Source organism: Schistocerca serialis, chromosome 2 (assembly GCF_023864345.2).
Source record: "Schistocerca serialis cubense isolate TAMUIC-IGC-003099 chromosome 2, iqSchSeri2.2, whole genome shotgun sequence".
In the NCBI taxonomy this organism is placed as follows: Eukaryota; Metazoa; Arthropoda; class Insecta; order Orthoptera; family Acrididae; genus Schistocerca; species Schistocerca serialis.
The window spans coordinates 798,148,504-798,292,682 of NC_064639.1; the positions used below are offsets into that span (position 1 = coordinate 798,148,504).

General features: G+C 43.6%; 1 protein-coding gene across 1 annotated transcript; it reads right to left on the reverse strand.

Annotated features, from left to right (window-relative positions):
• Positions 1–52,005: 52,005 nt before the first annotated feature.
• Positions 52,006–102,860, reverse strand: LOC126456427 (uncharacterized). The gene is made up of 3 exons (XM_050092178.1): positions 102,648–102,860; positions 68,333–68,923; positions 52,006–52,398 (listed from the first exon to the last, which is right to left on the reverse strand). Exons 1-3 carry the CDS (start codon positions 102,858–102,860, stop codon positions 52,006–52,008), a joined length of 1,197 nt encoding a protein of 398 aa, XP_049948135.1.
• Positions 102,861–144,179: the final 41,319 nt, after the last annotated feature.

Genomic DNA, 144,179 nt, shown 5'->3' on the forward strand with positions numbered 1-144,179 from the left:
TAGTAAAAATTTCTTATGCGAAATCTGAAGAATGCCTTTAAACATCAACCTTCGTCCGATTTCGACTTAGTAAATTAAGTTAATATCATGGATTTCTGCTTTGCAAATTCCAAGGTGCTTCACTGTAAAATAGGTCCTGAAAAGATTCAAACCGACTTTCAACGATATAAATTTGAGCTTTGTTCGTCATATAGGTCTAACATGTCAGAAGGTTGTTTATGAAGTGCACATGTTCATTAATATAGTTCCCTTCTTCTAAATTTTTGCAATAGCGTTTAACTGTAGACGTTTTCTAACACCGGCGTTAGCAATTCCTTTCCGTTCTCTGAAACCTTCAAAACGACAAATTTTTCTGGTTTAAATCTGATGACCTTAACTATCACTTCCGATCAACGATAAATACTTCATGAACCCATACATGGAACTCCAAATGTGCGGTGTTCCTGTACTGCTACAGAGCATGCATTGCAAGGTATTCACACAGTTTATCGCATAGACTTACCATAAGGAATGAAACAAGAACTGTAATACACTTTACACCACAGACGCTCACTCTGGCTTGACGAAAACATCCGAAAATTGGCCAAAAGTTGCACAAATAATTGACTTTGAAAGGAAAAGAAACGAGGTATGAAGCAGTTATTAATTGATCGAATGTAATGACGTGGTTTAATTTCGTCCCAGTCTATAAACTTAATTTCGGGCCATACTCCGCTCTCGCCGATTAATGTAATATAATACCCGTTTACTAATCACGGCGTCTGTCTCTGTTGCTTTTGAGTGTGAATGGAAATCGTAGAAATTATCTGTGGAGCAACATTTAATAATAAAGCGTTTTAAATCATCAGAAGCGATGAGCGGTAGCAGGCCCTTTCGATAAAGAACGGGGGAGTGCAGCGCCGCAGCTGTCGCCACGGCCACTGGCGGTAGCCAGCAAGTGGATCCCGGAGCTTTGCCGATTACGGCGTCCAGAGGAGGACAGTCTGCAGGGAATCTGCCGCAAAATGGTTACTGGACAAAATTTTGATATCGGTGTGTCAGAAAGCGAAATAGATTGAATCTGCGCTACTTTTACATTCGCGTGTTCAGTATTCAGGCAGAAGAGGCTATAAAAATATTTTATGCCAGCTGCTCTCGATCCACTGACATCATGAACAGAAACAACGCACGCTACCGCTAGATCACAGGCGCAATCAGCCTATAGTTTCTCCATCATGGGACAAGTTTTCCTCAAGGAAGTGCCGCAGTCTACAGTGTTGCCAGATTGTGCAGCTTACCGGACTTAGAGAATTAGCGAGGTGGCCAGTTTATTTGTCCCATGCCGTGATCGGCGTGTACTTAGCCTCTGCAGCGGCCGGCCGCCGGTCGAGTTTTATGTCAAAGAGTGTACATTACTCACACATTTGTGAGTAAATTATTACAGAATATTTAAACATTCCGTGTTTGTTTAGGTTCTTGCTGTTGTGTTAGTACTCTATTGTCAATCCCTTGTACAGACAGATTCAGTTGCTGCTGCTGAATTATCTTTCAGAAGTTATTTTGTCAGGTTTGAAAGGAATTACTGAGGTGTTCGTTACTACGGATTTAATTTTAATTGACGTTAATAGCGAAGGGCAATTGGTGCTTAATGGATCGTCTACTGTAAAGGTTTTAAATTATTTCTCCGGTAGATTGGTAGATTTTTCTATTATTCTGCTACAGAGTGACTTGTTATATAATGGTGAACTAGTTCTCTTTCTGTAAAGTGTAACTCCCCTAAAATTTACTTAAATTTACTGTATGTATGGGTAAATAAAGGTTTAAAGCTTGTTTGAATAAAATAAAAATTATTTTAGCAAGAGAAAAATACCCCTGAAGGCTAACCCACTTCTACTATTCTCTCTAGCGACATAGCTTGGTAGCATTGCACGGTTATGGGTATGTGGTGTAAAAGAGTATTTAGCTAGTGTCTTACGGACTTTGTGTTAGTTCCTTGCTGTGGTCAATAGTATTCTTTTACTGATCTGTTTGAGAATGGCCACAAGAGCTGTACGGCAAGGCTGGGAGCAGTTTGCTTCACGGCTAGCTAGCCTGTCTTTTCCGCAAAAGAACCTGGAGACAGGGAAATTGCCTGTCAGAGTGTGTTGTAAGACGTGGCTGGTCTCTACTAGATAGGTATCTACCGATGTTATAATAAATGAGTTGTCGGCTGTTGTATGTAGTGAGTGTAATTCAGCTTGCTCAGCCCACACTATATTCACAGCATTCGCTGTCTGATTTGTATCCGCGTGCCTGAACCGTTCACGAAGTGGTGAAGCTGGCGGCTTGACTGTATACAGTACTGTCACTGTTTGCCCAAGCCCTGCATATGCCACACATTTCACGAGACATGTGTTAAAAGAAGTACCTAATACCTTGTCCGCTTCATCTTGGATAGTACGCTTTCCGAATTTCGGTTGTATACAGGGTGGTCCACTGATCGTGACCGGGCCAAATATCTCACGAAATAAGCGTCGAACGAAAAAAGTACAAAGAGCGAAACTTGTCTAGCTTGAAGGGGGAAACCAGATGGCGCTATGGTTGGCCCGCTAGATGGCGCTGCCATAGGTCAAACGGATATCAACTGCGTTTTTTTTAAAAATATGAACCCCCATTTTTATTACCTATTTGTGTAGTACGTAAAGAAATATAAATGTTTTAGTTGGACCACTTTTTTCGCTTTGTGATAGATGGCGCTGTAATAGTCACTAACGTATAAGTACGTGGTATCACGTAACATTCCGCCAGTGCGGACGGTATTTGCTTCATGATACCTTACCCGTGTTAAAATGGACCGTTTACCAATAGCGGAAAAAGTCGATATCGTGTTGATGTATGGCTATTGTGATCAAAATGCCCAACGGGCGTGTGCTGTGTATGCTGCTCGGTATCCTGGACGACATCATCCAAGTGTCCGGACCGTTCACCGGATAGTTACGTTATTTAAGGAAACAGGAAGTGTTCAGCAACATGTGAAACGTCAACCACGACCTGCAACAAATGACGGTGCCCATGTAGGTGTTTTAGCTGCTGTCGTGGCTAATCCGCACATCAGTGGCAGACAAACTGCGCGAGAATCGGGAATCTCAAAAACGTCGGTGTTGAGAATGCTACATCAACATCGATTGCACCCGTACCATATTTCTCTGCACCAGGAATTGCATGACGACGACTTTGAACGTCGTGCGCAGTTCTGCCACTGGGCACAAGAGAAATTACGGGACGATGACAGATGTTTTGCACGCGTTCTATTTAGCGACGAAGCGTCATTCACCAACAGCGGTAACGTAATTATGCACTATTGGGCAACGGAAAATCCACGATGGCTGCGACAAGTGGAACATCAGCAACCTTGGAAGGTTAATGTATGGTGCGGCATTATGGGAGGAAGGATAATTGGCCCCCATTTTATCGATGGCAGTCAAAATGCGCAGAGTATGCTGATCTCCTACGTAATGTTCTACCGATGTTGCTACAAGATGTTTCATTGCATGACAGAATGGCGATGTACTTCCAACATGATGGATGGCCGGCGCATAGCTCGCGTGCGGTTGAAGCGGTATTGAATAGCGTATTTCATGACAGGTGGATTGGTCGTCGAAGTACCATACCATGGCCCGCACGTTCACCGTATCTGACGTCCCCGTATTTCTTTCTGTGGGGAAAGTTGAAGTAAACTCCTGGAAATGGAAAAAAGAACACATTGACACCGGTGTGTCAGACCCACCATACTTGCTCCGGACACTGCGAGAGGGCTGTACAAGCAATGATCACACGCACGGCACAGCGGACACACCAGGAACCGCGGTGTTGGCCGTCGAATGGCGCTAGCTGCGCAGCATTTGTGCACCGCCGCCGTCAGTGTCAGCCAGCTTGCCGTGGCATACGGAGCTCCATAGCAGTCTTTAACGCTGGTAGCATGCCGCGACAGCGTGGACGTGAACCGTATGTGCAGTTGACGGACTTTGAGCGAGGGCGTATAGTGGGCATGCGGGAGGCCGGGTGGACGTACCGCCGAATTGCTCAACACGTGGGGCGTGAGGTCTCCACAGTACATCGATGTTGTCGCCAGTGGTCGGCGGAAGGTGCATGTGCCCGTCGACCTGGGACCGGACCGCAGCGACGCACGGATGCACGCCAAGACCGTAGGATCCTACGCAGTGCCGTAGGGGACCGCACCGCCACTTCCCAGCAAATTAGGGACACTGTTGCTCCTGGGGTATCGGCGAGGACCATTCGCAACCGTCTCCATGAAGCTGGGCTACGGTCAGGCACACCGTTAAGCCGTCTTCCGCTCACGCCCCAACATCGTGCAGCCCACCTCCAGTGGTGTCGCGACAGGCGTGAATGGAGGGACGAATGGAGACGTGTCGTCTTCAGCGATGAGAGTCGCTTCTGCCTTGGTGCCAATGATGGTCGTATGCGTGTTTGGCGCCGTGCAGGTGAGCGCCACAATCAGGACTGCATACGACCGAGGCACACAGGGCCAACACCCGGCATCATGGTGTGGGGAGCGATCTCCTACACTGGCCGTACACCACTGGTGATCGTCGAGGGGACACTGAATAGTGCACGGTACATCCAAACCGTCATCGAACCCATCGTTCTACCATTCCTAGACCGGCAAGGGAACTTGCTGTTCCAACAGGACAATGCACGTCCGCATGTATCCCGTGCCACCCAACGTGCTCTAGAAGGTGTAAGTCAACTACCCTGGCCAGCAAGATCTCCGGATCTGTCCCCCATTGAGCATGTTTGGGACTGGATGAAGCGTCGTCTCACGCGGTCTGCACGTCCAGCACGAACGCTGGTTCAACTGAGGCGCCAGGTGGAAATGGCATGGCAAGCCGTTCCACAGGACTACATCCAGCATCTCTACGATCGTCTCCATGGGAGAATAGCAGCCTGCATTGCTGCGAAAGGTGGATATACACTGTACTAGTGCCGACATTGTGCATGCTCTGTTGCCTATGTCTATGTGCCTGTGGTTCTGTCAGTGTGATCATGTGATGTATCTGACCCCAGGAATGTGTCAATAAAGTTTCCCCTTCCTGGGACAATGAATTCACGGTGTTCTTATTTCAATTTCCAGGAGTGTATATTTGCTATCGTGATCCACCGACAACGCCTGATAACATGCGTCAGCGCATTGTCAATGCATGTGCGAACATTACGGAAGGCGAACTACTCGTTGTTGAGAGTAATGTCGTTACACGTATTGCAAAATGCATTGAGGTTGACGATCATCATTTTGAGCATTTATTGCATTAATGTGGTATTTACAGGTAATCACGATGTAACAGCATACGTACTCAGAAATGATAAGTTCACAAAGGTAGATGTATCACATTGGAACACCTGAAATAGAATGTTCAAACGTACCTACGTTCTGTATTTTAATTTAAAAAACCTACCTGTTACTAAGTGTTCGTCTAAAATTGTGAGCCGTATGTTTGTGACTATTACAGCGCCATCCATCACAAAGCGAAAAAAGTGGTCCAACTAAAACATTCATATTTCTTTACGTACTACACGAATATGTTATAAAAAATGGGGGTTCCTATTTAAAAAAAACGCAGTTGATATCCGTTTGACCTATGGCAGCGCTATCTAGCGGGTCAACCATAGCTAGCGCCATCTGGTTTCCCCTGTATACCTCTCCGTGATACACAACGCAGCTCTTGTATCATCTGCCACTGGAGTTTGTTGAGTATTTTCGTAAGGCACACGTACTTGCAAAAAGGTTCCGTGACGCAACTTGCCACTCTGTCTCTTCTATTAATCCAACCTGATGCCAGCTGGACGAGAAATACTCGAGAATCACTTGAACAAATAAATGTTAGTAAGCCTTTCCTCTCGTGGATGGATTACACATTTCAAATGCATCTCAGCCTTTCATCTGCTTTTTGTGCGGTAATTTAGAGAGCCCCGGACGATTACTTCTAGGTGTTTTAAGGATGTTATGGTTTTCGCAGATTTTTTACAAACAGCGTAAACAAACAGACAGGAATCACTTCGGCAATTTACGCATATTAAGTTACATTTATTTGTATGCGCGGTCAGCTGACAGCCCTTGTACCTATCGACAGTCTTCTGAAAGTCCTCCGCATTTAGCAGCATTTCTTCTGCCGCTGTAACGTTGCTATATAGAGCGGCTTCACGGAGCTTACAATGTTATCCACCTGAATGTTTATCAATTCTGTAAACAGTTTGGACCCTATAGCACTTTCTCGGAACACTGACTAAGATACTTTTACATTCACTGATTGCGTCCCATTGTGAACGATGTGTTCCGTTCTACCTGAGAGGAAGACATGCATTCAGTCACAAATTTGGTTCAATGCTCGGTGAGCTCGTATTTTGTTCACTATATGACAGAGTGGAGCTGAATCGAATGCCTTCGGAAAGCAAAAGAACATGGCAGCAACATAGTAAATATTATGTACCGCTCTCAAAATCTCATGGAAGAACAGAACGAATTAAGTTCAACAAGATCTTCGTTTGCGAAATTCATGTTGATTTTAATTAAAGGCATCTTCATTCTTCAAAAAGATCGCAATGAGTTAGTATAAATCTAGCCCATAGTACCATTACAGATTCACGTAACCGATATAGATCTCAAATTATGTGCTTCTGTTGAGCGACCCATATAACCTGCAGCATCCTACGATAAATTGTTGCTAGTAGCAAATTATTTTGCATTATTTCTGTAGAACATTATAGATATCTCATCTCGTACAGATGCAAAACTGTTTGCGACACATGAAAATTTGTGACAGGCCGGGACTCGAGAGGTCGCCTTAACCACTTCGGCTATCCGAGCACGCCTCCAGCAGCCATACATGCATGCATGTATGTCTGAAAGACATTGTAATGTGAAGATACGGGAACTGTATAAACATAGACATCGTAACAATCAGTCATCATCGTACTCAAGCTCTCCCAGCGTTGAAAGATTTTCGTTGATTTTCTGTTCCGCGATATCTGCCATTTCTTTCTTCGAGCAGTGATCAAAAGATCTTCCGCACTCAAGCAATTTCAGAAGACCGAATTCAGAAAGCTTTTTTGTCATATCTCTGGCATTGTTCGTTAAATATACAATTTAGATCCGCTTTCCTACTTTACATACGGCAAAAAATTCCTTAGGACCTCATAACAGATAGACTGGTGGAATTTTGGTTTCCAACTGATTCAACGCATGTCTCACATGGGGCTCCTTACGCTCATTACGGTTTCGTTCAGCTTTTGTTGGCAATAAGGCTTTGACTTTGCAACTGTGGCCTTACCACGGGTCTTCTACGCTTTAATAATTCCATATTAGTATTTTTCTCTCCCTGATCTTTAGTAAGGAAGAATAACGTGACTGATTTACTTTGACGCAAAAAACCGCAGCACCAAGAAGAAATTGGGCGACATAAGCGAATGTTGGTAGGCGTGTTTCTACATCTGAAATGTGATGTATATTCAGATTTCGCGCCAGTCGCATAAGAATGGCACTAGTAGCGTCACTATGAGGATGCAAATCAAGTTTGGCTTAAATACACTTTGTAACTGTCGTGAGCGTTGGTTGCCTTTGAGATTCGGCGTGGTGAGGTGATGTTAGTCAAGAATGCCTTTAAGACGAAAAGACCCCATTGTCAACACCTCATTGGGTGTGATCGAGGCTGTGCAATAGGGCTTCGAGAAGCTGGATCTTCCATTTGCTATATTGCAGAAAGACTTGATAGGAATGTAGTCACTGTATATAATTGCTGGGAGCTGAGATTACGAGAATGTACGATCGCAAGAAGACTGTGATCTGGAGGGCTAGGTGGCATTACCGAGGGAGAAGAACATCGTGTTCATTTTATGGCTCTGGAGCATCGTCCTGAATCTGCAGCAGCAATCTGAGCATCAATTGGAACCACAGTGGCACAACAAACTGCTGCAGATCGGTTACTTCAAGGACAGCTTCGACCCAGACACGCTGTAGCGTCGATTTCACTGACCAAAACCATTGCCATTTGCGACGTCAATGGCGTCAAGCGAGAGCTCATTGGAGGACAGGGTTTTCTGATGAAAGCTGGCCTGTCTGCATGCGAGACGCGCTGGACCTACACCTGGAAGTATGGTCTGGGGTGCGATGTAGTATGACAGCAGGAGCACTTTCGTGGTTATCCCAAGCACTCTGACCTTGTACGTCAATCTTTTGATTCGACCTTTGTCCTGCCATTCATGGACAGCATTCCAGGGGGTGTTTTCCAACAGAATAACGCTCACCCACATACCACTTTTGTAAATCCGCATCCGATATCGTCGCACAATCGTCTAATCCTGTGATTTAGATCTTCTATTCGGCTCCAAACCAAAGGAATAATAGTGCTCGTGGTTCCATTCAGCATGAAAAACTAACTGCCTTCTCCAGTTCAACTACCGTCTGAAGAAGCCAATTATAGCCTCAAAATCCTGGCGGAAAGAATCATCCGTGCCGATATTAACTAAGATTTTCTGCCGTTTGGTCCTAGTTCGTCCAATAGACAGCGGCGAGCTTCTATGACACCGCAGACAAGATCTCTTGGACAACATGCTGAATGCTCATGGCCTTCTTTATCGAAATGCCTGCTATTTGTCTGAGTACCTCCATCACCCATCTAAAGTTGTGGCTGCTAAAGGTCAACTGACACACCCTCTGAACTTGTCCAGATTTGGTAGGAAAATCACGCACTGGCCAAACAGACGGCAGATGGTGTGCTGCCTCAGGTGTTACCAACATTGGGCAGTGTCGCACTCATGCTACACACAGTCGTGTGGCCAGTACCCAAATTTGCCTTCACCCAGAGATCACAGTATTATCCACAACATACTTGAGATGAGGAGGAACTAGGCAGATACTATTCATGCGCCAGTGCAGCGTGGTCGAGGTTTCCAGGGCTTTCCAGGAGCATCAGAAGTGTCACAGCTTTCGCCTCAGGTGTCCCAATGTCGCCGCAGTTTAGATCAGCAACTTTAACTCTGTCGACCGTACACAGTGCAATTCGCAGTTACTTGCAGGCAGTTTCTAATTGGTTCAAAGGGCTCTGAGCACTATGGGACTCAACATCTGAGGTCATCAGTCCCCTAGAACCTAGAACTACTTAAAGCTAACTAACCTAAAGACATCACACACATCCATGCCCGAGGCAGGATTCGAACCTGCGACCGTAGCAGTCACGCTGTTCCGGACTGAAGCGCCTAGAACCGCACGGCCACCGCGGCCGGCTCAGTTGCCACGAAAAGCACAATTCCTACCCATTTCTTATTATGGAAATTTTATATCACCAAAGCAAGTCCTAACCAGTGCAGTTATAAATCAAATGCGAAACGACAAGAAGACCGCCGAAACAAGAGCTCGAACTACCCGAATACGGAGTCGTGGACAGAATAAATCAATGTTACTACAGTTTTAGATAATTAAATTAAATAAATAAGAAGGTTAAAAGCTAACTCCAGTATTTTAGGCGAAGCAAAACGCAGTCACAAAAATCAAAAGCACAAAATAAGTACCCATTCACTGAGCAAAAATGCTTAGCACAGTTAGACAACAGAATAAACATCTGTAACACTTGAACTTCCGTGTACGAAGGCACAGTAACTTCTGCTTACTGCGCGAACATCAAGAGAATGGTTAACTTTATTCAAGCTTACAGCGTGAGTTGTCGTTATAAACTAGTCCAGGGCAGTACTCGGAGCAGTGTCGTGAGAATGCGATAACTGTAATTGCTTCTTGCACCCTAACTGATCAGGAAGGGGTCACCTCATCGCACGAAGCAGAAAGCAATCAGCGTCTGTTCTGGTCTGTTGTGGAAGCTCATCGCGAGGTAGTGCAGGAGTTCTGCAGTTGTTTCGTTCCAGTCTCATACCATCACGCCACGAACGATCCGAGGTGGTGACGCACTTGCACAGTGATTCTGCCGAGAGGCTACCACGCATACACTACAGGACTTAGGTCTCGAGAACGTGCAGACTAGCAAAAGTATCCTGACACCAATCAGTGGACAACGATAGGGGGTATGTCCACCTTTAGCTTCTATGACGACTTGATCTCTGCCGGGAACACTTTCAGTGAGGTATCTGAATGTCTGTGGCAAAATGGCGGCCCATTCTTCCTCAAGAATCGAACCAGAGAATAAAGTCTGGAGCGAACTCGACATATAACTCATCCGAAAGTCGAGTTCTGGATGAGACTCTGGACAGAGCGGTACATTTCAGTGATGTTACTGTCCACAGGTAATTGCATCATAGGCGCTGCTTTATGACATGTTGCACTGTCATGGTGATACAAGCAGTCATCGCCTCCGAATTCTTCCTCTACTGTACGCAGTACACAGTCCTATAAAATGAGTCCATATCCTTCCATATTTGGTGTTTCCTTAAGTGGAATAACGGGACCAAACGCTAACCACAAAAATCACCCCCATACAGCAACACCACCTTCACTGTACTTCCCTGTTGGCACTAGACATGATGACACGTAATGTTCTCCAAGCATTCGTTAATCCCAAATTCTTCCATCGGATTGCCACAGGGTGTAGCGTGATTCATTACTCCAAATCACTCACTTGCGTTCACCCATTGTCCAGTGGCGACGCTCTTTACACCATCTCAAGCGTCACTTAGCACTGACTACATGAGGAGCTGCTCGACTATTGTCCTCCAGTCTTCTTAAGTTCGTACCCACAGTCACAGTACTAGCTGGACTGCTGGTATCCCTCTGTAACGCACGAGAGATTCCTTCTGCTGATTTCACGTGAGTTCCTACTATCACCTTCCGCAGTGCTCGACAGTGCCCGTCCACCAGCACGTGAGACCTGCCTGCCCTTAGGTTAGCTGTGGTTCATCCCTTCGCATTTCCACTTCACACTGTGAAGACTGGGGCCACTTCAAAATGGTTGAAATGTCCCTTATGGATTTATTACTCAAGTGACTTTCACTGAATAATCCGCTTTCGAGGTCATTGATCTCTCCTGTCCGACATATTCCGCTGTTACTGCTTCTCTACTGACAACACAGTATTCCCCGCCACGTTTTATACTGGAGGAGGGGGCTATCTGCCTCTCGTGGCATCTAGTGATCAATTCCACATTACACAGCGTTCTTCAGATATCTTTTATCAGACGATGTATATTTAATTTCGCGATATATTCGCTATCCAGTCCCATCAGTTAAGCAAAGGGGGCATTTCTTTGCGGACAGTACAATGTTAGCTTGTTAGTGCTGATTACTCCCTGATGAGACCAATCAATATCGATGTCTCTTGTATGACTGCCAGTGAGCAAGCACACAACCATTTCACACATTTAGTGGCTCGACGACTGCTATAGTGGCTGGTTGTACGCCATTGCGTTGTGCCCTGTACGAATTCAGTAAAAATAATCCTGCCTATCGAACTGCAATGAACAGTTCAAAGCACAATTAAGTACGAAACATCAAATAAGAAACTGGGGGACGATCTATTTTAGATTGATGTATTCTGACAAAGGTTTTGACACAGCTTTAGATTTTATGCAGTCAACAAACACTTTCACTCAGTTAGTGGCTTTACAGAACTGATGTTCACAATAACTAAACATGAATTCAATATAGCAGTGCAAGCAAACAATTAGTTCCTACCCAGGTAATGTTTTAGTTGCCCAGTGGCATGGTCGAGTACTCTAATTCACTAAGTCGATTAATTCCCCATATTTATCTAGCTCACACAGTCTACTGAATATTTACAAAGCCCTCATCTCGTGGTCGTGCGGTAGCGTTCTCGCTTCCCACGCCTGGTTTCCCGGGTTCGATTCCCGGCGGGGTCAAGGATTTTCTCTGCCTCGTGATGGCTGGGTGTTGTGTGCTGTCCTTAGGTTAGTTAGGTTTAAGTAGTTCTAAGTTCTAGGGGACTGATGACCATAGATGTTAAGTCCCATAGTGCTCAAAGCTAGCCAATATTTACAAAACCTAACAGGGTGTACAGTTGAGAAACCGTTAAGTAAAAGTGTGAGGTTGCTCAACCCGGCATCTATAGAGCACTTCAGAGAAAGTTTAAGAAATGTTAATTGGGGAGATGTATATAATGAGCCAAATGTTAATTATAAATGCAATATATTTCTTGATAAATTTATATCCCTTTTTGAACATTGTTTCCCAAAGAAAATTACTAAATGTAACACCTCACACTTTTCAAAGAAACCTTGGATTACTACAGCTATTAAAGTGTCTTAAGAAAGAAAAAGAAAACTGTATGAGACAGGAAGAACTAGTAAAGATCCAGAAGTAGTTTTACACTACAAAAATTATTGTAACACACTCAGAAAAGTTGCAAGGAAATCAATAAATATGTATGTTAGAGAAGACATTAACAACTCAGGCAATAAAATGAAATCAATATGGAATTTTGTTAGAAGGGAGACAGGAAAAGTAACCCCTGGAGTAGGTAGTATTACTATCGAAGAAAATGCTACCATCAGTAGACAAGTAGCTAATGTATTTAACAACTTAAGTGTAGGAGAAAAAATTGGTGGGAATAGTTCAAAAGAAAAAAACCAGGCAGTACATAGAAGAGTCAGTTTTAAAAAATTTTAGTCAGATTAAGTTTCACCTAACAACCTATTGTGAAATAAGTAAAATTATTAAATGGTTGAAAAAAATGTTCTGTTGGAGTAGATACCATTTCTAATAAGATATAAAAACAATGTGGAGCAATTACAGCTGATGCTCTGAGTCACTAACTCAAGGTATTTTCCCAGACAGACAAAATATGTCATTGTCAGGCCTCTCTACAAAAGGGGGGACACCATAGATGTCAATAATTATCGGCCAGTGTCCTAGCCTACAGCATTTTCAAAATCTGCAAGAACGTAATGTACTCAAGAGTGGTTAGCCATCTCAACAGTAATGGGATACATAGTAAATGACAGTTCGGATTTCAAAAGCTATGTTCCACTTAGACAGCAATATACAATTTCACTGTCCACATAATAGAGTCTTTAAATAGTAAAATGTCACCAATAGGAATTTTCTGTGACTTGTCCAAAGCATTTGATTGTGTGAGCCATGACATTATGTTCCAGTAATTACAATTCTTTGGCATAAAGGGAATAGCATATGAGTGGTTTAAGTCATACCTACAAAATAGGAAACAAAAAGGTTTCTTTATATGGGTCAAGTGATTTAAATAAATTTGCCACTTCATCCAACTGGGATGAAATTACATTAGTTGTTCCACAGCGTTCAATCATGGGGCCCCTTCTGTTCTTGATATACGTGAACGACCTCCCTTCTTATCTGAAACTAGAAGCTGAACCGACACTGTTTACTGATGATACAAGCATCATTATTAATCTAGTAAAAGCAACTCCAATTGAAAATAATATGGTCTTTGAAAAAGTCATTAATTGGTGTTCTGCAAATGGGCTTGCTTTAAACTTTGAGAAAATACAGTACATCCAATTTTCTGCTACAAAAAGTACAGTTCCTTCAATAAATATAACACATCAACAGAAGTCAGTAGAGATGGTAGAGCATACTAACTTTTTGGGTGTCCATATAGATGAGATTCTTAATTGGAAAATTCATATTTTGGATCTTCTAAAGCGACTAGGCTCAGCATATTTTACAATCAGAATAATTGCCAATTTTGAGGATATAGAAATTAGTAAGCTAACATACTTTGCATACTTTCACTCTCTGATGTCATACAGAATAATATTTTGGGGTAACTCAACACTTAGACAAAAAGTATTCACTGCTCAAAAGAAAGTGGTTAGAATAATGTGTAGGGTTCATAGTCACACATCTTGTAGGCATCTTTTTAAAAGATTGGGGAATCTTACAACAGCTTCACAGTACATTTACTCACTAATAAAATTTGTTGTCAACAACATGGACCAGTTTAAAAACAACAGCGACTTTCATGATTGTAATACCTGAAAAAAAGACAGACTTACACTATCCTTTACTCATCCTATCTTTGGCACGGAAAGGGGTAAAATATGCTACTATAAAACCTTTTGACAAATTACGAGACGAAATAAAATGTCTGACAGACAGCAGTAATAGCTTCAAAAATAAATTGAAATCATATTTCCTTGACAACTCCTTGTATACCATAGATGTATTCTTGAATAATAATAAATAAATCTATAAATATAGTATATTCATGTTGTGCCATTTAAGGGAATGAGGTAAATAGTAGAAATATTAATCCTTAATCTTGTACTGTAATATATATGTTTTCATAAGTGCATTTCTTGTGCAGTTGATACGTTCCACATCATAATGGATACCTTACCATGTGACTTATCAATGGAACATGCAACCAACTAGCTAACTAATTAGTCCCATATAAAGGTCAATACGGCTGTTCATGGTAGCTCACAATGAAAACAACGTGTCTCCACAATTGCAAACTATTTTACCAAAAATGAATAAGTTCAGACTCTCTACAATGTTACCACAAGCTAATACCAGCAGATCTAACGTTGCACAGTTCATACCCCGACCAAAAACACAAACAAAAGACCCTTAAATCTGCTCTGTCTGTTCCTCCTCAACATGATTACGTGACCACCACTTAAGTCATGCTAGCTCTAAGACAACTCTTCGAAATTATCTGCAATTTTTGAACATATTAAACAAATGAGATATATCTGAGCACGATATTTTCATTCTATACTATGCAGATTAATTGCATATACAGCTGAAATTATGTCTTTTAGATACGTATCTTACAATGTGAATCGGAACTGCAGGAACCTTTTCAACTTCACTGCTTAATTCTTCATGCCCTGCGTTACTGCTCTAGTCAAACGACACTGTTGCAACACTGTATTACCAAAATTTCTTACTAATACATCTAAATAAAAGACACTAATGTAAACTATTTATGCAGAGAGTAATCTTTATGTGTGTAATTGTGTAATTTACGTAATTGACACACAACCATTTTAGTAAAATGCTTTTTGTTTATTAAAAATTCATGTTTTGTCTAATAGTCTGTCACGTTGGTCCATACTACAGCTGTTTTCATTTTTTTACATGGCGTGGCATTTTTTATGGAAAATGTGTGTAGTCGTGATTATTTCTACTATAAATAACATACACACACACACACACACACACACACACACACACACATACACATACACACACACACACACATATATATATATATATATATATATATATATATATATATATTCCCACACCAGTAACATTATTGAAAAGGTATATATTGTATGTATATACATACTTTTTAATAAGATTAGTGATATGGGTAATACGTGATTGGTTTCGACTTTATTGAACTCGTCACTTTATTGCGAATTTTTAGCCCTTTTTGGTGAATATATAACTGAGTTCTTAGATACACTCCGAACCTCGCTGTATTATCGTAATGCCTGCGAGTACTTAACTGTGTGGTCTAATTAAGGACTTGAGGATTTCCTGGAAGAAGTCGCATAATCCCCCGTGGCTCAGCAGTTCCAAGCCATTATACGACACTCTATACCTCGCCTACCTTCTAAATCATTTTGCTGCAATTCGCCAGTTATATGTCGATCAACTCGATCTTCATTCTTCTTAATGAATTTATACACATAAAAACTATAGCTTGTACCGTTACAATAGGCAGAATCACTCTTTACTGGACATCATTCCTCGGAAAGATAGAACACATCCCTTCGCTATCTCCGTACAATACGCTGTGTATCTGTCTCAAGACGAATTCATTAGGCCACTCATTTAATGGTAAGACCATGCCCTCATAATTGACAGTGTTAAGTCTGACAAGGATCTTCCAACTTTGAAGACTTGACAACCAAACATTTAGCTTAAAATGACACAACATTTGTCTGGGGCATCGAAACTTGAAGTAGGAGGCCGAGACTGGCATTATTTGAAAGAAGAAAACACGACACGAAATTAAATTTTACAGAAAATAAAGGAGACGCCTCAGGCCTCGTGGCTTCAGGAGTACTTTGGTTGAGATGCTCATACTCCAATAGAATCTGTTTGTACTACGAAAACCAACGTAAAACTTGCAGCCATTGAAGTCCTTCCCGTAGGGGTAGTATTCAGCATGTGGACCTTGTGGGTGATCAGTCATGTGACGGGATCTGACATTCAGGACACCGTACATTGCAGGCCACGCAACGACTCCAGGCGTGACGCTGGAACCGTTCCCAGATGATGCAGTGATGTTTACACTCAGTATAGAGGTCCACATCATGCAGCTTCACATTCGGGTATTCTTGGAAAGTTTTACAAAATTAGCGGCTTACCACCGATTACCAGATGCAATCTCACGTCGATTCGTTGTGACAATCATGCCAGATATCTGGGCATAGAACACGGACAAGTAGCTCATGTGATGTCAGTATGAGTAAAACCTGTAGGTGACAGATAGGATGGGGCAAATCTATCCTCTAGTCACCTTGGCATCCACGGTGCCACTGCAGCTTGGTAATGCAGACATGGAGTTGTTAATCCCAGCCCTAAAATACGTAGCACTCAACAGAGTAAACAAGTATTATATGCTATTTGTAACGGGCGTAAATCCAAGAATCTGAGGCATACGATACTACTGCCACGCATTCCCAGCTTCCTGTCTTATTCAGGTGGCAGAGATAAGAACCCTCCAAGAGAGGGGTCAGCCTTGGAGAAGTGTTTTATACGGCACTTCTTTTACATGAGATGGTTATTCGTATTTTTCCTCCACTTTGGCCTGTCTACACATAGTTGCAAACTTTTCTTTATAAAAATTCAGACTGCATATGGTTGTGTTTGCAAACCTCCAAAAGGAGTTGGACGCTTGACATGAAATTTTGACACAACGTTGCATTCCAACACGTGCGTGTTTTTATATACCTATTGGAAAGCCATGTAATATATAAATGTAGGTATAAGAATATAAGTTGTTAGGAATAATCTCATGTTCGTTTGTTCAAAATCTTCAATCTCTGAAAGTTCTTCCCCGACTGCTTTGAAATTTAGATACAACTCTGCTTGTGTATACACGCGTCTTTTTATATCCCTATAATTACATATAAATAATGTACAAATAAATATGTAAAATAAAAAGGGAAAGTGTTGTAACCAAAAATCTCAAAAAGTAGTTGACAGACTTACTTCAAATTTGTACATGGCATTCTAATAGGTGTGTGTGTGTGTGTGTGTGTGTGTGTGTGTGTGTGTGTGTGTGTGTGTCTGTGTGTATGTTTGTGCGTGTAATAGTGGAACGTTGTTCGCAAACAACTCGAAAAATTCTTCAGCGGTTTACTTCCAGTTTTAAACCATACCCTGCTGTATATTCAGGCGTACGTAGACAATATATTTTTTAAACAACAATGTACAGATTTTCTGTTAAAACCAACAGCAAGAAAGAAAATGCTCTTCTGTGTTGTGCTGTAAAAATGAGCAGTTTTATTTCCTTTTTTGCAGGGAGGTTTAACTACGATAGAGGGGTATTTAAATCATTATACAAACTGTTCCTCCCATATATATTTTTTCTCATTACAGATATTTTTAAACACGAATTGTCTTCGCAACAGTCTGCTGTTGTGCATTCTTTCTCACCGACGGTTTTCACAGACTACAGGGAAGTTGTATTTCTGCATTATCAACTTATAATTAGAATGCTACTACAGAATCTGAATTTGGAATATCAGTAACAACGCTCAAGGTCAGAGAGGTTGGGGGGGGGGGGTTGCAGGAAATGGACGGGGGCGTTCGAGGAAATGGACGTAGCGGAAAGGAGGTAATGAGCAAAGAGAGGGGGCCGAAGGAGATGGAGAGAAAGGGGGAGGAGATGATGGCTGAGAGAGAGGGGGGGGGGGGGGAATGATGTGATAGTTGGAGAGAAGAGGGGGAGGAGTAGATGAAGACAGTGGGAAGATTCGGACGTACATCCAATATACATCCATATTAGAAACCCGTGCTTTTTTTTGTTCCATGTAACCAGACTATGCCACAGCAATGCCTGGTCGTGTAGAGCTACTTACAGTGATGAGATGCAGCGAATGACAGTAATGGAAAATGTCCTTAATAACACTTGCTTTGTATAACATATAACATATCAAGTATTAATGTAACAACGTCCGAAAGCCACAGAGATAGGGAGCGCTTGCATCACGCAACCAACCTGTTGGCGATGATAGTGCAGGAAACACAGTAGAAACTGTTAGCATGGGTGAAGTGAACCGCAAAAGTAGTTAATGTGTCGAGAATTACACAATACGATTAGAATGACTTCAGTAGAAAGTTTTTCGTAGCAATTGCAACGCAAGCGACTGGAGATATTCATTTGGTATTTATCTGAGTCCCTCTTTCTATCCATTCATATAATTCTTCCCATCCTCCCTAAACAACTGTTCACAATGCAAAAATGATGCACTGACAGAAATGAAACGCCTGTTGTAGAGTTATTAGCTGTCTGCGAGCCATCGGCGCTATCTGAACGGCCAGAACTAATTTAGCTCGCTTTAAATAGATTAAATCTTGATCATCATCATGATCATATGTTCCTGTATACGTTGATGCGTGTCATATTTTCGTTCCATACCTACTTAGTATTTTTTTAATTATTCTTCATTTATTTTCTTTCTATGTTTTGAGGGAGCTTTTCTGATGTTCTACACCTCTTCTTTGCACTTTATGCAGTAACGTGCCTCCACAACATTTATTGCACCCTTAGAGTGTCTGAGAACGGCACCGCTTGCATCAGCTGTTGCACGTGAGCAGGTATTCTTGTAAAACATGGTTAACAGTTTGACTTAAACTAAATCACTGTCATTCAATTAAATATACGCCGATTCAAACAATTCAGAATTCTGTCAAGATATAAAATAACAAGTTAAGTGTTGCTTTTCCCTGCTTATGCAAAATCTGAGTTATGCTATTCAATATCCTTTTGAATCTTCGAGGCACTTTTTATGGTACTGTATCATGGTCATTAAGCTCAACCTCAATATGAGAATTCTTCACTACGTCCGATATTTTAATACCAACAGTTTTGTGAAATAGCAAATTGTTATACAAAGACTGGTAGAAAACTTTTGGTATACAACTTCTTTAATTACAGTTTCCCATGGTTATTCCCACCGCACTGGACAAATGCCTGCTTCATTCAAAATCAAACCATGTATTTCCAAGTGTAGTCCGCCTGTCGGGCAAATTCAATGTCCCATATCGCATCAGGTCATTCTTAAATGATAAACACTTCATGTCACCCAACTCTTCACTTTAAAAAAAAATGCACATCGAAGTTGCACGGGGAAAGGTTCTCAAGATCTTTCACCCATATGGCATATAAACAACCTTTCCGGACTAAATATTAGTCAACTTCTTATAAGAGCACCTTGGTCCGTTTGGAGTGCTGGAGGGGGGGGGGGGGGGGTGGGCGATTTGTTACCAGGCGGTTATGTGACCGCCACCGCTGACGTACATCATGACAGTGAAGTGGTGTGTGTGTGTGTGTGTGTGTGTGTGTGTGCAAGTCGGCTGTATGCAATCAACCAGTAAGATGGGTAGACGTCGAAACGTGGCAGAAGGAAAAAATGGAGCTATCGTGTATGGACGTGCCACGGTCACACTCCAAATGAAGCTCTATTTGTTGATGAACGTGGACTCTTCAGTGTGTCTATTAGGAACTGGTAACTTTTCTCTGAACTGGCTCTATCAGTGTTTTTTTTTTAAGTTTGTCAGGAAATATACGTGACAATCCATATCCAGTGGAAAAGTTCAGAGCAAAGGAGGCCGCTATGATGTGCTGGTTTTACCCAATACTTACATGTTTGTCGCCAGTGTAGCTCGGAATTATCTACAAAACGTCGCTAACCGATAAGATTAAGACTTCCCGATATCTTTTAAACTGCTGGGAAATCATTTACCTTGTCATTCGTTTCCCGCCACTCAAGTTTTAGACAGACGTTGTGTGATAAGTCATTAGCAAAACTGATAATGGGACAAAAATATTATTGTTTACTTATGGGCAGTATTCAAATTCCTGTTAAGTCAAAAAACTAATTAATTGCGGGGATAATCAAGTGAGTTCTCTAACTTCATTCTTAATTAAAAATGATCCATTGAAACCAAGTGATAAGAGTTCAAATAGTGTGTCGAACGAAATTCTCATATTCTCTAACAAGCACTCGACAGGGTGTAGAATCTGTGGTTGTATCTCATGGATCACTATGTGAGTGCTCAAAATCGCAGGGACACCACTGAGTTTCTACTGGTATATTACCACAAATGATATTTCTTATGTAAAGTCAAAGAGTTCGTTAACCTCGAACCATTCCATATATGGATCATCACAAGATTATTCTCGGCTTCTGTCTATTAACATATTGTACATGTTGATCTAGTGCAAAGATGAACTTCAGAAAACTTTGGGGCTCGTCGGTTGGAGGTTGACGTTTGGAAAGTTGATGAGTAAGACCATGTGGAAATGTGAATGGAACTGAATAGAATATTGGAGGAGCAGAATGTGGTTCCGATTGGGAGAGAAATACCTGACGTGAACAAGGAATATGTCAAAGTCTTGAATACTAGCAAAATGATGTTACTGTAATTTGAGTAAAAATAAATAAATGTTAGGCGGAACCATTTTCAAACACTGAAACAACTATGGAATCGTACAACATATCGTGCAGTTTGCCAGCTTGTGAGACAGAGAGCGAGCCAGATCTCGTTCGAATCCACGCAGCGCACTCACAACCACAGGCAGGCACACCGACATGTGCCCAAATGTCGTTTTGTGGCAGTTTCCCTTGCTCGTTTAGGTGAATTGCTGGACTGCTCCCTGAATTCGACCTCAATAAATACGATGCACAAATATTTTAACTAAGAACACATGCAGGACAATTTTCACACGATTCATACCAAATGGCGCACTTGACTTTGCTACCTCAGGTTACCTGGACGACTGTGATGCCAGGAAGGGCACATGCCTCCAGAGAAATAATAAAAAAAGAAAATTCGCATTCAGGGCTAATGCCTAGCTATGTCTCCTATATATACACGCTAATGATCCAAAATATCATGACCATCTGCTTAATAGCCTGTTTGTCCATCTTTGGAACGAAATACCTCACTGATTCTGCGTATCAGGTACCCGACAGTTTTTTGGTATGCCTGCATGAACAGCTCACTTAATTTGAGTAAATAATGGGCCCCTGATCTGTGTACGCGGTAATGGCGCCCAACACTGACGCAGACAGGTTCCACATGATTTACACCAGGCAAATTTGGTCGCACAACGTGAGTTCACAATAATGCTCCTCAAACCACTGTACCATGGTTCTGGCTCCGAGACACGGACAATTATACTCCTGAAAGACGACATTGCCATTGGGGAAGATATAAGGCATGAAGGAATCCAGGTGTTTTGCAGCTGTCAGCATATCTTTGATTACTACCCCAGGTTCCATACAAGTGCAGGAGAACGTTTCCCATAGCATAATACTGGTCCCACCAGCCTGCGTCCGCGGCGTGCTGCACTTTTCAATCCGCCGTTCACCTCGACAACGGCGCTTGTGGAGACGACCATCGACCTAGTGTAGCAAAAATATGATTCACCCGCAGAGCCGACACGTTTCCATTGACCGACGGTCAAATCCCGATGGTGCTGTGCCCACTCCAATCGTAATGGATGATGTCGTTGGGACAACATGCGCACACGTAGCGGTGGGCTGGTGTAGAACTCCATGTTCAACAATGTACGATGAACAGTGTGCTCTGAACCTCTCGTGCGCACACCAGCATTTTGCTCTTAGAGCAGAGATGCCACAGATCACTATCTATCTTACTTTACAGAGCAGGCAAGCTTCTGAACCCCATGTTCTAGGAAGAGTCGTGGAAGTCCAACCATTTAGTGCCTGGTGGTAGTTTCACTGTCCTACCTCTTTCCATAGAAGCTGATGACAGTAGCATGTGAACATTCGACCAGCTTCGCCATTTTCGAGATACTTGTTCACAGGCTCTGCATAATAATAATCTGTCTTTTGTCAAAGTCGCTTATTTCAATGGATTTCCCCATTTTCAGCACTTATCTCCGCCAGGGCAATCCTCCATCTCTGTCTGCTCTGCTTACATATGTAAGGTGTCAAACAAATAAGTGTGATATACACACATCAAAAAAAGTTTTGCATCACCCTGGTTCTCAGCACTCCTGAAGACAGACGTTGACTGTGGATATTGTATCACAGACACAGTCTCTTTGGCTGTTCAGAGATGTCACTAAACCCGCCCAAAGAAGTAAACAACCATGCATGAGCAGCGCCTATAAGATGGAGGGGGTCCGACAGCCGATCAGTTCCAGTCATTCTACCAGGAAGGAGGTACACAGCTCGTGTCTGTAGTCCAAGCATGCCTATACAGTCAATACCGCGGTTCGATCGCGTCCGCGATGTTACTTTGTGTCAGGAAGGGCTCTCAACAAAGGAAGTGTCCAGGCGTCTCAGAGTAATACAAAGTGATGGTGTTCGGACACGGAGGAGATACAGAGAGACAGGAACCGTCGATGACATGCCTCGCTCAGCTGCTCAAGGGCTACTACTGCAGTGGATGACAGCTGCCTACCGATTATGGCTGGGAGGAACCCTGACAGTAAGGCCACGATGTTGAATAATGCTTTTTGTGCAGCCACAGGACGTCGTGTTATGACTCCAACTGTACGCAGTAGGCTGCATGATACGCAGCTTCACTCCCGACGTCCACTGCGAGGTCCATCATTGCAACCAGGACACCATGAAGCCCGGTACGGATGGGTCCAACAACATGCCGAGTGGGCCACTCAGGACTGGCATCACGTTCTCTTCACCGATGAGTGTCGCATATGCCTTCAACCAGACAATCGTTGATGACGTGTTTTGAGGCAACCTGGTCAGGATGAACACCTTAGACACAATGTCCAGCGAGTGCAGCAAGGTGAAGGTTCACTGCTGTTTTGGAGTGGCATTTTGTGTGGAAGGCGCCTTAACGGCTGTAAGATACAAGAATGCCTACCTCCGACCGATAGCGCAACCATATCGGCAGCATATTGACGAGGCATTCGTCTTCATGGACGACAATTGGCGCCCCCACCGTGCACATCTTGTGAATGACTTCGTTCAGGATAATGACATCGCTCGATTAAAGTGGCCAGCATATTCTCCAGACATGATCCCTTTCGAACATGCCTGGAATAGAACGAAAAGGGATGTTTATGGACGATGTCACCCACCAACCACTCTGAGGGATCTATGTCGAATCGCCGCTGAGCAGTGGGACAATCTGGACCAACTGTGCCTTGATGAACTTGTGGATAGTATGCCACGACGAATACAGGCATGCATCAATGCAAGAGGACGGTCTACTGGATATAAAAGGTACCGGTATGTACAGCAATCTGGACCACCTACTCTGAAGGTCTCGCTGTATGGTGGTACAACATGCAATGTGTGGTTTTCATGAGCAATAAAAAAGGCGGAAATGATGTTTATGTTGATCTCTACTCCAATTTTCTGTACAGGTTCCGGAACTCTCGGAGCAGAGGTGATGCAAAACTTTTTTTTTATCAATATTTTACCATACAGTACGTAATTTTGCTAACTTTGCTGTGTCATGAAGTCAGACTTTGAATAAAAATAAACCTTAATAAAGAAAATCTAAGATTTTAATTTTTGCTAACATATAGGTACACGTGAACCAGTACACTAATTTCTGTTAGCGGTAACGATTCCATTACAGGGGGTTTAGTGGAACCAACATTGAGATCATAGTCTGATTGCATCACTGTCCATACTGCAGCACTCTTCTGAACTCTGCGTGCATGAGATGGTGCCTTCCTACCTTGTAGGCCGTACGTTCAACACCAAAATTCTAAAACACTCACAGAGCGTCCTTGCGCAACTGTGATAGGAAGATAGATCAGAACCAGTCTCTCACGTGTTGGACATACTTCTATTACCGTGTCACCATGCCACTGGGCGGCACCCGACGTCATGGTGGGCAGTGTTCACAATGTTATGGCTGATCAGTGTATTGTTTCAGAAGCTGTAGAGCTGCGCTTTAACACTAAGCATGCGGGGTCAGAGGGCTCGTCAAAAAACTGTGAAAGACCTCCCTAGCTGCGCAAAAAAGTGTTGCTTGATTCGTTAAGTGTCTATGATTAACTATTCGTTAAAGACCAATGAAGTAGACTTAGATGCAATCCAAACTATTCGCCCCTGTACACCCAGCAATGGACAAATACACATCTACATCGACATTATATCTACAAGCCAACTAATGGTGTGTGGCGGAGGGTACTCTTTGTGCCACTGACTGAGCCCCCCAACCCTGTTCCCCTAGCGAATAGTGCCTACCAAGAATGGTTGTCGGTAAGCCTCCGTATTAGCTCTAATTTCTCGAATTTTCTTCTCATGGTCATTAAGCGAGATGTTTGTGGAGGATAATGTTCTCCGACTCTTCTCGAAAAGCGCTCTCTCCAAATTTCAATAGTAAATATATCTGTGATGCACTACACCTCTCATGTAACGTTCTCCAATGCAGACCGTTAACGCTCTCGCGCCAGCTAAACGATCCCGAAACGAAACGTGCCGGTCTTAGTTGGATCTTCTCTATCTCCTCTATAAGTCCTACATGGTATGGAACCCAGATAGATGAACAGTACTCAAGAAGCGGTCGAACAAGCACCTTATAAGCCACTCTGTTCGTGGATGTGTTACATTTCCTTAAGATTCTTCCTATGAACCTGCGTCAGGCATCTGCTTTTCCCACTATTTGTTTTATGTGGTCATTCCAGTTAAAGTCGCCCTGGGTAGTTACTCCTAGATATTTTTCGGTAGGTACAGTTTCCAGCGGTTTGTCATAAATAGTGTAGCTGTACAGCAGTGTATTACTTTTCCGATGTATGCTCAATATGTTACATTTATTTACGTTCATGGTAACTGTCAGAGCCTGCACCATTCATCAATTCTCTGGAGGTTATGCTGCAAATCGTTACTATCTTCAGGCCTTGCTATTTTGTCATAGACACCCGCATCATCTGCGAACAGCCTTAAAGAGCATCCGGTCTTTCTGCTAGATCATGTATATACATTCTAAGCAGTAACTGTCATATCACACTTCCTTGGAGTACTCCGGAAGTCATCTCTTTATCTGTCGATTTGGTTCCGTTAAAAGCAACGTTGTGAGTTCTATCTGCAAGGAAATCTTAAATCCAGTAGCAATTCTGCTCCGATACTCGATAAGTTCGTTCCTTCCTGAAGTAAAGGAACACGGCATCAACCTGAGCGCCATTGTTTAGTGAGCTTTGGATCTCATGGAGGAACGGAGCGAGCTCAGTTTCGCAGGATCTCTGCTTGCGGAATCCATGATGATTTTTATAGAGGAGATTTTCATTCTCAAGAAACGTCATAATTCTTGAGCATAAAACATTTTCCGTAAGTACACAACTGATTGACGTTATCGATATAGGTCTATAATTGTGTGCATCTGTCCCACGGCCTTTCTTACAAACGGGAGTGACCTGCGCATTGTTCAAGTCACTACATACTTATCGTTGCTCAAGCGATCTACGATAAATTACTTCTAGAAGGGAGTAAGTTCCTTCGCATAATCTTTTCAGAATCTTGTAGGAATCTCATCTAGTCCTGATGCCTTTCCACTACTATGCGATTGTAGTTTTTTTCCGTTTTGCGATCGGTTTTCTCAGTATCTGCCGTTTCGACGTTCGTACGACGACTGGAGGGTGGGACCGTGTTACGACCTTCCCTGTGAAGCAATTTCGGAAGACTGAATGCAGTATTTCGGTCTTCTCTCCATTATCTTCCGTTTCGGTGCCAGTACGGTCACTAAGTGCATTAATAGACGTTTCTGATCCACTTACTGGTTTTGCATACAACCAAAACCTCTTAGGATTTTTATTCAGATCGACTGACAAATATTTACTTTCAAAGTCATTGAGCGCTTCTCTCATTGCTCTCCTTAGGTTCATTTTCGGTTCATTCAGCTTTTGTTTGTCAGCAAGATAGTAAGAACCTTACTTCTCTTGAACTTGAGATGAAGTTATCTTTGTTTACGTAGCAGTTTTGTAACATGCCTATTAAACTATTAAACCAAGGTGGGTCTTTGCCATCTCTTAAGACCTTACTCGGAACATGCTTGTGTAGGGAATATTGCGTGATGCTTTTGAATTGCTTCCATTTATTCTCCGTATCTTCGTCCTCATCACAGAATATTTAATGCTGACTACGCAGATACCCTTGGATACTTGCTAAGCAAAAAATCTTCCTGCCTTTCTTAACATTCTTTGTAGGACCCGTTGTCATAGATGCTGTTACAGTCTTATGATCTCTGATACTTTCCTCTACGTTAACTGATTCGATAACTTCAGGTCTGGCTGGCCGCTGTGGCCGAGCAGTTCTAGGCGCTTCAGTCTGGAACCGCGTGACCGCTACGGTCTCAGATTCGAATCCTGCCTCGGGCATGGATGTGTGTGATGTCCTTAGGTCAGTTATGTTTACGTAGTTCTAAGCTCTAGGGGACTGATGACCTCCGATGTTAAGTCCCATAGTGCTCAGAGCCATTTGAACCATTTAAACTTGAGCTCTGTTTGTTGCCTGGAGGTCTAAGACGTTACTCTCACGAGTTGGTTCTCTAACTACTTGCTCAAACCAATTTTCGGACGAAACTTCGAGAAAATGTCACACGAATCCCTGTCTGGCAACAGTTTTGATAACATGGCACTCCCAGTCTATACCTGGCCATATGAAGTAACCCTCTGTTATAACGACATGATCAGGAAAATGACTAACGATAATCTGCAAGCGCTATCTGCAGCGCTCTACCACTAGAGCTCCTAACTCATATGGTCTACAAAAGCATTCGATTACCGTTGCTGACTGATCTTTCATGCTTAACTTCACCCAGATTAATTCATAATCGGAATCCTTGATAACCTCGCTAGACTTTATCGAATGCCTTATTGCAACAAACACGCCGCCACCATTGCCAATTAACCTACCCATACGATAAATATTCCAAACTCAAATTAGGATTTCTTTGTCATTAACGTCCGGTTTCAACCAACTTTCTATTCCTAATGCTGTATGTGCATTAAAAGCTTCAATAAGCGATACTAACTCTGGAACCTTTCCTTGGATTCTCCTGCAATTTACTAAAATCACGTTAACCTTTTCTATCTCTGATGTGCGACGGCGAACGTTCCATGAGGACATTGTGGGTAATTTATGAGGCAAATGGTATTTGATCCCAAGGGAGGGATTGTCTAACCTAAAAAGGCCACATGTGCATGCCACATATACTCCGCTACCCTATTAGTTGCTTCCTGTGTGTAGTACACACGTGACCTATTAAGGGGAACCGTACAATTCTGCACCCTATAGCGGAAATCGAGAAATTCGCATCCGATGCCATCGCAGAATCGTCTGAGCCTCTGAGACTCTCCACCCTGCTCGAAACCGGAGGACTGCAATCAGCCGTGGGTACAATGCCCTGCACCCCACATGCGATACTAGTTGCCTTTACCGAATCAGCATCCGTCTAAAGGAGCCGAGGATGCCCTCAGAACTCAAGCGGCAGGCGGCATTCATGCCGACATGTGCCACTACATGCAACCTGTTGCACTCAGCGAGTTCGATAGGCGCCGGCAGGGACCCTCCACATCACGGACAAGACCCCCGGCAAACATATCGCTTGCGTACTGGCATTCTTTCCTGCCTTGCCTGCTATTTCCCTGAGGGACTCCAACACTCGCCTAACACTGGAGCTCCCAATGACAAGCATACCCACCCACTGCAGGAAAATCGGTAGCTGGCCCAGCAGGAGAGGCATCCCGTACTGGCTCTGAGCTATAATCAACATTGGCTAGCACCTTGTACCCATTTCTAAGGCGTAGGGAGCCAGCCGCACGATCTGCTCCCTCTTTCTCCTTCTGTCCAGTGTCATATAAACCCACTACTATCCGCCACCCACATTAAGGTGAGGGCGGACCGGCCAAACGTTGCGTATCAGTAGATGCAGCGACACTCGGGTCATCAGGGGATTACAATGGCACCAAAGGTGTCGCAAGACTCGTCACCAGCACCCCGATCTCGCCGTGACTTTGAACATTAACCAGAAGCATGTCGACGGTAGCCAGCACAGCTTCCAGCTGTTTACAGACAGCATCTAACTCTCCTTGTGCCCGCTCACAACAGGCACATTCCTAGCCGAATCGTGGTGTGTGAAAAACAGATATAAGATCTCAAATGGCGCTACTGAGTTTGAAATGTACGCGAAGTATAACGAGGAAAATAAAGATACACTAAAAACTGCTCTCACTTTACCCTGAGACAGCAAGCTCTTATAGAAAAACAATTTTTTTTTTACTGAAGTGAATGTATCCTGTTACAGGAAAGTCTGCGTACCCAAAAGCTACTGCACGAGATAAGTATGGCACTATGGCACTATGAGCTGGGCAGTGGCATTCGAGGGTTGGATTCCCTCACTTCCTCATCGAGGACTCGCACTGCCTGGGCTACTCTCAGGGTGTATCTTCGACGTGGAAGAGCCCCAACCGTGCCTGTCGTGTTGTTGCCCGTCTGCACGCCGTCACTGCTGCCCGCCGCCGCCTGGTCGCCGCCTCCCGGTGCTTGCCGCCGCCGCCGCCGCCGTCTCTCGGTGCTCGCCACTTCTTCTGCCGCCGCCGCTGCCGCCGTCTCTCGGTATTCGCTGCCGCCTGCAATCATGGACGCCCCAACTACCACCATCATCTACACCTCCCCTTCACCTGCCCTCACTGTAACGTCATGGAGTGCTTCCTCTGGGATTAACCCGTCTCATTCACCTCCCCTACTCACAGTCTCCTCCCCATCTATCTCCTCTCCATCACTGTATCCCCACCTGTATGTCACTCCTGCTCCTACGCCTGCTACTGCACCTGCTGCTGCTCCTGCTCCTGCCTCTGCCCCTGCTCCCCCCCCCTCCCGCTCCTGTCGCCCGCCAAGACGACTTCCCCCCTCTCCCCCCTGCAACTACCACTGCTTTCCCTGCCCGAGTCAAAGCCCGCCGCGCCACAGTCGCCGCCACAGAGCACCCTACCCTCTCATCCGGTGCTACTGCCTCACAGGAGGGCCCTGCCTCCCACCACCCCCCCATCCACCCAGTCCCTCATCCATCCACCCAGGCAACACCCACCAAAAAATCTTCCAAACAGCCCAGTGGCGACCTCTCCTCTACTCCCTCATCTGAAAAGCCACTGCCCGCCCCACCTCCCGCTGACCCTGCTATGGATACCACCCCACCTTCCTCCTCTCCAGCCCCCTCCCTGTATACCTTCGTCCTAGCCAACCCTGATCCGAAATTCCTGGATGCCCGCACCCTCACCCTTGAAATCCGGAAGTACATCCCCAGTGCACCCATCACCCAACTTATCGCTCACAGAGACTCTGTTCTCACCAAGTCTCCATCTCCATCCTTCTATACTGATCTCCTCCGGTGCCTTCCCCGCATCACCTTTGGGCCCCGTGTGTCCCTCACCCCATTCCTTACATCCTTCTCTACTCGTCAGCCCCAACCGCCTTGTCGTCCACCGACCCTCACTGCCGTCATCACAAAACTCAGCCCTGTGGTCACAGAGGCTGAGGTGTTGGTGGAACTGAATGAACACCCCGCCCTGGAAATCCGCTCTGCCCGCCGTATTTACAACTCCTCTGGCCCTACTTTCCTCATGTGTATATTTACAGAGTCCCCCTCCTCCATCGTCCACCTCCTCACGCAGGGAGCCCAGATTTTCAACCGCCGCCACCCTGTTGACCCGTCCCGTTCCCCTTTCAATCCTACTGCTGCCAGTGTTGTCTTCTGTACAATGACCACCTCACCCAAAACTGCAAGAACCCACCCACCTGCCCCCATCGTAAAGCCTCCCACTTCCTTAAACAGTGTCCCAACCTCGCCTCCCCCCCGTCCTGCAACACCTGCAATGAACCTCACCCCACCTATTCCTCCAAATGCAAAGCCAAGCCCCCTCCCACCAACCCTGAATGCACTGTCCCCATTCGCCCCATTGACCCACCCATCCACCCTAGTAATTCCCTCCACCCTCCCCCTACAGCAGAGGACATCATCCAGTTCCTCACCATCGTCCTGCAGAACATACACCCCTTCCAGTGCCCCCACACACTCCAGCAGATTTCCCTTGCCGCCCACTCTGTTTTCCACTTTAACACCTACGCCACCTACTCCCACAACCAGGCCCACTTTAACTTCACCCGCCTAGACACCCTCATTTAAGCCCCTCTCTCCCCTTCCCGCACCCTTCCTACCTCCTAACCTTCTGGCGCGTCAACAGTATCGTCTCCTCTACCTCAACATTCGCTCCCTCCCTGCATACAAATACCTCTTCATGCATACTCTCTCCCAGCACCAGGTTGACTCCTTCATCCTTAATGAAACCTTCCTCCAACCCCACCATGTTGTCCACACCTCCCCTTATCTCCTTCACCGCACTGACAATCCCCTTCCCCTAGCCCGAGGCGGGGTCGCTGTAGGCCACCTCAGGCATCTCCCTGTCCGGCCACAACCCCTCCTCAATGACCCAACCAAACACCTTCTCCTCAGCCTATTTTTTCCCTCCCTCACCATCACCTGTGCCATTATCTATATCTGCCCTGCAGCTCCTCTCCCCTTTGACTTCATTTCCCATGTTGACCGTATGTTCTCCACCTATGTGATCGCCACTGACATCAACATCCACAGCCATTACCCTGCCACCCTTCGGCGGTGGCATCAGTTTCTTGCCACCCTCCATGGTGACCTTGTTCCTCTCCCACAGCACACCCGTCCTGAAAGTAACTCCACCCCCAATGTTATCCTCGCTTTCCCCAACCTCCTTGGTCACATCGCCGTTGATGTCCTCGATCCCGTCAGTAATGACCATCTCCCTGTCCTTCTCACCATCTCCTCTACCCATCCCACCACTGCAGCCACCCACCCAGCTGCCCCTCCAAAGTCTGTACATGACTACCACCGTGCCAATTGGGATGCCTACCAGGAATCCATTGCCTTACAGGTCGAAAGCTACCCCCTCACCTATCACCACCCTGATGACATCACCCATGCCTCTTCCTTCCTTCAGAAGACAATCACTGATGCTGTGGAGGCTCATGTCCCTACCAAACTCATCCACCCTCTCCGCCCTACGCTTCCTCCACAGGCTGTCCTTCTTCTGCATGAATCCCACAATCTCTACCACTCCTTCCTCTGCACTCGTGACCGGGATACTCTCACCCACCACCGGCAATTACAGCGACATGTCCGGAACCTCCTTACAGCAAAGAAACGCCAGGACTGGCGCCAGACATGCACACCCTCCCTGTCAGCTCCTCAAAGTACTGGTCAGCATTCGACTGCCTTACTGGTAGCCATCCCAACCCGTATTACCCCATCCTCCATGATGATCGACCCTTTCCTGACAACCTCAGTAAGGCTAACCATTTTGCTTCCCACCTATCCGAGGTCTTCTCCATTCCTGACGATCCCCATTTTGATTACTCCCTCTTCCCCACCGTCCTTGACCGCACTGACACCTCTGTCCCCCCAGTCGCCCCTAGCTTCCAGTACTTGGATCGGTTACCCCCCTCAGACATCAACACTCCCATCACCACACAAGACATCACACTCGTCCTCCGCTCCAAACGCAACACCGCCCCTGGTTATGATGGCGTCACCTACCGTCACCTCAAGGAATCCCCTCCATCCTTCCTGTCTGTCCTTGCTACCCTGTACAATGTCCTCCTCTCCACTGGATTTTACCCCGACCTGTGGAAGACTTCCCGTGTCCCTAAACCTAACAAACCCCCCTCTGATACCTCTTCCTATCGTCCAGTCTGCCTCACCTCCATGTTCATTAAGGCCTTCAAGGCCATCCTCTCTCGCCGTATTCACCATCACCTTAACCAGCACTGCCTCCTTCCTCTTACCCAATGTGGCTTCAGGCCTTCCTTCTCCGCCGACGACCAGCTCCTTAACCTTACCAATCTTCTTTCCCTCCAACTTAACTCCAGTCGCTCTGCTATCTTTGTTTCCCTTGATCTCCAGAATGCCTATGACCGTGTCTGGTATCCCGGGCTCCTCTTCAAACTCCAGACCTATGCTCTCCTGCCGGCCGAAGTGGCCATGCGGTTAAAGGCGCTGCAGTCTGGAACCGCAAGACCGCTACGGTCGCAGGTTCGAATCCTGCCTCGGGCATGGATGTTTGTGATGTCCTTAGGTTAGTTAGGTTTAACTTGTTCTAAGTTCTAGGGGACTCATGACCTCAGCAGTTGAGTCCCATGGTGCTCAGAGCCATTTATGCTCTCCCCATCAACTTCGTCCATCTTGTTGCTTCCTTCCTCTCCCATCGTCCCTCCTATGTGACTACCCACAATTCCAACTACCGTACTTTCTATCCCTCTGCCGGCGTGCCCCAAGGTTCTGTACTTTCCCCTCTCCTCTATCTCCTGTACACTGCTGATATGCCCAAACCTCCCACTCCTGTTCATCTTCTCCAGCTCGCTGATGACACTGCCTTCCTAGCCCTTTATCCTATCCTTCAACGGTCCCAACGTACCCTCCAAACCCACCTTGACCAATTCACCACGTGGAGCAACCAGTGGTTTCTCTGTGTTAATCCCTCCAAGACCCAGGCGATCATCATAGGCCACACCACCTGCTCCTTCCGCCTCCATGATTTCTACCTCACCATTTATGGCCGTCCTATCCACCTCACTCGTACCCTCAAATATCTTGGCTTCACACTTGACCGCCACCTCGCCTGGACTCCCCATCTCCTTACCATCCAAAACAAAGCTCACAACTGCCTCCACCTCCTGAAACTCCTGTCTGGCCGGACGTGGGGTCTGCATCCTTCCACCATCCTTCACACCTACAAATCCTTGATCTGCCCCATCCTCTGTTATGCCAGCATCGCTTGGATTTCCGCCCCTCCCCGGTTCTATAAAGCCCTCCAAATCCTAGAACGCCATGCGCTCTGCCTCGCCTTCCGCATCCGCCTTCCGTCTCCCATGCGCATCCTCTACAACCTCGTCCCCATCCCCCACCTTCTCCTTTTCCTTGAACACATCCGCACACTATATATTCTCCACTGCCTTGATCCCCCTCACCCCCTTCCTCTCCACCCCCAACCAGTTGCCGCGCCTTTACCGTTGTGTCCCACCCTCTCTTCATCTCCACACCCTCCATCTACTTTCCCAACACAGCTTCCACCATCTACCCCTCCCAGATGATGAGCTTTGCCCTGACATCTACCCTTCTTACCAACTCTAACCCCATCTTCCTGCCTTCTCCTCAGGACTCCCTCTCCTCCCCCTCCCTCCTCCTGAGCGGCTTCCCCCTCCTACTCCCCCTCCATTTCTTGTGCCTCCTTTGAGTGACTCTGCGCTCCCTCCTGCCCTGTCTTCCCTCTTCCTCTCCCACCCCACGTGTCTCCTGCCTCTTCGTGAACCCACTGATGCCCCTGCTCTCTTCATCCCACCGCTTCCCCTGCTGCCCCATGCTCTCCCCTCCTTTTCCATCCTCTCTGCCCTTTCTCTTGGCAGTTTTATTCTTCGTCATGTGTGCTCCAAGTGGGTTTTAAGTGTGTTGTTCCGGAGTGTTTTTACTACTGTGGCCGGCTTTTAACGTGTTCATGTCCATTCAGTGTCTTCTCTGAGTTTTGAAGACTCACCAACTGTGTTTTTTAAGTTTCTGGTGGCTTTTAACTGTCCTCCATGAACGTCTCCATGTTAGTCTATTTTTTACCTCCTGTATCTTCCATTATTCTGTTTTAAGCTCCCCTTTCTCGCCTTATGTATGTAACATTTTATTCTAATTTTAAGTTGTTATGTCACTCGGCTGAAGAGCGGCGGATTGTGCCGCTGACAGTCCTCCCCTGCCCATATGGGGCAGGGGAATGAAATCACAATAAAGAAAAAAAAGACTGGGCAGTGGGGCAGTCGGTCAGTTTCGGTGAGTCTGTCAGTCTGGGCGAGTCTGGTCAGTTAGTCAGCCAAGTGAGTCTGGTTGTGTCTCTCGTCCGCATTGGTGAGGCGGTTACTGTCTGTCGGTCGTCCGGAGTGTTAGCATGTGTTAGGCCGCCAGTCTGCTCGAGTTGGCTCAGGCAATGAGCATTGGTGGTTGGATCGATCGGTTGGTCGGTCTCGCACTGGGACACAAGATGACTTGTCCGCCTGAAGCGTCGGCGCATGTGAGGTCGCCACGTGAGTCCAGTGGCCGCGCCGTATAGCGAGGCGTAGTGGCTTCGCGGCTAACAGGAGAGCAACAGGAGTCAACCCACGACATCGGTCTGGCCGGCGCGAGCTGCGACACCGTGAGACGGGAGATCGGCGCGCCTTCCTGCGTCCGTTGGAGCGGCTGGCAGCGGACGGTTCGGGAGGGCGTTTTGTTTGGGGGTGCTGCGCCAGGTCTTTGCCAGAAATAGCAGTTATTAGAAGTTAAGTGATTAGTGATATGTTGTTTCAGTTACTTGTTAAATTCTACTTGTGTTCTTGGTCGATCTCTCGTCCCCAGCTTGCTCGTCTGTCTCTCGTCCACATTTGTCAGGCAGTTAGTGTCTGTCTGTCTGTCGGTCTGCCGTACGTTAATAGCTGCCTCTGTCATGTTTGTCGGATTCGGTGTTAACAAATTTATTGCTTAAAGGCCGAATTCTTGAAATTTGTTTTTATATTGCCTATCATCTTGCGAGGTGGTATATGTGTAATGTAGAGCATGTTGTACATTTTATGTAAGTCTGCATTTTATGGGTTTTATTTAAATAGTCATTTTAGGTTATAAGATTGCCAACTTTCCACCGTAAGAGTCCTTTAAAAAAATTGCACTTTCGGTGGCAAATAATTTGAGTATTGTGCCATTTCCATCCCTCTTACGGGGTGCATAGTTTACGTGTTTGTGTGAGTTGTTAAAAATTTTTTAGTTTAAAGTAATCTGATGTGTTGCAGATTTGCACCAGTGTACTCTTTCAGAGGTTGTTGTGAGCGGTCAAGACTACGGCCGTGTTGAAAGGGAGCAGGCAAGCTTCTCAGCCCGAAGGCTCATGCTGTTAATATTGTTCTTATGCCTCTAAATAAAATTGTAACTTGATATATCGAGGGTACTGTTCTGCTTATAATTTTAAATCCGTTTTTGAAAAAGCTTTTAGGAATAAAATTCACATTTGCTAAAAGTAATTTCATTTTCCATCAGTTACTTCCTGGCAACTACTTCCACGCTCACCTAGTGTGATTAAATGTGTTAATGTTCTTGATGAATCGCTAGTAAATAAAATAAATTCTTTAAGGAAACATTTTGAAAAGTAAAATCACGGTTCATATACGAACTAGAATCTACACTGATCTAAACTGTATGCACGAGATTTAAACTTAGTGGCGTGACTTGGAGCTTCTATTAGCGGTAAAAGTACACTAGGAAGCCGCCTTGCACAAGGGTGTGCACCAAGATTTGTGAAAAAAACTTAATTTGCTAACCACTAGTCTACAGAGTAAAATATCCACGTATAGTTCACTTCGTTGCAGAGAACGTGAAAAGAATACAAACTAAATTAAATTTCCGTGTATCAGATAACTGCTGCAGCTGCTACCGCTGCTGGCGAGTCAGTTCGGCTCGGCGTCTGCTGGTACACTCGTAAAATCTAACTCCGTTTTTATTAAAAGCTTTGCTCCTGGAGACGAGTAGAACTACGATCGTATGAAAACTAGAAACGGCGATATAATGTTAACTTTTTCTGTTAAGAAAGTAACTGCAGGGTTACTCGTTGCCGTCGTCAGCTTTCGTGACCTGGAACCACAACTCTTCGAGCAAGTAGCTCCTCAGTTGGGGTCACGAGGCTGACTGCACCCCCTTCCAGTCCTCCCACCAATGAAGTATCCTCAGCAGCCGCACGACGGTCAACGCGCTGACCACTCAGCTATGGAGGCGAACTGTAGGAAAATACGCTCTTGCAATTTTAGTAGTTAACCACACCATGATGCATAGAGCGTCACTTGCAGCAGTTGCCACTTAGAAGCCCCGGGACACTTTCGCGCTTACTATATGAACCTGTAACGAAACGCACTGCTCTTCTTTGGATCTTCTCTATTTGCTCTATCAATCCTACCTGGTACGGATCAAGTTTTGGTCGAACGGCTCTCCTTTTTGAGGGAATGCATTTGATGGCATCTGCGTTACCTGCGATTATTTTCATGTGCTCGTTCTACTTGGTGACTGCTTCCAGTGACAAACCTGTAATAGTACAATAATGGGTATTTGTTTCTACTTATGCGCAATATGTTACATTTGTTTACGTTGAGGGTCAACTGCTAATCCTCGTACCAATCGTTGATAAACTGCAAGTGTTTTTTTGTGTGTGTGTGTGTGTGTGTGTGTGTGTGTGTGTGTGTGTGTGTGTGTGTGTGTGTGTGTGTGTGTGTGTGTGTGTGCGTGTGTGTGTGTGTGTGTGTGCATATTTTTCCCCACTGTGTGAAGCCAGCTGGAACAGACCTATTACTTACTTTCTGCAGCAGGCTAATTTAGTAAATCCTCTTATATGTACATATTCGGAAGGAAACCCCGCACTTTTAGTTTACCAAATAACGTCTCATGGTTGGCTCTAAGAAATAAAGTTATTCCACAACAATGACGGTTTGTTTGTACTTTTTTCCATGACTGTATGCGATAAACTGTAACCATTTGACCACCGAACGGCATCTGCAATCCACTGTATTGCTTGCTCTAATTCAAAGCAACAAAAATCGCAGAAGTGGCTATTACTGCCTTTTCGCTTGAACGCTATCAGTTCGCTCACTGGCCATCCCTATGTAATATTGTTACTGGTGATGAGTTATGACGCATTTCTTAAGATGAAATTAATGGCTGAGCCCTATCAGAAGATGTCTACAAGAGCAGAGGGCAGTGCGAACATAATATTTTGCATCTGATTGCTCAGAAAGGGTCTTGTGCGCTACCAACTCCTCCCCAGGGTTGTGTCCTTCGCAGGTGGTATCTGTTACCAATAAGTGAGATACCTTTCGGTCGCAGTGTAAGAAAACTCACCAACAAAACTTCATCACTGGTTGTTACTACACAATAATGCACTCTGCTGATTTCACAAATAAAACCATCGAGGTTTTGTTTGAGAAGTCATCCGTCATGCGTGTACCCTTAGTCTTATGCCCTCAAATATTTACCTTTCCTTATCGAACAGCAGTCAAGAAAATTACTTTCCGAATAAAATTGCTCTTCGAACCTGGTTTGGTGACATCTTTAACTCAGAACCAATAGGTTTCTAAGGCGTGAAGTCGGTTAACTACGCGAGCATTGGCGGACTGCTATTGAAAAATGCACTGCGCTTATACAAATGAAATACAACTTACTACCATAGCCTTACAGCGAAAGACTATTTTAGTCAAACGTAAAGTACCAGTAAGTCGAGTGTGCATATACCGGCACGACTTATTGTGATATTACTCATTCTGGACTTCCAAATGGTCTGTGTTTACTTGCTGTCCTGTGTCACACTTAAGTGTTAAGGACATGGGGCATTCCAAAATACATCTCACGCACTGTGTGTTGAATGTCATATTTTGCACGGGTAATAATGGACATTTTGACAAATATGCCATTGTTGTATTTTGGAACTGACTGGAACAATTATTTAAACGCGAAAGTGAAGCTTAATTCGTTACTTCTTCTTTTCATTATCTTGTGGTGTTGCAGTTCTTCTTCTTACGTCCTTGCTTGTTACGAAAATAGGATGAGGAATTCCGTCTTATGAAAGACACCTTTTCAGTTTAGGTTTACCCAGATATGTTTCAGCCCTTTTTGTGCTGTCTTCAGTGGGAATTTTTTTATTTTCTTACTGTAAAATTGTTACATATTGGCATTTAGCGAAACTTTTGGTACATAATATTTACAATTGTGAATGAATAATTGTTGTAAAATATTGAAAAGGTGTCTTGCATAAGGCGGTATTCCTCGTCCTATTTTCTTCTTTTCAAGCACCGCATTATACAGTGTTCAAGTTAAACATCAGGACAGATATACACACACACACACTTATGCGGTAAAAGCTGACTAACCTCATTTTTTACCCTCTGCAACGATCTGTCGGGGCGAACTTTTATGAGACAATAAGTTACATTAAGATAAACCTCCCACCTAGTGGTCAACTCCTCAATCGATAGCAGTCAATTTAAAACTTGTCTGGTGTAACATTGCTTTTGTTTCTAGGTTTCTCTTTCTTCTCTCTCTCTCATAATGTATCAGTCTGTAGAAGCTGTGGAACACCTTGTTACTGTCAAATGAATACTTCCCAAAACACTTGGTGAACCTGTTTTTATTTCAAGTTCTCTCTGTCTCAAGCGTACTGCACATTGAAAAGCATTTCAACATATGTGCTTTTCTCTTTGACTGACAAATCATAAGCAGCGGATACTTTGTAGTCAAAACAAACTGATGATACTTGTCGTTCTATCATTATTCATAGATCGAGTAACAGTTTTACTTAAGGATGACTTATTCTAAACATTACTGTCCGCGTTTGGAGTTTTTTGTTCGACACTCTGGTAACAGTTACTTCTTTCATGTTAGAGGAAGCTGGAACTGAACTAGCACTGCATGTATTCCCTGGTTTCATTTTCAATAGCTTTTTGAGCCCGTATTTTCTATCACTGTGTATGGTTTGTTGCAGATTAGACCTTCATTTGGAACTTTCGTTCGTAGCTTACGAAGTCTCCCTGTGCACGTTCGTGTTTTGCAATTGATGTGTTGTCGCCTCTTCTTTTGTGTGCCTCTCTTTTGTGGACAGTGCCAGTGGCATCGATACCAAGAAAATATTTTGTGTGTCTTTGATTATTAAAAAGATGAGTTGCCTACTCGTAATGTTTGCAGTATAACCACCGGAGGTGCTAAAAAAATGTGAATTCTGTCTGGTTAATGAGCTTCTTAGTTTTCAATATGTTTAAGATAGAAAAATGCTACCAAATTTGACAGTTACTTTTATGATGTCTAGTTCATAGTTGGTGCATCTGGGTATTATAAGTAACTACGCTCTAGTCAAGAACAACATATTTCTTCAAGAATAATATTCCTAATAACAAAAGCATAAGGGCTTCATCCACAATTAAACTGCAACTATTCACGCCATCCATAAGGCGAGAGATACTGTTTTATTTGTTTTATAGTCAAAACAAATGTAAACGAGAGTACTCTGACATTGGGTAGGCGTACATTAGAAAGATCTGTGTAGAAGGCTCTTGGTCTTACATAGCGGGCAGGTGTACTGGTTGATGTTGCCGGAAGTATTAGGAAGTACAAAGTGAGCGGCCAAGTAAAAAAGTTTCTAGTAGCTTCTAGAACAAATCCACCGTAGGGATACTTATCTGGTAGCAAGAGAGCGCTGGGAATTGATATTTCTGCGGGGAACCCCCATACGACTTTGATGTAAGCAAGTGCGAGTTATCGTCATCGAGAGAAATTATTCTTAGTCCATCAGGTTAAGAAAAATATAATTGACTAATTATCTGAAGAACTGAGGTGATTGAGAAAACGATTTACTCTCTTAGATTTCATATTCTTTCATTTAGCTTCTAAATTGAGTGACTACTTGATTACTATTCGGCGCGGAGATATAGGGAGATGGAGGAAGTACTAGCTTGGGCGTTGACACTTTCGATCCAGAGTCGCTTTTGGCCTTCACTGAGGCCAGACCCGTATCTGACAGCCCGCTGAAATGTTCAGTTTATGCGGATACTAGTACTTTCAAGGTACAAAAGCTTTCCAGACATTCCTCCGAGTGTCTGGAACAGCAGATGAGTAGAGACACGTTATTCCGTTTTATCTACGCGCCAGTAAACTTGTAGATGAGGAACTAACTTTGATTGTGTGGTACAAAGTTTCATTAAACCTTAGAACAAAGATAAAACTGCGTATCGCAATCAACATGCTGTCTCATCGTCATGGGTGAGTGATTTCATGCACGGGTCGGCGTTAGTGCGACTTTCCAATATGTCTTCAGAAGTATAGCGCATAAGATGGCCTACTGGTCGAGTGCGTATTACAGAATCCCAGTTTACTGTTTCATGTTTGAATTGTAGGCGAGCGAGAGCAATTGTAGTTTCATTATTAAAAGGCCCGCCTGGCTGTGAAAAATTAACTATTTACGATTACTCTGAGTATCCAAATTCTGTGTGCTTCCAGCGTAGACGTATTGTTCTAGAAGTTGCTAACGTATATCAAATTTATCTAAGTAACAGGGCCTGATTCATTGTGAAGAATAATATGAACATGAATGACGGACGTATCATCATATGGCGCGGAAGGGAAGACGTTAGCCTGATACTCTGTCACTCGTGTGCTGTCGGATTCAACAACAGGTACCAAGTACTACTGTAACAGCAATCCCTTGCAGATGTGACATGTGCTTTCTTAGTCATGCGCATCCCAATTACATTTCAGTTCTCATGGTAAATCTTTTTTTTTTTTTTTTTTTTTTTTTTTTTTTTTTTTTTACAACGAACCTTTTCATTTCCAGAATAATTTTATTTATTTGTTTCTTCCCACAAGAGATTACAATGAGTACGTCGAGAGAGAAAGAGCAGAACTATCTTTGAGGGCATCATATCTTAGTGAAGCATAAAGGTCGTGGTCTGGGGTGCTCACGACATTTAACAAACGTTAGGTGTCCGTTAGCCCGCTCCGCGCCCTAATTAATGTAATTTGTTTGGGACCCCTGCTGTCAAGTGATTAGCCACTGGCACCGATACATAGCCACAACAATCAAAATCATTTTCAGCCATATTACAGCATTTGGTTTAGTCACATGACAGCCAGCTGAAATAAATCTCAGAGTAACATCTCCACCGAGCTTGCTAACTTCCAGAGTATATGTCTTTTGATAGAGCTCAGCCATTAATTTTTTTCTTAAGACATTAACATAAAGGCACAAAATTCATCACCAGTAACAATATTACATAATAATGCTCAATGAGTGAACTGATGACTTTCAAGCAAAAATGTGGCAATAGTCACTTCTTTCATTTTTGTTTCTTTGAATTGGAGCATGCAGTAGTATTAATCGCAAATGTCTCTCGATGGTCAAATGGTTGCTGTTTATCACATACAGTATGTCAGTTATCGAGACTTTCTGAATGTGGAAAATCATTATTGCCAGAACGATCTTTCTTTAAACGAGAAAATTCTTTTCTGACGTGCTTTGCCCCACACAATATAAAGGTTTCGAGCTAACTCCACTGCTTTCACTGCTCTATTAAACCCAAAGCGGACAATATATCAGAAATGGTAGACTTTATTCCACTTGTGACTCTATTTTATAATGCTTGATGAATGTTCGTTAAGTTTAAAGTATGCACATGCAAAACAAAATACGTAACTGCAAAATAAATATTAGAACTTCAAATCAGCAAATGGTGATTGATAAATGCCCTCATAGCGCACCGCCACATTCATCTGGTCGGACGGTAACTGACGTAGTTGGGAATGGCGTGTGGCCGGTAGCCAGTAGCTGGTAGTCCATGTCCACAATAGGGCAAGGAAACTCTCGAGCATTAACTTTTCCGATCTCGACGTAGTCTCGAGCTGTTTTGCCATATTGTTCCTAATAGTTTATGCTATTACTGGTGGGTTAGAAGTTGAAGCGAATTATCTTTGAGATTCAACCTGACTGATAACTTAACTGATATCTCAGGCACTAACCAGTTCAGAACCACGCAGCGTGCTACTTGCTGCTTAGTATGTCAACTTTTATACGGGAACCTATGTTCTCTCGCCGTAATATGCAATGCTCGACATTTAAATAGCAACACCCTGAATGCGGCAAATTGGCATGAAGCGTAGAGCATGGTTGCGGTTTATTGCTCTGCGACATTGCCGCTGACGTTGGTTCAGGATGGCCATACCCGACGTCTTGCAGGATTTCAACGACCCCGACGACTGACGTATCAGGGGACAGACATACTGATCATACGGTCATGCAGGATCGTACAGCCAAGTTACATGCATTGTGTCAGGAAATGACCTTTGTAGCAAGATAAGTATCATATGGACAGTAAGGCGACATCTGAAGCAAAGCGACCATTGTTGCATCTGCCCTTGATGCAGCAGCAGGTAGATGAACGTTAACAGTGGTTCGCCAAAGTAAACACAGGAAACATGAGTAGCATCTTTCCAAACGAGTCCTGGTTCGGTTTGAGGCCTCAGGTTGGATGTATCTCCGCCTCTACACTCTGAGGTGAGCGAACATTGCCAGATAGCATTCGTCATCGTTAGGCTGACGCAGCACTTGACGTTACTGTTCGAGGTTCCATTCGGAACACAAGACTACCTGCTCTGGTTCTCATAGCCAGTAATTTGGACAGGTCACCTTATACTTCCGATGCTTTAAGGCCAATGGCTGTCCCATACCTTCCATGTCTCCGTTTCCGTTATTTTTGAAAAAGAAAACGCAAGAACACTTCACACACAGCATGTGAAATTTCTTTACTTGCTATTATTCATGTGTTGCAATTTCAGTAAGCACGGGCATAGTCTTCATCTCTTCCCTACCGATCCTTTTTGTGACAGGTTGCCCACACTGAGTGCTTTAGTGATGCGATCACCTTATTTGATATATGCCCTCTGTTTACTAGTTGCATCGCCATTTCGATCACCCACAGCCACTCATTCACAAACAACAGTAGCACTGGACTCCGGTTGGTATACCTGAAGCATGTGGCGAAGGGCAATGGAACATGACATAATCTCAACGCCCATACCAACAATATCTTCCGCTTCGCGTGAAGCCATCACGCACGATTATTGCCAAAGTAGACCAACGGCTGCGGAAAAGAGGATCTGTCAACATGAGAGACTGTGATACTCCAAGGAATCATAGACTTTTTCAGAGCAAGAATAAGAGTATTCAAGAGCAGCTGTAAATTAGATGAATATGCAACATTGCTTTCTGTGACATCTCCAGACGCCACTCGCTATGAAACCAACAGATCTAGGGTTGATTCCTGAACTTCGTTCCTGCAGATTTATGTGAGCATTCCCCAGTTACCAATGCTAATTATCTTTACAGATAAGGAGAATTCTTCACGGAAGCTGTTCTCAACACTCGAAACCACCATGTTTGCGATGAAGTAAAGCCACTTGTCAAACATAGCAGTGGACTGACACATACCTTCGGCGTCAGCTTATAGGCAGCCATCACAGATGCTTCATAACGTGCTATGCGGATGCGGTTTGTTCAAGGAACATTGAGATCATCTCATCGATCAGTTTTTGTAGTTAACTACACACGAAACATGATCGAGAGAGTAAAAAATTTGAGCCAATTTAGACTCCCTGGTATCATGGAGATGGTCCCCTCTACAAACTCAGAAGTCGACAACACTTACTGAGTGTCTCCTTGTACAATGATGGAAACATAAATCGTTACGCCATGAACACCTTGGCCAAATGTTACCAAATAGATACTCCAGTATTACTATGCCTGTGGGATATGTTGATTAAAATTTCAACTTCATGCGAGCTTATTTTTGGTGTTTTCAGTATAGTGTGAAGCTATTCGTGGAGACAAAGGCTTGTGTGAATATGTGATTGCTTTTGCGTCTGGCTAACGGTACTGTAACTTTTCAGGTGGACATCGCAACGTAGCTTTCCCGGAGTACGTGCGAATGCGACTTGTAGCCATTTTTCGGATCTTGAGGAAGATCAATTCACTCAGATGAGAGGCATGGGGCCATCGTACCGACAGATCACACACACAGTTGGCTGTGGCGCAGTGACTGCAGAACGAGTGGTGACCAGATGAACTCAGGGAACAGTGAGGCGAGGAGAGTAGACAAGGGTCCTGTAACACGAGAAGATCGTAGGGCTTTCAGAGTGCTATCAAGAAAAGTCGTAAAAAGATTACTGTATTGAGGTATGGAATTTCCAACATAGGCTTTCATGATGTAGAGCCAATGCTAATTGGGACATTGAATAGCAATCTGCTAGAGCAATTGGGATCCGTGCCAGATCGGACATCAATTCAGAGTTCGGGCTGATAGATTTATTACCGGTAGGTTCGAACAACACGTAAGTGTTACAGATATGTTTCAGGAAATCAAATGGGAATCCATGGAGGGAAGATGACATTATTTTCGAAGAACGCTATTTAGAAAAGTCATTTGAAGCTGACTGCCGAATGATTAATGCTACCAACATACATTACATGTAAGGGCCATGAAAATAAGATACAAGAAATTACGTCTCATGCGGATCCATATAGACAGTCGTTTATCTCTCGCTCTATTTGCGAGTGGAATAGGAGAGGAAATGACAAACAGTGGTGCGGGTAGCATCCGCCACGCGTCGGCCGATGGACTGCGGAGTATCTGTGGAGCTGTAGATGTGGATGTGTTCGCGTTACAATCTGTGGCGGTCAGATCTTTATCACAGCTTTAACTTAACAAAAAATTATAAATAAATAACGAACTGTCTAGTTGAATCCTGTAGGACTAATGATTTTGGCGAAACCAGAGTTTATATTTTAAATCAAATAACTGTCTATTAACTCAAATTCACACATTTGAGAATAGTGGCCTCTCACAAATAGCGGATTCAATTGTGAACTCTTAATCAATCTTTATGTGGTTTATGTGGTATGTAGAGATAGCAGAGCGTTGAATATAGAAACACGTACGAGTAAGGTTCATTTAATTGCACAGTAATCCACGAAAATCAACAGAAAAGACTCAAAGTCCGAACATGCAGTTTCTTACCACCAGCTTTGACGTAAAGTTCTTTATTTTGAATAAGCACTGCGGAAAATATATAACAAGTCCACTGTACACGAATATAAATATAAAAAGATGCAAATAATTACTGTTCATAGCTGACTCAAATCTTGTAAACCAAATTAAAGTTTAGGTAGCCCCGAAAAAATCAATAACCAAAAATCTAAGTGCTGCGAAATGTTAGTCCATAACTCACACTTACTAAATTAAACTAAGTCCACTAAAATATTAGAGTATTCACTTCACATTTGCTCAGCTGCACAGTCCCTCGACGAAAGCACCAACATCAACAAAAGCCTGCCAACTAAAGATCTTGTACGCCCTACGGCCCGCGCTTAAATGGCATAAATGTACCAATTCACAGTACTAAATCGAAGTTAGACACTTAACTAATGATCGCCATTCAAATTTAAAGCTAATTATACCTACACATAATGTACCCATTGTAATGCATCTTATACGATTGTGGAAATGCTATTTATTTTATGCTACCTTAGCGCACCGTGCTCTGTCATTATAATCTTTGCCAAGTACATGGGATATTCATGGAATATAAAGTTTGATCTTCGTGTTAACTATCTTCTGTTGCTGAAATTGTGTGATATATATTATCACGATAGATATGAAATTAATCACTTCTATTATGCTTCTCCACAAATGAAGAGACGTACGGAATACCACAGTACACGTCCTGTTCGCAAAATAAGTAGTGGTTCACTTTACTATTATAAAACAGAGTACATTCTTGTGACCACTGGGAAGCCACTCATTAAAATATCAACACATTATTAACAAAATTACTAACGTAGCTCATGTAACATGTCTACAACTTCGTTTGCAAAATGATAATACTTTGCAAGAAGTTATAAGTATATATGAAATTGTGGTTATTCACCCACTAGGATTATAAGGTAAGAGTCTCAGAGAGTCGTAATGGTTTCGTACTGCGTACAGTAGTGGAGAATTTATAGAACTGGTACACTTACATATCAACTTTCCTTAAATCAGCGGTAATTATGCATTATTGTGATATTTACTTAAATTATCAGCTTTCATGCGTCGCATCATATGGTCGGAATGCTTTAGAGGGTTATTTGTTAATAATTCTATAACAATCACTCTACAGTCATTCTAGAAGATCCAATGCGCTAGTCTCATTTCCGTAATTTTTTTGATGGACTTTGGTTTTCCGTATCATGTGTATAGGATTTGTAATGTAATTTCGTTGAAAATATATAGTTGTCATCTTTCCTTTCGCCCGTCTTAGCTGCCACTGTGTCGTCTCTACCGTCCCAGCCAGCGTACATGCACTGGCCCTCGAGAAAACGCACTTCTGGCTGCTCAGTCATCAGCTCAACTGACATTCCCCACATGCATTACTTTCTTAGTCCACCATGCATTCTGGCTGCTGCAAGCCGTCAAATATTCACCACCAACTGTCGCACTGTGACCCACCTCTCTGTAACGTCACATCATTAAATACTCCTTATATTAACATAAAACAGAAAATATTTATTATTTATGAATTGCTTTAATATTTTCTTGTCATCGCAAATAAATGAACGGGACAAATGTGCTTGTGTGGTGGCTGCTTATACCTTTGATTTTTTCAAAAAGAGGAAAATCAAAGTGACTACTGAAAACAGTGTTGGTTTTTGCTGTTATACTTCTCATAAATTTCAGTCAGCTTGGCGATTCAGTGTCACATATGTAGCAGAATATCTTTCGTGCATACCTTGTATGTGTTTGAAGAGTTGTAGTTAGTAAACTCAATTGTTATAACCCGCTGTATAACATATTTTCAAAATCGCCTGTCCAGTAAGCTGTAATAACTTGAACCGAAAATAATAAAGAAACCAAACAGTGGGATCTTATGAAAGAGGGATATATTCCTCGATGGTTTAGTATTCAGCGATGAGACAAGCTTTCCCTAGAGTACGGAAAATCAGCGACAGTAATGCATATTTATGGCGAACGGATAATCACCATTATACGACTGTAAATTCTGAATATTTACCACAAGTGAACATATTTTATACAGCGAGATGCAAAGGGTACTATCATTTGTTTTTGTCGATCTCTCTGTATTCGATTAGTCCCTCATGACTACATTAGAATAATTTTGTCTCTCAGGAAGAGAAAGCTCCACATCAATCCGTCTAGAAACAAATGTTGCCTTGCCATGTCGCTAATCACACATTCGTCAACATGTATAGGGCAATCTTCCAGTAAGGTGCACCAGTAGTGCTGCACATCAAATCTACTGAATGGTTCGCTCACACAGGCGACCACCAGATTTAACATCTCAACATTTATTTTGTGAGAACATATACAGAATGCTAAAAGCATCTTCCCCCTTCTTCGTAACAACTGAACGAAATGATCAGTTACCTAGGCTAGCCAACATGAGAAGAAATGGATTACTGTTCAGATACACCACGTGATCAAAAGTGTCCGGTCACCTGGCTGAAAATGACTTACAAGTTCGTGGCGCTCTCCACCGGTAATGCTGGAATACAGTATGGTGTTGGCCCACACTTAGCCTTGATGACAGCTTGCACTCTCGCAGGCATACGTTCAATCAGGTGCTGGAAGGTTTCTTGGGGGACGACAGCCCATCCTTCATGGAGTACTGCACGGAGGAGAGGTATCGATGTCGGTCGGTGAGGCTCGGCACGAAGTCGGCGTTCCAAAACATCCCAAAGGTGTTCTATAGGACTCGGTCAGGACTCTGTGCAGGCCAGTCCATTACAGGGATGTTATTGTCGTGTAACCACTCCGCCACAGACCGTGCATTGTGGACAGGTGCTAGATCGTGTTGAAAGATGCAATCGGCATCCCCGAAATGCTCTTAAACAGTGGGAAGCAAGTAGGTGCTTAAAACATCAATGTAGGCCTGTGCTGTGATAGTGTCACGCAAAACAAGGGGTGCAAGCCCCCTCCATGAAAAACACGACCACCCCGTAACACCACCGCCTCCGAATTTTACTGTTGGCACTACACACTCTGGCTGGTGAGGTTCACCGGGCATTCGCCATACCCGCACCATGCCATCGGATCACCACATTGTATACCGTGATTGGTCACTCCACACAACGTTTTTCCACTATTCAATGTTTACGCTCCTTACACCAAGCGAGGCGTCGTTTGGCATTTAACGGCTTGATGCGTGGCTTACGAGCAGCCGCTCGACCATGAAATCCAAGTTTTCACACCTCCCGCCTAACTGTCATAGCACTTGCAGTGGATCCTGATGCAGTTTGGAAACCCTGTGTGATTGTCTGGATAGATGTTTGCCTATTACACATTACGACACTCGTCAACTCACGGCGATCTGTGTCAGTCAACAGACGAAGTCGGCCTGTACACTTTTGTGCTGTACGTGTCCCTTCATGTTTCCACTTTACTATCACATCGGAAACTAGAGTTCAGCAGAGCGCCCCATTCTGCTCTCTCACGATTTCTGATGACTACTGAGGTCCCTGATATGGAGTGGCAGCACAATGTACCTAATATGAACAAAGTATGCTTTTGGGGCTGTGCGGATACTTCTGATCACATAGTATATTTGCCATAATGCCCATGTGTTTCCCTCGAGCACTTTTAATGATAGTTACCTATTTCAGTACGAAATTAATCAATTTTATTATTTCACAGCTGTTTTGAATGATGGTTTAATACAAAAATGCGTAGATCTAAAAAGTTCCTTGAAGTACATCATTGCACCATCAACTAACCGATCCCTCTTCACGAAAATGTACCTGTCCAAAATATTAATCTTGCTCCTGTAGGATACCCGTGAAGAATGTCATTAACGATGCAGAAATATTATCCTTATACAACACTGACAGTAATTCCCTTGACAATCCCCTTTTCTGTACAGACAGGTAAGTGCAATTTTCAGTGATATGAACCATATTAAAGTAGCCTTAAACGAATCTTGCTAGCAGATAATTACGAGGATGCCTGGTAGCTAGAACTAACCTGAAAAATGAGCAATGACTTTGCCTAGTTTAACTTAGAGCTTCTATTGTCGATACAGTTAAATAGTAAACGCGAACAGGCCAAGATAAATGAGGCTCTTAACGCAGAAAAAATGCGAGGTCAATAATAAAGGCTACCATGTAAGGGAATCTGCGGACGAATCCTCAGCGAGAAGTGTCATTGCTGTTCACAGTGATCATCAAACCGCAAAACACGTGTAATTACAACCTGTGAATCCTCATGAAATAGGCATAAGTAAATACGAGGTTGAGGAAAAGGAACAATGAAGAAAAAGACGAGTTTCGCCTTAAAGTTTACTACTCGTGCGTTTCATAGCGTGTGTGTGTGTGTGTGTGTGTGTGTGTGTGTGTGTGTGTGTGCGCCGGTGTATGTGTGTGTGTGTGTGTGTTTTGTTTACGAGCCTTTCTGTCCAGTTTGTGAGCTTTGAGATGAGCGAGATGTCCAGTTACGAAGTCCTCACCAGACGAATTGTGGGAAGCCAACACTGCTACTATATCCGACAATGTCACCAGTATGTAGAGCGATGCCTGCGTGTTCAGTGTTGTGGCGCTCCCTAGGCGCCCAAGGCGTAGCGACAAGGCGGGAAATCCGCTGCCCCGACACCGGCGGCCTCCATGTTACCCCGTTTATTATCTGTGATATCCCGCGGGTCAACCACCGCCTGATCGCCGGCCTTAAGCAAGGAGGTTCCGGGAGAGCTAGCATGGATTTCGGTGCCACTGAATATTGCCCTCGCTTCGCGACCATCGGTACATCACTTACGACGACTTTGACAGTGCTTGTGGACGTTTGTTTGGACTCTTTTTGGTTAGTTACATGTTTAGCTGCGTATGGTGAATTGCCAGAATATGGTATTTGTTTGCTCAGTATAGAAATAAAGTTATTTGTTCCTGAGGAATTCACAGTTCATATCAGTCGCATATAACAACAGTGCCCTCACACTGAGCAACTCACAGTTTTTATGACATATGTTGAAGGATCTTTCTTTATATTCAGTTTCATGTGCAAAACGTTAACTGGTTCAGCTACATCACTTACATATGAAACTTTTGCACTGCAGTAGTATACGCCCAGGAAAGATTCACGGTGCTTAATCAGATTTCAATGTACTCTTTTAAATTCGCTCAGGTGTTATGCACTGAGTCTTCATTGCTAATGGCTGGAAATTATATCAGTGGCAGATCAGTGCCTAGGAAACACTATGTGGGGACACATAAGACTTTGAGTGAAAGGTACGAGGGTTGGAACTTAATTAGTGGCAACTATTTATTCACAACCGATAGAAAAGAGTTATATGTTTGCACCTGTTACTGTCCTTCAGAGTAGTCACCAGCGATGTGTAGAACCCGTTACCAGCGATGTGGAAGGCATAGTACATCGTTAGCAGAGTCTGTTCTGTTGCTGGTGCGAATGAAGCGGTCTAATGCCTGTCGAATCTCTAAAACAGTTCTGAAGCGAATGCCACGAAGTGGTTCCTTCATCTTCGGAATCAATTCAAAGTCACAATGACTTAAGTCCAGGGAATATGGTGGATGGTACAGTACTTCCCAGTCCCATCAACCGAACAGAGGAGCGACAGCTTGCGCTGTATGCGCCCGCGCATTGTGGTGCAAAATGATGGGTGGGTTGCGCTGAAAGTGTCGCCGCTTCTTTAGAAAACCTGGTCGCAGGTAATGGTGACTTTGATTCGACAGGCAGTAGACTGCTCCATTCACATCATCAACGGAACAGGCTCTGCTAACGGTATACTACACATTCCACATCGCTGGCAACGGGTTCTACACAAGGCTGGTTACTTTGAAGGACAGTAACAGGTGCAAACCTGTAACTCTTTTGTATCGGTTGTGATTAAATAGTTGCCACTATTTAAGTTCAACCCTCGTATTTTTCGAACAATACACCTCTTTATATTCATTTCAGCCATCAGTTTGTCAAATATCCAACGCGATGTAGAATTATTTAGTTGGTTGCTGAACAGCATCCTCCGCAGAAATAAAAGACTGCCACATGATCTTGAGTAACATCTGGCAAACAGCTACTGAGAATGAGATACAATTCGTCAATCCACTGCAGCACTGCTAATAAAGACCGTCACCTTAAAGGAAAATCCCAGAAAATGAGATGTGTCCTGTCTTTAGTGGTGCCAATCAAGCATGACATCTGCTAAAAATTTTTTCATAATACGTCACAAAGTGTACACAGCTTAACAATCAATTTTCCCACTATTTCCTGAAATTTATGTGAAAGCGTAACGAACACACCACAACAGGATTCCAATCAGAGGGTTGGTAAATTTAACAAGTGAACAAATACTGTGAAAACAATCACTCTCGACGAGCTATAAAAAACAGATTTCCTTCAAATATTTTAGCTGTAATTGGGTCCACATCCAAAACACTTTTTTAATGATACAAAATAGGTTCCACTGGAGGCTATTGTGTGGAGTAAATATACTTTTATTTTGAGTTCACTTCTACTGTACAGTTTTGTCTGTGTAACCTAAAAAATGGTTCAAATGGCTCTAAGCACTATGGAACTTAACATCTGAGGTCATCAGTCCCCTAGAACTTAGAACTACTTAAACCTAACTAACCTAAGGACATCACACACATCCATGCCCAAGGCGGGGATTCGAACCTGCGACCGTTGCAGTCGCCCGGTTCCGGACTGAAGCGCCTAGAAGCGCTCGGCCACCGCGGCCAGCTGTGTAACCTATTTCAAGTGGATGTATAGTATGAACCATCAAATGTACACGCTTCCGTTGCAGTGGAAATATTCGTGAAGTCATACATTGGTAAAAATGTAGATTATTAGTCAGAATTTACAACTACAGACATGACACCAAGTCAATCAGCTGCGATGTAACATACCATTTAGAAGCGCAAGAACAACATTATTTACGAGGATTACACTGCACTACCACTTGAAAACGGATTCATACCCAACATTGCCCAGTAATGGTGAATGTGAAATAAAAGAATGTTTTAATACAATTAGCGGCGAACAACAGGACGGTTATCATAATTTAGGGAAAAAAAACCACTTCCTCCAGTGAGAAGGTAAACTGAGAAATTACACTTGCGGTTGAAGGCCAGTTTAACAATTAGTTCATTCTGCATGGGTTGCAGACAACAAAGTGGTATGCCAAGTTTTGGCTCATGACAGTACCACACTGTATAGTCAGCGTCTTTCACAGGAGCCCCTTACTCTCGAAGCGACGTATGATGTACTGCACGTAGGGCCCGGAGTACTCGTTGTCATACATGCCGTAGAATGCGTCTGGCTGAAAATTAAGGTCCCGCATAGCTTGCGAGAACTTGTCCCCGACGCGATGTGAGGAGAGTGTGAAACCACTGCAGGAGGAGTTGTACAGGGCGAAGTAGTTCAGGTCCTCCATGTCCTTGAGCAGTTCGTCCAGCGGGTAGGCGTCCGCCGCAGCTGCCATTCCCAGAGCACGCAGCGACGCCTGCAGCTGTGAGTGGTAGGTCTCCAGCAGTGAAGGCAGGCGCTCGTGCACATCCACGACAGCGTTCGCGTACAGGAAGTACACCAGGTCGCGTGCAGGGCTGGACACGTGCGTTAGCTGCGAACGTGGGAAGGTTGTCGAGTAAGCAGAACAAATCAATTTCATTTCATAGTGGAAGGGTGGTTTAAAATGTATACCTGAATAAAGCGTGACACGAAGGTCACCAGACAGAATATTAAAGGGGTAGACCAGGGTGACGCTCGATTATTGAAACCGATATTCATGAACTTTTTCAATAAACTAACAAACAAATTATAAAACTGACTCCATACTTTTATTGTACACTCTTAAGATTGTATTGTGTATTTTTTAAGTGAAAGACTTGCACCCAGAGGATGCTACACGACATCTACGAAAGGCCTTCATGGAGTGCGAGGGCGATTGGTGGGAACTCAGATCGCTACAATTTTCAACGTAGAATAAAATTTCAAAAACTGCTCTGGAGCTGATAATATTGCCAAACGCAGTGCAGAGGGATATTTAAAAAATGGTTTTTAACAAACTGGCGGGACTCCGAACTAAAAGTCAGTGTCTTCGACAAAAAATTTCGTTGTAAAAACGTGCAGCTAAAAATAGAGAAAAATATTTCGCAAAAATCTTACTCACTAAAAGGAGAAAAAATGCCGACTGGCAAATTGCAAAATTGTATGATGTAATTGCGGGTACCCTTGCCCCAGTGGATACACCGGTTCCCGTGAGATCACCGAAGTTAAGCGCTGTCGGGCGTGGTCGACACTTGGATGGGTTACCATCCATGCCGCCATGCGCTGTTGCCATTTTTCGGGGTGCACTCAGCCTCGTGATGCCAATTAAGGAGCTCCTCGACTGAATAGTAGCGGCTTCGGTCAAGAATACCATCTTACGACCGAGAGAGCGGTGTGCTGACCCCACACCCCTCCTATCCGCATCCTCCACCGAGGATGGTCCCGATAGGCCACTCGTGGCCTGAAGACGGAGTGAGTAATTACGGGTATATTACATGAGCAATAGTTCCCGCCAATTTGAAAAATGTTGTTTCGAAGGAACAAGAATTTGAGGTTTGAACCTGTGATTTTTAATATTAAAATGAAACAAACTTTTAATTTGCAATGCCAGCACCGTACAATTAGTCTTTTCTTCCCAGATGTCGGTTCGACGAAATTATATCGATCAACTGGCTTCCGCTTATCAGTCGAAGCGTTGTTAGGCACGATAGGGATTATCTTTTGAAACATTTTATCCACATAAATGCCTCTGTTTGTCATTTTCATGCACTCACGTTTTATTACATACAATACACAAGCGATATGGCAAGTAAAGCAGACGTGAGACAAGCCCCTGATTTCAGACTGTTTCCCATAAACGAATGTTGTTACGAAGAGAAATCTTGTTCATATTCGAAACTAACAGGACCCCTATTCTGTCGTTAACTGTTACAGGATTACATAGGTTGCATTCGAGCGCTCGGATGCGCTATACACCACACAGTATATCGCGGTTTTAACATATTTTGACGTTTATAGCACACTTTATATGTATGAATCTTAAAAATACTCTCAAAGGAGCATTTTAAGTCAAAAAATTGGGCTAAAAAAATTTCCACTCTGGTCCACCCCCTTGATTCACTTATTTAAAAGAATACACAGGTCGTTCCTGATTACTGTAGATCGGTGTGGAACTGATACCAACTGCAGATGCGATTCACCACTGCTGAAGCCTGTCATTGTAACGAAGTGATGTGTATGTGCTCGTCTATTGTATGGAATCACTGCAGTAAGGTATGATTTCTTCAAGATGTAACAGAATGACGGAAAGGATCTTACATTTTTCGATGTGCCCACGACTACACTGTGGATCAAATTGCTCGATATGCTGTTGTATCAAAGCGGAATGTTCGATTTGTCTACAAGGAATGGTGTCCCACTTGTGGCGATGTCAAATGCCGCAATATCAGTTGTCTTACAAAGATCACCGATAGGAACCGAAGACGGTTGTAAAGCCTTGTCAACGACAATTGCTTTGAATGACTGTAGGTCCATCCCAACCAGTTTCTTAGCAAACTTTCCGAAGGTAGCTCCATGCAATGTACATTTGGAACGAGGAGCCTTGCAAGAGACCCTTGATCACACCACCACATAGAGCTGTATGTGCTCACTGGGCCAAACAACACAGAAACGGGACAGTTATCGACAGCAGAAGTCTAATGTGGCATACGAGTCGCGATTTGTCTCATTTCAGATGATGTAAAGTGTCTAATGAACTGAAGGTCCAATGAGTCGTTTAACCTGGAGTGTGTGGAACTTGCTACTCATGCTGGAGGTAGTTCTGCGATGTTTTGTGGGTGGTTTACGTACCAGGACTTGGGCTTACTGAACATAAGCCATGGTGTTCAAAGGGTAGTTATAATTAAACTTTCGCTGCTTGAGTATGTTTAGACGAAAGACTATATAACATATGGGCACTCAGCTTTACAGAAATGATGTTCATACTGTGCACTGCAGGATTTGCGTTGTTAGTAGTGTTAGCATCATGACTTGCCGTTAGGCGCCGCTACTGCTACGGCGACGTTGAGTTGAAACACAAACATCACTGCCCGTTACAACTGCAAACAGTCTATGTTGGTCTGGGCAGCAGAGCTTTACTGGTAAAGCTGTTTTATCAAAACAACAGCAATAGTGCTACTGCTCTTCGTGAGTATCGACGCGTTAAAGGAATACGCTGAGGTCCTCTTTCCGCACCGGGATTGGAGAACATAAATCGGAAGTTGGAACTAGCCAGAGGCTTATGGATGGCTCGTAGGAGAAGTTGACGGTCAATTGCACCACCAATTGTCGGAGATGCTAGTGTACCCATGGCTGAGAATACTGGATGCAACGTGTGTTTGTCAAGATGTGCACGAGGTGTGTCGCGACTACTGAACGTCCCAGGGTCCGCCGTTCGAAAAGTGCTACGAACAATTGTGCAATGGTATCACTGGTGCGGTTCCAGGCAGTCGTGGATGAAGATGGTTGTCACACAGAGCAACGTTTGTAACCTGGAACGTGAGCATGGTACGCTAATAAATGTTACCCCCTCAAATTGAAATTAAAATGTTTCTTTGAATGGTTTATTCGTTGTTTCTCTTCCGCATGTCCTTAAAAATCTTTCCACAAAGTTTTACTGTCTTGCGATCACTGGTTTTTCATGGGAGCCTTCTCAAGTAGCGACAGTTTAAGTGTAACCATCCTGTGTTTTAACACTCTCGGTGACCAAGTACTACTCTTCCTTCGACATCTTCATGAAGAGTTTTCTTTGTACACGCCGGTTCTCCCAGATTAGAACACCCATGTTCACTGGACTGCAAACACATGTTCCTGGCTCGGATAACTTTCCGGCATGCTATCAAATTTGGACTGGCTTGTTAAATCACCCAATCTTCATCTTATTCATATTGGTGCAATTACTTTGAGTTGTGAGTGAAAAATAGCATTTCTTTTATTGTTATTTCATCCCCCCACACCCCGTATGGGCAATACGTAGCCTTCCAGTGCTATAAGTAACCCGCTCTTCGGCCAACTGACATTAAAACTTAAATGAGATGAAAAAGAAACAAACAGGGGAGATATGTACATTGTATTTAATACTATTTCGAAACGAAAAATAAAATGGAAGTTTTTAGATGTACGAGAGATATGAGCTCTTCCACTAGTAGTTGAAAACAATAATAATAAAAAGTAGAACGAAATGCAATAAGCGCAGATTCAAAAACATTTACAACTTGATGCCGAAACATTGATACCTAAAAGATGCACTTTTCTGTCACTAAGAACAGGAAGGACCTGCTCTGGGATAGGAAGTCTGTTGATGAAGGGGGGAGATTGGCCGGTGGGGAAGATAGGATTGTGGTGGTATAAGGATGGGGGATGCTGCGTTGGGGTAGGAGTGAGAAGGGGCGTAGAAGTGGCAGGAACTGGTGACACTGACAGTTGTTGGAAAAAGGGAAATGGTGAGAGAAAGGCAGATGGGGAAAAAGTGGGCTAAGGAAATGTGGGGGGAGGGGGGAGAGGAAGCCTTCACGAGGTGCAATTGGTGACGTGGACTTACAGGTGGTAGGATAGGTAAACGTCAGGCTCGAGTTCATGATCTGTGAGGGGGAGATGGTTGAAATTTCTTTGGGAGAATATGTGGAGGGTGTGTAGGTGTACAGTTGGTAGAATGTGCTGGTAGAAGTGCAGTATATGAGGATTGGAAAGCAGAGGCGAAAACGATGGGACTATTGCAGTCGAGTTTGAGGATGGTAGAACGCAGCAATCAGCGTCCCCACAGTTTAGTATGTGTTTGGGATTAAATCACCAATGAGTGGCTATAGCTGAGTATGGCACACTTGAGTAATATATGTGGTGTCTGTTCTTTTGGACATGTCTGAAAGAACATGTTCGAAAGAACAGACACCACGCATTCATTAAACTGATTCACCGTGATGGGCAATGATTCCACCACCTTCATTGCGGAAGCACATTTACGTTGGATCACCCTTGAGAATTTCAAAATTGCTAGCATGGAGGACACGGACACGGACACGGACAGGGATATTGGGTAAGTGGTGCTGGGTGGAAATGTCAGTTAGCCACGGAGCGTGCCGAGTCTGCGCATTTGCGATAAACAATAAGTCTGGATGGCGCAATGGTTAACGCAACTGCCTAGAAAGCAAAATATCTTGGGTTCGCATGCTAGCACACATTTTCTTTCGTAGCTGTTGATTCCACATAAAGACCTGATGCAGCCGACATCCATAGTTCCCTCCCTTTCCTTTCAAAATGGTTCAAATGGCTCTGAGCACTATGGGACTTAACTTCTGTGGTCATCAGTCCCCTAGAACTTAGAACTACTTAAACCTAACTAACCTAAGGACATCACACACATCCATGCCCGAGGAAGGATTCGAACCTGCGGCCGTAGCGGTCACGCGGTTCCACACTGTAGCGCCTAGAACTGCTCGGCCACTCTGGCCGGCCTCCTTTCCTTTCGCCCGCTGTCTCCCAATTTACATAACCTGAGATATACTGATAGTAGCAAAAAAGCCTCTTTGTACTTCAAAATACTTCCTCTACATATAGTAGTGTGTAAGTTCCTATCTTCGGGACATTAGGAAAGCTGAATATCCCGAGCTTGTGTAAGCACGGTGGTAAATATGTTATAACCTATGTATCGCTCACTTTCCTACAAGCAATAAGTCATCTCAGTAAGTTTCGTCGTGAATCTTTGGTGCCAAATTAGAAGAAGAAAGAAGATTAAGAGTTTAACGTCCCGTCGACATCAATGCCATTACAGACGGAGCACAAGCTCTGATTGTTTGAGGAATGGGGAAGCGAACCGGCGGCGCCCTTTCAAAGGAAACAAGCATGTGCCTGCATCGATTTAGAGAAATCACGGAAAACATAAATGTAGAGGGATTAACGTGGGTTCAAACCGTCATCCTTCCTTTGCAGATGACATGCTGTCAGGCTACAAAGGCACATCTTCACTACTACTGTACAGGCGAGCTATAAAAGAAGCAAGCATTATAGTTTTACGCCTAAAGTATGAAATCAACTACGACATTAGTATAATATTTTTACAGAAATAAATTCTAACCTGCTGAAGAGGACACAATGGTGTTGAAACATGTTTTCATAGAGAACAGAAAAAATAAATACATTGTTTTTCGCAGAAGGCAGAGTTTTAAAAACTCAAAATCAAAAATAGCGTTTGCCTGATAAATTTTCCATATTCCATCCCCCGTCTCGTAGTTCACAAATTGTGTAGTATACCTGTCATCCTGCTACTGCCGTGGTATGCAAATACACAGCAGCACGTGGATTGGTGTTGAAGTCGGGAATAATTGTTCGGCATTGTGGTACTCTAAGAAATTATTATCAGTTTAATTCAGGCAATAAGTAAAGGGTATATGACTGTAGTTCCTGACAGATGACGCGCAGTTGTCTTGGGTTACATTCTAGACTTCTCTAGAAGGCCAAGGTCATGAGGCACATCTGATTGTGAACACCTCGCCACACAAGTGCGTAAAACGTGACCATCCCTCTAGTTTCGCTTAACAACAGAAGTACGCGCTATGCTACTGAGCGTCCTCTCTCTAGTTTCTCGCCAGCGATGGTAACACAATACTACGCTACAGATTCACTGTTTGCAAACTGCAAAACTTTTTGCAGTGTGTGGCTAGGCCAATCTTTGGAATCTCTCAGCCAATTGCACTACGTAGTGTTACTTTCTAAGACAAGTATTTCCATGAGACATCACATGATGATGAGTTATCTGGCGACAGCCTAAAGCAAATTTCAAAACTGTCTGTTTCACACTGTAATGCAGCCAGTAATGGCTTGACAGACTGCAGATTTGCTTCAGACTTGTGAGCTGTCTTCGAACTGCTCTGCTGGAAGTCGAAAGTATGGTACAACAAGAGAGACATAATATTTCAATGCAGGTTTAAAAACTGAAAACTCCTGCTAATAACCATTCTTTCGTTTTGCAGATTTATTCTGCCTAAATTTGTGTAAAATAAAAGAAAAAAATTTCATCATTTTATTCTCTAAGAACACAATATTCGCATTCACTTTAACACACAACCATGCGCCGTTTATCTAAGTGTTAAGGATTTCACCAGACTTTACCAGGAAGTCGTTAGTCCTAAATATGGACCAACCCGACAGTCATGTGAAACAATTTATAGGATCTGTTTTGCGCAGCTAGACGTAAGTTTAAGCTAAGTGAATAAAGTCATATGTTTACGAGTATGAAGACAGCTTTATATAATGACCAAAGCATTTGTAATACGAGGGTCACCCCAAAAGAAATGCACACTATTTTTTTTTAGAAATACAGTTTTCATTCTGCATGTGTGAAAGATTTACAGTATGTAGATACATTCTTCCCGCTTGTTTTCAAACTTAGTTCAACCTGTTCCCGTGAGTGGCGCCGTCACAGCATGTCTTCAAGATGGCTGCTACACTTGACGTTCGTCAGAAGTAACGTGCTGCCATAGAACTCCCGTGCTGTGAAAACGAGACAGTGGGAAACATCCACAAGAAGTTGAAAAAGGTGTATGGAGATGCTGCTGTCGATCGCACTACAGTTAGTCGGTGGGCACGCAGGTTATGTGATGAAAGCGAGCATGGCAATATTGAGGATTGTCCTCGCAGCGGCAGGCCTCATACGGCACACTCTCCAGACAATGTGCAGAAAGTTAACGAATTGGTGACTTCTGACAGATGCATTGTAGTGAACGAATTGTCACGCTACGTTGGGATAGGGGAAGGAAGTGTTTGCAGAATACTGAATGTGTTGGCGTTAAAAAAGGTTTGTGCCCGATGGGTTCCCAGGATGTTGACAGTGGCTCACGAAGAAACAAGAAAAACGGTATGCAGCGAACTTTTGGAACAGTGCGAGAATGGTGGAGACGAATTTCTTGGAAGAATTATGACAGGTGATGAAACATAGCTCCATCATTTTTCACCAGATACGAAGAGGCAATCAATGGAGTGGCATCATGCAAATTCACCCAAGAAAAAAATTCAAAACCACACCTTCTGCTGGAAACGTTATGGCTACGGTGTTTTTTGTTTCCGAAGAACTCTTGCTTGTGGACATCATGCCAAGTGGAACCACTATAATTTCTGATGCATATGTGACGACACTGAAGAAACTTCAAGCTCAACTGAGTTACGTTCGACCACATCGGCAAAAGCAGGGGACATCAAGCCAAGTGCAGCCACCATAAATTCTGATGCATATGTGATGACACTGAAGAAACTTCAGGCTCGACTGAGTCGTGTTCGACCACATTGGCAAAAGCAGGATGTTTTGCTGTTGCACGACAATCCATGGCCACATGTCAGTCAAAAAACCGTGGAAGCCATCACAAAACTCAGATGGACAACACTGAAACACCTGCCTTACAGTCCTCACCTGGCTCCATGTGTCTACCATCTCTTTGGGAAACTAAAAGACTCTCTTCGTGGAACAAGGTTTGAAGATGATGACTCCCTTGTGTACACTGCCAAACAGCGGCTCCAACAGGTTGCTCCAGAATTTTACCATGTGCATATACAGGTGCTGGTTCCAAGATGGTTTAAGGCAGTGGAAAGGGATGGAAATTATATGGAGAAATGAAAATATTGTTCCTAAAGGATGTGTCTACACACTGTAAATCTTTCAAACATGTAGAATAAAAGATGGATTAAAAAAAACATTGTACATTTCTTTAGGAGTGACCCTCGTAACAATAATATAGGTATTTATTTGAAGGTTTAGTGTAATCAAAATGTTGTATTCATTCATAATATCTATTGCATGAGAATTTTACTAATTTTGTAGCACAATTTAGCTTAACTGCATTAAAAATGAACTGTAAGTAGACCTAAATTACATTAAAGTCATGTGTAAATTACAAAAATAAGAACTAGTAGTTGTTGCAAAGTTTTTGAAATATGTTAACCTTTTCTATTACATGAAAAGAGGAAAGAAGAGTGTGGTTTAATGTGCCAGCAAAAATGATGTTATTACAAATGGAGCAAGGACCAGGGCATCTAATGGACATGAAATCAGCTGTATATTCTTCAAAGGAATCATTCCAGCATTCACCTTAACCAGTCTAGAGAAATCACAGAAAACGTAAACCGTGACTTCAAGATGAATATGTAAAACCTCCTTCTCCTAAAAGAGTGTCCAGTGAGCTCGGCGAGAGACTTTTCAACTATTGTAATGTAGTGGACACAATTATGTGAAAAACCTTATCATGATTGAAACTTATCTTATCATGATTATTTAACGACTTATAAATAATTGAACAACAGTGAAGTTGAACCTAGCATCTGAGAAAGAGCTTGTCTGACGTTGATCATGTGTGACAAGTTCAACTGTGTCCCAGGCTTGGATCGAACAAGACTGTGTGCCTTAAGCATGTAGTATACCACCAATTACGAAAGAAATCTTTCGCAGCAGCAATCCTGATGTTGTTGATAAGATAGAGTTCCGAAGCGCATTCATACTCTTAGGTTATAGTCCCACTGCGCCACGGGGAACCTCTGTAATACGGATGTTTATTTAATAACAGGTAGACTATAAAAATAGTTCATTAATGTTAACACTAATCATGTATACATATCCTGTAAACTGACACGCTCCACACCATTTCGATAAAAGAATCGTTCAACTGATCTATAGAACATTAGAACATATAACTGACTAACTAACTAATATTTGCATTGCTGAACGTAATCGAGAAACAGATGCAGTATCTTTTATCAAGTGTGATATACACACATCAAAAAAAGTTTTGTATCGCCCCGGTTCCCAGAACTACTGAAGACGGACGTTGACTGTGGATATTGTATCACAGGCACAGCCCCTTTGACTGTTCAGAGATGTCACTAAACCCGCCCAAAGATATAAACAACCATGCATGAACAGCGCCTTTTAGACGGAGGGTGTCCAACAGCCGATCGGTTCCAGTCATTCCACCAGGAAAGAGGTACATGGCTTGTGTTGTCTGTAGTTCAACCATGCCTAGACGGTCAATACCGCGGTTCGATCGCATGCGTATTGTTACTTTGTGCCAGGAAGGGCTCTCAACAAGGGAAGTGTCCAGGCGTCTCGGACTGAACGAAAGCGATAATGTTAGGAAATGGAGGAGATACAGAGAGGCAGGAACTGCCTATGACATGCCTCGCTTAGGCCGCCCAATGGCTACTATTGCAGTGGATGACCGCTACCTACGGATTATGGCTCGGAGGAACCCTGACAGCAACGTCACCATGTTGAATTATGCTTTTCGTGCAGCCATAGGACGTTGTGTTACGACTGAGACAGTGCGCAATGGGCTGCATGATGCGCAACTTCACTCCTGACGTCCATGACGAGCTCCATCTTTCCAACCACGAAACCACGCAGCGCGGTACAGATGGGCCCAACAACATGCCGAGTGGACTGCTCAGGATTGTCATCACGTTCTCTTCACCGATGAGTGTCGCATATGCCTTCAATCAGACAATGGCCGGAGACGTGTTTGGAGGCAACCCGGTCAGGCTTAGAAACACTGTCCAGCGAGTGCAGCAAGGTGGACGTTCCCTGCTGTTTTGGGGTGACATTATGTGGGTACGCTCCTGGTGGTCATGGAAGACACCGTAACCGCTGTACGATACGTGAATGCCATCCTCCGACCGATAGTACAACCATATCGGCAGCATGTTGGCGAGGCATTCGTCTTCATGGACAATTCGCGTCCCCCCCCCCCCCCCCCCCTTCCATCGTGCACGTCTTGTGAATGACTTCCTTCAGGATAACGACATCGCTCGACTAGAGTGGACAGCATGTTCTACAAACATGAACCCTATCGACGCATGCCTGGGATGAAAAAGGATGTTTATGGACGACGTGATCCACCAACCACTCTGAGGGATCTACGCCGAATCGCCGTTGAGGAGTGGGACAATCTGGACCAACAGTGCCTTGATGAACTTGTGTATAGTATGCGACAACAAATACAGGCATTCATCAATGCAAGAGGACGTGCTACTGGGTATTAGAGGTACCGGTGTGTACAGCGGTCTGGACCACCGCCTCTGAAACTCTCGCTGTATGGTGGTACAACATGCAATGTGTAGTTTTCATGAGCAATAAAATGAGCGGAAATGATGTTTATGTTGATCTCTATTCCAGTTTTCTGTAGAGGTTCCGGAACTCTCGGAACCGAGGTGATGCAAAACTTCTTTATGAGTGTATGTGGGTACTTACAGCATTTCGTAACTACATTTAAGATACGGCCACAAGTAGGAAAGAAGAACCAATAATGCAATCACGGACCAATCAGTGGGTCCACTCAAATGTGTAAAGTGACTATTGTTGTTCGTCTGGACAGATATCAAGCATGAAAATTATATATCAGTAAATACAGCTGTAGGAAGGGCAAGTAACAGACGGAGATACATTGGGAAATTACCAAGGTAGTGTAATTCATTCATTAAGGATGTTCCGTATCAGAACTTTTATTCAACCAGTTGTGTCTAGAATCCTTACTACATAAAATTCGAACTAATAAGAGGTGTACAATATGCAAAGAAGAGTTTTCTAATGTGGTATAGGTGTTTAGTCACCACAAAAACACAGATTTGTTCAGTAATCATCAATGAAATATGCTGGAATGAGTGTGTTGCACTTCATGTAAAGTTTTTTCATGAAATTTCAAAAAATGGTTCAAATGGCTCTGAGCACTATGGGACTCAACATCTGACGTCATCAGTCCCCTAGAACTTAGAACTACTTAAACGTAACTAACCTAAGGACACTACACACATCCATGCACGAGGAAGGACCGTAGCGGTCGCGCGGTTCCAGACGGAAGAAATTTCAGAAATGTGCTTTCCAAGTTATGTTAAGAAACGTAATACTTTTTACCATACTCAGTTCTACAAGTTGACTTTTTGATGAGTATGCAAACGTTGCCTACAGAATGTACAGTTAATTTCCAGACGAAAAAATACTGTTCCTTTTTCTTTTTAAGTTCAGACATTAATTAACGTCAGAGTTTTTTTCTTAATAGGAATGACCTTCAAAGGCCACCAGTACTGCTAGAGGCAACCATAGGCAGATTTTGGAACAAACAAGTGTGTGGCAGACATTACTTTCTCAGGAGGCTGCAGTTACTGTGTAACTGCTATGGATCTGAAGAAGTTCCACATTTGAGTAAAACCGGGAACCATTACAAAATGCGAAACAGACTGCAATGGAAGATATAGAGTAATAATCAGCTGTCACAGATATATCCCTACTTGACAGGAGAGTGTTTGACGTTCTGGTGGAACACTTGGGGACCACATTCTGGCTCTGGGGTACCCAGAGGGCACTGGCCTGGGTCTCGATTAGTAGCCATATTCTCTGGATCTGAACACACGCGACTCCTTTTTATGGGGCTATATTAAAGACAAGATGTACAGAAATGCCCCAAAACCATTGCTGAGTTGAAAACAGCCATTCAAGAGGTCATCGACAGCATCAATGTCAGCAGGTCATGCAGAATTTCGCTATTCGTCTGCACCACATCATCGACAAGGATGGCAGGCATATCGAACATGCCATAACCTAAATCCGAATATCTGAAGTATTTACATGTTGTGTGTACACATCGTACTTTTATGTTTTTTTGCATGGAGTTCAGTAATTGTCACCCTGTACAAACAAAACTGTGCCACATTTTGACCAGTACCTGTACCAAGTATCGTTGCTGGCCAAACTCTGAAGAAGTATAATTTTTCCAAAGTTATGACCATCCTCCATTTTGTTCTCTACTGGAAATTTTCATGCATTTTTGTGACCGATCTACTTCATTTAAACGGATAAATCCAATGAAATCTTTATAATATCATGACTTTGTGTATGAATCAGTTAGTTTTGTAGCTGATACAGTCATTCTTGGAAGGACTTTACTCCAAAATCTTAAGTTGTCCGAAACGAAGGAAAACATTCTTTGGGTGACTGTATGAAATGTAACAGGACTGACTTTCCAATGTTTAAAGAACAGAATAAAATGGCGACTTTGCTATTGCTGCAGTTGCTAAGTCTAAAAACTTGGAAGAAGGTCCCTTTCTTGAGAAAATAATTCACATGCATAGCCAAGCTAAGCTTTTAGTTGTGTTTTAAGTTGTTTCTTTCTTAACTCTAATCAAAATACATACAATATGGTTTCATTGATCACCATCTGCAGCAGCAGCAGCAGCAGCAGTGTTACATACAGACCATTTCATCAAATTATCGTATAAATCCCTATATCCGTGCTGGGTATAACCAAATAAACGTTCCAGATTTCGCATTTTGTTGCTATTAATAGCCACTGGTCCAGTGTAAGCCTTTCAACTTAAAAACAACAGGACACTTCCAGAAATGAAAGGTCGAATTATGCCATAACACATGGCTGTAAATGAGTATCTTTCTGGCATTTTGGAACATGCCTATGTTTGGATTCGTTGGACAACAGTCCTTTTTATAGTATGGTGACCACCACTTAGAGAAGTTGTACGCATTTTTAGTATCTGTTAGCTTTATGGAGAGCTTACGATGTTTGGATGCCTTGCAATGATTTCCCAATATTATTTCATCATGTTCATTTTATGAGCTCTTCTAGTTACCCATTTCACCATGGAACATTTCCCATCACATATGTTATATGAATGTCGACGAATGGGAAAACACTATTCCACTTTATCGAAAAGTTTAGCTTTCGCCAAAGATGGACATATTAGAATCTTACAATGATTCTTATTTTTCCCAACGCAATCGTCGGAAAACAAACCTAGTTCTTCGACATTTTCTGGTGCACGTTCTTTTATGTAATCAAATCAGAAGGAGTACGCTTCATTTGCTCCTTTCTTTGCAATGCCTTCATGGTATACATGCCTTACAGGCTCATCATTTTTCATGTTATGCATACAATTTAGCGATATCGTTCAACATATGACTTGAACTACGAAAAGCGAAACGTACCGCATAGTGAATCAGGTTCTCAATTAGACGGTACGCGAAGATGATCACCATTGAACGAGTATTACTCCAGGAGAAAAGTCCTTTCAAAACTGACATCGCTGTAACGAAGTCGCAAAAACACACTTACAATATCTGGAATAAAGCCCTTTTCATGGAGAAAGGTTTATGTATGTGTATAGAATCTGGTAGTGTTCTTAACATATTTTCTTAATATTTTGATTAAGACTCATTCAAAAAATACTATTAATTGCCCGGAAAAGGCAAAGTAGTGATAGCTTCATAAGTGTTAGATTTCATTTTCTTCAATTCCTTTGAACATTATCTGTACACTTCTAAATTTCAATGCACAGCTGCATAATTATCATACTGGTAATATTAGAGGAATTTGGGATTTTGTATCAAGAACTATTTTCCATGCACAGCATCTGTGAATGGAGTAGAGAAGTCATAAGTCGTCAGATGTATGTCGTTGTTGTGGTCTTCAGCCCTCCATGCTACTCTATCCTGTGCAAGCTTCTTCATCTCCGAGTAACTACTGCAACCTACATCCTTCTGAATCTACTTAGTGTATTCATCTCTTGGTCTCCCTCTACGATTTTTACCCTCCACTATTCCCTCCAGTACTAAAGTGGTGATCCCTTGCTGTCTTAGAATGTGTCCTACCAACCGATCCCATTTTCTAGTCAAGTTGCGCCACAAATTCCTCTTCTCCCCAGTACTGTTCAGTACCTCCTGATTAGTTACGTGATCTACCCATCTAATCTTCAGCATTCTTCTGTAGCACCACATTTCGAAAGCTTCTATTCTCTTCTTGTCTAAACTATTTATCGTCCATGTTTCACTTCCATACATGGCTACACTCCATACAAATACTTTCAGAAACGACCTCCTGACACTTAAATCTATACTCGATGTTAACAAATTCCTCTTCTTCAGAAACGCTTTCCTTGCCATAGCCAGTCTACATTTTATATCCTCTCTTCCTCGATCATCATCAGTTATTTTGCTCTCTAAATGGCAAAACTCATCTACTACTTTAAGTGTCTCATTTCCTAATATAATTCCCTCAGCATCACCTGATTTAATCCGACTACATTCCAACTAACTTGTTTTGCCTTTGTTGATATTCATCTTGTATCCTCCATTAAAGACACTGTCTGTTCCATTCAACTGCTCTTCCAGGTCCTTTGCTGTCTCTGACAGAATTACAATGTCATCGGCAACCTCAAAGTTTTTATTTCTTCACCATGGATTTTAATTCCTACTCCAAATATTTCTTTTGTTTCCTTTACTGCTTGCTCAGTACATTGACTGAATAACATTGGGGACAGGTTACAACACTGTCTCACTTCCTTCTCAACCACTGCTTCCCTTTCATGTCCCTCAACTCTTATAACTGCCATATGGTTTCTGTATAAATTTTAAAAAGCCTTTCTTTTCCTGTATTCTACCTCTGCCTCCCACAGAATTTGAAAGAGAGTATTCCAGTCAACATTGTCAAAAGCTTTCTCTAAGTCTAAAAATGCTAGAAACGTAGGTTTGCCTTTCCTTAATCTATCTTCTAAGATAAGTCGTAGGGCCAGTGTTGCCTCACATGTTCCAACATTTCTATGGAATCCAAACCGATCTTCCTCAAGATCGGCTTCTACCAGTTTTTCCATTCGTCTGAAAGGAATTCGTGTTAGTATTTTGCAGCCGTGACTTATTAAACTGATAGTTCGGTAATTTTCGCATCTGTCAACACCTGCTTTCTTTGTGATTGGAATTATTATATTCTTCTTGAAGTCCGAGGGTATTTCGCCTGTCTCATACATCTTGCTCACCAGATGGTAGAGTTTTGTCAGGACTGGCTCTCCCAAGGTTATCAGCAGTCCTAATGGAATTTTGTCTACTCCTGTGGCCTTGTTTCGACTTAGGTCTTTCAGTGCTCTGTCAAACTCTTCAAGCAGTAGACCTATCATATTTCCATTTCATCTTCATCCTCTTCCATTTCCATAATATTGCCCTCATGGACATACCTCTTGTATACACCCCCTATATATTCCTTCCAGCTTTCTGCTTCCCCTTCTTTGCTTAGAACTAGTTTTCCATCTGAGCTCTTGATATTCATACAGGTGGTTCTCTTTTCTCCAAAGGTCTCTTTTCCTGTAGGCTCTATGTATCTTACACCTAGTGATATATGCCTTTACGTCCTTGCATTTGTCATGTAGCCATCCCTGCTTAGCCATTTTGCTCTTTCTGTCGATCTCATTTTTGAGACATTTGTATTCCTTCTCGCCTGCTTCGTTTACTGCGTTTTTATATTTTCTCCTTTCATCAATTAAATTCAAGCTGTATATGAAGACCTAAACAGAATACATAATATGCATGTGTCACGTAAGTAATTGTTAACTTATGCAAAGAAAATTTTATGTATGTCTCGCATCTGGCATAGGTGAACAAGACATAAGGGAGACAATGAGCACACATAATGAACATGTTACCGAATAGTCAACACACATACCTGAAAATCTACGAAGCGTACATCAACAACCTCCCCTGATGAGTACTTGAACATCATGTTGTTCTTCCAGCAGTCACCATGAACCAGCACCTTGAGTTTAGTATCTTGAACTTTCTTCTTCAATGCCTTTCTCATTAGTGGCAACAAGGTATCTGCGAGTCCCAAATACTTGGCGGCGTAGTGTTCATAGTTGGGAACTCTCGTCACGAAATCGGCGAGAGCAGAAAACATACACTGCGTAATCGACCGCAGCATAAACTCCGCGTTGTCGGCGGTGAAGTAATCCATATCGAGTTGGACGCCGTAGTCGGGGCGCTTGCTGAGCGCGTGGGCAGTGCCGGCGTGGAGGCGCGCGTACGCTCGCATCACCACCTCGCAGTGCTGGTAGTCGAGAGGTCGATCGGAGTCCGCCAATCGATAGCCGGCAGCTACGAGGTCGTCCAGCACGAGGAAGGCCCTGGGTGTGGCGCCGTGGTGCAGGCACATGGCCGTCAGTGGCCGGAAAGACGCGCCTTCCACCCGTTTCAGAGCCTCGTGCGCTGTGGGCATCACCTCGGCCAGCACCAGCGCCTCCGTCTTGAACACGTACCACTGTGCAACAATATTATTTTTGAATCTGTAGCAACTGTCTGAGGCTTTCGTATATATACTCTACTCAAGCTAGTAGTATGACAGCTCAAGGACTGGTGCATTTTTTCTAATTTACGATCTTGATTCTTGACCCCAATAAGAAGTAGAACTTTTTTTAATAGTGTTCTTCTGTAACTGGGTTCTTACGTAATTGCTCTCTCTGTCTCAGCCCATTCTGTAACTCCCTGTCTCCCCACCTCCTCAAATGCTTGTTGCTCACTGCGCTCTTCGGTTCATGGGTGCTTGAGTTTAGTACTCCAACGTCGCCAAGTGCAGTGCCTGATCCTACTATCAATTGGGTGATCAGTATCAGCGCCAGTTGTCCTCCAACAACAGCAACACTAGCACAATACGAGCAAAAACGGACATTTTGAGTAGCAGCAGGCAGCCAGTATGTATTTTCAAATGTTACCCTTTGTCACATGCCAATGGCCTTGCAACAGTGGTAACACTGGTTCCCGTCAGATCACCAAAGTTAGCCACTATCAGGCTTGGCTAGCACTTGGATGGGTCACTGTCCAGTCCGCCGAGTGCTGCTGGCAAGCTGGGTGCACTCAGCCCTTGTGACACCAATTGAGGAGCTACTTGACTGAGAAGTAGCGGCACCGGTCATGCAAACTGACAACGGCAGGGAGAGTGGTAAGTTGCATCCACTACCGGTAACGCCTAACGGCTGAGGACGACACGGAGGCCGGTCGGTACCGTTGGGCCTTCAAGGTCTGTTCGGACAGAGAGAGTTTTTTTTTCTTTTTTTCAGTTTGTCGAATACTGATATTGGCAAGCATACAGTAAGTATTTGTCAAATATGTTTGTGATATTATTCCTATTATAATTGTTCTTAAGCAATGAAACACTGATAGTGTTGTTTTTAGACTTGTTTATAATTGCTTTTCAGCACCCACTTGCAATGTTGCTTCCAGTAGCGCAACATTAGAGTGTGAAGCAGCGGCAATATAACCGAGCTAGTAATGAGCAACATTGCCTGCTCACCAGGATATGTCTGATGTCTGTCAACTAACTTTTGTGCCAGCACGCAGTGGTATGGATAGGTATTTGAAAGTCTTAATTAATACCTCCATATGTCAGTCTACATCTTGTGATGTGGTGAGAGCAGCATAACCGTAAATACAAAATGGTGTGCACCTGTCGTGATGCAACGTTAACAGCAGCAGTGTCAATATGGTGTGGGTAGTTGAGAAAACAATTCTAAGTCTGTGGTGAGGTAAAAGATTGATAACGAAACGCAACTGCAGTGGCAGCAGCAAAATTACTCGTATTTGGTCTGCTCCACTGGTACTATGTCAGGTTGCATACTAGCCACGAATTAACAAGTGTTATTGTGTGGAGAGATATGGGCATTTCTTTAAGAACCTCAAATACCTCCTCCTCCATTCTTAGAAAGATCGATTAACCAGTACTGCAGCTCATTATTGTACTGAAATATGCCAATAAACAAGAGCCATAGCGTCGCAAAACAGTATATAAGCAATGTACCAAATATGCACTTGCTCTGTTACCCCTGGACTATTAGGGAGTAACATCATGACAGTGGGTCACAGAATCATCTACAGATACTGGCTACCCCTAGCTGCCCCACACCGCTGCTCTGGCTACCGCCACACCGGAGCGTGGCTGCAAGCCCTGCTGTACTCGTCAGCGCACCACTGCCTCTCCTCGCCATACTATAGAGTAGGAAATGCACTTAACTTATCTAAAAAATACACGTGTCACAGTCCTCAGCGTCTGCACACGACCGACTGGCAGGCTAGCTGGACAAAGAAAGACTGGCGCGACGGAGGTACAGTCTTCGGTCGAGAATCCCCCACTCTCCGCAACCCCAACAGTGGAATGATAAGCAGGCGGACGGTTTCCTGAAGCAACGAGCATGCGTACTAATCTCTTTTTACAAAAAAGTCCCCATTTATTAAGCATGTTTCCACAAAATGAAACAGTAATAACACTTTACTGCTGATAGCAAAGCCGTCCCATATTGTAAAGTAATGACATTCGAAGGCATCCGCTGAAGCGTATCACAGAATATGCACCAACCTTCTTGATTTGGAAACGTAAATTGCTAATCATAATAGGCACACTTGTGTCAGGCCAGAAATTTGATCTGTGATTTCTAATTACAGACCACAGAAGCTTCTTGTTGACCGTCCCGTAATCATTATGACGAATCAAGGGCATCTCTCTCGTTAATATGCTGTGTGGCTGGATTGAAGAGTTTTTAGCAAACAGAACACAGCATGTTGATATCAATGAAGAGACGTCTACAGACGTTAAAGTAACCTCTGGCGTGCCACAGGGGAGTGTTATGGGACCATTGCTTTTCACAATATATATAAATGACCTAGTAGATAGTGTCGGAAGTTCCATGCGGCTTTTCGCGGATGATGCTGTAGTGTACAGAGAAGTTGCAGCATTAGAAAATTGTAGCGAAATGCGGAAGATCTGCAGCGGATAGGCACTTGGTGCAGGGAGTGGCAACTGACCCTTAACATAGACAAATGTAATGTATTGCGAATACATAGAAAGAAGGATCCTTTCTTTTATGATTATATGATAGCGGAACAAACACTGGTAGCAGTTACTTCTGTAAAATATCTGGGAGTATGCGTGCGGAACGATTTGAAGTGGAATGATCATATAAAATTAATTGTTGGTAAAGCGGGTACCAGATTGAGATTCATTAGGAGAGTCCTTAGAAAATGTAGTCCATCAACAAAGGGGGTGGCTTACAAAACACTCGTTCGACCTACACTTGAGTATTGCTCATCAGTGTGGGATCCGTACCAGATCGGGTTGACGGAGGAGATAGAGAAGATCCAAAGAAGAGCGGCGCGTTTCGTCACAGCGTTATTTGGTAACCGTGATAGCGTTACGGAGATGTTTAATAAACTCAAGTGGCAGACTCTGCAAGAGAGGCGCTCTGCATCGCGGTGTAGCTTGCTCGCCAGGTTTCGAGAGGGTGCGTTTCTGGATGAGGTATCGAATATATTGCTTCCCCCTACTTATACTTCCCGAGGAGATCATGAATGTAAAATGAGAGAGATTAGAGCGCGCACGGAGGCTTTCAAACAGTCGTTCTTCCCGCGAACCATACGCGACTGGAACAGGAAAGGGAGGTAATGACAGTGGCACGTAAAGTGCCCTCCGCCACACACCGTTGGGTGGCTTGCGGAGTATAAATGTAGATGTAGATGTAGACCTCAGGATAGCGGATAAGTGCTCGTAAAGAATGATCTATCTAATAAATGTTTCGTAAGCCACTTCTCTCCTCTATAACGAACTGCATTCCTCCAAGTGAATCTGAATCTGTAAGATGCATCATACAAACCACATCACAGTAGAAATAAAACATATAGAGGTAAGTGGACACAGCACATGACAGAGAGTTATTATTATTCCCCGTAAACCCCCATGTTCAGAAGTGACAGTGTAGCCAGCGACTGGTTGTCCACCAGCATAGGTCCCCATAGTTATTTATACCTGGGAACAGAATACGCTGTGAGTTCGACCCTGTCCGAGACTGTTCAAATGAATTAGACACTGAAAGTACTATTTACAACGTACGGAACAGCTGCTGTGTGTTGGGAACTAGTCAGAGTGCTGATATATTAGTTGTTTAGAGTATAGAAGGAGGCTAGACAGCCACAACTGAATAGTCTTTTGCGGTAGCGCAAAGTGTCAACACGGATTCCTCAAAAATACTGAACATCCCTCAGCTATTGGGAGGAAGACAAGATCAATGGACGAACGCTCTGGTTTGTAATTATTACTGGAGAACCTGGACAATCTTGTTGCTAACATTAAGGACGTAAAATGTTGGGATTTTAATGAAAATGGAGATGTGTGACTACGTTACATCAAACAACGGCTTCTGCGTGGAAGGAATTAGTCAGGCACATATCAGTGGGACTATGGACAATGATAAAATAGTTGAGCCTGAGAGTTTAATGGGGTTAAGCCCCATCTATAGAGGTAAGATACAACAGATTCATAGGTCTTTTTGGCAGTTGCACCCATGTCATGTCAGTTAACGGATATCTTGCAGGAAAGCTGCTGCATGGTGTTTAACAACGTTCTGCAGTACAAGTGGGATAAAAAGAATGCATGAAAACTGACTGGCATACAAACAAGTCTACCAGACAATCAAGCCACAGAGAAGTTTATAAACCATGTTCTGTCTTCATACAGTTTTAATAATATATCTGTAAACTATTTGGAGATACTTCACACCTCCTCCAACAAAGACGATATATGTTTTACACGGAAGTGCTATATTAAAGTGGGGGGGGGGAGGGGGGGCTTAGGGATATGGCAGCAAGAGAGGGGAAGAAAACCAATGTGCACTCCGTGTGCATACCGGGGGGAGTCATTCCAGATGTGGAAAGGGTCCTTCCGGATGCCATGAAGGGTACAGGGTGCACCCATCTGCAGGTGGTCACTCATGTCGGCACCAATGATGTGTGTCGCTATGGATCGGAGGACATCCTCTCTGGCTTCCGGCGGCTATCTGATTTGGTGAAGACTGCCAGTCTCGCTAGCAGGATGAAAGCAGAGCTCACCATCTGCAGCATCGTCGACAGGACTGACTGTGGACCTTTGGTACAGAGCCGAATGGAGGGTCTGAATCAGAGGCTGAGACGGTTCTGCGACCGTGTGGGCTGCAGATTCCTCGACTTGCGCCATAGGGTGGTGGGGTTTCTGGTTCCGCTGGATAGGTCAGGAGTCCACTACACGCAACAAGCGGCTACACGGGTAGCAGGGGTTGCGTGGCGTGGGCTGGGCGGTTTTTTAGGTTAGGTGGCCTTGGGCAAGTACAGAAAGGGCAACAGCCTCAAAGGGTGCGGGGCAAATTCAGGAAATGCGGGGACCAAGTAGCAATCGGTATTGTAATTGTAAACTATCGAAGCTGCGTTGGTAAAGTACCGGAACTTCAAGCGCTGATAGAAAGCACCGAAGCTAAAATCTTTATAGGTACAGAAAGCTGGCTGAAGCCAGAGATAAAGTCTGCCGAAATTTTTACAAAGGTACAGACGGTGTTTAGAAAGGATAGATTGCTTGCAACCGGTGGTGGAGTGTTCGTCGCTGTTAATAGTAGTTTATCCTGTAGTGAAGTAGAAGTGGATAGTTCCTGTGAATTATTATGGGTGGAGGTTACACTCAACAACCGAGCTAGGTTAATATTTGGCTCGTTTTACCGACCTCCCGACTCAGCAGCATTAGTGGCAGAACAACTGAGAGAAAATTTGGAATACATTTCACATAAATTTTCTCAGTATGTTATAGTCTTAGGTGGAGACTTCAATTTACCAGATATAGACTGAGACACTCAGATGTTTAGGACGGGTGGTAGGGACAGAGCATCGAGTGACATTATACTGAGTGCACTATCCGAAAATTACCTCGCGCAATTAAACAGAGAACCGACTCGTGGAGATAACATCTTGGACCTACTGATAACAAACAGACCCGAACTTTTCGACTCTGTATGTGCAGAACAGGGAATCAGTGATCATAAGACCGTTGCAGCATCCCTGAATATGGAAGTTAATAGGAATATAAAAAAAGGGAGGAAGGTTTATCTGTTTAGCAAGAGTAATAGAAGGCAGATTTCAGACTACGTAGACGTCTCTCCATTGATAACAACATGCTGTGTTCTGTTTGCTAAAAACTCTTCAATCCAGCCACACAGCTGGTCTGATATTCCGTAGGCTCTTACTTTGTTTATCAGGCGACAGTGCGGAACTGTATCGAGCGCCTTCCGGAAGTCAAGAAAAATAGCATCTACCTGGGAGCCTGTATCTAATATTTTCTGGGTCTCATGAACAAATAAAGCGAGTTGGGTCTCACACGATCGCTGTTTCCGGAATCCATGTTGATTCCTACAGAGTAGATTCTGGGTTTCCAAAAACGACATGATACTCGAGCAAAAAACATGTTCTAAAATTCTACAACAGATCGACGTCACAGATATAGGTCTATAGTTTTGCGCATCTGCTCGACGACCCTTCTTGAAGACTGGGACTAGCTGTGCTCTTCTCCAATCATTTGGAACCTTCCGTTCATCTAGAGACTTGCGGTACACGGCTGTTAGAAGGGGGGCAAGTTCTTTCGCGTACTCTGTGTAGAATCGAATTGGTATCCCGTCAGGTCCAGTGGACTTTCCTCTGTTGAGTGATTCCAGTTGCTTTTCTATTCCTTGGACACTTATTTCGATGTCAGCCATTTTTTCGTTTGTGCGAGGATTTAGAGAAGGAACTGCAGTGCGGTCTTCCTCTGTGAAACACCTTTGGAAAAAGGTGTTTAGTATTTCAGCTTTACGCGTGTCATCCTCAGTTTCAATACCATCATCATCCCGGAGTGTCTGGATATGCTGTTTCGAGCCACTTACTGATTTAACGTAAGACCAGAACTTCCTAGGATTTTCTGTCAAGTCGGTACATAGAGTTTTACTTTCGAATTCACTGAACGCTTCACGCATAGCCCTCCTTACGCTAACTTTGACATCGTGTAGCTTCTGTTTGTCTCAGAGGTTTTGGTTGCGTTTAAACTTGGAGTGAAGCTCTTTTTGCTTTCGCAGTAGTTTCCTAACTTTGTTGTTGTACCACGGTGGGTTTTTCCCGTCCCTCACAGTTTTACTCGGCACGTACCTGTCTAAAACGCATTTTACGATTGCCTTGAACTTTTTCCATAAACACTCAACATTGTCAGTGTCGGAACAGAAATTTTCGTTTTGATCTGTTAGGTAGTCTGAAATCTGCCTTCTATTACTCTTGCTAAACAGATAAACCTTCCTCCCTTTTTTTTATATTCCTATTAACTTCCATATTCAGGGGTGCTGCAACGGCCTTGTGATCACTGATTCCCTGTTCTGCACATACAGAGTCGAAAAGTTCGGGTCTGTTTGTTATCAGTAGGTCCAAGATGTTATCTCCACGAGTCGGTTCTCTGTTTAATTGCGCGAGGTAATTTTCGGATAGTGCACTCAGTATAATGTCACTCGATGCTCTGTCCCTACCACCCGTCCTAAACATCTGAGTGTCTCAGTCTATATCTGGTAAATTGAAGTCTCCACCTAAGACTATAACATACTGAGAAAATTTATGTGAAATGTATTCCAAATTTTCTCTCAGTTGTTCTGCCACTAATGCTGCTGAGTCGGGAGGTCGGTAAAACGAGCCAAATATTAACCTAGCTCGGTTGTTGAGTGTAACCTCCACCCATAATAATTCACAGGAACTATCCACTTCTACTTCACTACAGGATAAACTACTATTAACAGCGACGAACACTCCACCACCGGTTGCATGCAATCTATCCTTTCTAAACACCGTCTGTACCTTTGTAAAAATTTCGGCAGACTTTATCTCTGGCTTCAGCCAGCTTTCTGTACCTATAAAGATTTTAGCTTCGGTGCTTTCTATCAGCGCTTGAAGTTCCGGTACTTTACCAACGCAGCTTCGATAGTTTACAATTACAATACCGATTGCTACTTGGTCCCCGCATTTCCTGAATTTGCCCCGCACCCTTTGAGGCTGTTGCCCTTTCTGTACTTGCCCAAGGCCACCTAACCTAAAAAACCGCCCAGCCCACGCCACGCAACCCCTGCTACCCGTGTAGCCGCTTGTTGCGTGTAGTGGACTCCTGACCTATCCAGCAGAACCAGAAACCCCACCACCCTATGGCGCAAGTCGAGGAATCTGCAGCCCACACGGTCGCAGAACCGTCTCAGCCTCTGATTCAGACCCTCCATTCGGCTCTGTACCAAAGGTCCACAGTCAGTCCTGTCGACGATGCTGCAGATGGTGAGCTCTGCTTTCATCCCGCTAGCGAGATTGGCAGTCTTCACCAAATCAGATAGCCGCCGGAAGCCAGAGAGGATGTCCTCCGATCCATAGCGACACACATCATTGGTGCCGACATGAGTGACCACCTGCAGATGGGTGCACCCTGTACCCTTCATGGCATCCGGAAGGACCCTTTCCACATCTGGAATGACTCCCCCCGGTATGCACACGGAGTGCACATTGGTTTTCTTCCCCTCTCTTGCTGCCATATCCCTAAGGCCCCCCCTCCCCCCCCCCCTCCCACTTTAATATAGCACTTCTGGCGTGCCACAGGGGAGTGTTATGGGACCATTGCTTTTCACAATATATATAAATGACCTAGTAGATAGTGTCGGAAGTTACATGTGGCTTTTCGTGGATGATGCTGTAGTATACAGAGAAGTTGCAGCATTAGAAAATTGTAGCGAAATGCAGGAAGATCTGCAGCGGATAGGCACTTGGTGCAGGGAGTGGCAACTGACCCTTAACATAGACAAATGTAATGTATTGCGAATACATAGAAAGAAGGATCCTTTATTGTATGATTGTATGATAGCGGAACAAACACTGGTAGCAGTTACTTCTGTAAAATATCTGAGAGTATGCGTGCGGAACGATTTGAAGTGGAATGATCATATAAAATTAATTGTTGGTAAGGCGGGTACCAGGTTGAGATTCATTGGGAGAGTCCTTAGAAAATGTAGTCCATCAACAAAGGAGGTGGCTTACAAAACACTCATTCGACCTATACTTGAGTATTGCTCATCAGTGTGGGATCCGTACCAGATCGGGTTGACTGAGGAGATAGAGAAGATCCAAAGAAGAGCGGCGCGTTTCGTCACAGGGTTATTTGGCAAGCGCGATAGCGTTACGGAGATGTTTAACAAACTCAAGTGGCAGACTCTGCAAGAGAGGCGCTCTGCATCGCGGCGCAGCTTGCTCGCCAGGTTTCGAGAGGGTGCGTTTCTGGATGAGGTATTGAATATATTGCTTCCCCCTACTTATACCTCCCGAGGAGATCACGAATGTAAAATTAGAGAGATTAGAGCGCGCACGGAGGCTTTCAGACAGTCGTTCTTCCCGCGAACCATACACGACTGGAACAGGAAAGGGAGGTAATGACAGTGGCACGTAAAGTGCCCTCCGCCACACACCGTTGGGTGGCTTGCGGAGTATAAATGTAGATGTAGATGTAGATCTCTTTCAATCCAGGACGTAATACCATAAATATAAACATTGGCAGATTAGGCCTGGTCCCCACAAACAGTGTTATTCTACAACTACTAAAAAAAAGGAACCGGTATGACGAACAGACTTAAGCCATTCCCCATTAAAGGCATTAGCATGAACTGTAGATAGCAATGAAAAGTGACTGTATGTTGGCGTCCGGGCCGTAAATGAGGGTTGGAACATGTTTACAGTGTTAAAGCACACATTCTTTATAAAACTCCATTCCCAACCTGTGTCTGCTTAAAAAGGATATTATATTATACAGAAATGCGATGGAGTTAATGTCGTACATCTCACGAGAGAACAACCATTTGCAGAGCTTAAAAGCAGCGTAATAAGAACCTTTAATGGTAATTTGTATCCAAAAATTCTAAACTTAAAGTTTTATACGGAATTTGCGCAAGAATTTGCAGTAGAATAGTTGTTAGCTTGCATCCAGGAAGATGTGGAGTGTTATAACAATATCGCTATGCAGGAAATAAGGGGAAATATTAAACTCCCAGAATGCTCTTGGCTAGAAGATTTGTGGGAAGGAATGGGACTAATTGTTAAAGCCATAACACAGGTAGTTTACATGGAAAAAATTACATACGTCTTGGATTCGAGAATACACCATCTTTGTACTTATCAACTACTAGCTCAAGAAAGAATTGGAAGGTTCCAATGTGGATTTAAATTATAAGATAAAAATTAAGCTGGATGTTATTAAAACTACACAGAGTACAAATAGAGAAAATGTGTACATTGAATTTAATAAACATCTTCTGCTAGCTTATATATTTTTCGTAATCTCCAGTCCTGCCAAAAATACTAAAAAGATATCCTATTCATGTTCATGACGATCTACATGTATGAGAAGGACGGAGCTACAGAATAAAAGTGCACAGGCAAAGTTTAAATATTGCTTTGAACAGAGGGAGGTATTGACATTTGTACTGTAAATAGCAATCAGTGGTTGATAGCCATACGATGGAGCACTAGTGGTAAATGTTAGAACTGAGACTCTTTACCACATTAATGGAATTATAATGCCCCAGTCACATCTGGACGTGCTTAGATGTTGTACACCTAACAACAAACAAGTTTTTGTAGAGTTTAAAAGCTATTCCGAATGCTGTGGTGATCTTTAGACAGATACTCTTTGCATTCCTCGAACTATTTATTTGTCCTCAGTCTTAACACTAGCCGCACGGTCTAGGGCGTCTTGTCACGGTCCGCGCGGTTCCCCTCGTCGGATGTTCGAGTCCTCCCTCGGGCATGTGTGTGTGTGTGTGTGTGTGTGTGTGTGTGTGTGTGCGTGTGTGTTGTCCCTAGCGTAAGTTTGTTTAAGTTAGATTAAGTAGTGCGTAAGCTTAGGAACCGATGACCTCAGCAGTTCGGTCCCATAAGACCTTACCACAAATTTCGAATTTATCTTCTTAACACTAACGAAGAAATCTGCTGTTTAGGTGATGCCATTGTCAACCTTAGTAACCTCAAATAGCTGTACATCGGAGTACTGGTCAAAAATTTTGGAATCAACGTTCTTACTGGATTAAGATAACACGAAAAAAAAGGTTTTATAAAGTTCCATTCACAAATTTATCTGCTTTAAAAAGTCATGGTCACATTGGGTCTAAGATGTGGCGCACTAGGTGTTGTCTTACACGCCTAGGCCTATGTATAGATGTAGTGGTTTTTCCAAACGAATGGATCCATACCAGCTTACGCCAAAATAGAATCTTACAGCTGGGAAGAGAATGGATCCTGTGTTTGACCATGTAAAAAGATCAGCAACCAGTATTTACAATTGTACTCTAGATTTTGTCCCTATTCTTAACACTGGTAAAGGAAACCCTCTGAGAAGATGGTGCTTTTGCGTCTTCTTAACAGCAAATAGCCGTGCATTGGAGCCCTGTTCGGAAAAATATTGGAATAGAGATCGTTTACTGCATTAAGGGATACGCTGGGAAAAATGACTATGCATCTAAATGTGACGATAATCTTATAGCGGGGAGCAGAATCGATCGAGTGTTTGGCCCGTATGCAAAGACCAACAACTAGTATTTATAACTGTACTGTTTGGTAGTCACTTCCACGCCCGAGGAGCGTTCAGTAAGTAGTGCAACATATTTTTTTTTCTGAAATCAAGTTGGTTTTATTCTGGAATTCCAGTACACCATACTATTCCGCACTCTTTGGCTACAAAACGCTATTTTTGTACATAGTCTCTGTTCAATGCGACGGCCTTACGCCATCTTACTGGGAGGGCCTGTATTCGCACATGGTACTACTCTACAGGTCGACATCGGAGCCAGCTTCTTGCTGCATCAGTAACGCCTCCATCATCCACGTACTGCGTCCCGCAATATGAATCCTTCGTTGGGCCAAACAGATGGAAGTAAGAAGGAGCTTGATTCGGGCTGTACGGTGGTTGAGGAAGAAATGTGTAACGAAGCTTTGTGAGCTCTTCTCGGGTGCTCTGATTTGGGTGAGGCCGTGTGAGTTCTTGGAAAAGGAGAAGTTCGTTTGCGACAGCTTGCACAAGTCGTCTGCAAACTCCAGCACTGCAGGAGTCACATTTCATTGCAGACGCCGCTTTGAAGGCTACGAATAGCGCCGCCACCTATCGGAACTCCATGAAACTATGGGGTCTGAACAGGGAATATTTCACGACATCCCTATATCAAATTCCGCATTTTTTTTTTCAACGAAAATTAGCCGAAAACGTGTTGCATTTCTTATTGAACGCCCCTCGTCGTATTGATTAAAGAATAACTTGCGGAACTGCTACTACGTGGTGTTTAGCAGTGTTCTGCAGTGTATCCACTGAGGTAATAAGCTCGTATTACGCCAAAAGTATTCCAGTTGGGAACAAAGTGGATCTTGTGATCGAGACCAACAAAGGCCGTTTACTGCCTTAAGGGATACACGTGAAAAAAATTTGTGCATCTAAATGTGACGAAAATCTTATAGCTGGGAGCGGGTTGCTACCCCTGTTTAAAGACCAGCAAACAGTAGTTACAACTGTACTCCGTGCCAGTCACTTCCACGCGGTATCAGTTATGGAATAACTTAACAGCACAGCTATTGTGTGGTGTTTTAACAATGCTCTGCACTTTGTCTACTGAGGTAATAAGCCCTAAGCACGGTTAATGTGTCATATATACGAACAGAAAGTTAAAGAAAATTGGCAAAGGAGGACATCGAAGTTAAGAAATTAATAAACTAGGGTCTATGATTTAGACAGCTGCCATAAAGGAAGAATATAAAAACTACAATTGGACGGAAAAGAAGAAGCTGCTGCAAAATACGTGCAAGCAAGGTTTACATACTGCTTTAAGCACAGGGAGATTTAGAGTAAAATAGCAATAGCATGCAGACATACATCGGTATACTGGCAGAAAATATGAAGGAATCGAGACGTCGCACACCTAGCAAGGTAACGACTTAACTAAGTAGGCTCCTGCGGCCGGCGTCATGATGACGCACCGCATCATTGTATAAACTACTTTAATTGTAAACTCAAAAACAACGTTCCGACCGTATTACAATGGCCAATTTGAGAGCAAAACTGGTTTTGCTGGAGGAAAGATGGCTCTATTTATTGTAGACGATATGTGTTAATATATCTTGTTTTTTTAAACTTTGTTCGCCCCAGTATACGCGGGTTGGGACTTAAATAGTGGAAACTACTTATTTACAACCGATACAAAAGAGTTACATGTTTGCATCTGTTACTGACCTTCAGAGTAGTCACGAGCGTTGTGTAGAACCCGTTGCCAGCGATGTGGAAGGCGTAGTATACCGTTAGCAGAGCATGTTCTGTTGATGGTGCAAATGGAGCGGTCTACTGCCTGTCGAATCTCTGGAACAGTTCTGAAGCGAATGCCACGAAGTGGTTCCTTCATCTTCGGAATCAAATCAAAGTCACAATGACTTAAGTCCAGGGAATATGGTGGATGCTACAGTACTTCCCAGTCCCATCGACCGAACAGAGCAGTCACAGCTTGCGAATTGTCGTGCAAAATGATGGGTGGGTTGCTCAGAAAGTGTCGCCACTTCTTTCACAAAGCTGGTCGGAGGTGGTGCTACAAAAACGAACAGTAATACGACGTAAGTCCTTGTGACTTTGATTTGAATCCGAAGATGACGGAACCACTTCGTGGCATTCGCTTCAGAACTGTTCCAGAGATTCGACAGGAGTAGACCGCTCCATTCGCACCATCAAGAGAACAGGCTCTGTTAAAGGTATACTACGCCTTCCACATCACTGACAACGGGTTCTATACAACGCTGGTGACTACTTTGAAGGACAGTAACAGGTACAAACATTAGCTCTTTTGTTTCGGTTATGAATAAATAGTTGCCACTATTTAAGTTCTAACCCTCGTATAACAAGCTAGTAATGACGGACGGGGAAGAGTAGGAAAGACGCTACGGACGCGACAGCCTAAACAAACCACTGTAGGGAAACTGCCATTGCATTTCCGCGCACACCAGGATGAAAACGTGTCCACCAGAAGCCAAGATCTCATTTACAGACTGTCGTCAGTAACTGACAATCCGGCTAGCCCACGAATATCTTCCTTCGTATCCTCCCCCGTCCGTCATGAATAGTCTATTACATTCTAGCGACAAAGTTTCAAAAATACGACGTATTGACACTGATCGTCTGCAATAAATAGAGCCAACTTTCCTCCAAGAAAACCAGTCTTGTCCTGAGGGAGGCCGTTATAATACGGTCGAAAAATTTGGTTTGAAGTTTAAAATTAAAGTATTTTATACAATGAGGCACTATAACACCCAGAAGAATTTTAATCATGAAGACAACGTTCGTTTTGCAGAGTATAAAGCAGCTCTTAAAGGTAATGCGTTTGTAATAATTGTTAACTTAAAGTTCTATCTACAAGCAGGCTCTTTACGACGTGAGTGAGCAGGGCAGTCAACTGTGTAGACTCATATTGATGTCTATATAGTTTTGAGCACAGCGCAGAATATATGAAAGTTAATTATGAGCTCTGTACGGAAAGAGATTGTCGAATGACTGTCAGCGCTGGTGTAAAGCACTGCGGCAGCCCTGACCGACTGCCGGATGACAGTTGCCGAGTCGTCTGCGTACATTAAGTAACGGAGACATTAATTGATACTTGAGAACTTTTAAAATTGTAGCGCGTCAGCAATCGTTAATAATTTAATGATTATAAAGAATCCGCCTCGATTGCAAATAGAAACCGGATGTTGACCTAGGTTTCAGCGCGGATAACCACGCCTTCTTCGGAACACACTAAAACTACAAACTGCCTAAAGAGGCATGGTCCAGCATTAATCCAGAACGCCCAAAAGGGCAAAAGACTCGCATAAAATGTAAAATAAACGGTACGTGTGTACCATGTCAATAGTAGTACTTAGCTCAAACGTCAGAAGCGTGCTACCACACTCCAGCCAACGTTCGGTGGGCCGCGGGCTCTCAGGTAAACTTAGGGGCGCCAGCAGCTAGGTTGTGATCATGTCGTAAAGGAAGGCGCAGAAATCGTCTTCTTCCATGTGATTGGCATAAAATGTGTTATGGAATTGATCCGATGACCGGGTAGGAGGCTCAGGAAGTTAATGCGTGTATATGTATAATGTCCTACCTCGAGGACGATTTTATAGAACTATAGAACGTGGATAGGCTGAACTATATATGTGGGATAGCAAATTCCACGGATGGTCAAAACGCATGCACGCAGGCCATACAAAATACCATCAGCTAGAATCAGGCTAAAAATATGGAGGATGAATAACCCATTTTTGAATTACTTGGGGTCGGCGACAGAATTTGATGACTACGCTTGGATAAGCGTGTAAAGTTACTATATTAAATTCTAAGCGCTATTGACCAGAAAAAGGGGTCAAATTAAGAAATGGAGATTTTTAAACATCTATGGTATGACAGAGTGCTGAAGATTAGGTGGTTAGATCAAGTAACTAATAAAGAGGTACTGAACATAGTTAGGGAGAAAAGAAATTTTTTGCACAGCCTGACTGGAAGAAGAGTCTGGGTGGTTAGATCAAGTAACTAATAAAGAGGTACTGAACGGAGTTAGGGAGAAAAGAAATTTTTTGTGCAACCTGACTGGAAGAAGAGTCGGTTGCTAGGACACATTCTGAGACATCAAGGGATCACCGTTTATTATTGGAGGGAAGTATGAGGAGCAAATATCATAGAGGGAGACCAAGAGATGAATACAGTAAGCAGATACAGAAGGATGTAGGTTGCAGTAGTTATTCGAAAGTCAAGAGGCTTGCACAGGATGGAGCAGCATTGAAACCTGCATCGAAATAGTCTGCAGACTGAAGACTAGAACAACAGCAACAGCATTAGAGAAACATCTAATGCAAATCGAAAACATCACGAAACAACCATGCACGACGTACAGCTTTTTTAATCCATAGTGTCAATATGTATTCCAATTTCTTTTTAGGAGTCATAAGCTGATGTGACGTCATGATCACGTGACGAACTAATATATACATACCGGTTTGTAAGGCTACATATAGAGTTATAAGCATCAATCTATAATCTTCCAACTGAGTCGTCATCTTGTCCTTAAACTGTTTGAACTCTCTCTCCCTATTGATTTTTTCACCATTCGAGAGACTCACGAAATCCTTCCCTTCTCTCGTTAGAGTAATTACACGTTTAATTGGTAAATGGTTATATGTTGCACGTTCTTGATCAAAGCACTTGAAAATTCTAATTATTTCTCGAACCGTTGCGTGCAAATGAAAAGTAATTAGGGATTAGATCGACAAAGATAGGTAACAAAAAAAATGGTTCAAATGGTTCTGAGCACTATGTGACTTAACTTCTGAGGTCATCAGTCGCCTAGAACTTAGAACTAATGAAACCTAACTAACCTAAGGACGTCACACACATCCATGCCAGAGGCAGGACTCGAACGTGCGACCGTAGCGGTCGCTCGGCTCCAGACTGTAGATAGGTAACATATTCTTATGGTGGTTTATTATCAATAGTAGTGTAGTGGGATTGGAGCACATACTGTTATGTGTTATCAGGTAAGCAATTTGTAACAATAAGTCAACTGTCTAGATATGTAGCTTTGCTCGTCTTCGCATTCCACCTCCTTTCCCTGTACTACAATAAAATTATCAGGTTTAAAGTGCCGGACAGCAACATTTACAGTTTATCCTCTTTTCCTGTTTCTCGTGTTTCTTGTTGGCATCGTTAGAGCAGTAACAATACTGACGTACGTTTTAAAGATGTCACCACGAACCAACCAGCCAATTATGTAACGTGTTTTTCTGTCGGTAGTGCAATATATATATTAACTTTAGGAGTCACGAAAGGAAGCGGTGTCATGATCAAGTGATCAACTTACAAGAATGTATTACTTCCCAATAGACAAATTGCGAACTACATACATATGATTTAACAGGCAGTAACGTAAGTCTGCTCGACAGATTGGTTCCCTTAGATACGAGGAAGACGAAATTAGTTCCATATTTTTGCTAGCATGACTGTCGGGGCTCCTCTTTATTACAGATAATCTCCTATTTACTAGCATGAAGACAATGACTCTCACTAACTTTTTTTCAAATTCTTAGCATTAGCAGAAATCGCTGGGAAGTTGGAGCTTTTGCAGACGTATTTGTGAGTGCTTAACCGCAAATAATAAACATGTTTCCCAGTATCATCATCTTACCCGATCTTGATTCTATATCAAATATCCGAACCCAGTAACTAGGCTGACGAATGGATTTCAATGGAGACAAATAGCCAGTTATCCATTCCCTCTAGCCATTAATGAATGTCCTATTAAATCTAAATTCTTGCAATGCCTAGGCGTCCCTTACTGATTTTGAAATGGAATTTGATTACGACGAATAGACGCTTATCCACATGTACAACACAGAATTCCACCAACATACAGTCTACAACACAAGTGTCAGGATCGTTATTTGACAGTTTGTGTAATCGAGTTCTACGTTACATAGCTAAGACTATAGACACACGGAGCATATTTTTATAACCCATCATCGCTGCTGATTACGTGGAGCTTTGTACTTCCACACAAATCATCTTCAACCTGTAAGTGTTTGCTTTAATTCTCCAAAAGGTACTGGTTCCCACGCCTGTCTTAGTGAAAGTGTATGTGTAGGACAAACACTGGAATGCGTTTTAGATACCAATATGATCAACCTTTGCTAACATCAAATGATTTTTGTTGATGATGATTCTTCATAACAGGAGCAAAAACCTGTGCATAAAGACTTAGATGACAACACTTCATGTCACGTGACCTTCCGGTCACAACTTCTAAATCCACTTGTATACTCCTCGCCCAATTACACTATTTTGTGTGGGCTGTAACGTGGATACCTCATGGGTAAGGTGCTGGAGTGGATTTATGGAAGAATACTTGGCCATAAGGGAGCAGGCCACTTACTAGGAAGGCTGACTACCAGGAATGACTAGAAAGAAGCACCAGTATAATCTTTTATCGAAAGTAACAGCAGCGAGAAACATAGAAAATAACTAAGGTACAATGTTTATCCAGGTAATGCAGATCTGTTGCTTAATGAAATACAAACAGCAATTTATGTTGTGTTAAGGGCTTGTACATGGAATAAGAGGTACTGATGATGATCTCTACTCAACGTCAAAGACATATGGTAACTGTAGAATCACCCTATGGTAATAAGGAAAGTCATGTACAGCATAGTGTATCGTAAGTGGATTAAATTTCGAGGGGTAAGTAGCAAACTCTGTGTAAAGGCGTGGTATATTTATGAGATTTAATTTTGGTAGCAAAGAATGTAAGGAAGGTTGGTTATTAAATATTGTTTACACTGAAGGACTGTTTAGGATAAAATGATTCATGGTCATAAGTGGCCGAAGTTAGGGAAAGTATTACCCGAGAAATATGTCCTCAGCAAGCATTTTTATCTAACATTACTATCGACTGAGATGCATGCAAGGATGGCTAATGCTGACCGACCAACTTCAGAGTGTAGTACTTTTTAGAGGTGATGTAGCAGCACTGTTGTAATGTAAAAGGCACAAGAATATACTGCTTGCGAATAATTATGTATCTTAACTGTAAAAAACCTTCAGTTCTAGGCTATAATGAGCACACGTCAGAATTATAGCCGACGAAAGCAGATGGTCTCGAAATTTGTTTAACCGTGGTTAGGTTTCTTCCTGGACGTTAGTAGAGGCTGTTTTAGTGCCGGCCTACTTTAATGTGTAAGTGGAGGACACAAGTTCTGTTTATTGTACTATCTGTAATACTAGATCGTTTGTATAAGAAACAGAGGGAACGACCTCAATGTTACACTGGTTGAGGCCATGGGTCCTCTTCCTATGTAAGTAACAGTACGAGAATTAAAAGGGAAAAATAATGATCTAATCCCAATGTTCGTTGAAAACATGAGTGCTGTTTCTATCCAAAGACTATAATATAAAAAATGCAAAATTATGAGCTTTTACTCATCAGTGTTGGTAATAAATCGAATACTGTTGCTGCTACTAACTAGTGGATAATCAAAAGCTAGTTAAGTAACATGGGCAAGTGAGTAGTGAAACATGTAATGGTCATAACTGTAAGGTTGTTATGAAAAAACATAGTGATTTTCAATTTAAAGAATATGCCATAAAACAACTGACACACTTATGTTGAGTCGGTTAAGTTCAGAGACAGAACTTGGTGAGTGAATATATTGGTGATACCACTTGGATGGTGTCCAGGGGCGATTTACTTAGAAGAAAGGTAATGACTAATAGCAAGCATAAAATTGTGCCACAACCATATATCGAACCGCTGGAGGGGGAAGGAGATTATGTGTTGATATTCATGAGGAACTATAGCACATCCTGGTTGTCATCACTATCGTCCTTCAGTGTCGCAGTTCCGTGAACAGTTTGTAACAAGTAAACTGCGTATATAGTACCTACATTAAAGATAGTATAGTTAAGTTATGTTGGTCATGAATAAACAAACGCCTGTTTGTAATATGTATGGTATGTTAAAAATTGTTTATACTGTGCCCTGTTGTTCATTGTGTTACACTGATTTGGGGACGCTGGAGCAATGGTGACGGACTTGCTACAGTAAAGTATGTCGTCGTTAGAAGCTGGTTACCGTACTCGTCAAACTGATGGTCATGCCAAGTTGGAAGATGTCGTCGTTGATACACTGGCCTTTCATCATCATTAAAAAGGTGTTGATGCGTACTGTAAAAAAACAGAAACGTTTTGTACTATTTCAAATCTGTATCAGTTAATTGCCTGATTGTCGCCATTGCGTTAATTTGAAACTAATACTGTAAGAGGTCCATGACTAAGGAATTTATTGCTAGCACACTCGAGCAGATGTAATTTCGATGCATTGCTCACGCGCTGCCTGCGATATGTAAACTATAAGAGAATCTCAAACCAGAGAGCAGTAGTAGTTGTAGTTCCATCAGTAGGAGTAAGTAGTAGCTAGCAGTTGGGTGTATGGAGTTGGCGCAGCCAGTCGTGGGGAGAGATGGTGGTGCATGAGCAATGTATTGATAGGTTGTATGTGAGCCACAATTTTATTGAGAGATTAGTCACATTGTATTACTCGTAGGTTACGGAATTTATCTGTGGGGAGGTTACACTAAAATGTGAATGTTATAACTATTTTTACTGTTGGGAGGTTACACTTGGCGACCCTGCCAGGATTGTATTTGTTTTTATGAATTTCTGAGAAGTAGTCAGTCATATATCTGCTCTTATTTACCTAATAATAAACGTAGTTTGTATCTGGCGCAATGCATTTACTAATTTGTCACTCCTTCATTCACATATCATCGGCAATTTATTGTGTTGTGTTTGGAATCTTATGGGACTTAACTGCTAAGGTCACCAGTCCCTAAGCTTACACACTACTTAACCTAAATTATCCTAAGGACAAACACACATACCCACGCCCGAGGGAGGTCTCGAACCTCTTCCAGGACCAGCCGCACAGTCCATGACTGTAGCGCCTTAGACCGCTTGGCTAATCCCGTGCAGCTGGCAATTTATTGCTCTTTGTTGTTATTGTGATTGTTCCATTTTTGCTTTGTCTTTGATTTTGTGCCAACCTTTGATTTGTGAAAATGCCACGAAAAACTGCCAACAGTACATCGTGATCCATAATCAGTGAAAAAGCCGACTTGAATAACTTGACTGATAATACTAGCGACACTCAGTTTCATAATGATAATCCTCCAATTACAGATAATAAGTGTGGGCCAACCACCAGTAATGATTCTAATCTACATGATGAGCAAACAAATTTATTTATGTCCACAGTAAATTTAACGACAATTGATGACGTGGCATGTTCCGTTACAATGAACGCTGCCCAATTTGACACACCTAACTTGCAAAATTTACACAGTGAACAGATAAATGTTACTAACGACGATGAACAATGTAGTCAAAATATGTCAGATTTATTTGATTCCGATATAGTGACCAACAGTGCACATCCAATTAGAAAACCTTTTCGTGAATCAGGCAATGACCAAATGATTACACAAAACGTGACAAATGCAGATACACCATCACACAGCATAGAAAATTAGAGTCGCTCATTTTGGCATGGATCAAGTTGTTGCTGTATTGCTACAACTTAATGAAAATCTCAAACAGTAGAATGAAAAACAAGACCACAATTATAAACAACTTAATGAAAATCTCAAACAGCCGAATGAAAAACAATACAACAATTATAAACAACTTAATGAAAATCTCAAACAGTTGAATAAAAAATACAACCTTAATGAATCGAACAAACAACTTAATGAAAGTTTCAAACAGTTGAATGAAAAACACGACAGGTCGTTCAAAGAAATTAATGAAAAACTTCACACCTCTATTGAACAGCTTACTGGACAGATTACAGCTGTTGCGGAGCAATGTAATGAAACTAAAAAACAATTGCGTGAGAAAATGAAGGCCAGTGCCAGGAACAGTAGTGAAGAGATACATAATACACATGCAGCCACAACAAAATTACTTAGAGATGAAATTAGTGCAGTTGCTAAACTATGTTTAGAAAAGGCAACAAAGTTACGCGACGAGTTTAAATTAATGTCAGGAGACCTTTCACGCAGTCTGGATGCGAAAGTCGACAGGAAATTTGAACAGCAAAACAGCCAAATTGACGAACGTTTTAATCGCCACCTACAAAACCGTGAAATGCGTTACCGTAAATTCATACAGGAACAGAACAAAGTAAAGAAACAAGTCATGGAAACAATTACTGCACAGAGAGAGGAAGACAAGTGTAAGTTGTTTACGAAAGCAAAAACATACGTAGACAACAACATGGCTACAGTATCAGACGAAATCAATACTATCAAACAGTTGAACACTGAATTGCACGATAAAATCTTCGATCTTAAAACAAAAATAGACTTTTAGACAGTGACCAGCAGACTTGAACAACTGGAATTAATACAGGATCCCGATGTCATTAAAGCAGACGTTAAGAAATTAAACAAAACCACACGTGGAATGCATAAACAAATTAATGCTTGTGACTCTAAAAATGACGATCAGATAAAAGCACTGACTGAAAAAATGATGAATAGGCCAGCCGTATTGACGTTATCGAAAATAACAATGACACCAAATCAGACGATACGTCACCAATTTAGTTCAATCAAACACCTTAATTCCAAAATTTACAGCAAACAATCAGTGAGATAGGTTCGTGCAACAATACACTGCGTAGAAAATTGTCATCTTTACAGCAAGAAGTGACAGAAATGAAAAATGTTTCAGCCTCTAACACGTCACAGCATATGTCACATCCTGAACATTTGTCACACTCGCACAGCCAGTATAATTTAGGTAATTTACAGAGAGTACGTGACTTAGATTCCAAACATACAGACAAATAGATTCTCATGCGATCATGAATCTGCTCAGACATTCAGAGACGATAATTTTGATTACAAGCACTTTCTATCACTTAGAAAATTTGAGGTATGTAAGAATTACAGAACACAGATTCACCCTTTGGATTGTATGCAACAATTTAGCTTTGCTTTTCCACCAACTTGGCCCGTAACACACAAACATGAATTTATTTGCAGTTTTTTGGAAGGCGAACCGGCAACTCGTATGAGACCGATCGCGAGGCAATGTTATTCGGTAGAAGAATTTCAGAATGCTTTTCTGTCAGCGCATTGGCCGAAGATGACACAGCGCGGAATCATGGATCAGTTAATTAGCTTACCGAATTACGAGAGCTCAAATTTTCCCATGGACCACAATTTCGATCTGCGATATGGACACGTATGTTACGAGCTAGAAACATGTCTCTGATCTATATATCCAGGTATCATGCTTCTTCGAACCCTTCTGAACGACTGATGAAAGAAATTGGTAAACTATGTAGAATATACTGCCGTAAAAGACATATTGATTGGGACACACACATACTCTCATTCCAGGATGTAATTAACTCCATACCAAATGAATCTACTATGCTATCTCCGACTGTTATATTGAAAAATGTTGAACTACTCAACAAAATTAAAGAATTAGTATCTTTTCCTACATCTCGTCGACTACGCCACCATGAAATAATTGACATTGCGCTCAACAACATCAAACGTACCGCAGAGCGCCGGAGAAGACAGCAAAAACAGGTTTGTACACGCCGTGACTTTCACATAGGGCAGAAAATATTAGTACGCACACATTATTTATCCAACAGAGGAAAGAGTAGAGCTTCTATATGCAGGTCCATATAGAATTCGCAGCATTCAGCACCCCAGTGTAGTACATGTCGAAACTTTGAGAACCAGAAAATGCAAGGGAAATCACCATATTTCCAATATTAAACCCTTTATTGAATGAACATACTTTATGATTTATCACACTGTAATGCCATTTCCTGATATTTATATGACCACTTATGCAATTATATCTATGTGACTACTTATGATGATCTTAGTTCTTCTTGGCAAGAGCCCAGCAAGGTAAGGTTAGCAGGTTGCTTTTCTTGTCGTTATATATTAGACCGTGCATGTTTTCCATTTTTTATCTATATATGATGGTTTTCCTAACGAAAGTACAATTTTCTCTGTATGCACTATGAAATCTTTAAGATATAACAAACTCCAGTCGACTTTGACAATTTGCCTTATGATATCCCAATATCTTGACTATTCTACATTTTTTACTACTACATTATGATATTGTGTGTTCATTTTCGCACTTGAAAACTGTCTATGTTTTGGTCTAATACGTGTTCTGTCATGCTATGCTGTGTGCTTAGCCATATCACTAGAAACAAGTTTTCATTTAATGGGTATATGATTTAAGTGCAAGATATTAATCCATATTCATCATTTTCAGAAAGCAATACCTTGTAAAAGAAATAAATTACACAACCACAGTGATTTACTATGAGATGGAAATTTTACCATCCGAATGTACGAAAGAAAACGCAATACCTTGTCATGAAAAGTAAATGGATCAGAATTAACAAGCATTAACAAGAATATACTATACACATTGTATGATAGCAGTCTTGACTTATTATTTTTCTTTCAGAATACGAGGCGATTATTGCAGGATGTCAGACAGATCGACACATGTTAATTTTAGTGATGAAATATGCTAGAAGTAATAAACTCTATAAAATATGAAATAATGTATTAATAATGAATAGTTGTATGAGGAAAATGGTAATATGAATATCAATAATGAATGATGAAGTGTGTATTTTTTGCAGATGTTAATAAATGATGATGAACAGTTGTATGAAGAATATGGTAATATGAATAATGAAGTTTTTCTCAGCAGATGATGATAATGATGAAGTTAATATATTTTCTATTAGTTAAGAAATGCTATGTAGTTACTTAAGCATTTGTTGCAGTTCTTTTTGACAGTATGTCATATGTCGCATAATATAATGACTGAATGTTTTGGGAAAGACAGAGTACATACATATTAAGTATACGTTTCTTACCTCTTAATTCGAAGTTTACTACTCTTCAGCATAATATGAATACATTTCTTCTTTCAGCTCAATAATCCACTTCGTATTTTTTCCAGGAGAATCTTTTCATGATATTAATATGCTACAAGCACTTAGTTATTAAACCTGTTCTAGACTTGCATTTTCATTTTACCAGCTGTGTGTATCATTCATGAATGCGATCACATATACTCTACTTGTTTCATAACCTTGCTACAGCTCACTCCTGATGAATGACGATATTAATCCTTATTTCCAGCAATAAGTCAAAATCAAATATTTTCATGCCCCAGCAATTGACTATCGACCCCAACGCAATGCATTGTTAGCACAAAAAAAATTATTAGCATTCCCGACTATTACCAGTATACAACTAAATAATGCTACCAGTTTAAGATATATTTCTAGTCCTAAATATAATGCAATTTTTTCTGATGCATTGATTCCATTATGTCAATGTATTATTGGACTACAGACCTTGAGTACTAGTTACAATGTCTTACATTTTAAATATGTCTTAAGTCACTTGCATGATATCATATATAAACACTAGCAGCTTGATGCTACACGCAATAACTCCTGTTTTGAATGATGACTTCTGAATAATGCATAATAAATACTTTGTAACTGGCCAATGAGTGCCAATAATTACTGTAATGAGATGACTTATGATGCCAATGATTACTGCAATGAGATGACTTATGAATGATGTTATGTAATACTTCATACATGCTACATAAATGTTTTGTAAATAGCCAATGAGTGCCAATAATTATTGTAATGAGATGACTTATGAATAATGTTCTGTAATTCTCCATACATACTATACAAATGCTTTGTAACTGGCCAGTGAGTGCCAATAATTACTGCAATGACATGACTTCTTAATAATATTTTGTTATATTCTATAAATGCTATGCCAATGATTATTGCAATGAGATGACTTATGAATGATGTTATGTAATACTACATAAATGCTTTGTAACTAGCCAATGAGTACTAATAATTATTCAAATTGGTTGCTACACTAGTGTAATTCTGAATGATGACTAACATAAGACTTAATGTATCCTTCACCTTCTGACCTAATTACCACCAATTACTGCAATATCCGTATGTCCTGTCCATCATCATGATCATGAAGCACTCTATTTGGTTTTTGCAATAATTCTACGTTGATGTAAGTGTATGGATTCTACCAGAATGTGGTGTTGACATCAAGCTGTCCACCTCTCTGACCGAAGGAGATGTCATTATGGTTCTGCTGTTTGGTGTACCTAATGTACTATCAAAATGATAACATACATTATTAATACAACATTTCAGTGTCTTGGCTACACTGATAAATACTTCAAGGAAGAGAACTTCAGATAGTCTCACTTGGTGTTGTGCTTCTGTAGAAAGATATGGACTTTTAGTGCAGCTATGTGCAACTCACTGTGCTACAATCATGATGCTATCCGTCCCATTCCTTTCCTAGTTCTTATAAAATGCTAAAGACTTTTACAGTTTGTATGCACTTTATCTCATCTCTTAATGTGATCAGTTCATGTAAAGATGCTAAAGACTTCTACAGTGGGTATGCACTTTATTTCATTTCCCAATACGTTTAAATTCTTGGAAAATGGTAAAGACTTGTACAGTGCTTGTACACTTTGTCATTTCTTAATATGTTCTGTACTTATATTATTTATCAATAATGTTATATGTATGTATATACTCTGTGACTGAAGACTTAGTAAACTAAATAGATTATAGAAAAATTTGTTGCTCATGGCAAGTCCAATTGACTCACCATCGCTGCCAAATTTTAACTGCCCCCCCCCCCTTCCCCCAAAGGAAGGTTGGAGGGTTATGTAAGAGGTTTATGACTAAGGAATTTATTGCTAGCGCACTTGAGCAGATGTAATTTCGATGGATTACTCAAGTGCTGCTTGCAGTATGTAAGCTATAAGAGAATCTCAGACCAGAGAGCAGTGTTGGCTGCAGTAAGAGCAGTGTCAGTTGGAGTGAGTAGTAGCTAGCAGTCGGGTGTATGGAATTGGGGGGGGGGGGGGGCGGTCGTGGGGAGAGATGAAGGTGCTTGAGCGATGTAGTATAAGGTAAAAACAGCCACGTGCGTATGTAGTTTGTTACAACTGAGCTTGTACTATTGTTATATCAAGTCCCATGTAAATATTTTTAAAAATCTTTTAATAATAATATATCTTATAAAATTAACTTTTGACAATCATTCATCTGAATTTAAAGATTTTACTAATTTCTCCTATCCATGGTCATCCCGATTATCGTAAAAACAAATCAGTTGTTTCTTTATATACATGACAAATCTAGCGGCCAGAATTACACTGGGCTGTGCTAGAAAAATTTCTTATAGGAGCAGATATATACGCGTTATCCGGCGACTTCATTGAGGTAAGAATTTTCAATTTATTCAGAATGATCTTTGGGGGCCATGACGCAGCACTGCTGACGTCAAAATTTACCAGTTTAGATTCACAGTCAGTCAATTATTGAAAGGTTATACGTGAGCCACAGCTTTATTGAGAGATTAGTCACATTGTATTATTGGTAGGTTACGGAATTTATCTGTGGGGAGATTACACTAAAATGTGAATGTTATAACTATTTTTACTGTTGGGAGGTTACAATATGTTCGAGCAATCAGAGTTACTGTTACTAGGTTAATGATGTGAAAATGTAACTATTATGAAGGCAAATAAAACTGCACAGAATATATTATTTGTGAAAATTTAAAATTTGTGTTGAGAAATTCTTTGCTTCAAGAGTGTTTGTGTTTGATATGTCATGACAAATGCAGTGAAGATAATTGTACTGAAAAGGAGGAGAGCTGTTAGCTGAGTGAGTCTGAGTAAAAGGAAGTGGAATATCTTTTTAAAAGCAGTTAAATTCTCTCTAAGTGTTCTCGTGTTTTCAAAAGTAGAAAGATGGCTTTTTTTTACATTTTCTTGGCGCTAGTTCAGAGATGTGAGGTGTGTAATTGCTCTTATGATTGATTATATGCGCTCATATCGCTGGTTGTCTTGGCAAAGGACGATAACAACAGCATATTGAGGTACGAAAAATCTAGTAATGCTTGAAATTCCGATGAGATTTATTTACTATGGTGACGTAATTAGTGCCTGCTAGTCTTGTTAAACAAGAACCTGCTGGGATAAATGATTTCTTCGGAAGTGGCGACGGTGATATCGACAAATTCAGTCCTAGCAGATGATCTCATGAGTCAGTTTGAAGATTAACTAGATCATAAGGAGATTGGTACAGCACCAGAACTGTGAAAATCGTCGCAAACCTAGTCCTAACTAATTACAAGGTCGTGGCGATCGACGAAAGCGGTGAATTGTACAGTAAGAACTCGCGTCACGTTGCAACCTCACGTCAAAATTGTTTAACTTCGGCCTCCAGGTACATGAGGCAATAACAGCATTGAGATTCCGTCATTGCAGTGACAGGAGGGTGACATGGGAAAAGCAACAGAGGTACCCATGGATGACCTCGGAGCCACTGGAGCAAAAATGATTTAATGGAATTACTGTTAGAATTTATTGAAAGTAGACTGCAAGAGGAGCAGTATGGTTTCAGACCGGGAAGATCAACAACGGACCTCATATTTGCGGTAAGGCAATTGCAGGAAAGGCACTATGAGTACGGGAAGGACTTAATCATGGCCTTTTTAGATATTGAGAAGGCGTATGACAGTATCTATAGGGACAAGCTCTGGGATGTGCTGAACGCAAAAGGGATAGATGAAGAGATAACACGAAAAGTCAGAAAAATGTATGAGGGAAGTGAGAGTTGTGTGAAAGTGGGGAGGGAACGTACTGCATGGTTCAAGCTGGAAAATGGGCTGCGACAGGGAAGTGCACTTTCGCCTTTATTGTTTGTTATTGTTATGGATGAAATCCTACAGCAAGTATCAGATGCAATTGGAGATCATAAAATGAAAGCAGTGCTCTTTGCCGATGACCTGATGTTATGGGGAAATTGCGAGAAGGAGGTGCAAGAGCAGTTAGATGTATGGGAGGCAACGGCAGCACAATATGGAATGCATTTCTCTGCAAAGAAAAGTGAAATAATTGTCACAACAAGGAAGAAGAATAGGCCAAATGTGGATATAACTTGTGGTGGGGAAAAACTACAAGTGGTAGAGAACTTAAAGTACCTGGGAAGCATGATTGAAAGTAAGGGGGGAAACGCAATGGAAATAAATGAAAGGTGCAGAAAAGCAGGGCAGTTCTTCAAATGCATTAGGGGGCTTACTTGGAGCAAGGAGGTGCCACAGAAATCCAAGGGAATTATGTACCGAACCTACTTTGTCCCCATATTGGCATATGGAAGTGAGACATGGGTAATGCACAAAAGCGACAAAAGTAGAATACAAGCTAGTGAAATGAAGTTCCAGAGGAGCAGGTTGAGTGTAACAAGACGAGACAGATTGCGAAATGTGTATGTGAGGGAAAGTCTAAAGGAGGAACCAGTACAGGACAGGATAGAAAAATCAAGACTGCAGTGGTATGGACACATGAAGAGAATGGATGAGGGAAGAATTCCAAAGAGGATGTTTGATCTGCAACTGGAGGGGAAGAGGCCCAGGGGAAGACCAAGAGATAGATGGGTGAAGGGAGTGAAGGAATGTGTGACGAGAAGAGGAGAGAACTGGACGAAGGTGGAAGAGGGGGAATGGTGGAAAGACAGAACACGATGGAGAGGCTTGTGTTCCCGACAGACCCAGCCAGTGGCTGGAAACTGTCCAAGATGATGATGATGTTATCATCTCGAGTGTTATCACTGTTAGAATAGAAGGAGAGCACCAGTAGACGAATATTATATTCGGTAATTACCGTTTTGACAGGGAAAATAAAACTAGAAGTAATTCTGAACAGTGGTGGAATTAAATGGAGGAAGTATTACGGTGTGCATCACCTCAGTAGCATTAAATTTTTTATTGATTGGAGCTTTTGAGAGAGTGCCACAACGAATACGAAATTTTAAAATGAGTAATGTTTGTTTTTGTTATTTAGAACTTCTTCCTTTTTCCGAAAATTTTTCTTTGTAATCAGTTTGTGACTGTAAGGATCTCTGTGACAAGTAATATGAAATAGTATTAAGTGTGGTGTTTGATAACTGAAGGATGGATTTTTGTTTGCTGCATTTTCTGTCCTGTGAATCTTCGTGGTGTTCTCTAGTAAATATATGTCGTCTGTTTACGTAAACTGGCACGGCACGGTGTTTGAATGTTTTAATATTTTTCCTCTTATCTCGGTAAGGCTGGAAGGCGAATCAATCGTCAAGAGACGAGAAGTAGAGTGGACAATGTGCAACATGTTTATTTGTAGCGGATTTGGTGTCAAGTGGATAATTTATTGACGGACTTCACGAGAGAAGCAAATATCCGCTGTGATTTTACAGAAACAGCCTGGTGGAGAGGAGGAGTTGTTCGATCAAGTCACCGCGGACGTGGTGTAGGTTTCCTTCAATAGTTTAGAGAATACCAATATTTTTAATGATGTCCTTAGATGGAAACGACAGTCGCTGTTACGGCATCACTGTTGTGTTATACTAATATCCACACCTAATGCGCGTTTAGAATCTACAGTCGGATGTGTCAACTTTGGGAGAATTTTGATTTAGACTGTGCAACACAATTAAACGATCACTTTTTCAAAACCCCATAATTGTCTGCCATTACAATGTAGAAGCTTGAAATTTTTCTCAAAGATGCATACAATTTCCCTCTGAACTGGAGCAAAAGCGTAGCGCCCTGAGACGTCACTTTCGACCTCGATAGCGCTTCAAACAGCGAGGTGTCGACACGTGCGAAGAAAAGGCCACAGCTCTGAAGTTGACTTCTAATGTGGCTAATGAAGTCACGTTGGTGCCAGATTTCACCACAATTCGACCGAACGCCACCGTAGAAGAGCCACACGATGGGAAGGTTGTCACATCCCCTCTTACCCACATTTCAACCCCTTCTTTTGATGCCTCTGCGATGGGGGTCAGAACACCGACACACTGCGTTGAATTCAGGTCATTTTCTTGTGGATAGCCGAGGAAGACAGTTCACACACACCGACGCTCAGTATTGACACGCAAAGGCTTAGAGGTTCCCATAAAGTGCGTCAATGAAACCACCCCTTTCCCTTGGTGCGTTGACTCCCACACACTTCGTCGCAAACGACAGTTCGCAACGCGATCAGCAACAGGACGACGTTCTTGACAGCCTTTGACGCTGCTGACATCCCTGGACGTTTCAATTTCTCTCTGACGATACTGTGTGGCTGCATCCCCATTTAACAAATAGGTTGGAACTACTAGGGACTGCTCAAACCCATTCGACGAAATTTGATCTTGCACCGAAGCATCGAAGGGTGCTCATGATTTATCAGCTCTCCAGTGACGTGATCACGGGCGAGGGCGACTTTGAGACACGCGTGAATAAAACGGCAAAGGGTCCCTCTAAAACCCCCACCTCGGCAACACCCACGGTTGCATCTGCCCACTTTAACTGAGAATTTTTTTTAAATGTATTTTTACAGAGACAAACTCTGAAGTAGTACTAGGCGCGTGAAAGCAGAAATCTGGAACCAGAGCGGTGTCAAGGGGTTGCCTCCGGTTAATAATCCTTAATGTCTCGTAACATCCGACACCCAGAATTCAGTTACGAGGGCCTTTCCTTTCTTGTTATGCAGTTCGCTGCCGGATAATTTTTACTACGTAAATGACTTCATGGTAAGAAATCCGTCCCAGTCGGTCCAGCCGGAACAGATCACAAAAGCCGGCCGCGATGGCCGTGCGGTTCTAGACGCTGCAGTCCGGAACCGAGGGACTGCTACGGTCGCAGGTTCGAATCCTGCCTCGGGCATGGATGTGTGTGATGTCCTTAGGTTAGTTAGGTTTAAGTAGTTCTAAGTTCTGGGGGACTGATGACCTAAGATGTTAAGTCCCATAGTGCTAAGAGCCATTTGAACCAAGATCACAAAAACGACCGAAACGTTCGTCAGGTCGCCTCTTGCGAAGTGATGTGTTTATTGTTCCATATATTCCATGAAATTAAGAGATACAGATTTTCGTCTATATCATTATCACAAACATAACTCGGTTCACAACCCAGATATTTAAAATGTGACTCCCGTTCAAGTAATTTGTACTTAATTGTTGTTTTCGACTTCATTAACTTATGTCTTACGTAATAAAACTTTAAGATTGTATTCTATGAATATTTAATTCAGTCGAGATACTCCTAACTGGAAGTCATCTTTTTTCTTGTATTATTACTCTCTGCACTTATGTTAGTGTATTTGTCCATTTTATTTCTTGGATAATTATCTGATTTACTATCGTGGAGGACACTGTAAATGTAAATACTGAGAGAAACAACTCAAAAAGACCACTGCTGTCTCTCTCCTTCATTGATTTTTATCTCATGTGTCATTTCTCCCTTGTATTTATTACTATTTTGTTTCACGATATATACTTTTGATGCCTTTTATGAGGTGTGGCGAGTAGCCATTGTCATTAATTATTTTCCATAATTGCTAGATGAATAGATACATTTTTTGTAATTAGTTCTTTTTGTCTCCATAACTCGCAGAATGTGCTAATTATTAACGGTTGTTCAAAGTAGATTGCCACAGCTTCAATGACGTGATATTGTCACAAAGTTTTCCATTGTACCCGTTAGCGGAACTTCCAGTCAAAATGCAAACCTGAAAGTTGATTCGCTTTACCTACCCCCAAATATTTAACAACTACAAGCGCAATAACTCAATTTTTACGTTTTATAGATAGAATTATTCGTTGGCATGTTTGGTTACGTAACTTTCGGGACAATCGTTTCTAGACCATGTTTCCTTATCTCAAATTGATTCCTCCGTAATACCTGGCCGTTTATATTATCAACAACACGCTAACACCCCGTGTAGCATCTATACTTCTCCACTGGTTTTATACAAGAGCAAAATGATATTCGAACCTAAAAATAATACAAACTTTATAAAAATTTCTCTTTCTACAATAGTCAGAATGTGTATCAGGATAAATTAGGTGACCCTGCCCTTTGGCATCACCGCTATATTTCTGTTTTGTCCGTCCATGGAATCAACGCATCATTCACAACGAAATATGTGCACTAATCTAATCTGACAAGCAGGAACTGGAATTGTTCCTGTGATCAAATACTGCCTTGTTGCATACAGCACCGTCGGACTCTGGTTGGGCTTAATTCTTGCCACACAGTAAATGGGAGGATCCATTATTCGACTAAAATTCATCTTAATTTTACTAGGTTGTGAGAGTTACCTCCAAGTGGTGCCGTAATATTTCTCTGAGCTAACCATTTAGTGATGAAATAAAAGTATGATCAGACTTATAAGTTTGTCTGTAGTGTCATAAACTTTTAGTTATCACGTGAAAAAAATAAGTTACGCGATTAATTTTTTCTTTATTTGCAGGTGTGGTACATGACTGGAGTATGTACTGAAATCCCCACGCCACAGTGGCGTAGAACGCCGCTAGAAGAACCAAAACAAAACGGCGTTACACATTCCTAGATTGTAGTATCGTGCGGTAATTTGATTTCTGCATTTGAATGGGATTCAGGCACAAATAATCCATGCCTAGTTGGATTAGGTGTGCAACAACCCTGCACCATCATGTGACACAGTGGTTAGCTGCCTCAGAGGCTTACAATGTGGTTAAAGAAAATCTGCATGACGAACAACAAAGTGGCAGGCCAACTCTCTGTGAAAAACGGGGATTGTAAAAGAAGTGGAGGCCCTGGTGCACCCAACGCCGACGTATTACAATCGGAGTGATAGTGGAAAAAGATAAAGCAGTCATAGATCAGTTTCCAATATCTTGCGCGGCAGTTTAAACATACAGTCGCTGCCGGCTAGCCGGCGCGGCTGCTCACATCCCTTGAAAAAGCTCGCCGAACCGAGACAACAACAGAAATATTGCAGCTGTGTTTGGCCAGCCCAGATGACTGCTTTGGCCACCTGACTACCATGGATGAGGCCCCGAGATAAAGGAGCAAGGTAAACAGGGAAAACATGAACATTCACCGCAGCCGAAAAAGGCGGAGGTGTTGGAAAAGTGGTGTTCAGTTTGCTAGGAACTGCCACGATGTGGCGCTAACAGATTATGCTCGTAAGGAGCAAAACGTCACTGGAACGTGCTACCATAATATGTTGGTGAGATTACTGAAAGCCGATGACAGAAAGTATTACAGGAAGCTGTCGAAGCGAGTGTCTGTTCTGCAGGCTAACACCCTAGCTAATACTGCTTAGAACATTGACACACATGCTGCTTTTCACTCACCCCTCCCCTTCATGAGACGACACGCAGTGACTTCTTCTTGTTTCCTCGTATGAAGAAACTCTTGCATAGCATGCACTTTCAGAAGATAATGAGATGATTCTAAAGTAAAACTCTTTTCTGGGCTGACTAAACGCAGACTTCAACAGAAAGGTCTTTGCCAAGCCGTTCATTGCTCAGAAAAATACATTGAATTGAAGATTTAATATGTACAAACAAGACGAACGCCATCTCTTCTTACGTGGTTTGCTCCCTGACCATCACCAGCTTGACGCTGCTTCTCACCTGCCCCATATGCTCCCACGCCGCCGCGCTAAGTGTGGCCTTCACGATCAAAGGCAGCTGCTGAGCCGCCTCTCCTTCACCCTTCCTGAAGGCGACCCTCACCCTGGACATCTGGCTGCCGTAGCCGGCTCCAGCCTTGTTCGCCGGTTCCACCACGATGGACTCCACCGTGATGGTGTCACACGACAAATACCTCTTCAGGGCCGCCTCCATCATGGAGTGGTCTATATAGTCAGTCACTTCCGGACCTTTGTTTCCTTGTGCATCCATAATACTGTGAACATGTAGAGAAGCCACAAAGTAGCAGTATCGTTCTGCTCGTGCGAGAGTCACTATAAATGTGCTAAGAAACACGGAAAGGAAATAACTTTTACGGTTACAGTTTCTAAAAGTATTCAGCACAAAACTCAGTTTAACTTTCCAGTCTTGTGAACTTTTAAACACAGTAGGTATTAATAAATTCATCATACTTAGTGAATGTCTTCCGCAAAAGCTATTTTTACCTGTACCGTTTTTTTATTTATTGTTATTTCATCTCTCTTGCTCCATAAGGGCGCGAGATGGGTCGCCAGCGCGCCAATACCTCGCTCTTCAGCCTAGAGCATTTACAGAAAATAAACGAAGACATGAAAAATCTTGAAACTTCCTGGCAGATTAAAGCTGTGTGCCGGACCGAGACTCGAACTCGGGACCTTTGCCTTTCGCGGGCAAGTGCTCTACCACGCAGGAGAGCTTCTGTAAAGTTTGGAAGGTAGGAGACGAGGTACTGGCAGAAGTAAAACTGTGAGAACGGGGCGTGAGTCGTGCTTGGGTAGCTCAGTTGGTAGAGCACTTGCCCGCGAAAGGCAAAGGTGCCGAGTTCGCGTCTCGGTCCGGTACACAGTTTTAATCTGCCAGGAAGTTTCATATCAGCGCACACTCCGCTGCAGAGTGAAAATCTCATTACGAAAAATCTTATTTACGAATGCAAGCCGATCGGTTTTATCTGTCGAAATAGGGAAAGTGCAAGTGTGGACACTGGCAAAGACGAAAAGAAGAGGCTGAGGAATCAAGAGAGGAAGAAATGGAATGAAATGGAGAGGGAGGACATAAGTGGAGCTCTGATGTGGAGTGTAAACAGGTGGGAAAGCAGTAGCTGGTAGAAAGGATAAATATTGTAACAGATTGGGAGAGATAATCTGTTGGAATTGCTTTTGGACAGGACGTGGAGTGTGTGTAGATGTAGGGATTGTGGAATGTGTTTGTAAAGGCGTGACAGCATATCTGCATTGGCGATCACAGGGAAAACAATGAAGTTACTGGACCAGCAACCTGTATCGCCTTAAGCCACTAGCTGCCGTTCGACTGCAGATTAGCAGAATCCTGGGAGTGGGGCATCCTGAGTCCCCTTTCTGGTGAGAGACGCCAGAGGATGTTGTTGCTTTCCATCTAGGGTTTGGGGATCGATGTGGGAATTCAGTGCTCCGAAGGGGAAGCAGTAGGAGGGGGGCCACAAACCTTCAGTGGAGCCAGTGTAGTCGAGGAGCCCTGAGGGCCTGACTTAGAAGGCACAAAGGGCGAGGGTACTTTTGCTAGAGAGAATGACATTGTTGTAACCTTCGAATCGTGTATTCTTGGATTTTCTTTTCTCTTTGGAAGTGGTGCAGCCCAGTCAACAGGAGGAAAGGTGCTCTCTGCAGTTGACACAGATGGGGGAGAGGGACAATCCTTACAGATGGGGCTTGCATTACATTCCGAAGACATACTTCAAATCTCATTCATTTGAAGCACTGCAAGGGACGGGGAACATACAGCGTCAAATTGCATCGATACACCATCACGTTGACCTTTTTGCACAATGGGTCGCCTTCACAGGCCAAGATGAAGACCCCAGTATGAACCCTATTGACCTTTGTACTCTACTGGATATGACAGACAAAACGTGCATCCTGTCATTCCGAACTGGCATGTAACTCGTCGTTGGTCTGCGAAAGGAGGTCGCGATAGAAGATGATACCCTGACCATACTGGGAATGTTATGGAGGGTGATGATTACAGGAATGTCACCTAGCTCGTCACAAGCGACCGATCAGGGGATGTCGTTTTAATCAGAACTGAACTACTTTTCATTTTCGAAATGTGTTCAGTTAAGAATAATAGCTTTGTGGCTAAAAACGAATCCCTAAAGGTCCTAGAGCAAACTAAGTACTGTGGAGAATCTCTCCCCTTGCCTCTGAATCCTACGATCCTTCCATGGTGCAACCAGGAAACAAAATATTTTGGAGTCATATCTCTCTGCATTGCAGTAATTCTTCCCTTCAGAAGAGACTGCAGGGGCTGTGCAAGCACCAGCGGAATAAAGTTTGTACCACTTTTTTTATAGTCATCCCCCATGTTGGCGTCCATTCCGAACAGGGACTCTCCCTACAGCAGCCACCCAGCGACAGCAAAGGCAACCTGACAAGTTAACCCTTGTCTGGAGTCCCGATCCTCCAGCCATGACGAGCACATACTCCTTGGCATATATGGATATTTTCCAGCTCAGGCGCCAGTAGTGTAATCCCTGCATGGTCAGGGGGCTATCACCGTGCAGTGGGGAAGGCGCAAAGATACAAACTCACAAAAGGTGGAATGTACTTCTGTAAACTTTGGAAGAGGAATGGTAGGTTACCCAACAATGTGAACAATGTAGTGAAGGATGAAAAGTTGCATGAAGAGCCAGAAAAGAAAAAAAAGGTGTCCAAAATCATAAACAAAATCCAACCATGATCGGTACAAAGAAGACTACCCAGTCGAAAGGCAGATAGGAAAAAAGAATAGTAGGATGGACTTGACTTCCAGAACGAAAAGGAAAGTGGCGGTGCAAGTGTCGGAGACCAGTTGAGGTCAAGCTGTTCTCTCGAAAGAGAGATTCATGATACAAAGTAAAAACTAGTTTGTGATAATTTTTTCGAGTTGTGACTTCTTTTTGTACCATTGTGTGTAATGGAGAGCAAAAGTGTCGCAATGGCAGCGTCTGGGTCGCAAGTTTTGCTGGATTCGGAGGCAGTACAGACATTGTTAGAAAAGTTACCGCAGCTGTAAATGGATAATACGCAGTTGCATGAGCAGGATGTGGCCCGCCACAAATTACTCTTTTGCGCTAATCTCTTTATCTCAGTGAAACACGTATCCTCAGTTATCTGTTAGATGTATTCAAATCCCTGTCTTCCCCTTACAGTTTTTATCCTCTACAGTTCCCCCCAGTACATGCACGTTATTCCCTGATGCCTTAAAACATGCCCTATCGTTCTGTCCGTTCTCCTCGTCAGCATTTTCTTTATGTTCCTTCCTTTGCCGATTCTGGTAATTTTGCTTTCGAGGTAGTAGAATTCCTCAACTTCGGCTATTTCGTGACCCCCATTTTGATAAGTTTGTTACTATTTTCATTTCTGCTACATCTCATTACTTTTGTCTTTTTCCGGTTTACTCTATATCCATATTCTGCACTCATTAGACTGTTATGCCATCCAGTAGATCCTGTAATTCTTCTTCACATTCATTGAGGACAGCAACGTCATCAGTGAATTTCATCATTGATGTCCTTTCCTCTAAATTTTAATCCCACTCTTGAACCTTTTTTTTTATTACCGATGTTGCTTCTTTGTCGTACAGATTCAATAGTAGGGACGAAAGAGTGTATCCCTGTCTTAAACTATTTTTAATTCGAGTACTTCGTTCTTTGTCTTAGAGTCTTGTTGTTCCCTCTTGGGTCGTGTAAATATTGTATACTACCCGACTTTTCCAATGCTTACTCCTACTTTTCTCAGACCTTCGAACATCTTGCACCATTTTAGATTGTCGAACGCTTTTCTAGGTCGACGAATGCTATGAGCGTCTCTTCGTTTTTCTTTAACCTTGCTTCCACTATCAACAGCAAAGTGAGAACTGCGTCTCTGCTGCCTTTACCTTACCTAAATACAAACTGATAGTCATTTAACAGATCCTCTTTTCCCTTTTCCATTCTTCTGTTCATTGTTCTTGGCAGCAACTTGCATGAATGAACTGTTAAGGTGACTGTGGTATAGTTTTCGCACTTATCTGCCCTTGCTATCGTCCAGATTGTGTGGATGATATTTTTCAGAAAGTTTATGGTACGTCACCAGTCTCATAGGCTGTACACAACCAACTTGAACAGTCGTTTGGTTGTCACTTCTTCCAGCGATCTTAGAAACTCTGAAGGAATGCTATTATCCCTTCTGCCTTTTTTGATCCCGAGTCTTCCAGAGCTATTTTAAATTCTGACTCCAATGCTGTATCCTCTATGTCATTCCTATCGACTCCAGTTTCTTTTAACACGTTACCAGGAAAGTTCACTCCCTGATACAGGCCTTCGGGATTCAGAAGACAATGAAAACCACGGCATTAAACACACATAATGTGTATCCAAAGGACATGCGGCCTGTAACTGAAAAGTGTTGTTATGATCTCTCCATTGGCAAAAGATTTCGGAACAGTCCCCATTCGGATCTTCGGGACAGGACTGCCAAGGGGAAGGTGACTATGAGAAAGAGATGGAATACCCAACAAAAGAATACCATCCTACTAGTCGTAGCGTGGAATGTCAGAAGATTGAACTTGGTAGGAAAGCTAGGAAATCTGGAAACGAAAATTCTAAGACTCAGTATAGATATCGCGGGGGTCAGTGAATTGAAATGGAAAGAAGACAAGGATTTCTGGTCAGGTGACTATAGGGCAATATCAACAGCAGCAGAAAATGATAAAACGGGAATAGGATTCGTTATGAATAGTAAAGTATGGCAGAGAGTGAGTTGTTGCGAACATTTCAGTGACAGGGTTGTTCTCATCAGAATCGACAGTAAATCAACACCGACTAAAGAAAGTATATAAGGATATTGAACGGGTAGTTCAGTACGAAAAGGGATATCTAATAGTCGTGGGGAGTGGAATGCTGTTGCAGGGGAACGGTTGGAAGAAATGGTTAGGGGAGAGTACGGGCTTGGTCGTAGGTATGAGACAGGAGAAAGTCTAATTGAGTTCTGCAATAAATTTCAGCTAGTAATAACGAATACTCTGTTCAAGAATCACAAGAGGAGGAGGTACTTGGAAAAGGCCGGGAGATATGGGAATATTTCAGTTGGGTTACATCACGGTTAGGCAGAGATTCCGGAAGCAGACACTGGATTGGACAGGAGTAGATATACGTTCAGATCACAAGTTAGTAGTGTTAAAGAGAAGGCTGAAGTTTAATAGACTAGTCAGGACGAATCAATACGCAAAGAAGTGGAATAAAGACGTACTAAGGAATGAAGAGATACTATTGGAGTTATATAAGATTATAGATACCGCGATATGGAATAGACCATATCTGAAGAGGAATGGATATCTCTAAAGAAAGGTAACCACAGAAGTTGGTAAGAAAAACATAGGTACAAAAGCTGACCGACGAGTGAAGGAAGTACAAAAACATTGAGGGAAATTCAGGAATACAGAAGTACAAATCGTTTAACAATGAAATAAATGGGAAGTGCAGGGAAGACAAGGCGAAATGGCTACATGAAAAATGTGAAGAAATGGAAAAAGAAATGATTGTCGGAAGGACTGACTCAGCATATAGAAAAGTCAAGAGAGTCTACGCTGAAATTGAAAGCAAATGTGATAACTTTAAGAATGCAATGGGAATTCCACTGATAGATGCAGATGAGAGAGCGGACAGGTTAAAAGACTACCTTGAAGGCCTTAATAAGGGGAAAGACTAGTCTGATGTAATAGAAGGAGAAACATCTCACGCATCCAAGCTGCTGACAAGAATAACGTACAGAAGAATGGAAAACGGAATTGAGGATCTGTTAGATGACGGTCAGTTTGGATTTAGTAAAGGTAAAGGCAAAAGAGAGGCAGTTCTCACGTTGCTTCTGACTAAAGAAAAATCAAGACACCTGCATAGGATTTTTGACCTCGAAAAAGCGTTAGACAATGTCAGTTGGTGCAAAATATTCGAAATTCTGAGGAAAGTAGGCGTAAGCTATCGGGAGAGACGGGTAGTACACAACATGTACAAGAGCGAAGAGAGAAAAACAAGAGTGCTCGGATTAAAAAGGGTGTGAGACAGGGATGTAGTCCTTCTCCCCTATTGTTCGGCCTATCCATCGAAGAACCAATGACGGAAATAAAAGAAAAGGTTCAAGGCTGGAAATAAAACTCAAGGTGAAAGGATGTTAATAATATTATTTGCTGATGACATTACTATCCTCAGTGAAAGTGAAGAAGGACCACCGGATCTGCTGAGTGGAATGAGCACAGAATATGGACTGAGATTAAATGGAAGAACGACGAAAGTAATGAGAAGTAGCAGGAATGAGAACTGCGAGAAACGTAACATCAGGACTGAAGGCCATAAAGTAAATGAAGTAGAGAAATTGTGCTAGCTAGGTAGCAAAACAATCCATGACGGACACAACAAGGAGGATTTCAAAAGCGACTAGTATTGGCAAAAATGGCATTCCTGGCCAAGAGAAGTCTACTAGTATCGAACACAGGTCTTAATTTGAGGAAGAAATTTCTGAGATTTTATGATAGTGAAACACGGACTGTGCGAAAATCAGAACAGAAGAGAATCAAAGCATGCTACAGGCGAATGTAAAAAATCTGGTGCGCTGATAAGGTTAGGAATACATGGCAAACACTGACAAGAAGAAAGGACAGGAAGCTTTAGACGGTAAAAACTATAGAGGAAGACAGAGATTGGAATACACCCTGCTAATAATAAAGGACATAGGTCGCGAGCGAGGTGGCGCAGTGGTTAGCACTTGCATTCGGGAGGACGACGGTTGAAGCCAGCATCCGGCCACCCTGATTTGGGTTTTCCGTGAGTTCGCTGAATCACTACAGGCAAATGCCAAGATGGTTCCTTTGAAAGGGCAAGGCCGATTCCCTTCCTCATCCTTCTCTAATCCGATGGGACAGAAGACCTCTCTGTTTGGTCCCCTTCCTGAAACCAACCAACTCAAATCATTGTTTTCCACTCGTGGTAGATGGCGCGGTAATCGACAAATATCACGTGAGCCTGTTTTTGATTTTAAAACCAACGCATTTGATTCCTTACTTCATTTATGATGTAAATGTAAATCTTTATGTTCTAACTGTTGATATTTATGTTTCAGATTTACTCAGTGTTGCAAATTTGACTGTACGGTACAACATGGTAAGCCACTTCAGTGCCTGGCTAGGAGCTACGTTTCGTGTGATCCAGAAACAACGACGTTAATGTGATAGTTTTCTTTTCCCATCGGGATGCTTGATATGGATAAGTCCCATCGCCTTTCACCATTAGGGTGTTCGATTTCGATGAGTGCCCTTTCATGTCACCATGAGGGTGTTTGATTTCGGTGAGTTACCATGGGCAGATGCTCCTGTCACTATCACTTCGCGGACATTTTACCTTCTTACAATGGGTAGGGCTCGCATTCCACCGGTAGCAGCGTAGCGGCTAGCGCGAGAGTTACGGAGGCTGGGTGCAAACGCACATCGAAATCAGCGTCCATGATGGCGACGTTCGAGGGCGGCCACCAAAATCAAGAATTTCGATGGTCTAGGGATTCATCACAATCAACCTCGTGTCGAACAGAAAACTACAAGTAGCTTATTTGGCGGAAATGTCAATGTCCAGCCATCTTATTTGTACTGTACAATTACTTGCAGTATTCAAGTAACATTTGAACATCGATATCAACTGATAGAACACAAATGTTTACATTACATCGTAAATGAAATGTAGAATCAAATGCGTCGGTTCTTAATTTAAAAAACAGCCACATTTGGTATTTATCAGTTACACCGCCACTTACAACGAATGGGTAACAATGGTTTGAGTAACCCGCACGTGTTTTTTGAATACGCAGCGAAACTGGGGGTGGTTCCAGTTTGAAAATACTAAGTTGGCCCCGCCCACGCAAGTGGGGTGATTAGGAGGTGAACAAATGTAGCATACACAGATGTGCCTTTTACTAAGACTAACTTTTCACCCAGAATACGTTTTTCGTGCGATGCGTTGTTATCGAGACAAATGTCTCAAGTCAAAATAAACATCCAGTATTTACATATATACGCAAATATATATGTTGTCGACAGACTGCGCCCGAAAATGCTGTTTCCATAGAGTCATATTTCGGGTTCTACTTATCACAAAGATAAGGATTGAAGTACAATATTGCAGTGCCTGCGTTATTCTGAATTACGATGCAAAGTTCCCTATACACTATTGGCCATTAAAAATGCTACATCACGAAGATGACGTGCTACAGACGCGAAATTTAACCGACAGGAAGGAGATGCTGTGATATGAAAATGATTAGCTTTTCAGAGCATTCACACAAGGATGGCGCCGGTGGCGACACCTACAACGTGCTGACATGAGAAAAATTTCTCATACACAAACAGCAGTTGACCGGCGTTGCCTGGTGAAACGTTGTTGTGATGCCTCGTGTAAGGAGGACAAATGCGTACCATCACGTTTCCGACTTTGATAAAGGTCGGATTGTAGCCTATCGCGATTGCGGTTTATCGTATCGCGACATTGCTGCTCGCGTTGGTCGAGATCCAATGAATGTTAGCAGAATATGGAATGGGCGGGTTCAGGAGGGTAATACGGAAGGCCGTGCAGGATCCCAACGGCCTCGTATCACTAGCAGTCGAGATGACAGGCATCTTATCCGCATGGCTGTAACGGATCGCGCAGACACGTCTCGATCCCTGAGTCAACAGATGGGGACGTTTGCTAGACAATAACCATCTGCACGAACAGTTCGACGACGTTTGCAGCAGTATGGACTATCAGCTCGGAGACCATGGCTGCGGTTACCCTTGACACTGCATCACAGACAGGAGCATCTGCGATGATGTACTCAACGACGAACCTGGGTGCACGAATGGCAAAACGTCATTTTTTCGGATGAATCCAGGTTCTGTTTACAGCATCATTATGGTCGCATCCGTGTTTGGTGACATCGAGGTGAACGCACATTGGAAGCATGTATTCGTCATCGCGATACTGGTGTATCACCCGGCGTGATGGTATGGGGTGCCATTGGTTACACGTCTCGGTCACCTCTTGTTCGCATTGACAGCACTTGAACAGTGGACGTTACATTTCAGATGTGTTACGACCCGTGGCTCGATCCCTGCGAAACCCTAGATTTCAGCAGGATAATGCACGACCGCGTGTTGCAGGTCCTGTACGGGCCTTTCTGGATACAGAAAATGTTCGACTGCTGCCCTGGCCAGCACATTCACCAGATCTCTCACCAATCGAAAACGTCTGGTCAATGGTGGCCGAGCAACTGGCTCGTCACAATACGCCAGTCATTACTCTTGATGAACTGTGGTATCGTGTTGAAGCTGCATGGGCAGCTGTACCTGTACACGCCATCCAAGCTCTGTCTGACTCAACGCCCAGGTATATCAAGGCTGTTATTACGGCCAGAGGTGGTTGTTCTGGGTACTGATTTCTCAGGATATATGCACCCAAATTGCGTGAAAATGTAATCACATGTCAGTTGTAGTATAATATATTTGTCCAATGAATACCCGTTTATCATCTGCATTTCTTCTTGATGTAGCAATTTTAATGGCAAGTAGTGTGCATATATACGCAAATACCTATGTTGCCGACAGACCGCGCGCGAAAATTCTATTTCCATGGTGTCATATTTCGGGTTCTAATTATCACAAAGATAAGGATTGAAGTACAATACTGCAATTCCTGTGTTATTCTGAATTGCGATATAATTTTCCTTTGGACACGCATACATGTCCATTATACAGCTGATGGTTGTCCATATTCGCAATTGCGACTACATTTAACATAATTCATAACGGGTATAGCCGCCGCAGTGCCTGTTCCGTTTGGCATGCATGCACGTCCAAAGGAAGGTCGCATCGTAATGCAGAGTAACACAGGCACTGCTATATCATATTTATCTATCGACATCGGGCTAACTTCTTTCAAGTAAAATATCTCGCCTGTACAGAACTACACATAACCTACGTACTAGCCGCGCGGAGTGGCCGCGTAGTTTGAGGCGTTTATCATGGGCTGGGCGGCCACTCCTGCCGGAGGTTCGAGTTCTCCCTCGGGCTTGGGTGTATGTGTGTTGTTCTTAGCATAACTTAGTTTAAATAATGTGTAAGTCTAGGGACCGATGACCTATGCAGTTTGGTCCCTCCGGAATTCACACACATTTGAACATTTTGGACGTACGAATACAGGTTTAAACATATGTTTGACGACATACGGAAGTTTGGGTCTGGCCGTGAGTTGCGGCCGGAGAGCCTAGTACTAAGGTCACCGCTCGTAGGAAGCGAGAAATTCACATTCGAGTCCCAGTCCAGCACAAATTTTCAGTGTCGTCATTCAATTATACAGCTGATGGTTGTCCATATTCGCAACTGCGAATGCGTTTAACGTATTTGCTTACCTATCGGAAGAAGTGGACTAATGCAGCTACCCTGCGGTATAAGATCCAAACAGGAGACAAGCTGTCGCTCTTCAACTGGTGCTTAACGGCTCTGCCGATATGCCAAAAGTGTACACAAATGGGCTAAAAAAGGCCTTCAAGTCTTAACATGCCTGATAAGAACTTGAAATGACTTCCAAAAATTATGTCAAAACTGCAAAATGGTTCTACCAACATTTTTACTGTTTTAAAATATGAATCATAAACTGGGTCTTTTCTATGGATTGTGATTGATGAGCAAAATATCCAGAGAAAATGTAAAGCAAACTATTTTGCGCTAGCCTTAGAGTATACGTACATAATTGTTGTTTGTATATGTCAAAGTATATAAATTTGTCGAAGTATACAAATCAACCGTCAAAACTGTAATGTCGTGTAGAATTCATTCTATATAAACAGCACACCCTGGCTGTAGAAGGAAAAAGAAGGGAACCTGCGGAAAAATACTCCAGTCGGAGTACAAATGATTCAAATGGCTCTGAGCACTATGCGACTTAACTGCTGAGGTCATCAGTCGCCTAGAACTTAGAACTAATTAAACCTAACTAACCTAAGGACATCACACACATCCATGCCCGAGGCAGGATTCGAACCTGCTACCGCAGCGGTCACGCGGTTCCAAACTGAAGCGCTAGAACCGCAAGGCCACACCGGCCGGCTCGGAGTACAAGAAAGGCGAATATATCCCTCTTTAAAACACTCTGAGAGAAAAGTGGGGTACCAGCTGCTTCAACCCTCATTCTACCTTCCTCACCATGCATGCAAACATATTCGCGTTTTTTTGTGCTCATAAGGAGTAGCACAGAGGCTGTGAAGGCGTAACTGAGAGGAAACAGCACCAATGGGAGAGAAAGAGAGTGGAGAAAGTGGTGGTGGGAGAGAGAAAGTGGCATGGAAAGAGAGAGAGATGGATGAAGTCAATAGCAGTGGGACACAAAGAGAGAGGAAATGGTGATGGTCGGTGAGAGACAGTAACAGTAAAAGAGAGGTGGCTGGAGACAGAAGTGGTGGTAGCAAAAGAGAGAGGGGACAGTGGAAATGAAAAATACATATGAGTGGAAACCTTACATAGGCTTGAGGTGTCTGGGCCTTCCAAGACCAGCGAGCTTCAACACGTAGGCGCAGGCGAGGGCGCATTTTGCATCGAAATTTTAAACGTGTGGGTATACAGGAAAACCCTCCCATAATTTTTGAGTTACAAAGGTATGATGGAGATAGTGACGGTTGGAAGGAAAGACAGAAGGAGGCAGTATAAGCGACAGAAGACACAGTGGGAGAAAAGAGACCGTGGGAGAGAGACATGGGGGTATCTGCACAGTGGCAGTGAGAGGAGGATGCTCAGTTTGAAGGCTTACCACAAAGAAAGACCGGGTAAGCGGGTGTAGAATGGTCTGTGTTAAAGGAGGGCGAATATGTTCATGTGGCAAAAATATTTTCTGAGGAAGGCAGAATGAGGATTAAGGCAGCTGGTTTCCCACTTTTCTGTCAGGGTCTTTTCTGCTCCGACAGGAACATTTTTCCGCTGGTTACAATACATTCCATAACAGTCATTTAAAATTACACAAGATACAAAATCGTGAATTGTGTATAAATAAATATGAAACAGTGGAACGTTGCTAACGAGCATGATGAAAGGCAGTTTATTGCTGTAACAAGATTTAATGAAGCCATGCTTATCAGATGGTCATGCACGTGAGCCGGAACTGTGAGAGAAGATACTGTTAGGGACAGATTAACTCAACTCAGTCTCATAAACACTTAGAGAAATTACATCGTAGATTGTAAAATTGTTTTACCGGTGATTATCGACAGATAACTGTTGCTGGCACATATCCTGGTTACGTAGCCTACGATGTAATTTGTTTGGTATCAGACTGAGAATAAAGATAATCGGCCACAATCTGCAGGCATTTTTAGATTCTGTGAAAGAGAGATATACGACGGATGCTGACATTTCTATGAGACACATTTGTGTATTCTCTGACATTTCTCGACTGTTGGAAAATGTCTCCCTAATCCAGGGAAGGACTGTCCTCATTCTCAGCACAGCTTTGCAAACATATAATAAATACTGATGTAAGGCATCTCCTATTGGTGCATTAGAGTGACCAGTAAAGGGAAAATGTTAAACAGCATCGAGATGTGCTTATCTTCATTTTCTTTCATATATACAGCTACAAGCTCCATTCCCAAAGCGAAGGGAAGCATTTGTGAAGATGCAAGAAATAAGAGAATGGAAAGTGTAATTGTGACTTGTCTATCATCATTTTTCTGCATAGCCCTAATTTCCTCTCGTTGTTGTTATGGTCCTCAGTCCGAAACCTGATTTGATGCAACGCGCTATGTTACTCTATCCTGTGCAAGCCTCTTCATCTCCGAATAACTACTGCAACCTACATCCTTTTTTAACCTGTTTACTGCATTCATATCTTGGTTTCCTTCTACTGTTTTAGCCACCACACTTCTCTTCAGTTCTAAACTGGTGATACCTTGATGTCTCAAAACGTGTCCTACTAACCAGTCCCTTCTTTAATGAAATTGTGCCACAAATTTTTCTCCCCAATTCTATTCGGTATCTCCTCATCAGTACTTGATCTACTCATCTAATCTTCAGCATTTTTCCGTAGCACATTTCAAAAACTGCTACTCTCTTCTTGTATATTCGATGTTAACAAATTTCTCTTCTGCAGAAAAGCTATTCTTACCACTGCCAGTCTGCATTTTATATCCTTTGTACATAGGCCATAATCAGTTATTTTACTGCACAAGTAGCAAAACTAATCTCCTACTTTTAGTTTATCGTTTCCTAATTTAATTCCCTTAGATATCGCCTGATGTAATTCGACTACATGCTAGTATCCTTGTCTTGCTTTTGTTGATATTCGTCTTATATCCTCCTTTCAAGACATTGTCCATTCCGCTCAACTGCTCTTGCAAGCCCTTTACAATTTTTTCGGCAAACCTTAAAGCTTTTGTTTCCTCTCCCTGAACTTTATTTCTTCACCACATTTTTCTTTGGTTTCCTTTACCGGTTGCTCAATGTACAGATTGGATAACATCGGGGATAGGCTGCAAACCTGTCGCTCTCCCTTTTCAACCACTGGTTACCTCTCGTGCCCTCTACGCTTATAACTACCGTCTCCTTTCTGGACAAGTTGTAAATAGTCCCTCGCTCCTGTATTTTACATCTGCTGCCTTCAGAATTTCTGGCAATGCATTGCAGTCAACAGTGTCAAACGCTTTCTTTAAGTCTACAAATGCTGAAGCGGGATGCACAAAAATGTGGAATCACCAAAAACACAACACATTACCATGCCCAATACGGTGTAGGAAGTCTGTTGGCATTCAAGACAGCTTCCAGCCGTCTCGAAGAGATAAACACAGGTCCAGTATAGTTGTCAAGGAAATCTTCGCGCATTCTTCCTGCAAAATATTGGCGGGTTAATATAAAGATGCTGCAGGTGGATAGCGATCACGCATCCTTCTCTCCAAAGTAGACCACAAAGGCTTAATAATAAAGAGGTCTGCTGGCTTTGGTGGTAAAGGGAGATGCGAGACAATTCATCCTCGTACTCACAAAACCAGTCCTGGACTATCCTACCTGTGAGAACAGGGGCCCTGTCGTCTTGGCACATAGCATCATCAGTGGGCAACATACACTGTTCCGTCGGATGGACCTGATCACTCAAAATGATCACATAATCGTTGGCAGTAATAGAAGCAGTGGGAGCCACGGAATACCACGACATGGCTGCACAGATCATAACCGAATCCCAGCTATGTTTCACTCTCGGGATGTAAACTCTGACAGAAATTGGAAGCTGTGAGCTACAAGACTCATCCGACAAAATGATGTTCTTCCGTTGCTCCATATTCCAGGTTGTGTGGTTTCGTCATACGTTTTCCTGTTACAGGCATTTGCATCACTGATGAGTGGTTTTGGTATTCCAACACGCTGTGCAATTCCCTGCTGATAGGTTTCCCTTGGTATTGTTTGGGTGCTAATACATGTTGAGGTCATTAGTCCATCAGTCCCCTAGGACTTAGAACTACTTAAACCTAATTAACCTAAGGACATCACACACATTCATGACCGAGGCAGGATTCGAACCTGCGGCCATAGTGGTCGCGCGGTTCCAGACTGAAGCACCTAAAACCGCTCGGCCACTCCGGCCCGCTGATACGTGTTGCTTAAGCGACATTCAGTTCTGCACTGACTTTTGTAACTGTCATCCTCTTATTTTTCATCACAGTCCTCTTCAATGATTGGTATAAATCTCCGACAAGGTGCCTCTTGAAACGTTGGACGTTTCAACTCCCTTACTCACGGAAGCATCCACCATACGAGCATCAAAAATTTGCCCACGTTAGAAGTCATTTAGCTCCAGCATAACGCACTCACAACTACACCTAATACTATTCTGACCACGACTGACACATGCAACGTTTTGAAGAGATTGCACTGGTGCCGTACATAGTCATCTACAACAGCGCAACGTGCAGGCTGGGCTAGTATCTGCATTTCTGTTCAAGCATGCATTTCTCGCCGTGTTTCCATATTTTTTGACCAACCTCTGTATAAAGTTAGGTTTGCTTTTCCTCAACCTATCCTCTAAGATAAGTCGTAGGGTCGATACTGACTCTCGTTTTCCAACGTACACAATGTGATCAAAAGTACCCGGATACCTGGCTGAAAATGACTTACAAGTTCGTGGCATCCTCCATCGATAATGTTGGAATTCAGTACGGTATTGGTCCATTCTTAGCCTTGATGACAGTCTCCACTCGCGCAGGCATACGTTCAGTCAGGTGCTGGAAGGTTTCTTGGGGAATGGCAGCCCATTTTTCACGGAGTGCTGCACTGAGGAGAGGTATCGATATCGGTCGGTGAGACCTGACACGAAATCGGCGTTCCAAAACATCCCAGAGGTGTTCTATAGGATTCAGGTCAGGACTCTGTGGAGGCCAGTCCATTAAAGGGATGTTATTGTCGCGTAATCACTCCGCCACAGGCCGTGCATTATGAACAGGTGCTCGATCGTGTTGAAAGACGCAATCGCAATCCCCGAAATGCTCTTCCACAATGGGAAGCAAGAAGATGCTTAAATCATCTGTGCTGTGATAGTGGCACGCAAAACAACAAGGGGTGCAAGCCCCCACCACGAAAGACACGACCACACCATAATACAACCGCTTCCGAGTTTTACTGTTGGCACTACACACCCTGCCGTCGGATCGCCACATTGTGTACTGTGATTCGCCACTCCACACAACGTTTTTCCACTCTTCAACAGCTCCTTACACCAAGCGAGGCGTCGTTTGGTATTTACTGGCATGCTGTGCGGCTTTTGAACAGCCGCTCGACCATGAAATCCAGGTTTTCTCACCTCCCGCCTAACTGTCATAGTGACTGCAGTGGAAAATGATGTAGTTTGGAATTCCTGCGTGATGGTCTGGATAGATGTGCACCTATTACACATTACGATTCTCTTCAACTGTCGGCGGTCTCTGTCAGTCAACAGATGAGATCGGCCTGTACGCTTTTGTGTTGTAAATGTCCCTTCACGGTTCCACTTGCCGGCCGGAGTGGCCGAGCGGTTCTAGGCGCTACAGTCTGGAACCGCGCGGCCGCTACGGTCGCAGGTTCGAATCCTGCCTCGGGCATGGATGTGCGTGATGTCCTTAGGTTAGTTAGGTTTAAGTAGCTCTAAGTTCTAGGGGACTGATGACCTCAGAAGTTAAGTCTCATAGTGCTTAGAGCCATTTTTGGTTCCACTTGACTATCACATCGGAAACAGTGGACCTAGAGATGTTTAGGAGTGTGGAAATCTTGCGTACAGACGTTGACACAAGTGACACCCAATCACCTGACCACGTTCGAATTCCGTGAGTTCCGTGGAGAGCCCCATTTCTGCTCTCTCACAATGTCTAATGACTGCTGAGGTCGCTGATATGGAGTACCTGGCAGTAGGTGGCAGTACAACACACCTATATCGGGGTGTCTGGATACCTTTGATCACTATGTGTATCTCCGGAACCCAAACTGATCCCCCCTAAGGTCGGCTTCTACCAGTTTCTCCATTCTTCTGTTAATAATTCGTGTTATTACTCGTATTTCGCAACCATGACATACTGAGCTGCTAGTTCGGTAAAATTCACATCTGTCAGCACTGCTTTCTTTGGAATTGGAGTTACTTCAGGGGTGGTGTGGAAAAGTAATGGTCCCAAATTTTTTATTATGTTCTCAATTCCGACCGAGGTATTACATGTCGTGCAAATTACTCGACGACTTTCCCACTTCTCTGGCGCAAGTTGAAACCCCCTGCCGCTAGAGGCTCCGAATTGTAGCATGTAACGTGGCGGTGTGTGAAGTAACTACTATGTTGCTGCGTGAGAACCTGAAAGTACGAATTCGAAGAGCTTATCCACACATGGAACACCCTACATCTACATCTACATACATACTCCGCAATCCACCATAGTGTGCGTGGCGGAGGGTACCTCGTACCACAACAAGCATCTTCTCTCCCTGTTCCACTCCCAAACAGAACGAGGGAAAAATGACTGCCTATATGCCTCTGTACGAGCCCTAATTTCATCTAGAGGGTTGGATCCCCTCCTTCGAAAGCGTCAGATTGCAAAGCCTGGACTACTCTCAGGGTGGAATCTCCGTCTTCGAAGATTGTGTCTGTCTGTCTGTCGGTCTGTCTGTCTGCCCGCCCACCGCTTGCTGCTGTAGCTGTTCGTCCGTCCACTTGCCTGCTCGCTGTTCGCCGCCGCCGCCATCGCCGTAGCCGCCGCCGCCGCCACTGCCTACTGTCCGTTCGTCTGTTCGTCGCCGTCCATCGCCGCCGCCGCCGCTGCCTGCTGCCCGGCCGTCTGTCCGTCGCCGTTCGTCTGCTATGAGTACTCCCACCTCCACTGTCACCTACACCTCCCCCTCCCCCTCTCCCACAGTCACTTCCTGGAGTGCCGCCCCCCGCCTCCCTCCTTACACCTCCCCTCCCCTTCCCCCACTCACCCATCCCCCTATCTCCTCCCCTGCTGTATACCCACACCTCTACACCCTTCCTCCAGCCTCCACACCCTCAACAGCTCCCTGTACTACCCCCGCCCTCATACGCCTCTGTCACCGCCTCTGCTGCCACCCCTCAGGTGTTCGGCTTCCCCTCTCTCACCCACCCCGTCGCTTCGTCATCTGCATCTCCTGCACGTATCACGTCGCGCCGAGCCACAGTCGCCACCACTGAATTGGCTGCTTCTCCCGGCACCTCCACTACGCCACAGGGATCTGCCACACGCCACCTCCCTCTCCTCCCCATCCCTCTCCCCTCCTCCCAGCCTCCAGTCTCCAAAAAACCCCAAAAGCGCGTCATTACCAACTCTGCTCCCGCCACTTCCCACAAAAGTCAACACCTCCTCCCCCTCCTCCTGTTGTCTCAATGGACACCACCCATCCTCCAGCCACCCGTACTCCAGCCCCCACCCTCCACACCTTTGTCCTGTCAACTCCCGATCCTAAGTTCCTCAATGCTCGTACCTTCACCATGGAGATACGAAAGTACTTACATGGTGCTCACATCTCCCAACTCATTCCCCGCAGGGACTCAGTCCTTATCGAGTCCCCGTCCCCATCCTTTCACACAGACCTCCTTCGAATACTCCCACGAGTTATGTTTGGCCCCCACACCTCTCTGACACCCTTCCTTTCCGCTTCCACTCCTCGTCAGCCCCAGCCTCCCCGTGGCCCCCCCATCTACACTGCTGTGATCATCGAGCTCAGCCCGGTGATCACGGAGGATGAAGTGTTGGCAGAACTGAACTCCCACCCGGACTTGGAAATCCGCTCTGCCCACCATATCCACAATGCCTCTGGTCCCACCTACCTCATGTGGGTCTTCTCTGACTCTGCCCCATCCATTTACCATCTCCTCACCCAGGGTGCCCTGATATACCACCGTCACCACCCTGTCGAATCCTCCAAATCCCCTCCCCAATCCTACCATTGCCAGTGGTGCCTGATGTACAATGACCCCACAGGTAGCGATCACCTCCCTGTCCTTCTCACCATAATGTCTGCTCACCACCCCCCTCAGGCTCCGCACCCTGCACCCCCTCCCAAGGTCGTACATGACTATCACCGTGCGAACTGGGATGCCTACCGAGACTCCATCTCCACCCAGGTCGAAAGCCACCCTCTTACCTATCGCCATCCTGACGACATCATCCATGCCTCGTCCTTTCTTCAGAAGGTACTGTCGCTGTGGAGGCCCATGTGCCTACTAAAACCATCCACCCATACCGTCCCAGTCTCCCTCCGTGGGCTGTCCTCCTCCTCCGTGAATCCCGCCGCCTCTATCGCTCCTTCCTGTGCACTCCTGACAGGGATACACTCCAGCGCCACCGGCAAATACAGCGACACCTACGGAACCTTATTACAGCAACGAAACGCCGAGACTGGCGCCAGACCTGCACATGACTCATTGCCACCCTCCCTATCAACTCCTCCAAGTACTGGTCGGCCTTCCATCGCCTTACTGGTTCCCTTTCTGTTCCCCACTACCCCTTCTCCATACCGATCGCCACCTTCCTGACAACCTCAGTAAGGCCAACCACTTCGCTTCCCACCTTTCCCAGGTCTTCTCTATCCCAGATGATCCCCAGTTTGATTATTCTCTTTTCTCCACCGTCGTGGAACGTGCCGATACCTCAGTCACTCCACTTGCTCTTAGTCTCCATTACTTTGGTCAGTTACCCCCCTCTGACATAAACACTCCCATCAGAGCACAAGACATTAAACTTATCCTCTGGTCCAAACACAACACGGCCCCTGGTCACGACTGTGTCACCTACCGCCACCTTCGAGAAAGCCCCTATTCCTTCCTGGCTGTCCTTGCCCATCTCTATAATGTCATCGTCTCTACTGGCTTCTACCCTGACCTGTGGAAGACCTCCCACATCCTCTTATTCCTCAACCAAAACAAACCCCCTTCTGCTGCCTCTTCCTATCGTCCCATATGCCTCACCTCCGTCTTCATTAAGGTCTTTGAATCCATCCTCTCCCACCATATCCATCAGCACCTTACTCAACACCACCTCCTCCCCCTTACCCAGTGTGGCTTCCAACCCTCCTTCTCTGCTGAAGACCAACTCCTAAACCTCGTTCACCTTCTTTCTCTCCAGCTCAACTCCCGTCGCTCCGCCATTTTTGTTTCCCTTGACCTCCAAAATGCCTATGTCCGTGTATGGCATCCCGGTCTCCACTTTAAACTCCAAGCCTATGCCCTGCCTATCAATTTTGTCCATCTGGTCGCTTCCTTCCTCTCGCACCATCCTTCCTATGTCACCCTCCACAACACTGACTCCCGTATCTTTTATCCCACGGCTGGCGTCTTCCAGGGTTCTGTCCTCTCCCCTCTCCTTTATCTCTTGTATATGGCTGATATGCCCAAGCCACCCCCACCAGTCCACCTTCTCCAGTATGCTGATGACACCACCTTCCTGGCTCTCTATCCTACCCTTCAACGGTCCCAACGTACCCTCCAAACCCACCTTAACCAGTTCACCACTTGGTGTAACCAGTGGTTCCTCCGTCTCAACCCCTCCAAAACCCAGGCAATCATCATAGGCTGCACCACTCGCTCCTTTCGCTTCCATGATTTCTACCTCACCCTTTATGGTCGTCCCATCCAACTCACCCCCACCCTTAGATACCTTGGCCTCACCCTCGACTGACACCTCACCTGGACCCCTCATCTCCAGACCGTCCAGCAGAAAGCCCATTCCCGCCTCCGCCTTCTGAAACTCCTGTCTGGCCGGACATGGGGATTGCATCCTTCTGCCATCATCCACACCTACAAATCCCTCATCCGTCCTATCCTCTGTTATGCCAGCGTTGCCTGGAGCTCCGCCCCCACCTGCTTTTACAAGGCCCTCCAAATCCTTGAACGCCATGCGCTCCGCCTTGCCTTCCATATCTGCCTTCCTTCCCCCACACGGCTCCTGTATGATCTGATCCCCTTCCCCCACCTACTACTGTTCCTCCAACATCTCCGCATCCTTTACATTGTCCACTGGCTTGATCCCCCCCACCCTCTGGTTTCCTCCTTCCTCTCCGCCCCCTGCCCGTTGCCGCACATCTATCGCTGTATCCCTCCCTCTCTCCATCTCCATACCCTCCATTTCCTTCATCAGGGCAATTTCCAGCGCCTCCCCCTCCCGGATGACGAACTTCGCCATGACATCTACCCTTCCTACCAACCATAACCTGGCCTTGTTCCCCCCCCCCCCCTCCCCAGGGCCTCGTTTTTTCCCAGAGCGGATTTTCCTCCTTCCTCCCCCTCCCCCTGAGACCTTGCACCCCATCCTTGCCTCTTTCCTTCCCACATCCCTCCCTACCTGGCCCTCTCCAGCGCGCCCCCCGCCCATCTCCCCCCTACCTTCCCCTCCCTCCCTCCCTCCCTCCCTCCCTTCTTCCGGTCTCCCTCATCTCCTTGCGCCTGGCAGATCCTCTGTTTTGATCATCATCAGTGTGCCATGTCAGTGTTGTGTTTAGTGCTGTTTCTCCTGTGCGTCGAGAGGTGTCATTTTAATTGTGTGCTGGCCTTGTCCTTAGTGTCACTGTCAGTGTTTGATATGTGCTACGCCATCTATCGATAATTTTATGCTCCAGTCATACTGTGCCTTGTGTTCTTTTAACTGTCGCAGTGTGTGGCTTTTTGTGTGCGCTACTTTTAAACAGTTTTTTATCTCCATTTTACAGTCACCCCTTTTTTAGTCTATTGCCTTCCATGATGTTCCCCTTTTTTATATCTATGTTCACCATATTCTCTCCTTTGTTATTTTTAAATGTCTTCTATTTGTTTGTTCTATGTCTTTCGGCTGAAGAGCAGCGCATATGCTGCTGCCAGCCCGCCCCAATGGGGAATTGAAATACAATAAAGGAAAAAAAGAAAAAACCCTAATCTCTCTTATCTTATCTTTGTGGTCTTTCCGCGAAATGTAATTTGGCGGCAGTAAAATCGTACTGCAGTCAGCCTCAAATGCTGGTTCTCTAAATTTCCTCAGTAGCGATTCACGAAAAGCACGCCTCCTTTCCTCTAGAGACTCCCACCCGAGTTCCTGAAACATTTCCGTAAAACTCGCGTGATGATCAAACCTACCAGTAACAAATCTAGCAGCCCGCCTCTGAATTGCTTCTATGTCCTCCCTCAATCCGACCTCATAGGGATCCCAAACGCTCGAGTAGTACTCAAGAACAGGTCGTATTAGTGTTTTATAAGCGGTCTCCTTTTCAGATGAACCACATCTTCCCAAAATTCTACCAATGAACCGAAGACGACTATCCGCCTTCCCCACAACTGCCATTACATGCTTGTCCCACTTCATATCACTCTGCAATGTTACGCCCAAATATTTAATCGACGTGACTGTGTCAAGCGCTACACTACTAATGGAGTATTCAGACATTACAGGATTCTTTTTCCTATTCATCTGCATTAATTTACATTTACCTATATTTAGAGTTAGCTGCCATTCTTTACACCAATCACAAATCCTGTCCAAGTTATCTTGTATCCTCCTACAGTCACTCAACAACGATACCTTCCCGTACACAACAGCATCATCAGCAAACAGCCGCACATTGCTATCCACCCTATCCAAAAGATCATTTATGTAGATAGAAAACAACAGCGAACCTACCACACTTCCCTGGGGCACTCCAGATGATACCCTCACCTCCGATGAACACTCACCATCGAGGACAACGTACTGGGTTCTATTGCTTAAGAAGTCTTTGAGCCACTCACATACTTGGGAACCACTCCCATATGCTCGTACCTTAGTTAGGAGTCTGCAGTGGGGCACCGAGTCAAACGCTTTCCGGAAGTCAAGAAATATGGCATCCGTCTGATACCCTTCATCCATGGTTCGCAAGATATCATGTGAAAAAAGGGCGAGTTGCGTTTCGCAGGAGCGATGCTTTCTAAAGCCGTGCTGATGCATGGACAGCAACTTCTCTGTCTCAAGGAAATTCATTATATTCGAACTGAGAATATGTTCGAGAATCCTGCAACAAACCGATGTTAAAGATATTGGTCTGTAATTTTGAGGATCCGTCCTTCTATCCCGCTTATATACAGGCGTCACCTGCGCTTTTTTCCAGTCTCTCGGGACTTTACGTTGGGCAAGAGATTCGCGATAAATGCAAGCTAAGTAAGGAGCCAATGCAGTAGAGTACTCTGGAGTCCCATCAGGAGCTGGCGATTTATTTATTTTCAACCCATTCAGCTGCTTCACAACCCCAGGGATGTCTATCACTATGTCCTCCATGACAAAACCATTAAGCCTGGTACGCAAGACGCAGTCAGTATTACATCACGACATGTAATATCTCGGTTGGAATTGAGAACATAATAAAAAATTTGGGGCCATTACTTTTCGGCACCCCCCTCGAAATAACTCCAATTCCACTATGTCATCTCCCTCAACATGACAGTGCCAGACAGCACAAGATCGCTGAGACATCTGCATCGACCCGACGCCTCGGTTTCAGTGTCATCGATCATCCTCCACACAGTTACGTTTTGGCCGTATCCAATTTTCAGAACATCTTAGAGGGATTCACTTTGATAGTGATGAAGCGGTGCAAGCAGAGGCGAGATGGTGGCTTCGTCATCGAAGTCAAACATTTTACCGTGATAGTATCAATAATAAACTGGTCTTCCGTTGGGAGAAATATATGTTCGTCGCTAGAGTGACTTCGTTGAGAAATAAATATACAGACTGGAAGAATACAGATTTAGAATGTCAATAAACTTTGTTTTATTTAAAAAACTTTAAGAGATTTTACATAAACAATTCGGAGGCATTACTTTCCAGCAAGCTCTCGGACTTTCATCTTTAAATCTGAGGAAATTTTGCCTTTCTCAATACGTCTTTTTTCAACGAATACTGTTCCTCACCTCAAAAATCCACCTAGATACTTCCAATGGCACATCAGATATATGGTAGGCTATTGATTCACAATAAACACGGTAATTGGTGATACTTTCTGGTACAAGACCGACGCAAAAAGTACACTCCCCATGACACGAAGGTGTGACCACGGCATCCAGACGCATGCATAGAAGAGTGCTGCGGGAACCTGACACCACTTATCAATGGACCGTGTGAGTGTCTCAAAACAGCGAAGGAGTTACGTATCAAGTAACACAAAAATCAGCTGTTGGTAATTTCATAGTGATGCAGGAAATTAGCATCTCAACTGTATGTCGAAAGTAACCTGACTGAAACACATTCTTTTTTTCAGATGTAACATCTCGTTCATTACGGAAGAAGCCTGCCGTTGTGTGGTTGCCACTGATTTCTCCACAATGAGAGAGAGAGGAGGGATGTGTTTGTGTGGTATGACTGAAAGTCCAAAGTCAGATAAGGTGGTTATTAAATTCGTCGTAAAAGACGTCTTTAGGCATTAAACGTATAATTAGATACATTCCGCGGCATTCATCGTGATTTCTGACCAGTAACACCAAAAACATGTGTGTGAAATCTTATGGGACTTAACTGCTAAGGTCACCAGTCCCTAAGCTAACACACTACTTAACCTAAATTATCCTAAGGACAAACACACACACCCATGCCCGAGGGAGGACTCGAACCTCCGCCGGGACCAGCTGCACAGTCCATGACAGCAGCGCCTCAAACCGCGCGTCTACTCCCGCGCGACCCAGTAACACCGCAGTTTTGGAATTCCTGACATCTCCCTTACCTCAGTTCACTCCTAGCGTAAACACCTCTAACCGGCAGCAGGCAATTGTGCAGACTGACGTGCAGGTGGTTCGTAATCGGCTGCTGCCTGCCGATGTATATATCGGCGGAAAGAGCCTTGTCGCGCCGGTCAGAGATTGCAGAGATATCCGTGCCGGAGAACAGCACACAGAACATTGCACAATGCATAGTAATGACTCATTTCCCTTACAAGGCTACAGTGTCTCAGGCTCTTTTGATACTTGAGACGTCACAAGTCTCATTCTACGTCTACATCTACACTCCGCAAGACATCTACCGGTGTGTGCCAGAGGGTATGTCAGGTGCAACTATCGTTACCCTCTCTTCTTGTTGCATTCGCGAAAAGTATGTGGGACGCACGTTCGTTAGTAAGGTTCCGATTGAACTCTAGTTTCTCTGATTTATTCGTCGAGGTCATTTCGCGAAACGTATGTGATAAGATGAATATACTATGTTGTCCGATTCGTCTTGGAAAGTACGATCTCCGAATTTCGATAGTGTACATCTCTCCATGATGCACAACGCTCCTCTATCGTCTGCCACTGGGGTTTGTTGAGCATCCTAGCAAGGGTCTATATAAATATACAGGGTGGTCCATCGATCGTGACCGGGCCAAATATCTCACGAAATAAGCGTCAAACGAAAAAACTACAAAGAACGAAACTTGTCTAGCTTGAAGGGGGAAACCAGATGGCGCTATGGTTGGCCCGCTAGATGGTGTTGCTATAGGTCAAACGGATACCAACTGCGTTTTTTTAAATAGGAACCCCCATTTTTATTACATATTCGTGAAGTACGTAAAGAAATATGAATGTTTTAGTTGGAGCATTTTTTTCGCTTTGTGATAGATGGCGCTGCAATAGTCACAAACATATGGCTCACAATTTTAGACAAACAGTTGGTAACAGGTAAGTTTTTTAAATTAAAATACAGAATGTAGGTACGTTTGAACATTTTATTTCGGTTGTTCCAATGTGATACATGTACCTTTGTGAACTTATCATTTCTGAGAACGCATGCTGTTACAGCGTAATCTAACTTTAACTAAATTACGCTAAGGGCAACACACACAAACACACACCCATGCCCGAGGAAGAACTGAACCTCAGACGGGGAGAATCGCGCGAACCGTGGCAAGGCGCCGTAGACCAAGGGCTTATGAATGTTGGGCCGGGGACAGAGCAGCTAGAAACAGTACCTATATGTTCTCCAATCCCATACCCATTTGTTAAATTGTTAAAGACGTTAGAGGCACGTGATAGGGTCAAAGCAGGAGGCTCTTGATAAAGAACTTATCATACAGTTAGAACAGAAACAAAAAGAATGTGATAAGGAATTCTTCACACAGATAGACATAAAAACTAGATACTAAAATCAAAGAGAACGCGAAATTTTGGAGATGAAAGGTTGCAAGGAAATACCAGATTTGGTATTATCCATGTTTCAGATCTACAGAATGTACAGTCACCATAAACCACAAGAAAAGATAGCACACAGACATTAATCACAGAACCAGAAAAATTAGACATCAGGCTTAAGGAACATATGCTCAAGCGCTTTGCATCAAAACGATGGAAGAGGATTTTAATAACTGGATAGAAACAAAAGATTTGGAGATAAGCGGTCTAGTTAATTCTGAACTGAAAACTGCTATCCAACTGTCCAACACGCTAGCATAGAAGCATCTTTTGGCAGCTGTGAGTCCACAGGAGCGCTTAATATTAGATGATACAGCTCTTCGGGTAACGGGGACTGTAGAGAGCTGTTACGATGCGGTAGAAGGGCGACAAGAAGTAAAGACTATAAAATTGGATTTAGGAGAAGAAGAGGACGTTTTACTTTCAAACAACTGATAGAACGCAGGACAGTGTAGAACGAAAAGACGGAACCGTCGTGGACTTCACGAAGGCCTGTGACTCCAACAACAGGAAGGCTCTTGGAACGATCCCGAGAAACTGAGGACTAGGCAACCGTACTCGAGAACTAATAACGGAAATTCTGACAGACGCTAAGACGAAGGTGAGCTCCAGAGGAGCACTATGGGGAGAGTTTTGAGATCAAGACCTGTGTCAGACAGGGACTGGATAATCACATTTTTTTTTCAGTGGAGCACTGGACGAGGTAATCAAACAGTGGTGGGCAATAAACGCGGTATATCAAAGATGCACGTAGGGCAAAGAAAGGAAAATAGTGAAGTGGACTGACAAGGCAGCCAGTCCACAGTGACGGGTAGCCGATAGAAAGGCACGCGTACACACTCACGCCGACGGGCGTCAATTCTGGAACAGGATAACTATTGGATGGTAGCAAGAAAAGTACGTAGCTGCTTTATACTTAACTTTATTATTTGATGACTACAGCATTCTTCTTGAGACATTTATACTATAACTCTCAAAGTAGGTAAGGCTAATGGCGCCTTGCTAGGTCGTAGCCATGGACTTAGCAGAAGGCTATTCTAACTGTCTCTCGGCAAATGAGAGGAAGGCTTCGTCCGTATGGTCGTTGGCAATCTCCTCGTACAACTGGGGCGAGTGCTATATCGTCTCTCGAGACCTGCCTTGTGGTGGCGCTAGGTCTGCGATCACACAGTGGCGACACGCGGGTCCGACATGTACTAAATGGACCGCGGCCGATTTAAGCTACCACCTAGCAAGTGTGGTGTCTGGCGGTGACACCACATTCCTCCCCCGCAAATCGGCGAACGGTCGTGAGATAAGGCTTCCGCCCGCCGTGGGGAGGACCCCATGTTGACGTATGCGACGAGGTGGGGAGCCTAACAACAGGCGAGGCTGTGCCACCCGCACCCGGCCATTCGGTCCGAGGGGAGCTAGGAAACGCCTGAAAAGCTAGTCCAGGGTGCACGTCAACATGCGGTGTATGCGCCCGTAAAGAAACATGAGGGGCCGAAGTGTCGAACTCCATGGCGTCGGGGTAGCCGACGCGCGATGACGTCATGTGGTCCGGAGCGGGCAAGAGTTCCATGGCGGAGGACAGCTGGTCACGGGAAGCGATTGGCGGCGCGTGACCCAGGGAGGCGCGTGGCGGCTGCAGCGAAGCGTCGAATGCGGGCGGCGCCGGCGGGATAACAGGCGGCGGCGGCGGCGGCGGCTGCTGCGGCGGCGCGTCGCCATGGGGCAAGATGGACGGCATCGTCGGTAACACCTGGGGATGAGGCGAGCCGGTAGATGGGTCCCCAGGGCGCTGACCGGACGGCACCGTCGCTGAAAGCAGACGGGGAGCGGCAGAACCCGTGCGACGACAGAGGCGCAGCTGATTGAGATGCCGACGCACCTCACCAGAGGCCCCCAAAACCAAATACATCGCGCGGCCGAGGCAGCGAAGAATGCGCCCTGCGAGCCAACGCCGTGAACCTCGATAGTTGCGATAAAATACAACGTCGCCTGGAGCAAAAGCAGGAGTCTGCCGCTGCACAGGAACCTGATGCGGCGGATGCAGCAAAGACATCAAGGTGCGATGAGGACGACCGTGGAGCAACTCAGCCGGCGAGCGACCATCTCGGGGCTGAGAGCGATACGAAGACAAAAAGAGCAACAATGCGTCCTCCCGAGAATGCGACTCTTTCAATTTCAACATCTGTGACTTGAAAGTCCGGACCAATCGTTCAGCGGCACCGTTTGACTGAGGCGAAAACGGCGCGGATGTCAGATGTTGAATACCATTGGCCTGGCAGAATGACTGAAATTCTGCAGACATGAATTGTGGGCCATTGTCGGAAACAATAGTCTGCGGAAGACCTTCAATGCAAAAGATAGCAGACAACGCTTGGATGGTGGCGGAGGACGTCGTGGAAGACATCCGGACAACAAAAGGAAAATTACTGAAGGCATCGAACAGAACCAACCATCGAGCATTCCAGAATGGACCAGCAAAATCAATGTGCAAGCGTGGCCAAGGGGAAGTGGCTTTTGGCCATGCAAAGACTTTCCGCGGCGGTGCGGATTGTTGTTCGGCACACGCCATGCAAGAAGAACACATATTCGTAATCGCAGCATCGATTCCGAACCAAGTACAGTGCTGACGAGCAAGTTGTTTCGTTCGCACTATACCCCAATGTCCTTGGTGAAGAAGCCGTAAAACAGAGGACTGTAACGAACGTGGGACCACGACTCTTGACTGATCATTATCAGAACGCAACAACAAAACACCACGTCGAACAAAAAGTCTCTCCTTGTGAGCAAAAAATCGGCGAACCAACGGATCCTCGATCCGAGACTTTGACAAAGGCCATTGCGTAGCAACAAAACGCAAAACAGTAGCAAGGACAGGGTAAGCAGCTGTGGCTGTAGCTACACGACGAAAATCAATCGGAAACGATTCGACCACTTCATCGGTTTCCGAATCAATGAACATGCAAGCAAGTTCGGAAGAATCGAATGCTTTATCCTCAGCAACAGGCAAACGGGACAACGCATCGGCGTTTCCGTGCTTAGCAGTGGACCGATACAAGATATCGTAGCGGTACTGCGAGAGGAAAATAGACCAGCGAATGAATTTCTGCGCTGTACGCGGAGGTACGGGCTTGTTCGGATGAAAAAGCGATGTCAAAGGTTTGTGGTCTGTGATGATGGTAAAATGACGACCATACAAGAAATCATGGAACTTAGTAACACCAAACACGAGAGCCAAAGCTTCTTTCTCTATCTGCGAGTAACTTCTTTGCGCAGACGAGAGCAATTTGGACGCAAAGGCAATAGGGCGATCATGGGAGCCAACTTTGTGCGCAAGCACAGCACCGATCCCGAAATCCGATGCATCTACCATCAACAAAAGGGGTTTCTGGGGATCGAATGGCGTAAGGCACGTATTAGAAAGCAACGCCGATTTCAACTGGCGAAAGGCGCGTTCGCATTCCGTCGTCCAGAGAAACGGAACACCTGTACAGCGTAAGCGATGACGCGGAGCTGAAATGGAAGAGGCATTGCGCACATTCACTCACACCCAGGTAACTCTAAACCTCAGATTGAAGAAGCAAAATCTATTTGAGCAAGTATTGGCATTCCAATGATCAGTTCAAACTACTTTGAAATCCCATCCTCGTCGCCAATGAAGTGGACTGACAAGGCAGCCAGTCCACAGTGACGGGTAGCCGATAGAAAGGCACGCGTACACACTCACGCCGACGGGCGTCAATTCTGGAACAGGATAACTATTGAATGGTAGCAAGAAAAGTACGTAGCTGCTTTATACTTAACTTTATTATTTGATGACTACAGCATTCTTCTTGAGACATTTATACTATAACTCTCAAAGTAGGTAAGGCTAATGGCGCCTTGCTAGGTCGTAGCCATGGACTTAGCAGAAGGCTATTCTAACTGTCTCTCGGCAAATGAGAGGAAGGCTTCGTCCGTATGGTCGCTGGCAATCTCCTCGTACAACTGGGGCGAGTGCTATATCGTCTCTCGAGACCTGCCTTGTGGTGGCGCTAGGTCTGCGATCACACAGTGGCGACACGCGGGTCCGACATGTACTAAATGGACCGCGGCCGATTTAAGCTACCACCTAGCAAGTGTGGTGTCTGGCGGTGACACCACAAATAGCTCCCAAATGGACTGCCTAGCCTTTGTTGATGACGTAGCGATAATAACTGAGAAAGAAGAAGACGCAAAGACACAACTGGACACCCTAGATAAGGTAACCGGAAGGATGGGACTTAGCATAGCCTACGATAAGACAAAGGTACCATATTGAAGACCCATGTGGATTGCAAAACACCAAAAAGACACCAAACAAAACGTAGACTAATTTAAGTATTTGGGAAAAAATAAAACAACAAGAAACAAGATAAATGAGGGAATAATAGAGAGGATGAAGAAGATGAGGTCAGACTTCTGTATGACCAGAAATATATGCTGTAAAAAGAACATACACTGTTCAACATTATTAAAGGATCACTTTTTGAAACCCTGTAATTGCCTCCCACTGTGGCGCAGAAGTTTGAAATTTGGTTGAAAGGTGCCCACAACCTTTTTTTGTAATGGTGCACACTGCGCCATCGCGCCGTCACTCTAGGGCTAAGCGACGCTTCAGACAGCAAGGTTCCGACACATGCGGAGGAAAGTCCAGAGCTCAGAAGTGAGCTTTAAGGTGGTTCAGTGGTACAAAATTTCGCTAAAATTCTACTCAATGCCGCAGGGGACGTGTAATTTGATGGGAAGGCCATTACACATCCTCATTTCACCCCATCATTTGACGCCTCTGCGATGGCGACGGCATTTAACGTTGAAATCACGCGTGTTTTTTTGCGGGTGGCCAACAAGAACATTTCAGATGACCGCCGCTCATAATCGACACGAAAAGGCCTCAAGAGGTGACATAAATGGAGTCAATGAAACCTCCCCTTCCCTAGGGACGCTAATTTTTACACATTTCGCGCTCGAAGACGACAATTTGTAGGGCGATGTACAACAGGATAATGTCCTTGACAAATTTTGCCACTGCTGACACCCTCGCACCTCTTCCCTTCCGGACGATTTAACCACTTTCTAAGGACACCGTGGGTCTGTAACCCCAATGAATTTGATATCGCCCCCCTCGCTGATCCGAAGTCTTGATCTGATATGCAGGGTGGAAATACTAGGGCCAATCCAGAACCATTCGATGTAATTTGAACGTGATCAGGAGCAGAAAATCGTGTTTATGCTTTTTCATCCCCCTTTATTCGCGCCATCCTGTGGCGTGTGCACAAAAGGGAGTGACATTGACATGTGTGTCAACGAAAAAGCAACGGACCCCTCGAAGAACCCCAGTTCAGCAGCACCCGTGGTGCCATATGACAGTTTTATTGGGCTCTTTAAAAATGTCCTCGTACAGAGATACTCATTCAGTGATCCCTACCCGCAGGCAGGACAGGCAACCCATTCCACACTAGCACCTGCCGGTTATCTAAGAAACCAGAAGGCTGTCGGAAGGGTTGCCTATCTGGCCGGCGGGTAGAGGTCGGTGGATGGATGTCTTGTAATGGCACATTTTTGAAGTGTCCAATAAAGGTGTGTTGGTGGCACTGATGACTGATAGTGTTGCCAAACAGAAGGTCTTAGAGGTATCCTTTTCCGTTTTATTCAAGTTTGTTTCTATGTAGCATCCCTCCCCTCCCCCTCCCCCCCCCCCCCCCCCCCTCTACACACTCCTCAGGAGGAATTGGAAAGCATAAACATCACTTTAGGCTTCGGATCACGTTCAGATCTCAATGATTTTGAAAAGTCCCTGGTGGTTCCACCCTGTATACGAAAACGAAACTTGCAACACTTCAAAGAGGTGAGACCACTTTCAGTGGGGCTGCAGCCCCGCGATATCCTTAAAAAAAGTGGTTTTATCATGCAGGGAGTGTTAACAGCAGCAAATTTTGTCAAGAACATGGTCCTATGGTACACTGCTCTGCAAAATGTCGTTTTCGAGCGTTAAAAGTGTGAAAATGAATGCCACTAGGGAAGCAGTGGTTTTATCGCCACATTGTGACTTCTTTCCGTGTCGTAAGCGGCAGTGTGTCTGAAATGTTTTCCTCAAATTTTCAAATGTGTGTGAAATCTTATGGGACTTAACTGCTAAGGTCATCAGTCCCTAAGCTTACACACTACTTAACCTAAATTATCCTAAGGACAAACACACACACCCATGCCTGAGGGAGGACTCGAACATCCGCCGGGACCAGCCGCACAGTCCATGACTGCAGCGCCTCAGACCGCTCGGCTAATCCCGCGCGGCGAAATGTTTTCCTCGGTCACCGTAAGAAACGTAAATGTTTTTAACGTTAGGCGTCGCGGTTCTGACCTCCGTCGCAGAGGCGTCAAACGAAGGGGTGAAATGTGGCTAAAAGTGTGTGTCACGACCTTCCCATCGTGCGACGTGTCAATGATGACGTTGGGCAGAATTGTGGTGAAACTTGGTGTCAATGAAAGACCATCAACCAACTTTACAGCCCTGTTCTGAGTTCTCACCTTTTCCTTGGATGTGTTGACACCTTGCTGTTTGACGCGTATCGGAGCCCAGGGATGATGTCGCTGGGCGCCACCATTTTCTACATTACAGATGAAGGTTAAGGTACATCTGAGTCAAATTTGAAAGTTCTGTTTCGTAATGGGAGATAATCATGGGGTTTCGAAAAAGTGGTTCTTAAATTGTGTTGCGCAGTTTATGTATGAGGCCTATTCGTATATTAAGGTCCGATCGGTCGCGGAATGGCAACCACAATGAAAATGCGATGGCACTTCGCACAGATGTGTTGGATAGTGTATCTAGTACGCCCGTCGTTCGCGTCACGTCGCACTTTTCATTTCTGAGCGCACAGTCAGCACTTAAAGATGCCTAGAAAATAGTTCCTCCCGCCCAGTATGAACACCTGCTGAGAGATTTCGCCTGATTTCATACAGCCCACATAACGTAACTGTCAGACGTTTCCTTCTCAATGACAATTCTCGTCCGTATACTGCAGGGGCAATAAAGAAGCTCCTGCAGCGTTTCTGATGGCATGTGTTTCATCACCCACCATACAGGCTGGACTTGGCTTCCTCTGAGTTTCATCTCTGTTCACAGTTACCGTTGGCTATGAAGAGAACATTTTGGCACAACAACGAGCTGCAGACCAGCATAGATAATTGACAGGAAGCACAGGCGGCTGCTATCTATAACGATGGTATTGGGAGGGTGGTAAAACACTAAGACAAATTTCTAAGTCGGATCGGCGACTATGTAGAGAAGTAGCTGAAAGGTGTAGTCAACTGTTGCAAATAAACATTTTTTATTTTCACAGTGGTTTCCATTTCACGACCGCTCAGGCGTTAATAAACGAACAGCTCTCATACAAAAGCAAAAATAAAACACTACAAGGCTACGCAGTGCAGTGCGGTGCTATATGCGGCTGAGACGATAACGCTAGGAAGAAATGGTGCAGAACAGTTACAAAAAGAAAGGAGAAAAACTGAGGAAAATAAATATTAGGTGGGGAGAGATGGGTGCGAAGATCTAGGGCGAAACTGTACCGGAGTATCAGGATAATATCTAGAGAAATCAGATTGAAAAGGGTAGGCTTTGCAAGATACGTGATCAGGATGAAAATGGAGAGGATGATGAAAAGAGTATGGAAAACAACGTGAAGGACAAGGGGAAAGAAGGAGCAAAGTGGATTGTTCAACTTCGGAAGGATTATTAGGATTTCGGAATCAAGGTGGAAGGAAAGGAAAATCGGAGATCTAAGTACACATCGACCAATATGCCAGAATTCCAATGCAGTTAAGGATACAGAAAAAGGATACAAGACACCACTGTAGCGGACAAGAAATGGTTATACTGAAGATCTCGGAAGAAGAGAAGGAGAGAGGAAGAGAAAGGATGAAGAAGAGTGGTGGAGGGGGGGGGGGTGATGGGAGGAAAATACAATACATAAAGGGGTTATCCACGATCCTCTACAGCTACAGAGGCCGTAAGTATGCACGAAGAATATAACGGATTGAAAAGTGTGCCGGGCCTTGTTTTTGCTGATTCTCTCTATTTGGCGATTCCCTGATGAGTGTATTAGAATACCTTGTGTGTCTGGAATAGAAAGCTCTACATGAATCCATCTAACAGCAACAGTTGCATCATCGTGTTTCTAATCACATTTTCTCTAACGCCTGAAGGGCACTCTCGCAGTAAGGCATATCAATAGCGCTGCATATCTAGAATTGCGAATGGTGCATTCACCCACAGTATCCCCATATTTAACATTCCGCCATTTATTTTTCGGGAAGAGATCAAGAATGTTAAAGCTCTCTAACCCCTTTATCGTAGCAGCTGAACGAATTGAACCACTGGGTCTGTCCTGTGCTTATACCTGAAATCACCTAAGGATGTGTCGTTGATCTTAAATTTTCTTCTAATACATCTTCCAATATCTCTCCTCACGGAAAAATATTACCACAAATACTATTTCTGGTTTAATCCTGCTCCAGTAGGATACCTGTAGTGAATATTGTTAATATTGCAGGAATAATATAGTACTGATAGAAATTCTCTATAAATCCCACTTTTCTGTACTAGCAGGCAGGTAAGCACATTTTTTGATGATAAAATATATGCGCGTGTTATGACAGACTTTGACGAAACTCCGTAGCAAACTGTTGGTGACAAGGGCAGCATGTGGTAACTGAAACTTATCACAAAAATGAGCAGTGGCTTCGCACAGTTTAATCTGAAGGTTCCCGATATCGATGTTGTTAAACGGAAACGCAGATAACCCAAGATGAATGAGGCTGTTGACGGCAGGAAAACATGTGATGATGGTAATGAAGCCTATCATGTGAGATAGTGGTGCTGGGAAACTTTGCAGAAATCGTCAGCGATAAGTGATAAAATTACATAAAGTCTGCTTACTTTCTGTAAGATTTCGCAAAAGAGATGCAACTATAATGTGAAGCGGGCGTAAGGTCATACTTGGCGTGAGGTCCTTTGGGTCCCGATGGTGAGAGCCCCTGACTCCCGAATGAAATAAATGAAGAAAAACCACGGGAAAGTTAAAAGCGCTCACTCAGGTGAAATCTTTCGTTATACGCACATAAGCAAAGCTGGTTTTCGAAATCATTTTGATATAAAAAATGCGAATAATTTAGTCAACGTTAACTGAGAGATGACGCTGTGTTCAGTGATTCTAAGAAGTCATAAACGAAAACAGACGTAACACGTGGGTTAAAGGTCACATAAATATTATACGTAATTGGCTTTGAAATGGTTTAAATTTATTGATACGTACAATGAATATACTCTTTACATACAATATTGAAAGCTGAGGTTGCTAGTGACTGGAAACAAGCGAACATCAGTCCGAAGTCATTTGCCGGTACAGCTTCTCATGTCAGCCAACACTCCGAGAGTCTTCTCAGATTGAACGACTAATACTTGTATCATATCAAGGGGTACGCAATGACGTAAGGGTTCATGTACAAACGATACTCATTGCTAAAAATCTGTATCATCGAAATGAAACACAGCATTAAACAATGACGACTATAGTGACAGGCCTATTGTGCACAGAATCATTTGGTCGCAAAGCTCGCAGCGAGAAGAACCAACATAATTACGAGGGGTGTTTGAAAAGTCCATGCAAAAGTAAAAACTACTTACGTGTTTGGGGTAACCGTTCTTATTTTTCGACATAGCCTCCTTTTAGACTTATACAATTCGTCCAATGCTGTTATAATTTGTTGATCCCTTCCGAATAATAGGAATTGTCCAAGACTGCAAAATAGCTATTAGTTGCTGCAATCGCCTCCTCGTTTGAATGAAATCTTTGTCCAGCCAGCCATTTCTTCAAATTGGGGAGTAGTCTGAGGGAGCCACGTATGGAGAATAGCGTTGGAATCCTATTTCCATTAATTTTACGACCACAGCTGATGAGGTGTGTTCTGGTGCAATGTCGTGATGAAAAAGGCCTTTTTTGCGGTCCAATCACCAGCGTTTTTCTTGCAGCTCGGTTTCCAAACGGTCCAATAACGATGAATAATATGCACCTGTAATAGTTTTCCAGATAGTCGATGAGGATTATCCCTTGTGAATTCCAAAGACAGTCGCAATAACCTAGCTCCAAGAAAACGTTGTGGTACTATTTACGAGGAAGCATATCTAGCACATTTACTCCAATCTTAAGTTTCTCGATGAAACTCTACGTGTAGAGAGGATAGTGAAGTATTTAGGGGTAATCCTGGATGCGAAACTATCATGTATCCCTCACAGAGAGGATATTCGTTCCGAGGCGAAAGGTACTCTTATGAGCACCAGAAGAGACAGTGGAGAAAAAATGGCGACTAAAACGAAAGTATATGTATCGGATACACGCCACAGTGATAACACCTATGATGATTTAAGGGGCTACAGTATGATGGAAAAAGTAGAGTAGAAGGTGGCAACTAAGGAGCTTGGCGATATGCAGAGACTGGCCTGCTTAGCCATAACAGGCGGAATTAGCAGCACACCCGCTGCTGAGATGGAGACCATGCTAAACTTGTGCCCATTACACATGTGGGTCAAATTGGAGGCAGCGTCAGGAGCATACAGGCTAAATCTCGAAATAACTGGGTATCTTTAGGATATCCAGGACCCCATGCCAAACTCCTGAATGTGATAAATATACGAATGGCCAGGAAAATGCTGGCTGAGTATACAATAGCTTCCACCTGTTTCAATAAACCTTTCAACATAACAACTGGAAGCAGGGAGCAGTGGAACTATGAATCATGATACCGTACAGGAGACATCTCGTTTACTGATGGGTCGAAATCAGACGAAGGCGCTGCGGTCGTGGCATACGGGTTACAGCCTAGACTAAAGAGCACAGTCTCGCTAGGGAAACTGGCTACGGTGTTCCAGGCGGGAATATCCGCTATCAAACTGTGTTCGGAGGAAAATTTGCGTTAACGCTACAAAGATGGCAGCATTTACCTTTATTCAGAGAGTCAAGGGTCTCTGAAATCTCTATCAGTCCCTTCAATGTGATCAAAGATCATTGCACACTACCGCAAAGCCCTTGTGAGACTAGGGGAAAGTAATATGGTGGACCTGCTGTAGGTCTCTTGTCACTTAGGTATCCGTGGCAACGAACAAGCTGATAGGTTGGCCAGGGCAGGTGCATCGACTCATTTTCTTGGACTGGAACCCGTCCTAATCATCACTAAGGCGATAGTTAAGCCAAACCACTAAACTGGATCAAATGGTTCAAATGGCTCTGTGCACTATAGGACTTAGCTTCTGAGGTCATCAGTACCCTAGAACTTAGAACTATTTAAACCTAACTAACCTAAGGACATCACACACATCCATGCCCGAGGCAGGATTCGAACCTGCGACCGTAGTGGCCACGCGGCTCCAGACTGTAGCGCCTAGAACCGCGCGGCCACTTCGGCCGCCAAACTGGATCAGACGGCAACATGTAGAATATTGGACTATGATCCAAAAATAAAAACATGGCACGCTGATGACGCCAAAGGCTTGCATTAAGAGAATTTCTGTAATCATGGGCTCGAACAGGAGACAGACTAATTTCATGGGACTCCAAAAAGCGCCATAGGAACTTTAAGAAACACTTACACATGATAGGTATAGAAAAAGAACACCTTATGTGTAAGCTGTGTGGTAAGAGTGATGAAACAGCACTTCAGCTAATTTTCTAATGCGTAGCGTTTGAGATCAAAAGACACAGAATGTTTGGGTTATCAAGTCCTAAAGAAGTTGTGTCTAATAAAGAACTAGTAAAGTGCTTGCTACCACTCCTTAAGAATACTGATTGGCGTAACTAGAATCACAAGGAATGAAACCGCGCAACAAACCCCGTTTTGGTGTAGGGAATAGTGGGCTAGGTCCGCTGTTGTTTTTATCTCGCTGTTCAGTTCAAGTCAAGATCATAATTGTGCTGACAAATGGACGATCAGTAAATTCAAATTGTTGACTGTGAAAGTAACTCAAATACACGTGTAAAAGCAAGGTGTCAATAGCGCGTCCCTGAGAAGGAGCCATTTAAGACTATAGTGAAACCTTCACTACAATTACCTTAATTGATATTATAGCAGCCATTCATTCCCTCCATGTCGAATCTTATAGTATATGAACACTTTGGCATAGCTGCACGGAGGAGGAGAATTCTGCGCTAGAGCAGCAGGTAAGGGGGAAAGGAACACAGTCGTAAGACATAAAATAAAATCCATCTCCCACACAATACCGCTGTACATTGCAGCTGGGCCTTCACACACATTGGCATACACGACTTTTCAGACAGTGTCCATGCGAGCGAATAAAGAAATCGCTTGGTACGGAAACTTAGTAGAATGAATGATTTGTATCGTTCCGACTGCTCTGTAATTACAAGACACAAAAAGTTCATGCTTCTCCTACACAAACTATCTCAAACGCTTCTTGATGGTTCAAATGGCTCTAAGCACTATGGGACTTAACGTTTGAGGTCATCAGTCCCCTATACTTAGAACTACTTAAATTTAACTAACCTAAGGACATCACACACATCCATGCCCGAGGCAGAATTCGCACCTGTGACCGTAGTAGCAGCGCGGTTCCGGGCTGAAGAGCCTAGAACCGCTCGGCCACAGCGGCCGGCGAACCAATCTTGATAAACGACGTGTATGATAGATTTGCAAACTCAAATTACCTTGACTTTGTCTATAACGTTAAAGATCTTTATATTAATTAAATATACACACCTACGAGAATTTATGTTGGTTGTCCCAGAAAGGTGCAGGTGAACTGACGAATGTGTTTTTGGTGTCACGGCTTGAAGGACCTCAGGTGTTTGTCAATAACTTACCTACTGACTGCTACCGTCATTCCATGCTCTTACTGCATTTCACGAAGATTATACTGACTGGAGAAGATACATACCGTGTAGTTATATTTAAGGTTGAATAACAAGTACCCTCTTTTCCTAATAATTTTCGGGTGTGCAGCCGGATCCCGGAACCCGTCGACATTCTGCCACGGCCTACAGACGTGCAGCCACTTCAGGCGAGTAGACAACTACTGAAGATCCCAGGCGCATTCACGGTATTTATGTCGAATCTCGCGCATCCGAAATTTGCTGGCGTCTTTCGTCTCATGCGTCAGGAGATGACATCCGTGGTCAGGTCAGCACCCCAACCTACTTCTTATTTAATAACGAATTCTTTGGACAAACAGACGGCGTCGCCTCGGGGAGCCCTTTATTCCCTGTGGTGGCTAATCTTTTTATAGAGGACTTTGAGGAGAAAAAACACTTGAGTCTGCTGTTTCAAGGCCCACGGTGTTCTGGTGCTATGTAGATGCACTTGTGATGTATGGCCTCATGGCGACAATAACTAGAGAAATTCCTTTGTCACTTAACTCATTACGTGAGAACATCAAGTTTAGATGAAGATTGAGATAGATGGGACTTTATGCTCCCTAGACGTGCTAGTATGCCGATGAATTATGGGTCATTGGGACACAGATATATATCTCCAGGTGTCTACCTATCATCACCCCGCACAAAACGATGGTATTCTTAGTACCTCAATTCATCTAGTACCTTAATTCATCAAGTGCACGCGATATCGGCTGAGGGAAACGCCTACGTAGAATAGGGACATTTTGAGAAAGTTTTTAAAGAGAACGGCTACACCTCACGCCCAATAAGGAAGGCGAATTGACAACACTTTACACAAAAACAAAGAAGGAAAATGTTGCCCTATGTGTATGGCCCCTCTGCAGCAACAGTCATATCTAAAACAAACTGAGCCGGCCGAAGTGGCCGTGCGGTTAAAGGCGCTGCAGTCTGGAACCGCATGACCGCTACGGTCGCAGGTTCGAATCCTGCCTCGGGCATGGATGTTTGTGATGTCCTTAGGTTAGTTAGGTTTAACTAGTTCTAAGTTCTAGGGGACTAATGACCTCAACAGTTGAGTCCCATAGTGCTCAGAGCCATTTGAACCATTTTAAAACAAACTGGTGTACCATCCTATATCTATGAAGGAAGACTGCTTAGGAAAAATAAAATCAAGGCTATCTTCCGTCCACCATCGAAGAACTTGGCCCCGGTTGAATCCATTAAAGCGAACTTACAACTGAAAAAAGCGGGCATTCATGCCGAATCTCGTGCATGTGAAATATGCTGGCATCTTTCGGCACATTCGTCTGGTGATGTCATGCGCTGGACAACCGAGTTGTGTGTGCTGCTCTCGGTGGTGGAAGTGAGAGATTATCCACTCACAGTGGAATCGATGGGATCATTCGATACCCAATTATTAGATGATCTGAACACATTCCCACTTTTAAGCTTCCCACTATGCATTCAACAAACCAACCACATCCGCACAAACCGTCTCTATGACACATACTGCTACACATAATTAGAACACAATAGAATTTATTATTACTTAACCCCCAAACTTCAACAATATAGGTTGTAATGCTTTAATATTGAGTATTTCAACCATGTAGTGTGTTTAATATTGTATAAAAATGTCATTTGAATGTAAAACGTGTTTGTTGCCCAACATAAATGAAGAAAGCTCATTTTAACAGTTTCACAAGACCTCATAAAAATTTAGCACTATAACCATATAACCTTTAATATTGTGTAGTTTAATTATATATTATGCTTACCATTATCTATTGTGTAAAGTGTAATTTCAACGTTAAGAAACAAGTTAGTCGGACAACACATTTGCAAATGAATGTATTTTTTCCTATAAGATGGCATAATAACGCGTAAACTAGTTTGAAATAAACAACAGTCAGTAGAACAAAAACAGTGTCCTTGCTGTAACTTCTGAAATTTTCCCAGCATATTTCTTCTTCTAATAATTTTCGGGTGTGTTGCCGGATCCCATCGACATTCTGCTGTGATGTTTCGGCCCAGAGACATCTGGCCATCTTCAGGTGAGTAGACAACTACTGAAGAGCTCACGTGTGTTCACAGTATTTATTCACTCCTCATCCTGTTAACCCCCCCCCCCCCCACCATCCCCCACCACCCATATGAATCTTTTACCAATTCATCACATTCCTGCCTCCCTTTACTCTACAATCCTTGTAAGCTGCCACGGCTCTACCAACACATCCCACCAACACTACACCTACACACCCTCCAAATACTCTCCCAGATCATGAACTCCATCCTAACATTCACCCATCCTACCAGCTCTATATTTACCCCACTGATTTGCACCTCATCAGGGCTCCCTCTTTTTCCCCTCCCCATATTTTCCTATCCCCTTCTCTTCTCATCTGGCTTTCTTTCTCTGCCCCCTTTCACCATCAAATTTTAGCCTCACGAATTACCTCCTCTACTGCACCACCTCCTCAACCCCAACAGCCTCTCTTACCCCCTCAGTACTATGCACCAGTCCTCCATCCTTATGCCATCCCATTCCTACCCTCGTCACTAACCAACCTTTTCCTCTTCGACAACACACTGTGTCTCCCAGGACAGGTCCTTCTAGTTTTAGTGCCAGGAAAGTACTTCTTTAAAATATCAGTGTTTGGTATATTGTTTTAAATACTAGGGATACTTGGAAAGTAAGTTCTGATCGGTCGCGAAATGGAAATTACTGTGAAAATAAAAAATGTTTTATTTTCAACAGTTAGCTACACCTTCCAGCTACTGCTCTACATAGTCGTCGCTGTGACTTAGACATCTGTCGTAGTGTTGTACTAACTTTACAACACTCTCGTCATAGAAGGCAACCGCCTGTGCTTTCCGCCAATTCTCTACACTGGTCTACAGCTCGTTGTCTGCGCC

Coding starts and splice junctions, on each gene's coding strand:
- LOC126456427 (XM_050092178.1), bottom strand. CDS start 102,860: ATGGAGGCGGCCCTGAAGAGGTATTTGTCGTGTGACACCATCACGGTG. Junction 68,924..102,647: donor CGTGGGAGCATATGGGGCAG/GTGAGAAGCAGC, acceptor ATTGTTGCACAG/TGGTACGTGTTCAAGACGGA. Junction 52,399..68,332: donor TACGCTTCGTAGATTTTCAG/GTATGTGTGTTG, acceptor CCACGTTCGCAG/CTAACGCACGTGTCCAGCCC.